The sequence below is a fragment of the Haemaphysalis longicornis genome, unplaced genomic scaffold, assembly GCF_048455015.1.
Source record: "Haemaphysalis longicornis isolate Haplotype H1 unplaced genomic scaffold, Haemaphysalis longicornis Haplotype H1 scaffold_13, whole genome shotgun sequence".
Taxonomy (NCBI): Eukaryota; Metazoa; Arthropoda; class Arachnida; order Ixodida; family Ixodidae; genus Haemaphysalis; species Haemaphysalis longicornis.
In genome coordinates, this window is record NW_027526233.1 from 5,376,645 (window position 1) to 5,516,432 (window position 139,788).

The window sequence follows — 139,788 nt, forward strand, 5'->3', positions numbered from 1 at the left end:
GATGCCACATTTGGGGCCTGACGTGACGATTGCGAGGGCTTTGGCGCAAGTGCTCCGCGCGTCCTGATAAACACTTGCGCGGAATGTTTTCTTTGTTTGCTTTGTGCTTTATCGTGTATAGACGATGAGACTAGCGGCTTGCGAACGGCGTCCCCGAATGAAGCGCGTACGAAGAGAATGAAGCGAGCTCGAGACAATGCATGACGCGGCGGGCACGTGCACTCATCCGCGAGAATAGATCAACAGGCAGTGGGGTATCTTCCAGCTCTTTAGTAACGTCACCAGCGTATTTATGCGCAGAAGTTTCATCTCGCAACTGACACGAAACACGGATACACTTGTTTTATTTCTGCAGTCGTGAAAAAGTCCGCAGTTATGGTTGTAATACGGTAGCCGTGGCGAGCTCAAATACTGACCGAGAGCCAGGTAACAGCCGCGCCGAGTTACACAATCTGGAGCATCACACGGTAACAATGCTTGAGAGTTTTGTTGCTTGGTACGGAATTACCCATAATAGTCATCCACGCTAGAGGCGATACGTAAATTCTAACTGTGAAGCAACATTTTAAAATTTTCGCGTTATGCGACACCCACTTAACAAAAATAGGCGCGTTTGCAGTTAGGGAATGGTAGCTAAATATTAAAAAATAACTAAATACTTAGAACACAAGCGTTTTCTGCTGATTTCAAATATGGAGATAGAAAACAGAAGCCGACATTCTGAAATTGAGCTAAGTTTTGAAAGACATTCCTACTTAGCATTACCAAACACGAAATTTTCACCTGACTGCCGGCCTGTCTGTCCGTCCGTCTGTCCGTCCGTCCGTCCGTCTGCCTGCCAGCCTACTCGTCTGTCTGTCTGTCTGTCTGTCTGCCTTCTTGTATCAATTCAGCTGACAAACCAAAGGTAAAGGAACGCTTGACCACGAAGTACATATTGAGACGCAATTCCAATCTGAACAAACAGCTGAAATGACTCATGCAAGTGAACATATGAACAAGTGAATATAGCTCAATAGAAAACTCACGCATATTTGAGGCCAAACGTGACTGAATAAGCTGGCGTACTCGCATTCTTTTACTGACACTAGATGTTGCATTGGCATGGAAATAAAAAATAACCGTTAAAAACAGTGTTCGAGAGATGCGAGATAGACGTACTAAAAAATTTTCACCTAGTGATGTTCCAAGCAGAACAAAAAACAAGAGGGAAACAGAAAGAACAGATCAATTCTAGCAGATCGGTCGAGAACAGTGCGAAACAGGGAAAATGGATGTGCATTGAACCAACCTCTACTGCGATTTTCATTGGTGGAGCAAAAAGAGGGGACAGCGTGAGGGGTACGTGGGGCATGGCGGTGCGGCAGAACACTGCCGCTTGCGGACGGAGTATATGCAGGAAAGGAAGCAGAGACGTAGTCGCGTTTTATTTGGGTTATTTTAACTACTGTGTTTCAGTAGGTGCGAGGGCGTTTGAAGTGTTTGCTACAGAGTGCAGTATTTATAACTTTATGCCTCAATTCCAGGTGTAAATCTTGGAACCTATGAGGGAACATATTTGGAGGTGGTAGGTCCCAAGCATCCTGAAGCTGCTCAAGCTAAAGAACTCAAGGAGTGGTACCAGCGTCGGGATGACGACAGCGCCCCTCCCATTGAAATATCGTTCAAGTTTGAAGAACGCACCCGAGAACCACTCTGGCCCTGAAGGACCCACATGTACGATGGTATGGCTGTTTTTGTCATTTATATTTCAATTCACGTGTAGCATGCAGAACACGTGTGACAGTAGTGTACCGGAAAAGTTTAAAATCTGGTACTATTTACTGCAAACATGAAATTAAATAGTTTTATTGGAAGCCCGAATATTGCATGAGCAACACCAGTTGTCCGTAAAATTTCCAATTAACAGTTCCCTAGCTTTTAAATATTTAAATAACTTGCAAGGATACTGTCCACTTGAGACAGATGATGAAATTATGATTAAGGTATGACCGAGAAGCAATGAAGTTATGAATACCCATAGCTTTCATTATATGAACGAGGAGCACCACTATTTCAGTCATTGTGACATACAGGCCACCAGTATACATTAAAGGTACAGTGAACACGTTGCTCCCATTTGTAATGATGACCAGTTTTGATGCAAGGCAGATGCTAACCTCGACGAATTTTCAGTCTTGCCAAACAAAAAATTAGTTTGCACGTGCACTCATTACTGGCTCTGGCGCGGTTGTTACACGTCGGTTCTTAAGGAAAGCACAAATAAACGGGGGGTGGGGACATTTATTGTGGAAAAAAATACGAGCGGCGTTGACGGAATGACTGGTTGTAAATATACGCAAGATGTAGTGTGCATGTAGACATACTGTGCAGATATAGTGTTCGGACGCACTGGCAAACTCAGCGTTTTCAATTACCAGGAAATTAACCTACAATTGCATCACAAGCATTGCTGTCAGGCTATGAAGATATTCCGCCTTAGTTTTGTTGAGCGTCAAAAAAAGATTCTAGGGGTGACGCTTGCCACTGTGCAACCAGGGCGATCGCGTACAGCGAACCCCGCAACAGACATCACCGAACGTTCATTCGCCATTGCATAAATGCACCGGTAACTCCTTTGTAGGGTTAATTTTTATTATTAAAAATGTTTTGAACCGTGTGGTCAAAATTAATCCGGAGCCCTCCACTACGGCGCGCCTCATCGCCTGCGTTGCGTCGGCGCGTTAAACCCTACAATCAATGAATTCGTCGGTTCTGCTTCTGTTATTCGTAGGTTTTTTCCCAATTCATAATGCGCTGTGCACTGAGGCTAGCATCATTCCAAGCAGGTTTGCCGTTGCTGACTACTTCGCGTAACTTTGGCTAATTAGGATCTGTCTGTCAATCAAAGGTTGGGTGCTCCAGTTTGTTCTGGATTTCAATACACAAGCTCTGCAAGAACTGTTGTCCATATTTTTGTGATTCGGAGACATGGCATACACGTAATAAAAATCGCTAGCACTTGGTAACCTTACTGGGTGTGAACTGCAGACAGGACAATACGCATCAAGGAGGCGTGTGCCCAATTCAAAGCTTTTTTAAAGCGGTGTGGCAGCTGCGCTCGAATGTCACCGTTTCTTTTTTCTTCATGCCAGACGCTTTGCGTTTTGGTCCTTGTTATTGGGAGCCACTCATTATTCAAAGTCGTGCTCTTATCGGACGGAATGCTTAAGCTTTCGGCGTGCAGCAACCGTCTAGCATGGCAGTACGGGGGCTTTCTGCTCATCTACGTGCGCAAGGAGCATCGAATATGTGATTCCATTTCTTTCACATATGTGGACATGCAGATATGGTCTCCTTGCGAATCCGTCACAATAAAGTACGTGCTATCGCAAATAAAAGCAGTCTTGCAAGGCGAAGCAGGCACGCTCAAATTTTTTCTCTGTACACCGGGAATACCACGAGTTTTAACCGCAATTATGAAGCTTGAGTTCTTTCGCAGCCCCGGAATGGGGATTGCAGTGTGTCTGAAACCTCTTTAAAACAGCTATTTTTCTACTTGCCGAGCCATTTGCAATGTGTGGAATTTTGTTGTTTCAATACGCATTGTAGCTTGCCAGCGTTCGCATGCGTAGATACCAAGTTTGGGGCCGAAATTTCGGTTTTTACACATGTAGCTGTTTGCTTCGCTGTGGTTCTCGCATAGCCCCGAATGACGCCAGAACAATATCAATTGAAGGAAGTACATCGAAAATATATCACTCAAAAGTTTCATAATTTCGAATAATACACCCCAAAAAAGGAACAGTAAATGGCACAGCAAAGCTTTCCAGAACCATTATTTTGCTAACAAGTATACGTGAATAGTTTTCTTCGAAGAATATCTTTTCTCTTAGATGAATTTCATGCCGATGCACAACATAAAGATATGGTACATATGTGACCTAAATCAACACAGTGTCCGGGTGTTCCGATAATTCCCATTTTAAATGCTTCAACATGATAAAGTGATTTTGTACAGGCACCGGAACTATTTCATAGAAGGGTTTAGTTCCTTATCAGAGATAAATTTAATATTAACACAACGCAAACTGATAATTGTGACTTACTGTCATTTTTGCAGGGATACAGCCACCGGAAAAACGAGTGTACTCAAATCAGTACCCGCACGTCAACGATGAATATCTACAGCCAGCGGAAATTGGTGTTGTTAAAGTTTATTGGGTGTTAGCGGCTTTTATTATCCGCCGTTACTAGATTTATCGGCTTTGGCTTTCTTCTTTTTGTACTTTGCTTGATTTAATTGCTTGATTTGCTTGTTTTGCTTGATTTTGAAGATTTACTTTCGGTTTATGCGTGGGTTTGGTAATATGAATAAATCTTGGCATTAGTATTTGTGCACTACGATTTCTATCTTCCTTACGCGACTCAACGCCGAACGACCGTCGTAGAAACTACAGTGTCCTACACCCGGGTAAGCAACGGGAATTTTCTGGCTCATTGTCTCACCCTGCTGCGTGTTAGCATAAAACTCATAGGCCGATGCCTGCCTCTGCCTGCGAGCGTGACATACTAGACGTCATGGCCGATGCGTTCTGTTTGCTTCTGTAGGCAGTTTCATTCGCCGTATTCTCCTTTGCAACATCCTACGAACGAATAAGAATACGTAACACATGTAGGCATGCGGCAGACATCGTGATTGGAGAATCGCTGATTTTTGTTTGTTTTATAGGCTAATAGGCGGCTCTGGCAGTAAGGTTTGCAGTCTGTTGAATGTACGGTAATGTACGGTAGCAAATGCTGAACATTGAGACAGATTCCCGCCAGAAATGCTACTGAAGCACACTTTTGGCACCAGAGTGTTCGGTGATCTCGGAGCTCACGACATTCGTGTTGTCAGAAGAGCACTTTGATGGATTTGGCGCCGCAACAGCTATTTTCCATTGGTCGTTTTATTCTGTATTAGGCCACAGTAATGGAAGGGGAAAAAATCTAAAACATTTTAGGGAGGAACATCTGCGCATTAAAGGGTCGGAGTTGAGGTGTGGCCCTACAGGAAGACGGTGGGAAATTTGTGCAGCGATGATGATGATGATGATGATGATGATATCAACAGTAGACGTGCTTCTGTTACCTTGGTATATACAGAATTATGGGTATACAAAAGTTTCACCTTTGTCGGAACAACTCTGGAGTATAAACAGGGATATGCGTCTGCAACACAGGCTAAGAAAATACGGTATTGCGTTAAATATTTATGGCACCGGGTTTATATGTGTACGCCCAGCAGAGATACCAAATAATGGTTCGCATGAACCTCGTATATACGGAGTGCTGATTCTCGATTGCCGGAGAGGGCGCGTGAGCGGTCATATTTATTATTTATTTATTTATTTATTTATTTATTTATTTATTTATTTATTTATACAGGTACCTACATCGTCCTCACGGGCATTATTGTAGGGTGGAGAACAAGCAAAGGAATACAGCACAGTTGATATAACAATAAAAATGGTTGCGGGAAAAGGTTGTATGGTTGAAACAACATAGTGTTGATTTACCCTGTCATAAATAAGGCATCACATTGTAAATACAAAGCAAAACGCAAAAAGACAAGAGTGCTATCGGTTACACAGGGCAATAAAAACGCATGAAAAATGTACAGTAATGGTTAGTTCAACAAAACATTGTGTGAATTTCAAACAAAAGATGAGAGAGGCGGAGAGACAATTTCCTCTGGCAATCCGTTCCACTCATGCGAGGTCCTCGGGAAAAAAGCGTATTTGAATGCGTTGATCCTGGACGCATATTAACGCAGTTTTAAAGAATGGTCAGTACGGGGTGACCCATAGGTAGGTTGTCTTATATACTGTATTTTATCGATGCCTGTTCTGTTCACGACTACTCTGTAAAATAGGGGCAGTCTTAGGAACTTTCGCCGGTCAGCTAGCAGAGGCCATTGTAATTTTTTTTTTGTGCGAAAGATTGCCCTACCGCATAAGAAGATATTCGAAAGAAAATATCCAGCACACTAAATTTTTACAACTTTTTTGGCCAAAATAGTGTAGCATAAGTGGAAAAAGGGTGATGGGAGCCCATTACACCCTTTTTCTTGAATCTCAACACCCTTTTCCTAGCTCTACGCCCTTTTTGTTTGAAAAAAAAGCTGTTGATCAACTTCACCACCCTTGGTTTTTCTTATGGTGCTGAAAGGGTGCGCAAAAGGTGTTCAGCTGTTCATTGAATAAGCCCATGGATACATGTATAATTGCACTGTAAATAACAAGACATCCCCTAATACCCTCCTCTACTCATAATAAAAATTTAAAAGCAAAAAAAAAAACTGTTCGCCTGCAATGATTGCTCGTTTCTATATACGGTGTGTCCTATGCCCAAGTTCACCTTTGGCACGCGAAATATCAATTTGAACATTTAAAATAAAGAAAAACTGTAGTTGCGCGGCAAAAAGGTGTTGAACGACGGCAACACGCTTGGCTTTCTATAGGGTGCTGAAACAATGTTCAGTTGCAAAAAAAGAACAGCGCAGCTGCGGGCCCACCTAGTTTCTTCCGGTGTCGCTGAGTTTTGCTACGTTTTCTAGGCTTTGCAATTTTCTTGCTAAGCTAGGATAGGCTCTCAGAGGTGAGGCCAAGTTTAACCGGATCTGGTTCGAGAACACCGAGAGCTCCCTAGAATGTTGGAACGAATTCAGAAGACAATTTTTAGCGACGTTCACCACGGTTGTCCGAAAAGAGCGGGCCGAAGTGTTGCTGCAGGCGCGGACATAACACCCTACCGAAGGCATTCTGGTGTTCGTGGAACATATGAAGAGAATGTTCAGGCGTGCTAACCCCTGCATGGTGGAAGAAAAGAAGGGACGCTTCTTAATGCGCGGTGTGAAGGAAGAACTGTTTGCTGGACTTGTCCGGAATCCGCCCAAAACCGTCGCCGAATTCGTTACCGAAGCCAGCACAATTGAAAAAGCCCTCGAAATCCGTGCTAAGCAGTAACACCACAACTTAATTTTGTCGGCACGGCCAATGCGAATTACGTCGACAGCATGCGGATTCCGGGAGATAGCCTACGGGAGACTATCCCCGCAATAGTGGGGGAGGAGCTGCGGAAACTTCTCCCGACGCCGCCGCAACCACAAGTCGCTTCTCTTACCGACGTCATTAGAGAAAAAGTGCAGCAAGCGCTGGGAACTCCAACTACCTCAGAAGCACCCCGCGAGCCGCAACCGATGGCCTACGCGGCTGCTCTTCGTCGCCCTCGCCCACCTGCGCCCTGTCGTCACGAGGCTCCATACCGTCGTCCCCTGTCGCCGGGCAGACCACCTGCGGTGCAACCCCCCGCCCCAAGGAATACCGAGCGAACGCCCGACAATCGTCCACTGTGCTACCACTGCGGAGAGGCTGACCACATCTACCGTCGCAGGCCCTACAAGAGGCTCGGTTTGCGAGGATTCTCCGTCGACGCACCCCACCCCCGACCCGGCCAGCGCCCTTCGTAGATAGAAGAATACCTGTCCAACACCAGCCGTGAACCAACCGATCGCCGTCGCCCTACCCATACCAGTCGCCCAACCGCCGTAGCAATACTGATTTCGCACTTGGAAGGTCCCCCAGTCCACGCGGGGAAAACTAAAAGCTGCAACTTCTGGAGGTCAAGTTTCACAACGGCGGAAAAATGAAAACCCTCCAACGACGCAACTACTCGCCGAAGACCATGATTAAAGACTTGCCCTAAGTCCTACGACCCGATATAACCCGGACGTGACTCCCGAACACGACGACAACGACACGGCGTGACGCGCATCCGACATGGCCAAGCGTGCCGTTGAGAAAACGACGATAACGACGACACATAGTGCCAAACAGTCAAGACGCACAAGCCGAGATACGACGCCACGACGCACCCAGAACTCGAGGAAGGCGGCGTCCGACGTCCAGTTGTCCATCGACGGCTTTGATGTAGTTGTCCTCATAGACACGGGACCCGACTACTCAGTCATGAGCGGATCATTCGCGTCTAAGCTGAAAAAAGTTACGACCAGATGGGACGGTCCCCACATACGCAGCACAAGAGGCCATCTTGTAACGCCCAGTGGAACGTGCACATCACGCGTTACCATATACGGCACCACGTACCCTGCTGCGTTCGTCATTTTGCCCAACTGCTCCTGCGACGTAATTCTTGGAATGGACTTTTTGATGGACAACGGTGCAATAATGGATCTGCAGACCAAATCAATATTTTCCCCCGACCACTCCATGACGCTGGAACCGAACCCCGAACATCGTGCCGCTGTAAGTATTGTCGATTATCATGTCACCCTGCCACCCCGTGCAAGCTTGATGATCGCGGTCTACTGTGAAGATGCTGCTCCTGACACCGACGCTATCGCAGAGAGTGATCAAAGGTTGCTTATCGACCGCGATGTCTCTGTCGCAAGAACCACTGCTCGCTTCAGTGAACACCAATCCCACGTTTTGGTCACTTATTTCACCGAAGACTCCCAGCATTTAAACAAGGGCGCGGCAATTGCGTTCCTCGAAGAAACGCAAGAAGCAAGTGACATGATCGTGGTCGCCGGCTTTGAACGCACACCCGAAGACACCTTCAAGCGTCCGCAGCCCTTCGATGTGAATCCGGCGCTACCGCAAGAACAACAGAACAAATTATTGACTTTGCTGTGTCGCTACAGCGAGTGCTTTTCGTCGAACTCAAAAGTACGTAAGACACGTCTAGCGAAGCACCGAATAATAACCGAAAATGGAGCCCCACCTACCCGACAGTCACTGTACCGCGTCTCCTCCCCCGAGCGGGAAGCCATCCGGACTCAAGTCGACGACATGCTCATCGACGACGTTATACAGCCATATGAAATCCCCTGGGCTGCGCCGGTCATACACGTGAAGAAAAAAGACGACATATTAAGATTTTGCGTTGTCTACCGGCGACTGAACAAAATCACCAGAAAGGACGTGTACCCCATGCCACGAATCGACGATGCCCTCGACAACCTCTGCCAGGCGAAGTACTTCTCATCGATGGATCTGAAGACCGGCTACCGGCAAATTGAAGTGGACGAGTGAAACCGAGAGAAGACCGCATTTATAACCCCGGACGGACTATACGACTTCAAGGTGATGCCGTTTGGGCTGTGCACGGCGCCAGCAACGTTTCAAAGAGACATGGACACTGTGCTAGCTGGCCTGAAGTGGCAAACCTGCCTTGTATACCTCAACGATGTTGTGGTATCCTCCCGGACTTTCGACTAACAGCTTGCAAGGTAAGGTTGGAGTCTGTACTCGAGGCCATTCGTACGTCGGGGTTAACGCTGAAGCCTGAAAAGTGCCGTTTCGCGTACGAGGAGCTGAAGTTTTTGGGCCACGTCGTCAATGCCGCGGGAGCCCTACCTGACACGGCAAAAACTTCAGCCATTGCGAACTTCCCAAGGCCAAAAGACAAGAAGGGCGTGCAAAGATTTATCGGACTGTGAGCATGCTACCGGCGCTCCGTCGCAAACTTCGCAAGCATTGCAGAGCCACTCACACGCTTGAGGAAAGATAGCACCACTTTTAGCTGGAAAAACGACCAAGAAGAAGCATTCGGCGAGCTGCAAAAACGCCTGCAAAGCCGGCCCGTGCTCGCTCATTTCGACGAAGACGCAGAAACGGAAATGCACACAGAGGCCAGTGATATAGGCTTGGGTGCTGTCCTCGTCCAAAACCAAAGCGGTTGGGGATCTTGAAAACATTGTTTAGCCTCTCCAGCAATTGTGCGAGCCTGAGGTAACCCTGCCTATAGGTGGTCCTCATGTTTGCTAGCTCCCACAGCAAGCACATGAATGCAGTGACTGAGAAAGATGGTGGCCAAAGGGAGAAGAGAGGGTGGTTCCTGAAAAACAGCCCTTGATCACCAAAACAGAAGAAAATAGTGCTTACGACTCTGAGTCCTCAGCTGGGGTGTCAAAATATCTTCTAGCCTACGTGTACAGTGCATTCACAAACTTTTCTCTAAAAAATCTTGCGATTACACACACTCCCTCCATGGAAGGGGTTTGTTTCCGGCACGGTGGTTGAGTTGAAATTTGTGATTAGTCAACATCAACTCGCCATTCGTCCCTTTCATTTAGCATGCTTCCGAGCTTCACTTTAAAAACCCTGCTTTTTCTAATTTACGTATAAATGAATTGGTTATGGAATATTCTCTTATTTACCTCTGCTCAAATAAAACTATGTTATACCTTAAATGCTGCTGTGTCCATGCAGGCATAATATTCTTCAATGGTATTGTGTGGGGTACATTAAGCTCAGTACTAATTAACTTAAAACCAGGGCAAGTGAAGTTTCCCCTATTGTTTCAGGGCATCCCAACTATTTATAAATTTTTGTAAGCATTCTAACTGTCTACCAATACTTTGGGGGTAACTCAACTAAGCTCACCCTTTTTTCCCATGCCTTTATTGTTGTTGTGCTCTACAAACACATTCCCAGCTGGAACATGCCTGCTGAATTTAGGGCCAAACCATTCTTTTGCTATTTCACACGATTGCAGCTGTATGAAAAATTTTTTGTTTAGTTTTTAGCCTATGATTTCCAACAGGCCACTTAACTACTGTCAAAACCATATTAAAACATTATTTTCTATTTATAAAAGTATTCTAACATTTTACATAAAACATTTGGTTGTTAACTCACTTGACATTTTTGTTACACAGCCAGCCTGGTTCATATTTATCTAGGTATGAAGGACATGTGCACAACAAATGCCTTACTGCAATACATTCGCATGCCCGTCTTACAGCAAATCAGCAGTGACAGAAGCCACACGTTTTGGCTTTCCAGCAGAGCTTTGGTGTCAACAAAAAAAAGAATCTTTCTTGGCTTCTCTGCAGAGCTTTGCACTCAAGCTAAAAGATCACTTGGTTGTTTGGCTTTCCTGCAGGACTGTAGTGTAGTGCTAGAAGGCATCACTTGCTTATTTGGCATTTTTTCTGTGTATTGTGCCAAGAAACCCTTGCGTTTTGTTTGGAAAAGGAACTTCACACCACAGACAGTGACTGTGCAGAGAAAGTAGAGCTACTCACTGACTTTTTTCACAGCCACGGAAGTTTGGTAGAATCACTTGTCATTGACAAACACCATGTTTGCTTTCTGTCTGAAGGTTTGAATCTGGGAGAGTTGTTTATATTTTGGGGAAAAATACAGCGACAGTATAAGGAAAGGTGGCGTGATGAACAGTGTCCATGTGTTCGCAGCTTTTCTTGTCCAGTTTCTTTCCCGTGTTTTTTCATGAAGACTTGCTACAGTGCCTGATCAAGCCTGTTTTTGTGTAGCAAAAATGTCAACAGCGAAGCACGGATCAATGCTCACATAAAGCAGACGTACGTTCATTGGAGTCATTTTATTGTTGAAGCCTTCCACGATACATACAGCTTTCAGCTGTACTGCAATATTCACAAACTAGGTGTCCTTGGTTCCATTCCTGCACAAGGTATTAAGTACTCTCAGGAGAGGGTAATGTCAAGCTGTACAAGAACCATTCCCTTGTAGATGTGCTTCATAAACCGGTTTTGAGGCTTGTTAGCTTAAAAAATTGTTTCAGAGCCCTTTTTTTTCAAGCTAATTACCACCACCAGAGAATGTGCTTTCTAGCAGTTGGGCTCTGCTGGGTATGCATCGTTGCAAATAAAATATGGGACACTGTATTATGGCCCTTACGACTAAGCATAGTCACTTAAGCAATTAGCCGCAACAGTTTTTTACACAGCACAGTTAAAAAGCAAAGGAACATAAAATATCTCCTTGCAATTAGAAACTTTTACTGTTCACCCCCCTCCCCCAAACACAGAGCAGACAATTACCAGCTGTGAACACAAGTATTAACTTCAAGTTGAATTCCACAGGGTGCTCCGGATGGGTACATTGATGTCACAGTCAATCAAAATTCGTGAATCCACTGTAAGCCTTCGAGAGAAGCTCTCACCATTACTGGCCATCCAACTGAGTGGGCATGAAAGTATTGTTGTTGGTTATGTTGACTTCCAAGCCAAACACGAGTAAACAAAAAACTAGCGTACCAACATACATAATTAGAACAGATGCAGGATGAAGTTTTGTTGACTAACCGGGTTGAAGAAGGCAGAAGGCACTGGGGCAAAGGTTAGGGAAATAAAATCCATGCTGTAATTGTGAACGAAGTTATGAGACGCTGCCAGACGATCAGCTGGTGAGGAGGGAGGGCTATCCTATCTATCCCTTGCTACCTCTTTACTATATTTGAGCAGGTAACAACCTTTCATTAAACTTGCTAGCTGGCAGTTACACGTAGAAAATTTCAGGGTAGACAAAGCGTTGTATCCTGTGCATTCAATAATGGCTGCCTACAGATTGCTTAGAATTCGCAGCTCATTTGAAACCTTGCCTATCATGAAAGCACAATAGTATTATTTGAAGCAACAAATTCGAAAAACATAGATGAACAACAAGAGTCACTTGTTTACCTTGAGAACACCAAACTTGAAAGCACTATTTAACACAAGTGTCAAGCTTGGCACAAACGGCGATCTTATCGGCTTGACTTCTCCCGAACTTGCACATTTGGAGCTTCAGCCTCCTTGCACAGGAAGCCAGCCAGTGAGCGGCTGGTTTCAACAATAGCTGAGTACCTATGCTGCCCATGGACGGGCGGCTGCTGGGCTCTCCCATTCACCAGGCCACCCACGAAAGTGGATCTGCGCTCCCTGCATGCAGCGTGCACGGATCGTTTCCGCGGGGTAGTAAAGTTTCTTGCAGTGCCCAGCGAGAAAAATTGCAGAACAGGCTGCATGCGAGGACGGATTGCGTTCGACGATGTCCTGCGCTACCTGACGATACTTGATTCGTGCACACTGACGCCGCTGACACTGCGTCGCTCGCGTTATCACGTCATCAGTCAGCTACCTCGTTACCCACGGCGCAAAGCGCTGGAAAACTGATCCACCAGAATCAAAATACAAGGCTTGGAATGCAAGTAGCGATCGGAACAAGTAGACAACAAATGCAGGAGCATAAAGCCGATGGCACGCGAACTGCAAGACAATATGAAGCTAGCAACATATTTAACGTCAACAAAAGGAGCACGGAAAAAAGCGGGGCGAAGCAGCTTGCCAAAATAGGATGCGTTAGGTTTACCAAGACTAGAAGCAGCAAGTTCACGAAAAATACTCAATAAATAATTGCAAACAATCCTCCCAACAATCCTGGTCGGGTGGGCCGGCGGCGGCGGCGGTCTCCGACTCCGGCGCTTCTCACGTGTTTGGTTGGCGGTAGCTTTTCCCCGTCCTTCCTACATTTGTCTGCTCGGTGATCTCATGCCCGCGTGCGGGAAGGAGTGCCGCGTATGTGTGAGAGACAAAAGCCGTGGGAAAAAAACCAACATATAGCAGGCTGCGCGACAACGGGCAGCAGAGTAGCTTCGAGCAGACGAAATTGAAGAGCTCGCGGCGGCGGCGCGATGGCGTCACGTGGTGCAGCGACGCCTGGGCCGACTTCGATTTTACTTTTTATGTATAGGCTTCACGTTTCTCCGGTAGCGCTGTCTCCTAACTTTTTCTTTCTCCATGATCGTGGGGGTTTATTCAAGGCGTCGTGTAAGGCAACGGGCCGAGCGCAGGTCCAGCCGGTATGAGCTCGTGAGCATGAACGTCCGAGTCGGGCCTTCGTCGTCTTCACGATAATCCTCAGGGGCATACCCGAATGGGCAAATGGCGCTTCGGTATCTAATATTGTTGTGCAGCGTTAACTCTTCTTGTTACAATATATATATATATATATATATATATATATATACATATATGTGTGTATAGATATGTATATATAGCAGTCTTGGGCAGTAACTAGTTACTAGTAACGCGTTACCGGTAAGCAGTTACTTTTTTGATTAACTTGTAACTGTAACACTGTTACTTTTTTGTGGAGTACCTGTATCTGAACTTCATTTCCATAAAAAAAATTAACCAACAGCAACACTCATTAACGACCGTTGTAAAGTTTGCGCGTTTCACTTTTTCGGCCTCTCCTCCGCAGAACCTTAGTCTACTTCATCTATGCCAGCTCACTCCCATGCGTGGGTGAAAAAGATCTGGACTAGAAATGTTTAGGCGTGCACGTGTGCGTGGTGTTCCACGCGGTCCACTAATGGCTCGAAGTTTTTAAGCTGCAGTGTTTTCCTCAGCAGCGCGACATCGCTCTCACCCATACGCTGCGACATGCGCCTAAGCGCACGTGGATGCATGTTGACGCGCCAGAACCTATAGTCCGATGCGCGGCTGCACCATTTTCGCCGCATCTGGAGTGCAGTGAACAGGAAAACAAAGGCGAACCGGAATACAAAGGCGAATAGGAAAACAAACACCCACAAACGCCGCACAACGCACTCAAACCTCTGTACTTTCGCGGACGCCTGGAAAACTCCGGTGAGGGCGTTTCTTTCTCATTAGCGACGTGCAGCCCCGTTTGCAGGGTCACAAAACGCCGCGGGGAGTCTCTCGGCGGTCTCGGGCTCGTCCAGCCCTAAGCGCACTCTAGAGTGTTCGATTCACAAGTCGCACTTGCTTGCGACCATTGTGCGAGACCCCTGGCCGTATTTGGGACCACGCGTTTGGGACCCCTGGTCTACAGGCTTCATAGAGCTGTCAACAGTGCTCGAACGAGGTCGAGGAAGTAATAAATTTCATGCCCCTCCACACATACCACGACCCCAACAATGGTGGCCCCCAGCTGCCCTCACACCAGCCAGCATCTTGGCCGGCAGACGTCTGACCACACTGCCGCTGCACGAAGAAATGTTCTTGGAAAGCCTCGTGACTTCGTTTAAAGGGCTGTGGCCGAAACGAAAATAGTAGCTACATCTGCTCCTGAATGTTGGGTGCAACTTGCAGGGTGTCGAACCGGTATTTTTTCGGGTTCGGTTCGGGTTCGGGTTCAAGCCTTTCGGGTTCGGTTCGGGTTCAGTTCCGGCGCACCATTCTGTTCCGGTTCGAACCGGTTCGAACCGGTTCAAACGGGTTCGAACGGGTTCGGAGAAAAAAAAAAGCAAGCGTGTTTTTTTCTGTTCATTTTTTGTGCTAGTGTTTTGTTTCCTTGTCAGGTTTCCTTGTCAAAAACGAAGCCATAATGTAGGTGTTTTTGTGCAAGTGTTTTGTTTTGACCAAAAATAAGTAACCCTACAACACTTTTTTCAACTTTGTTCGAAATCTTGAATGCTTGCAGAAAGTAGTCAACCAACACATCCAGTACTTAGATCAGGGAGTAGGAAAGTCCCTCAGACAAAAAGTACTGCTCTGTCCCCGTCAGAAAACTTACAAACTTGCTTGAAATACTTTTCTTTCTTCCCCAGTCTTGGCGTTCTTCTACCGCTGGAATGACGTCATTACAGCGATGTAGCGGCTATTTGCCGGCTTTCCTTAAGTTGCGACATTAAAATGAAACCACAACAGCGAAGCAGAAACGGAAGGTGTATCTGCTGGGACGAGCGAATCCCGCACTGCTCCTCTGTGCTGGCAATAGCTATAACTTTTGCAGTGTTTCCAGATGCGAAGATAAGAGTGAGAGCGTTGATCTAAACTATTGAAGAGTTCCTTTAACTGTGAAATGTACTGCAAAATGTTTTCTATAGTAGGTCTACGATTACAACATTAACTGAAGCGAAATGAAAAATTCGCTCGGACACATAAGACTGCGTATTTGTATGAATTTGAAAGCCCTGCTTTTTATGGCCGCAAGTTTATTTTTATTGATTTAGTTTATTTCATTTTTATAATTTAATTTAATTTATTCTTGGATCATAACGCTGCAGTTTTACACCCCGCAGTTGTTTTCTTGAGGAAGAAAATGACGGACGATTACGACACTCGCTAATGCGAAATTTGAGTGCAGCGCGAACTGTAGTCTTCTCGGCGACGGCGCATAGATGCTGTGCCTCAGGAAGTGGTCGCATCATCAGCTAATGCACGACGGCGCGCGGCATACTCTGTCGTTATCTCGTAAGGGGTCGCCACTGGGAAGCACGTCTCGCACGGTCACAGAATTACGCCCTCCCCCTTACACTTTCGTCATACTTGCAACCTCCGTTTTCCTGCCAGCTCTATCTTCGGTGGCGTCTTCTTTCTCTCTGTTACAACGAGTCCAACGCTGAGGGACTACGCGAAACCACAGGAGCGGGTGCTTAAGGGCTGCGCTCTAACGCATGGCTCTACGTAGGCGCTGTGCAGCCATGTGATCCACTCCCTTCGCCGACATGTGACGGGCCGCACATCGTCTCCAAATAATGCGTTCACGCCACAGTCTTCTGGAAGGCAAACAGGTAGCCTCCTGACCAGTGGGCAGCACACTGGTGCCTCCGACGCCTCCCCCTCAATGCATCTTCGCCAGAATCTTCTGGTAATGAGCAGCCTCCCTGCAGACTGCCTATTGCCCCGTCCTACTAAGCAGACGACCCGTCCGTCCACAATCGTTTTAACGCGTACCATTCTTTGCCCACAGCAAGGACTGTGTAACCCCCTTCATTTCCACAAAAATACCGATTTCAGCGGGAGTTCCACCTGTAATCGCTATAATAGCGTAAATGGAGATAACTGGTCGCACAAAATTTCTGAAAAACTAAAAAATAAAAAAAGTAATAACCGAAACTGGCAAACTGTGTGACACCCTGCATTTACACAATAATGACGATTATTGGAAATTTTCACCTGTAATCGTTATATAGGGTAAATGGAGATAATTAGTCGAACAAAATTTATAAATGTAAAAAATAAAAAAATGTAAAATAATTGCGGGAACTGGCGAACCGTGTAACACCCTGCATTTCCACAATAAGGCAGATTTCGCGAGTTACAAATGTAATCGTTATAATGGCGCAAATAGAAATAATTGGTCGAACAAAATTTTGAAAAACTATAAAATAAGAAAAATATTAAGCAATTAAGGAAAATGGGAAGCCGTATTTCCACAATAATGGAAATGCATTTCCACAATAATGGATATTTCGCGAATATTATATTTGTAATTATAGCAGCGTCAATTCAGATAATTGGCCGGACAGGATTTATAAAAACCAAAAAATTGGCTGTAGAAACTCACACTGAGGACAAGCGGCGTAGGAATGCTACGCATTAGTAGATAATTGTTTGAATTTCTGCAGAAATTTTTTAGTACCCTGGAGTGTCGCCATGGTCAGGGACGTACCCAGAGGGGGGGGCCGGGGGGCCCGGGCCCCCCCCGAAATTTTTTGGGCCATACACCCCTTCCCCGCGCCACCTCTCCTCTTCCCTCGCACACATTCTAAAGCGGCGCCATACAAATCCTGTTCTTGATAGCTATTTGAGGCGTTTTTTTTTTCGAAATGAGCCAAATCCACCTAAGGGGAATTTGAGGAGGGAAAAACGAAAAGTTTGGAACCGTACCTAAATGCAGTGCTGTCAAAACTATTAAATTACATGTTTCACATGTCAGCTAGGGGAAGTCTATAGTGACAAGTAATTGAGAATTATGCGGAGAATTTGAGCAATATTAGGATAAGTTCAGATTTGGCTCGTACTCAGTTGATACAGACAAATTGGTTCGGTATTCTTATTAAAACTTTATTGGAATCGAATTTCAAGAACGGTACGATAGAGTTTTAAGCAAAAAAGGCAATAAACACGCAACAGAGCTCAAAAAACAGTAACACTATACATCAAGAGCCGGTGAGTCCTCTTGGCAGCATTAGCAGCTCTTTATGAATGGCTCCGAAGGGTGCTTTCTTGGACACGCCTGAAAACATTCATGAAGCTCTTAATTGCCTTGCCATAAATTTCCAAAATGCTTTACAAGAAGCCTGCTCATATCATCTTCCATGGCTTGCCATGGCTTGTAAGAGGCAGCTAATTTGTTAGGTACGTAAATGGGAAATATGGGAGTAATAACAATAATAATAACCAGATTTACTCCGTAAGGACGAGGGAGATGAGATAAAATGATGGTATCACACCTCTCAGTTTCATTTCGTTCACTTCCGCTTCCGCTCACGTTATTGTAGACGTGTGGCATCAGATCATTTGCCAATCTCCTCATTGCTCTCTGAACTCATGATGCGCCAGCTCTCAAAAGAAAAAAAAATTGATGCAAAAACGCACAAAACAGCCCGAAACGTCACACCAAACGCGAAATCCCATTGGGCAAATGAATTTGGCTCATTTTGATCCATGCCACAGCAGGGTCTGCCTCATTTTCCACACGAAGTAAGATCTGCGTACACGTTTGCAGGGAATTGTCTCAACTATTTATTTGCCACATTTTTTTAGAGGAAAGTTGCCGGGATTTTCTTGGCAGTGCAGTTTTATCTGACTTAGTTTTCGTTTGTGGATTAGGTTCATTTAGAAAAAAAAAGATGTCTCATTTGGTGGTCAACGTGGGATTAAAAAAAAACGGGCTAAGTATGTTTGCTCCGTTTACGCGGAAGCCAGCACCGCTGTACACTGGCTTCGTGCTCCGCTGCCGGCCGGCCACTTGCAATTCGCTGCACCCCCTTTACCCTGTTCGTCTGCAATCGGTGCTTCCGTTCTCTCGACAACAGTACTTATCGCCTGTTTCGCCAGGGTGGCGGTTTCAGCGGCTCGGGTCGCATATGTTTTGGTGGGGAAGAAAATGTTTGTCTTTGAACATTCAACAAATTCCTCCATCCTAGCGCGCCGTGCTGTCGGCCGATACTATCGCCCATGCCTGGTGTTTGTGGCTCAACGAATTCCTTCCCTGAGCCGAACTCACAGCGCGTTTTTCACTAGTTTTCGTGGAAATGCTGCTTTTGCTTTTGTCGGTAAGAAGGGTAAGAAGTCTTCTTGCCGCAGAAAAACCCTCTGTAGCGTTTCTCTACGGAATGCCTTCCAACGTCCGGCTTGCGCACGTGTGCAGCGTCCGCGGCCGCCGAACAAGCCAAGGCGACAGAAGGGCTTGGAACCGGATAGCGACGAGCGGAGTGGCGCGAGGGGATGCTTGACCCCACCGTCCGGCGCCTCTAACATTACGCCCGCTTAGGGAAAGCTACCGTGGGAGTACAAAAGCCTTGTGCCACAGTCGGCGCGCCCGTCTGGACAAGAAGGATCGCTCAAAAAGGAAGCGCAACAACGTTACCAAGCCGGACGACGGCAGGGTGACAAAGTGAAGGCGCGCATCGCAGTTGTACGGCGGCAAGAGACACCACACCGGCGGCTTTGCTTTGGACAACTAAAGGCAGTGACAGCGGCACTGTTGATTGACAGCCATTGTAGTTAATGGCTGCTATGCACAACGGCGGTGTAGTGATGCCAGCGCCGGTGGACACCGTCGGGGCGATGACCCTCCTCCCTTCTCGTCGCTTTGCCGTGTCCCCCAAGCCGTCGGTGGAGTGGCAGCCCTTTGAAACGGCCTTGCCTACGACCTTCTACGCGGCTTTTGGGAAGGCTCGTTTCCTCCCGACTTTCTGGGGCGGCGGACAGGGGGGAGCGGGGGTCAAAATCCTAATTGGTACGTGTGTTGCTGTGTGGAGGCTGCTTCGCTTGCGACTGCATGCGCAATTTTGCTTAGTTTGTCCGGAGCTGCGGCCAAGAGCGGTCGCATCAAGACTTGCTCTCGTGGCAGTTTTTGGGCGCCAGAGCCCCGCGAATTTCTCGCCAACCGCGCGGCGGTTCGGAACCCGTTTTGGCCCCCGGGCCCCATCAGGGATCATGCCGCGATACCCTTTTTGTGCGCTGCGGCACCTTTTATTGTAATGCAGTTTTCATTGTCTTGTGTTAGCTTATGTTCATGCTTCGTCGTCTCCTGTAAATAAGTGTAAACAGACTTTTTCTTCATCATCTACTTGCCTCGTCTCATCATCGGGTTCTTCACCATCCTCCACGACGACACTACCCACCTCAATGACGAACGAAACTTTACTGGTGGGTTTACGGACCCCGATCTGCATTCCTATGAACAGACCTCGAGAACACCGGGCTTCAGCGGGGAAGGGCACGGAGTCATGGTGGCCAATGGTCAACATGAGAGAGACGGGTGTGCAGCGGGCGATCGGTGAAAATGAACCCGGGCCGGACATCTCGACGGACACCAACCAGACTTTTGGCCGAGAGCAATTTCGGCTTCAAAATTGGACTGCGAACTGTGTCTTTGTATTAGAGAGGTTATAAAACCCCGGGTACATATGATAGCTTAGTCTCGCGATGTCGGAGTATCGTCAAGGTGTCGGCAGAGGGCAACGAGTTTACTTCACCAACGGGCCGAACGAGAGGACAGATGAGAAGCTCATTCCCGCCTTGCAGGACAAGCCACGCTGCGAAGCCGAGGAAGCGACAAGGCGCATCCCTGGATATATCAAGGTTCTTTACAAAACAGCCAGAGGTAAGCGCTGACGCGCTGGCGCTTGCCACCGTTTTTTTATCTACATTTACTGCAGTCCAGTGCGTCTCGATACTGCAATTTCCCAAGCCTAAATCATTGGTGCTTTGAATGGCAGACGGTTAAACGTCGAACTCGGAGGCTGTTTAGGGTAATCACACACGGAATTGGGCGTATGACATCTCAGATTTACCTAGCATTTTGTTTCCTTCCTTCATAACTAGTAGCCACAGATTTTGTTTGGAGAAAAATATGGAAGCGCAAGAGGTTTGCTACGGAGATCTGAACTCTCGAGTGCCTAATGCACTTTCGTTTCTGCCGACTTCGATTGCGTACAACGTGTGGGATGCTCCAGAAATGTATAGTTACTGTGCAGTACGCGTATTTATTCCCGTAAATATTTTAATTACTGCCGTTCTTTTTTTAATCTTGCAAACTTCGCGTTTGCAAATCTCGAACATACGAGTGTTTTCGCTTTTCGCCTGCATCACAAGGGCGGATACACTTAATTTAATTTCTGTATGCAGGTTTAGGCGCATTTATGGTAAACGCTTGGCGTTCAACGTGTTTAACTAGTAACGGCGGGTACCCTTGCCCTATCCCCTAATTTGCATAGAAAAGTTACCTTGGGTTGGGCCCCCCCCCCCCCCCCCGAAAAAAAATCCTGGGTACGTGCCTGGCCATGGTACAGTATTTTGCGTCTCCGCCGCCTCCCCCCTCCGCCCGGGCGTCTCGTGGCGCGCCGCCCCTCGTCCCGAAATCACGCATCCTCGCAGAAATCGCCTGCCTGGCAGGCAGCCAGGCAGGCAGGTAGTTTACCGGCGAGCGGGAAATCTTTTTGGCGCGCAGGAGAGCCTGAGCGCCCAACATCTTTTTTGGTTCTACCAAATGTCTAGGAACGCACGCGCGCATGCACCCCTGTTTCCACACAATGAGGCAAATAATTTTGCCTTTAAATAAATTGATTGGTCTGCTACGCTTTTCATGTACCCCTTGTTTCAACGGCGCTTTAGCTTTAACACGAAATCATTAGCACTGCTAGAAGTCGAAAACAGTCCCGCGTCGGCGTCAACCTCCGACTGTCAAGCGTGGCTGGTGGCGTTTAAAGCGATTTCCTTCTGCTCATCTTTCGTATGCTAACGTACCAGTTAGAAAGAAAGAACGGCTTTAATGACTCATTGGACGCCGTGTACAGGATGGCATTAGATAGGGAACCACCGGAGATAGGAACTTACTACATGGCACTTCAGCGACAGGTGAGAGCGGTTGGGCTCTACGAAAGATAATAGCTGAGTGAAGTCACAAGAAGCAGTAAATATCCCTCGCAGAGAGAGGGAAAATGAACTTTAAATAAATCGAGGAAAAGTTTCACAGAGGCGTCCTCATTCGAGAGGTAGAGTCGACAGTCGTTTTCATCAAGAGAAACTGATCTTCAAGGCCGGAGCTGGCCAAGGCTTTCTCCCAAATCTTTATGGAAACGTGTAGGTTGGATGGATCTAGGGTGGACTTGTCGCAGCCGCCTACTGTGTGTGTGAGGTTCCCAGGCTCCCCACGGAAGTGACGAAATGGAGAGAATTGTGTCCCGTCAAAGAGGTGAAAACTGGTGATGTGTGGGAAGGTGTTAATCCGCAGTGCACGAAATAATCTTTCCTGGTTATTCGCTAGCGATTTGTGCGGGAAGGAATACGTTCTACGGGAGAGCCTATAGTGCTAATTAATTTCCTGGTAGATGCATGCGCTCGGGCTCGGCTACATCAGCGCTGGCTAAGCGGGTCAAATGTCCAGCCACGAGGTTGGTGATCTTGTCTGCCGGCGATGCCAGTATGAGCTGGTGCCCATACAATCCTGGCTGGTCTCGTTGGTGGTCTCTGCTTGTTCATTCGAAGTGTTGTAACATGCAATAGACTGTTGGCAAAGTTGCGCCACGCCTGATAAGAGTCTGTTATTAGACTTCTTGCGGCCCTTTGGCTAAGCGCACGTGCTATCGCCTCTTCCTCAGCTTGGAAGGGGCTGTGTTCGGGGGTTGAGATGCTACACCTGCGGAAGGCTGCAGAACGGTAGCACGAAGAAAAAGAAGGTATCGGAGCCTGCTATCGGGCGTCTTTCGCATCAAACCAGTTGATCGTTCCATTTTTTTTTCTTTCAGTTTAGTTGCTTCTTAGTCTTACCTCCTATATATACACATTTTGAGAACATTTTGGTGAATATAAGACATGCATTAGGCAATTAGTTTTTAACTTCATTGCGAGATGTAAATCTTACGCGAGAAATAACATAAGAGCGTAATACGTGCATAAAAAAGGCCTTTTATAGCATTCAGGTGGTCGACACATAACTTTCCGGCTATTTTGTGCGTAACTAAATTTCCTGATTGGGCGAGAAAGAGAACGCTGCAAAATTTGCAAATGCCAAGGACCCCAAATCTATCATGTTAGGTCCAACCCTCTAATCCGCCTAACTGACCCGCTAATTCCTCTAATCCATATTAATCAACACCGCAGTCCCACTAATTCACATTAGTTCATTCACTCATCTCACTAAACCACCCTAGTCTACCCGCTAATCCGCGTTAATCGACTTAAATCCATGCATCGAAATGCTATCGCATTTACATTGAAAGTGAAAATGAGAAGGCCCCAATTTTTTTTTCAATTCTCATGTTCTCCTAGGGCAGTAACCAAAGGACACAACGGCACTGTACAAGAAAAAAAATTCCCCGCATTTACCCGAGGGGAAGAATGTGAAAGTGCGAATGCAGGAGTTGAATTTGCGCGGTTCGGTAATGTTCGCGAAAGAGAGATCACACACACACACACAACTACAAAGAAAGAAAGATGCATTTATTCACAGACACCTATTTGTGTTGCCGTTGTACTTGATTGCTAGAGCGTATCTCAGCTTTGAAATTGCGTGTCAGTACTGCTTTAAGCGGGTGCATTAGCCCTTCTCACGCCCGATTCCTGGCCAATCCCCCACGTGGGTATGTGCCATGCACAGACACCTATTTGTGTTGTCGTTGTACTTGATTGCTAGAGCGGATCTCAGCTTTGAAATTTCGTGTCAGTACTCTTTTAAGCGGGTGCATTAGCCCTTCTCACGCCCGATTCCTGGCCAATCCCCCACGTGGGTATGTGCCATGTCAGCGGCCAGGCAGCGCGCGCCCATCTCCCCCCGTTGCCAAGGAAGACTAGGAGATTCCTGGCCAATCCCCCACGTGGGTATGTGCCATGTCAGCGGCCAGGCAGCGCGCGCCCATCTCCCCCCGTTGCCAAGGAAGACGAGGAGCGCGCGCACCCGCAGCTGTTGCTATGCGGACGGCGGCGGAATGCGGACGGCGGCGGACGCTTCAGGATCGCTTAAGAAGTGCATTCGCACTTAAAAGTGATGGTGACGTAGAGAACTGTGAGTGCTTGTGTCTCAGTGCTGTTTTTATATAAGTGCCCACTCAAACTAAAATAAGTGGAAGATACGGATTTATTGTTGATGGTGTCCCTGAAGGCCTTCACAAGCGGACACGGATGCATTCGAATTAACAACATGAAAACTTCACACGATTTTAAACACACTGCACATAGAAACCATAAAGAATACCCCATGATATGTTGCCACGGAATATGCGTCCTAACTTAAGTTATTGTAAATGCAAAAAGATAATTTGGGGAGATGGGCAATACCTAAAGCAAACTAATAGTGTATACGGACTTGCAGACGTAACTGCAGACTATGCAAAATATTGCGTGGTGCCGTCTGGCGAATGGTAAAAGTATCTTCGGATGCAAGGTAGGGTACCGGGATGGAAAACTAGAAATCACAGTTTTGAGGCCCCGGAACCGGTTCGGAACGGTTCCTTCAATTCGTTCCGGTTCGGGTTCAGTTCCAAAATGGCGGAAAAAATACGGTTCCGGTTCAGTTCCGGTTCCGGGCAAAAATTCGGGTTCGGTTCCGGTTCGACACCCTGGGTGCAAGGAATACTTGGGCGAGCTTCGTTCGGCCTACGCCTCAAAGCAAACGAAGGGTGGGGTACCTGGGATCGGCGACGTGATTGCTGTTGAATGCATGGATTGTGAGAGCAGTTTTTTTCCGGTCGATACGGGAAAATCCGCCTTTCTGAGGACGGGGGGGGGGGGGGGGGCAGGAAACGGAGGGGGGAAAACAGTAGAGCGTGCATTTCAGTTTCTATTTCCTTTTGAAATATCTTGTCTCATTCCGGGGATGGAAGTGGCTGGGGGTTGGGGCGGGAGACCGACTCCGAGGGCCCACGGACAAACGTCGCTTCGGCAGTGGCTTTAAAGGGACACTGAAGTGATATGTAAACATTGCGGGATTACTAGCGCAAATTGTAGTCCGGAGTCCCCAGGCCATGTTTCGACCACTCTAGGCGCGTTTACGCGATTTTATTTAGTAGAAAAACTAATTCGAAAACGCTGTCCTCCTCTCTTTACGCTCGCCCATTTTCTGTGGCGTTTTCGTGTGACGTCAGGAGGGGATGAGCTGGCAATTGGCTGCGCCACGGCTGCGCTACTGCACGGCTCCCCGGCCGACAGAGTCAGTCGGCCCAGCGTTTCGTCCGCCGGCCGCCGGCGGGTCGTCGCAATCAAGGAGGTTAAAAAAAAATTGCTTGGTCGCAATTCGTTCGCTTAGTTGAAACGAAGCCAGGACACGTTTGTGAATGGAAGAATGTGCCTTTCTTTACTTGGTTTGTTTGTACACTGTATCTAGCTCCAAGTCAAGGTCGCTTCACACAAGCGCTGCACATGCGACGCTTCGCTGACTGGTACGCCAGTAGGAAAATATAAGGCCTCTTGAAGGCGGGAGAAGAGTCAGCGAAGTCAATATAGGTACTAAGCAAATAAAATCAACTGATATTTTTACCGTACAGCGTAAAACTAGGGCGCGGGAAGCACTTTTTTGCGCTGGGCGAACAAGCACAGCGGTCAGCAGCACGACTACGCATCTGCGAACGCTTTTCCGTCTACGAAATGCAATTGCTAGACGTGAGCTACTGTGGAAACTCGGGCGACGCTTACTGCACGATCGCAGTACAACAAATAGTCACCTAAGCGGCTTGAAATGCCAAAACTAAATAAAAGTGTAAACCGGTTGTACAATATATACCCTATATTAGTAAGGCTGTCGCGTCCCGCTTCGTAGCAGGTCGGTCCGCCAGGGATGTCCAATGTCTCCTGTCTTGTTCGCGCTCTATCTGGAACCGCTCTGTCGAATGATCGCTACTTCCAATTCGATCAGGGGACTGGTCCTCGGGAATGAAGAACTCCGCGTGCTAGCGTACGCGGACGACATCGCCGTCGTCTGTACATCACGAACCCAGGTGAGCGAGGTCGCGGAGCTCGCACGTCGCTTCTGCCGCTTCTCTGGAGCGGAGCTAAACCTCTCCAAATCGGAGGGGTATTGGCTGGGTGAATGGGAACTCAAGCCCCCCAGCTTCTGCGGCGCTCGCTGGAAGGATTCATTACACCGCTATCTGGGCGTGAACATGGCCCTATGGGAAGCCAACGCAGCCAGATGGCGACCGAGGCTAACGGCAGCGGAGGCCAAGTTGCAACCATGGAGAACACGCCACATCGCCTTGGTCTCCAGAGCACACATCTGCAACGTCGTAGTGTACCCGGCTACCCTATACTCGGCGCGAGTCACCTCCATCGACAAGAAATCGGTGAACAAGTTACACCGACAGTGGGCGGTCTTCGTCTGGCGCTCTTCGTACGAGCCTATGAGACGCACAAATCTCTTTTGGGGACTAGATGCCGGAGGCCTAGGTCTGGTCCACGTGGAGATTAAGCTGACAGTCCAACGTTTTATATATTTCCGAGACCAGTCCGACCCTTTTCTCCGTGGAGCCCTCCAGTCAATCGGCTCTGCCCACATATCAAAGTGGCAGGTCACAACTGTCCAACTGCACCATGGCGCCCGAGCCGCCCCTTTCTATAGAGAAATCGCTGGCGCCATCACCCTACTGGAACAGCACTTTTCATGGGACTACCTCCTAGCAGTTAAAGGAGCCATGAAGAGAAAATACAAGTTGGGTTTATTAGAAAGACTGCTTAGTCCCGATAACAATGATACCAATATCATCGCAATCTTCGAAAAAATAACGGAGATATTAACGAAAACGTGTGAAGCCGTGGCGACCCCCTAGCCAATTTCCCGCAACTTTTCTGTGACGTCACGGAACCTTGTTTGTGCAATTGGCGCCCCCCTAACTGACCTGTCGCGACGACACATGACTGGACGTCTGTAATGGGGTCTCTAGTTCCATTTTACCGCATCACTTGAATGCTAACGTGCAGTTAACGGACTGAAAATTATGTTTTATTTTTGGCCCGTATGACGTCAATCTCGCTCATAACACGTCACTGTGGCGCAAAATTTGAAAGTTAATAAATACTTCTTGCTTTTTTTTCGTTAAAAAAACATCTTTTGGGGCTGCAATGCAGCTGAGTGAGATACTGTATCCTAGTTCTTTCAAATTAAACCAAGTTGTATTTTCTCTTCATGGCTCCTTTAAGCCCCGCCGGCTATACCGCGACCTTCTCGCAAAGCTCCTTCCCCCACCCCTGTACCGACAGCCACCAGTCGAGGCGGCTAAGCGGGGCGTACTAAAGCGAATCATGTGCCTGCCGATTCCGACTGGGACGAAAAACTTTTTCTGCCGTTTCCACTTCGGGGTGCTACCGGTGGGATCACGACAGGAAGAACGTGGCTTCTTTCTGCCGCGCGGTGCGGGCTGCTTCCTGTGCGGGAGGTTGGAGACGGCGGAGCACGTGTTCCTAGAATGCAACACTGCACGTTATTTCTGGGACGAGGTGCAGTGTTTTCTGGGCGTCCACTGGGACATTGACTGGGCAGGTCTCCGTTACCTGGACGTACCGATAGAACACTCGGAGCTGTGCGAATGCGTCATTACACTTGGCCTACACTCACTGTGGCGTGCGCGAGTGGATGCGGTGGAGTGTACCCCCACCCCGAAGCCAGCGTGGAGGCATTTCGTCCACAAGATGGAGTGGACCGTCAGTGCTCTCGGGACACCCGACTCAGACTCAGAACTAGGACAAGCCCTTGCGAGCTGCTGCCGTGCGACGGTAGCTTTTAAAACAAAGGAGCTGGAACGCTTAAAGTGGATAAGCCAGCAACAGGCTAGGCTGCAACGAAACACAACTCCCCCTTTTTCCTTTTTTTACCCGTAAATGCGCTCTCTTTAGTGTATGAGTGTGATTTCTATTGAACGGCGTAACACGCCAGTCAGGAACGTAGCATCAACAATGTAACAAAGGCAGCAGCATGTATAGTAGTGTGTCTTGCCCAGTACATATTTGCCCTGTGTCTTGCCCTGTACATATTGATGATGTAAATAAACCTGGTTTTGTTTAAAAAAAAAAAAAAAACCGCTTCGTAGCCTAGCAGTGTGGGGCGCTAGGAATTCACCCCAAATGTTTTGCGAGTCACGAGTTCGAATCCCCGCGGGTACGTGCTTTTTTTTTTTTTTTTGTAAGTTAACTTTTTTGTTTTCCGCCGATGTTTTCTATATTGAGTTCACCTTTTTTGGGGCCGCAACGTTCATGGCTACACGAACTAGTTCACAAAACGCGCGCACGCTGGCACTGGCGCGCTAGCGAGTTCTCGTTGGCGTGCTGTTGCCATAAGCACCGACTGCTTGCAGGCAGTGGGCACAGGCCAGAATGAACAGACCCTTGGCCTGGTGCGAACACGCTTTTTACGATACAGGCATGAGGGAGGCAAGCTCCAAATATGGGGGAAAAGCGCATGACATTTGGGCGTCTGCGGGTACGCGGAGGGCGTTCATGCACTGCGTAGGTCTCGGCTAGTGAATGCTACGACTACAAGCCGTCCTGGGAGGCTTATCTTGTGCATTTTACAGCCGACAACATGGCAGAAGCGCGGTACGATGATTACTGAGATATTGAGAATGCCCATCCAACAAAGCCATTGGTTATGTTTTACAGAACCAAAACCGAAACCGAAACTTGTGTGATTGCTAACCTTGGGCATTGTCCAATCACGGCGCCCCTCCTCTCAACGTCACAGCCTTAGTTGGTGCTGCCGCCGCAAACCGCGCATGGTAGTTTTTCTTCTTTCGCGCTTTGTAAAATAATTACCGATTTGTAACGATGAAAAGTGTGCTAATTTGAGCCAGTCTACGCAGTGCAAGCAAAAACGGGAGCTTGACAAATTCACTTCAGTGTCCCTTTAAAGGAGCCATGAAGAGAAAATGCAAGTTGGTTTTATTCGAAAGATTTCGTGTTTTATAGTGCCCCCAGCGCTTGTCCGGATACAAACGGTGCTTTATTCACTGAGAAATTAAACAATTCAGGTTAAAATTTTGATTTTCGCGCTCAATCGCGCGTTTTCGTGGTCCCAAATGACATCACAGGAACCGACCGCTCTGCAGCCTAGAGTACCTTCATTCACGCATCCGCCGTACAGGGTAGAGACACGTATACGCTGGCACCGCCATTTTCGGTTGCTCGCTCGCCGCCGAAGCAAGTCATTGTGTCAAAACCGCGCTAAAATTATCGCCGCAACGCGGTTTACTGAAGAAGTTTGAATTATATTGTCTGTTTCGCGTTGCTAGGTCTCGTGGGAAACGAAAAGAATAACGCGTTGAGCCCGTTGGCCCAATAGCGGCGGCACGGGACCGTTCAAAGGTTGTCTCCACCCTGTACAGCGGTGTTGGTTTGTTCCCGCGTTTCTTTACGTTCGGTAACCTAGATGGCGCCACCATACCGTGGCAAGCGTTTGGTTTGTTTTTGCCCGCATTTAAACCTGGCTTGTTTTTGTTCTGGGAGAAAATATTCGTTCCCTGAAACAGTGCTCGCTCGACAAATGGGGTCACGTAAGACACCGTTGCTTGCGTCAATCGGCCAGTGTCGTCTGAGACAACCCCAAGCCCCGTAGTGCTGTGCAGCTAAACCAAGCATGCTGTGCGCAGTACGAACAGCAGAACGCATCAGTACTTCTATGTTTGCATGCGCTTTCGTAACTTCCACTGTTTGTCCCATCATTCTTATTACTTTGTAAAGAATGTGCCCTAAATTTAAGCGCAAATCGCTCGTTCGTTTAGTTTGTAAGCTCTACCTAATTTGCGTCTGCTTCTGCCAGCCTCCGCCAATCGCAGAGCTTAGCTCAAATCGCAGAGCTTAGCTCATGTGACATCGTAGGTTCTGTTGCGGGAAATGAGCTGGTGGGTCGCATGATCATTCCCGTTTTTCCTAATTACGTAGCTTATTTGAGCGAAGTTTACGTTAAAAGTGGTGTCAGCATGATTCTAACGAGACAATCTTTTGAATGAACCAAACTTGTGTTTTCTCTTCATGGCTCCTTTAATTAGGCCCCGTCTCCGACCACAAGTATGAAATAAAAAGTTAACGAAGCGCTTTTTTTTAGTATCTTTCAAAAACACGTGGACAACCGAAGTACTCCCACGTCCGTTTCCCCTTTCTTCCAAGGACCTTCCGCCACCTCCGCCCCCTTTTTCCCATTCTCTGTCACTACGCGGGGCGGTCAAGCGACGGCATTGTAGGCGAAAATACATTAAGTTGACATTGAAAGATTGTTTCGGCTGTGTCGTCTTCCAGTTCGGCCTCTCTGATTCCAACTTTGAAAAACAACTAATTTGCAAACAACAATGATGTTTGCAAATCAATTTCTTGCAGCCAGAGTGTAGCAACAAAACAATAAAGTTCCTTATGATGGATAGCAAAACTTCAGTAATAAAAAAAATGAGGCGTACACAACGATTCTTGGTTTGGGCATGAGAGTGCATCACTTTAGGTTCCCCTCGTGTAAGCTTTACTAGGTGTAATTTTTTACTACCTGCATGCCTTCGTACGTTTTTATTAAATAAGCCAAATCTTTTTAGCTATTACTTAGTGTTATACAGTAACGGAAAAGTAACGACGTTACTTTTTTGCAGTAACTGTAACTGTAACTAGTTACTGTTGGAAAATCGTAACTGTAACTGTAACAGAGTTACTTTTTTGGGTTAGGTAACTGTAACTGTAACAGTGTTACATTTTTTCGGCAACGTGCCCATGACTGATATATAGTAGGGGTGTGCGAATAATCGAAATGGTTCGAATAATCAGCTGTTATCGATTAGTTTAAGCGGGGACGCGGCTTTCAGCTTCGGAAAAATGACCAAAACATCGTTTTTTTTTAAAGCCACATATTCGGTTTCTATGTATTCTATCCTGAGCATTTGCAAAGTTTTCCACCTAAAACCGTCGCAAAGTGGCATAAAAATACTTTTGGCAGCCGCGGTGAGAAAATGTCAGCGCAAAAGAGCGAAAAAACTGCAATTTTCGGAGCGCTCTATCTCCGCAACGGTGCCACCGAGCGCGGCCATTTGGTACCATTGGAACGGCCGAGCGATCCTCTTTGCGGTCGTGGAGGTCTCTTTTATCTTCGTTCATTAACAAACGCACGAACGAAGCCAGAAATAGATGCTGAAGCGCGGTTGGCCTTCCGGTCGGCGCGCGTTGAAACGGCCCTCCTGATTGGGCGTCGCTGCGGCAATGCAAGATGGCGGCCGGCTCGTCAGGTCGCTCTTAGGCTTAAATCTAACGTCACATGCATTAATTCCAACTACTGGCGTTCAATGGTAACCGTTTGCGCAGTCAGGCGATGTTTGACGCGCAGCAGCTATACCGTGCGCTCGGTAGCTTTTGACGCCTCGGTCATTTCTTTCTCAAGACTAGCGAGCCTACTGTCAAACATAGCAATAACTAAGCGTGTAAAGATCGCAAATTAGACTAAAAGTTCACTTTGCGAACCGCTATCACAAGCGCGCACACCGTGTTTCACCCTCCAGGGTAAAGTCATGCTCACCTCGAAGCGTTCGATGACATCCACCTTTCGAGCCACGCAACTCCCCGTAATCATGTTCGTGATTTCAGGCATTTCCATCGCGATAACGTCCGTGTTGAATACCACTGAACATAAACTTGACCGAGCGAAGCAACGAAAATTTAATGAACTCCGAAACACGCACGATGCAGTTCAGGCGGCCTTCATCTTGCGTTGCCGCACCGACACCCCATCAAAAGGGCCGGTTCAGCGCGCGCAGATCGGAGAGCTGGTGACACGGTCCATGCACCCAGCGTTGCAGGTCAGGAGGGCGGCCAGGGTGGACAACTCCTGAACTTTATACACGAAACTAACTTGTTCGTGTTTTTGTAAGCGCCTACATCTATTATGCCGCAGGGCAAACTTTCGAATTAAAAAAAAAAAAGTTCGCAAATTTTCGTTACATCCAGGTTTTCGTTACATGCAGTTTTCAAGTAAACACCAGGGAAATCATCACGAACACCAAAAAAAACATGCGGCAGATGCCGATTTAGCGCAACTTACCTCAAATGTTTATTTAACACAAAAAAACTGCGTTATTTTCGCCTGTGTCTTTCGCGTCAAAGACGACGCAACGCGGCGGTCCAGAGAAACGAACTCCTCCAATGCTTCCTCATCATCCTGCGAGCCGACGTGACAAAACCTTGCGCTTCCTCGGCACGGAGCTCATTTTCACAGCGAGCGCTCACAACGATACCCACGACGTCGCCGCGCTGAGAATGCGCTACGCCTAACAACAGAACACCTACCGGACCAGCCTAACCAGAGTGCGCTCGCCCGTTCGGCACGGCAGCGCCACCAGACGTCACAAAACATCGATGCTCGCATGGATGGCACGCACTTGCTTGCTGCAATCGTATGCGTTCTACCCGCCATCTTGCCCCATATTTTTTCCCCTATTATATAGAACTTGCGCGTTGTATTTACAAATTTTTAGTAGTGTTACGGCTCAAAATCATAAATGATCAGTGCCGCGAATTCGTTACATTCAGGTCGATTACCGCAACACCTTCGTTACGTGGAGGTCACAAATACATGGACTTCTATGGAGATGGAGTTGGGGATTGGAAAAAATTTGTTAAATCCAGGAATTCGTTACATGGAGGTTCGTTACATCCAGGTTTAACTGTACTCACAACCAAATAAATTACACCATCTTTCCACTTGGGAACCCTGCGGGGATGCAAAGCATCTGCTTGCACGGCTTTGCATACCCTCAGGGTTCCCACGTGGGAAGATGGTGTAATTTTTTTTCTTCTGTTCGTCGGTGTGTGAATGAACTAAGATAAAAGAGACGCCTTGAGCAGGAAAGAGGATCGCTGGGCCGATCTAATGGTTCCAAAATGGCCGCACCCAGGGGCACCGTTGTGGAGATACAGCGCTCCGAAAATTGCCGTTTTTTTTCGCTCTTTCGCGCTGATATTAGATGCGAAGCATCTCATGCTCGGGGCTGTGTCCCTCCCTCCCTTGTTGTTGTCCACCGTCCGCACTCTACTGCGCATGCGCGTCTCTTCAGCCCCGTCAGCGTTTGGCCTGACGTCAGCGCAGTACAATAAAAAGAAATAGTTAGGCGGCGCCCGGTTTCGATCCAACGACTCTCTGGCCGCAACGGGAGATACGTGGCGCTCTTCCCACTGCGCTACAAACCGAGACGGGAGCATGTGCTACGAACGCGCCTTATCTCCTTCACTCATTCAAACTACGTCAAGAAGCTACTGATACAACGAAGGCACGCGAAGCTGAACGTCAACAGAAACGACGAACTGAAAACTTTAGAGGAGGATGTTGAATTTCCCGTGGGAAAGCTGTGGCGGGAAGCGCCACGCGCCTTGCAGTTCAACCAGAGAAGAGAACGAAGAGGGCGGGCAGCGGGGTAGGAGCGTAAGCACGAATAAAGACGAGAACCAGGAGGTGTTCGATCAGGTAACGCGGGTGTCGGTCTATTCGCTGTCTCTAAGTTTCTGTCTCTACATAGGGGTTCACACTACGTTCCCATTCGCACTGCGATAAATGAAACAACATAATGGCAACACAATGGAACCTACACGGAACCCCCATGATGCTTCGCATCCTCCTCATGGTTCCCCACGGGAAGATGGTGGAATTTTTGGCACCGCGGATAGCAAAAATATTTTTATGCCATTTTGCAACGGTTTTCTGTGAAAAAACATTGCAAACTCATTAAAACATTGAAGCCGAATATGTGGCTCTCGAAAAAACGAGTTTTTGGTCATTTTTTCGAAACTGAAAGCCCCTTAATTATTCCATATTCGAAGCTGGATATTCGTATTCGAAAAAAATTGATATACGCACACCCCTAATATATATGCATGTAAAGTATGTGTAGAAAGTACTAGGACACGTTTCAGGACCGCTGTTGTACTTTTTGGTTTTCCTTTGTATAGTTTTTTTTGCTACGCCAGTTTGTTATATCTGCTATCCTTCGTTGGTTTTTATGTGTAGGAGGTATTTGTTTGTAGAAGGCTAGGACAGTTTATTACGTCCGCCCATTTCAAAGGGAAAAGCCCCATCATCATCATCAGCTTTCGGCGTGCATCCCAAGGCGCTACGCGCGGAGTGCGCCGCGTACGTGTAACTAAAAGGGTTTCAAATTACATGCGCGTGGGCTACATATACTTTTCACGGTTGCGTACGCACGAACTCTGTACGCACGTAAAAATAAAACTGCCTTCTGTCTCCCCGTGTAAGCGTAGCCAGAGTCCTTCAATGCTGCCGTACCTTAGTCGCTAAAGGCCGATTCACATGGCGGGCGAATGACTCGGATCGCGGAATGCATACGATGTGATACGACGTCAGCGATACTCGACTCTCGCAAAAGGACCGCGGACAATGTGGGGTGGCAATTCGAAGGTTCATTTCCGTTAGTGAGCGATTTTAACGGGAGAATAGAGCAAAATACTGCGCTTTGGCGCGCAAAAGGCTGCAGAGTCTAGCAGCCATGCCTCTTCTGGTCAGGGCAGCAGGCGTATCAAGATCGCCACTACGGGTCTTCGTTTGTAGACATTTTTATCATCTTGAGCAGTTTTCCCTCGGTACCGAGCTTGTTTCAGTACGGTAGCACGGCGGTACAGGGTTTTCGTGTCGGCGGCATTTGACTTGTCAGACGCAAACATGAGTGCGGGCGAAACACTTATCGCAGAGCCTGCCTGCCCAGTGGCGATACCGAAGTGAGAAGTGACGCAAGCCCACAACAATGTCGAGAGCTACGCCAGAAAGCCGATAAAGGTAGAACGCGTGAAGTGACGGCAAAGAAAGCAGTTCAAGGAACGTAGAAGCATAAAACTTGGGCGCTACATCTTTCCTGCATCTATACGTTCTCACCAGAGTCCTTAAAAGCATTGAAAGACTCTGGTTCTCACCCAGCACGTCGCAGCTCATTCTTGTGGCCAACGCTACTGCCATCGCAGCGCTACGACGCTTTCTGTTGGCGTCCATCTTTGCCACTACTTCCAACCACTCGAACCTCTTGCCCTTTTCGCCGCACACGCGTCGAGCGTATGCTCTGCCTGTCCGCGCTGTCGTCTGCTCGCTTCATCCTTCATGTGCATGGAGGAAAGAATTCCTCCAAGTTCGTGTGAATGCTTCCTTGCACCAGATCGTCTGCTGACGTCACATGACGTCACCAGTCCGGCTGCGGATATGTCCATCGTGACGGCTCTCGCTACACTTCTCTTCAGGCCTAGGTGCGCATAGTTTCTCACAGAAACTCTATGTAGGTGCGATCCCTGGTGGTGCCATTAGGTTTATGTAGCCTGGTTGGGAGTTTCTTGTGGTGCACGCCACGACGAAACCGTTTATTGCTCGTAGAGGAAGAAAGCTTTGCTATAAAAAAGAAAGAAACACCTCCTGCAAAAGTACTGGCAGGTATACCCACCCCACTCAGCACCATTTACCCGATGTGGATCACGCAACTTCGAGGCTTTTCATTTTTACAGTTGTGGTGACAAAAATTGGAGGATGTATGCAGTTTTTCATTTTGATTGTAGACATAAAATTTGTTTTTGCGTAAAATAACTGCATTCAAATTTATTCCGATTCTTATATTCGATATTTTGACAGCTTTTGTGAAAAAACTGCAGGAGAGATGCAGGTGAACATGGTGCCAGTGAACTGTGCGCAAATCAAGGAGTGCAATACGACTAACAGTATCTTCTGTCTGGTCTGTAGCAGAAGTTACGACCATTTCAAGTTTGGGCTTGGAAGGTGGGAACCAGAAAAGGTGTGAACCGGAATTTCTGTCACCATAACTGAAAGTGGACATTTTTTGTTTTAAAACCAGTGTGCCCCCTTAAAGGAGCCATGAAGAGAAAACACAAGTTTGGTTCATTCAAAAGATTGCCTCGTTAGAATCCTACTGGCCCCATTTTTAACGTAAACTTCGCTAAATAAGCTGCATAATTAGGAAAAAAGGGAATGGCCATGCGACCCACTAGCTCATTTCCCGCAACAGAACCTATGATGTCATACCAGAAATCTCTGCGACTGGCGGAGGGCGGCAAAAGCAAACGCAAATTAGGCAGAGCTTATAAGCCTGCGAACGAACTATGCGCGCTTAAATTTAGGGCACATTCTTTTTAAAGCCCTCAGAATGGTGGGACAAACTGTGGAAGTTACGAAAGCACACGTAAACATAGAAGTACCGATGCGTATACTGCTGTTGGTACTGCGTGCACTATGCTTGGTTTAGCTGCACAGGACTGCGGGGCTTTGGAGCTGTCTCAGACGACACTGGCCGACTGACACAAGCGACGATGTCTTGCGTGACCGTATTTGTCGAGTGAGCACCATGTTTCACGTAACGATTGTCTCCATGAACAAAACAAGCCAGGTACAAATACGTTCACAAACAAACCAAAGGCAGAAAATGGCTTGCCGTGGTGTGGTGGCGCCATCTATGTTCACGAACAGTAAACAAGGCCCTGTGATGTCATTGCTGACCATGAAAACGCACGATTTAGTGGGAAAATCAAAATTTTAACATACATTCATTAGTTTCTTAGTGAATAAAGCATCGTTTGCATTCGGAAAAGCGCTGGGGGCGCTATAAAACACGAAATCTTTCGAATAACACAAACTTGCGTTTTGTCTTCATGGCTCCTGTGAGATCCTTTTACATGGCCCAAAGCAATCACTTTCTCACCGTGTGCTATATTACCAAGGGGAGCATACAATGTGCCAGTATGAAACTTCGCTGAGACCGTACGCTGCAGAGCAAATGCCCAAGCCGCCAGCAAATTGGCCCGCCGACAACCTTGCCAGAGAGTGGCTGCAGCCGAATCCAGTTGGCTTTACGGAGTGTCGACTGAATGAACGGTGAAGACGAGCTCGTTAGAGTGACAAAGGGTGACGACGAACAAAACTCTTGAGGCTAGGACGCCCGGGTGATTGTATGCACCCAGGAGAGGCAGCCGCCAAGCCATCGTCATCATCATCATCATCATGGCTGGGAAATTTGAAGCGTGCGATGAAATGGGTGCCCCTGTTACCGGGACAGAGTCTTTTCAGGGGCGAACCCATCTCCTCATTCCCTCTTTATTATTAGAGACCGTGAGGGGAGGAAGCGGAAGCAGAGCGGTCGTCAGACGGCCAGGGCGGCCAGCAGGTGCTCCATCTTGGCGAGGAAGGAGCGGCCCTGCATGCGCGGCAGGCAGACCGGCCGGAAGGCCCCCTGCAGGTTGTGCCACTTGCGGTCGCGCACCAGCGTCGACGGGTAGAAGTCCTGCTGCTGCGGGGAGCTCGACACGCACACCTCGGGGCCCGTCTGGGGGCCACACCGCACCGACACCATCCTGAAGGGGAAGGAAGGGGGGGGGGGCGACACCATAAAGGGCAGCCCTGGCTACACGCGCTCTTCGCTTGGGACACTCCTTCTAAAGATACCTCTGTACCAGGGCGAGAACATTGCGGGGTGACAATAAGGAGCGACACTGGGGCAACACTGGTGGGGCAACCGTCTATGCTGCACGGGCTCTTCGCTTGAGACACTCCTTCTAAAGATACCTCTTTATCACGTCAATTTTAAAATTCCACGAGATTATCTGCGCCGACATCATCCTGTGGGGAAGGGGGCGACACTGGGGCAACACTGGAGCGGCTACAACCTTTCACTTTCACCACGTGCTAGTTCAGCATACTCCTTTGTTTACCTTGTTTATCGTGGCCATCTCAAAATTCCGCGAGAAAATTAACTCCACCGGCACCATCCCGGGGCAATAACTGCATGTGACACTGGGGCGACACTGGAGCAGTGATCTTCACACTCTGCATGCACTATTCGTGAGCCACCGTTTTCCTGTGGGTACAAGCCCACCACTTCCTGTGCATACCCAGTGCCACCTAGTGGTGCACTTCGAACGTTCCTGTTGCTTTGCAAAACTGCTGCGAGCACCCTGCAGTTGACTAATGGGTGGAAGAACCACAGGTTTTAGTGTGAGCAGCCTTGGTTCAAGCCCCAGCAGTGCAGAATTTTCCGTAAAAACCCTCTTTTCTTTTTCCACTGTGACGTGCTCCCGTGATTCAGTTCTATGCATTCCGTTGCATACAAGGGTGGTTTGGTATCTTTTGTGGCGGCATATGAACATGCCCTGGAAGAAGGAGAAGAGCGTTCGAGAGGGATCACCTGTCTCCCGTTGGAGAGGCCATGAGGATGGAGGCGGCATTCCCCAGGGGCTCGGGGGCCCCCACACCCACGGCGGCGCACGTCGAGAGCACCTTCCAGCCCACGTACTTGGCCAGGGTCTGCACTGCGCTCACCTGGTGCTGTGCCACCTGAACAGAGGCGCACGGGGCTCTCCCTCTCTCCCCCCTCTCAACTCCTCCCCGTCCACCCTCCTCACCTGTGCCATGAGCAGGCACCGCAGTTCTTGGGGTTCGTACGACAGCTGGATGACCCGGCCGTCTCGGCACACTGCCCGCACTCGCTGCTCCTCCACGTGTACCACCAGGGGCGTCCTGGGGCAGGGCAGGGGCAGGAAAGTGAACAATGCCTTCCGGCCACCGTAAGGGTCTCCATTTAGCCTATACTTGGAGGTGAATGTCTCTCTCGGAAAGATCCAACGTTCACTAGCAAGCGATGCTGCATTTGGAGGCCTCCTCAGTCCAGGGGTCCTCTGCTGCTGCCTCGAACAAAGAGGCCAGGCAGAGATCACTCACAACAGCCTCATGGGACAGCGGTTCTACTTTTTTCTAGACTGACTGCCAGCACTAATCAGTAATCCATTCACTGTGATATTGTCCTCATCAACAGCCGTTCCTGTGTTAGAGTGCACGCAACGTTTAATTTCTACCAGTGTTCAAGGGAGCCCCTCATACTGTTGTAAACTCACTGTTGTAAACTCTGCTTCAAATACTGGCGTGCAAGGGCTAATGATTTCTCTTTTTGATCAGGAGGGTGGAAATTTCTGCCTCTGATTTCTTGCTCGCAATGAGATGATTTCAAAAAATACGTATTTCCGGTCTGTAAGTCACACCCCCCCTCAAAACGGCAGTGTTCTGGAAAAAAAAAAAAAAAAGGTTTGTATAAGTCGCACTGGTGTATAAGGTGCACCAGTGTACAAAATGCACTTGTTAATCAGGTAAACTCACAGAGGATCACTTCGTTAAAAGGTGTGGCGAAAGCACACGGTTGCGGCGGCCGCCGCCTCTGAACGAATCTCCCGGTAAACAGCGCTAGACATGTGCACCTACCGTCCAAATTCTAGACAGAACGAACCTTTTAAAAATGGTTAATTGACACACACAGATGGCATGTACTCACAGACGGCGTTCAGGCAAAACCATTGAAGCCTTCTTCCTCCGACTCGCTAACAAATAACTCATTCATTTAGACCACAGAGCTGTTTCTTAACGCGTGTGACATCACACAGCACACAAGCACCTTTTCGAGTGCGGACCATGCGTGGCCACAACGTACCAAATTTATTCATACATAAGTCGCACCAGTGGATAAGACACGCCAACGAAAATTTCAGGAAAAAAAAAAGCGACTTATACAGTGCAAAATAACGCACTTGAATTTAGGCCAGACCCAGTTCCAGCAAACCACTAAAATAGAAAAGTCTAGGAAAAGAAAAGAACTCGAATGTAGGCTGGCCAAAATAGGCAGGGACAAGAAAAGCCACGAAACTCAATTGGCGCTTGTTAGCCCCGAACCTGCTTGAGTTCCCTCAGCTACGCTGTTGTCGCTGACCTCGTTGTACCTGTCACCTCTGTAGAAAGTTCTGGGATGCCATGCTAAGGTTTGTCGCGAGACCACCCCTCATTGATGTGGACGCTTCTTTCATCAACGCCACTTCGCTGCCTCACCTGGAAGATTGACGGGCTCTTGGGTGCCAGCGCAGCTTTCCACTTAACTCTTTCGTTAAGGTCCCATAGGCCATCGGACGTAGAATTCCGACGATCCTAGATTCCCCGCAAAAACTCAAAACAGTGCCTTGCAGACAACTATTGCCATCTGGTGTATTTATTGGCAACTCCTTCCTCAGTTTCAGTTTCGTTTGTTTACATTTTGAGAGTGGAAACCACGTCGCAAGCGAAATTCGGACGCAAGGTTAGGTGCAAGTGGTGTCCACTTCACAGCGCGATCCGCAAAGGCTCTTTACCGTCGCTGGGATTACGGCAGCTGCTGCTGCTGACTTTTCTGACCCCAGCAGCAGTGATGACTCCTGACTGACGACGTGGGATCGTCAGATTTTTAGTTCCGATAACGCAGATATTTGAGTACGACTAAGTGTCACAAGGACATGATGCCCCCTTTTTGCCTTTGGATCCTGTACAACACCAGTCAAAAAGGATGGAGAAGATTACAAGATCTGCTGCGAAAAACAAAGCACAAAGCAGAAGCAACGTCTTCCGCTCCAATTGCAATGTTCACCTTTGCTTTCTGCTGGCGCGCGACTGCTTTGCTGCGTGGCACAGCCGTCAGGGCAGCTAGATTGACGGGCCTTCAAACATCCAGAACATGGCGTACAGCATGGTTTCTCAAAGTGGGTTCCGCGGAACCTAGGGGTTCCGCAGGCCCTTCCTCAGGGTTCCGCGAGCCACTGATAAATTTTCCCTGGTTCCGCAGTCGCATTGTCTTATATGGTAAACTTTTGAGGTGCGATCGATCTAAGGAACCTCCATTACTCACGCCCGAGTGTCAGTAAGCACATCTCGGCGCATAACAGAAACGCGCGAGCTGCGCAATAAATCTCACCAGCAGCTTGTAGCCAGCCAGACTTTGAAAACGGGCCACGTGGTTAAACTATTGCACTTGAATCTCGGCCTTATATTACCCCCATGCGCATTTCTGCTGTTTGGAGATAGGTGCCGCTAGCGTACGCATTCGCGTAAAGTCGACAGGAAAAAAAACGATACCCTTGCTTGCTTTTGAATTTATTGCACGTTAATGTAGCATGAACGGAATGAAAACTGGCGGGAGGGGGGGTTCCTTGGCACTTAACGAAACTTAGCAGGGTTCCCCGGGACCAACATGCTTGAGAACCCCCTGGCGTACAGGATTGATGTGTATATTGAATAATAGTTAAAACCTTCCTGCCTAAGCCTATTCCAATCGATAATATACTACCGATAGGTTTAAGTTCGAATTTTGACATTTTTCCATTTAAATTTGGTGCTTTCCGAATGCGCTAGGAGAGCTGGCGCCATCTACTGAGTAGTGAGGACACTTACATACTCTTTGATTTGTTTCTTTTGCCCTCCACGATTCTTTAAAGCCCCCCCGGTGTCATGTGACAGCCGCACAGATGATAGGGAGATGATGCCAACATCGCGTGCTACGGCGCTGAGGAAACGTGGCATTTTTAATGATTTGGGCGATTGTACATGCGACTTTTTGAGTGACATTAGCAGAACTGACTCTGAGGGAAACTTTTTGTCATCAGATTTCAGCACCAAAAGCAACAGTGTGCCAAACTGGCCCAGAACCTGAAACCCCTGTTCAACACAAGCCCCAGAAAACGAAAAAGTATCGAAACTGTGAAGTGTGCGTCGAACAAAAAAGAGCGAAGCAGAAAACCAATGTTTTCTGCGACGCATGTGGGGCCAACGTATGCTTTGAGGAATTGTTTTGCACAGTGGCACGAAACCCACTAGCGCTGGCATTTTGTTTGTAAATCAAGAAATTTTACAGTTAGGAGTTTGATGTTTGCAGGCGTTTTGCACTGATAGTACAGTCTAATCCCGCTACAACGAAGTCCGCTTCAACGAAATTTCCGCTTCAACGAAATATTTCCAATTCCCCGTCAGCTAGCCATAGAAGTCAATGTAACAAAGTCCTCGCCACAACGAACCATTTTTCTGGTTTGCTTTCGCTTCAACGAAATTTTCAGTGAATTGGGCTGGGTTTGAACAATTATTTTACAATAAAATAAGCATATCGCCAGCTATCTGCAACTTTTAAAACATTCAGGACGCTTAGTTCCACCGAAACCATGCGCGGTGTGCCCACACCGCCACGAAAAAAAAAAAAAAAAAAAAACTCATAGGCGGACGCCATTGTTTGATGGTGATAACGGTGTGGCTGGCCGTCTTTACATGAGGCACAGGCCCGGTTCGCCAAGCCGGAGCCGGAGCTACAGCCAATCTGTATCCAATTGCACGAATGTGCTCCGCTGCTGGCGCGGCGCCGTCATGTGTGCGTTGTGGCTCGTGAGCAGCTGTCCTTGCCGTTTTCCTTCTACCATTCTTCATAGCAAAGAGCAAAAATCATGCTTGCGTGTTTGGTCTTGAAGCCAAGTCATCCTATCTTAGTCGCGAGCGCGCGGTCATGTTTAATGCAAGCGCGCGCGTCTTGCCTGCCAAGGTCAGTAGCTGCCGTACCCTGTCAGAGATAAGATAACGGCACTGCTCCTGCCACAAGCGAGAGCGGGGCTTCCGACGGCCTAGCAGCTATCTGCAAGTAATCAGCTCGGTGGGCGCGCCTTGTTGTGCAGCAATACGTTTTGAGCCTGCATTTATTCACCCCCCCTCCGTAACGCGTTCTTTGCTTGCAATGAACACAGATAACCATTGGTATGTTTGTTAATAAACATGACGTTATTGCACGTCACTCATTTTTCTAAACATTTTTTTTGCTGCCGATGCGGAAGCATACGGGGCTATTTTTCGGGCCTTTCCGTGGTGTGTTGGGGCGGATTTCGCCTCAACGAATTTTCGCTTCAACGAAATTTTTCGCGCGTCCCGTCAATTTCGTTGTAGCGGGATTCGACTGTATATGCACAAAATGTATATCTTAAATTTTGTGTGCGTATTTTCCATGTGGAGCAATACCAACGTTGTTGCTTATTTTTTTGTGTTTGTTCGAAAACTTTTCTGCGCAGCTTCTTTTTCTATTCTTTTTCTTTCTTTTTCAAATAAAAATTCCTCTTTGAAACAATTACCAGTGCAAAAGGTACAATTGCACATTCTTTTTGACCGGGAAAAAATTCTTTGCTAGACTACCCAAAATTATTGCTTTTCCCGTGGGCAGGAAAGTGTTGAGGAACATAGGCACAACTTGTACATTCCAGAATTCCTAAATTAATTTTCCCGCTTAGTGCCATCGCCTATTTCTATTGTGTTTATACTTATTTGTGCATTTTTTCTGTTCATTTGACAACTGAACTCTGAATAATTGTACCTCTCACAAAACCGCTGCTATGCGTTTGAAAAGGCAAACTATAAAGCTACAATTCAATTTCATGTATAACAATGCGAAATGTGTCCAGTTGCTCAAGAGAAAAAAATTTTTTTTTAACGCACCCAAAATCGACCATTTCTGCTGCGTTATGAGAGTTATGGCCACAGAGGCCATTACTCTGACACAATGGCAGCAAGAAGGCAAACTGGTACTTTTAAGTCGATACTGCCATAAAGCTGCCTTGCTCTATTTTTGGTGTGCCACTCAGGGCAATCCTGCTTGATAACGACAGTGTTTCGCCCTGTCGCCACTAGACCCCACTGTTCTTTGATCAGCAGTGCTCTCAATGTAATTCAATGGTTCCGGAAAGAGTAATGCCAGAATATAAATGCTTGCAGGGCAAACGCCGTGGTAGTTCATTCATCAATGCTGATGGTGTGTCTTTCGTCGTTGGTCACTTCTTTGCCACTTGCGTCTGCTTCCTGTTTGCCGTAGAGCATAAGTTCGCAGCTCAAACAAACTTCGCTTACTGAAGGAACCTTGCATCATTCTTCAAATGTTGTCCCTCAAATAAACAGATTGATTGATTCAAATCAGTCAATGTCTGATCTGAATCAATCAACCTTGCTGCATTGTCACTGACAGGTACTCAACCCTGCATCGTCATTAAAATAAACAGATTCATTGATTGATTCTTGGCTGCATGACAATACGGAATGCTTAGCAAGCATTATCAAAATAGCCTGTTGCTGGCATGGACGGTACTGGCTACAATACTCTCTTTAGCGAAGCCTTTGGGCAGCACTAACAACGCGCGACTTTCCAGTCACACTGCCTCGTCGAATCTAGGCTGACTCCCGAATTCGGATCCTGCTTTTTGGAAAACGTATCTGCTTAGGATCGAGCAAACATGGACGTATAATAAAAAATATATCACATAGTGTTTCTCCCACTTGTAATGTTTAACTTCAATTGATGGGTGCTGGTTATTCACATCTTAGAAGGTGGCAATTGGCTTTCCCTCCTAAGCACCTACGCTGTCATCTTACCTTGCTAAGTAGCAGCTTCTGCAAGCTTCTGGGCCTACACTTCATAACAGCGCTTGCGGATGCGAGGTTCAGCTTTCGTTCGCGTGACCTTGATATGCGATCACAGCAAAGCGGGTACAAAGAATGACACACAAAGGTAGAGCAAGCAGTGTCCGAGCAAAGCGCAAACAGCAACAGCAATCAAGGCATGCATTTGTGAAGCAACGGTCCCCATTTCAGGGTGTACAGTGCAGACCACTTGTAACGTACATTGCGGGCGCCACGAAAATCCGCACTACAAACAAACCCTGCGTGTGTCCAATCACATACCAACCTACCTTTCAATCATGCTTTGTTTAACCTTCGCTCCGAAAAAAACGCCACTTAAAAACAGAGGCACGGACTTCTTCATATCGCCTTTTTTCCCTACAGCAGATGCTGCTGCACTGTCAAACAACTTACCGCCCATGTGCGAGCCCGCTGTCGTCACAGGTGCGCCAAAGAGTTGCGGTCATCACGCGAGTGCCAGCAGGGCACGCAGACTCGACTCACCGGCAGATGGTCTCGTATCCCTGGGAGAGGATGTTGATCTTGACCGAGTTGTGGACGGGGCTGCTCAGACACGCCCAGTGGGCAACCACCAAGGGGTCCTTGATCTCGCACGCGTACTGGTCGATCACGTACATCGTCCTGCCAGTTCAGTTGGGTTGCTCAGACCTGGACCTTTCGAGGGCCCCTTACACTTCTGTCATACGGCAAATCCTATGCCATTCAAAGTGGATGACATTGGCTGTTAAGGACATGGCTCTTAAAACAACTTCTTTTATACACTAGGCATACTCTGCAAAACTTATCCTTTCCCACTGATTTCAAATATGCCATTATTTTGTTAGTAGCTCAATTGGTTCCCTAGATAATTAGAGATGACTAGCCATTTTTGGAGGAACAATAGACAAAACAGTGCTGGTCGTAAAACCGCAACCTTCATATTTTCCAATACTAGGAACCCTGCTCAATGCACAATAGGAAGCGGCTTTTTGATGCATTGCTTGGGGCTCATTTTACAGCTCATTAAACATTGCTGTTTGAAATGGGCATTCAAAATTGTTCCTTGCCACTGGTGCCACCAAAGTTTAATGAGCTGTAAAATTAGTTCCAAGCGGTGCACCCAAAAACCTCTTATTGCACTCACCAGGGTTCATAGTATTGGAAAACATATGGAGATTGCAGTTTTATGACCAACACTGTTTTGTCTACTGTTCTTCCAAAAATGGCTCATTATCTCTAGTTATCTTGGCAACTAATTGACTGACTAAAGAAATAATGGCATATTTGAAATCAGTGGGGGAAAAAGCAGCAAGTCTGGCAAGTTCTACAGAGTTTACCTAATATATGAAAGAAGTTGTTTTAAGACCCATGTCCCATGCAGATCTACACTGCAAAACAAACGTCATTTAATAGTGACAGCGGTGACGATTAACCAGCTTCCAAAATTGGAAAATTATAGTTGAAGTACGTCTCAAATGTTTTCGTACATAAAAGCTTTTTTAAGTACAGAACACATATTTTTTAAGTCATAAAGAACAAAATCACCGGTTTAGGTGGCATGGACACATAAGCCAACAGAAAAAAATCCGTATTAGGGTTGGGGACCAGATTTTTTTTGTCAGTACTTGTTTGTTTTTATTTGAAAAACAATATGAAGGGGGAAAATATAGGTTCACTGACAGTTTTTACAAACAGTGTTCCTTGGTTTATAACTAAAATTTCTTCTCTAGTGACGCGCCACCGCTGTCGAGGCTACTCATTCGGCTGCTGAATGAGCTCCTCAAAGTCATTCAGCTCAAATGTCATTTGGTATTGTCATGTAGTGCCAAACTAATGACATTGACATTTGCTCTAAATGTCATTAGTTCAGTGTCTATACGAATACTACTTAGCAGCTAAGTGAGGGTCAGGAGCTCATTAACTCTTTCGGGACCGCGCCATAGGCCATCGATCACATATGATCGATGGTTTCGCGAGCCTGCAGAATACAAATTTTTGCTCGATGGAACACCTAGCGACATCTAGGAGATAGTTTGAAAACTGGAGTTTTCTGCTCTGTGAAGTTTCTTTTTTTATCGCCAGGCGGCAACGCATCAGATGTTTTATTCTGAAGGGCAGTGGTTTCGAATGTAAACAAACTTGGCGTCATACTCGCGCGAGCGCGATAAGAAATCCGCCTCGTCTCGTCTCGCATATCTTCGCCTTCTACTGTGGATTTTAACGATGAGAGTGGCAGTGAAGAGTCGGAATGCGGCTTTAGAGATCGGATTTCAGCTCGAGTGAGGTTTCGGGTGTCGATCAGCCTGGAACATCAAATCGCGCTCAAAGGTGGGTGTTGGTTTCAGTTTCAATTGGCTCTGGAGTAGCTTTGTGCGCTCGAAATATGTTCTGGCTGGTTTATATTTGTTCGCTAGGGTGTTAACCACCTATGGTGGTGATCTCCTGCCACCAGCGCAGAAACAGATCAAGTTTTCGCCAAGACGAAAGCCAGGCGTGTACCTGGGCGATGACGTAGCCAAGGCCTTAGTGCCAAAGAGATCACACACAAAACAAAAAACCAGTTACACCTAGCTGCATCAAACTTTCGCGATAAAGAAACAAAGCATTGTGTTAGAATTCGTATATACTGAAATAATTTTATTCTTTTTTAATGTTTTTATATTTGCGCTTTTTTCTATCTTTTTCTTTAGTTTCTTTACGAAGTTCTTACTTTCAGATTTTTTCATGGTTCTGTCGTCAGTGTTGAAGGAAAACTTGGTATTCTTTGTCAAAGAACATATAATTAGCTGCATTTTGGTATATGCTAAGGCAGGATGGTGCCTTTGCTTTATGTAAGCACTACAGCCACCAAGTTGCACTAACCCTTTGTGGAAAAGTGTTATTTCCCTTCCTATCCCGCCGCTGCCACATACGACCAGCCCAGCCCCGAGCAGTGGTGGTGACAGTGATGGTGACGAACCAGTTAATAATCAGGGCATAAGCAGTGTGTGTGTGTATGTGTGTTTTGCATACGTGGCCGTAAATCTGAACTGGAAATGGGCAGTTGATGCCAGACCTCATGGCAGATACACAGTCAGCGTCGATCTACCGTAGCAGTGCATTGCAAGCAACTCATGGTTACATACAGAGACTGCTGTTACCAGTTTCAAGTGCGCCTTGCAAGTATAGCAACGCGTCCTTCCCTCCCTCAGTAGCAGAGAAAAAACCCACTGCGCATATATGACACGATGCCTTTTCCTTCCCCTGAAACCCCCACATGCACAAACAGCCAGCATTCCCTGCAAAACTTTTTTTCTACTACTCCACGAGCCCACCCTTGCCTCCACTTGGACAGCCTTTGCCACTCGAGCTATAGTTGGGAGCGCCCCTCACCTTATCCTGAGTGCCACGTGCTGCGTCTGCGCGATGATCTTCTCCAGGATGGTCTCCCTGCGCAAAGAGCACGCAGTAGCTTCAAAGTCAGAGCGCATTCACTTCCAAGGAAATTAGTCCGCAGAAACAGAGGCAAACGCAACCAAGGAAGACAAGCGCAGCATCGCACTCGTAGTTCTGCTCTGTGTTCACTAAAGGTACACAAGGATGGAAAAATGAACAGCAAGGGAGCTAGTGCCAGCCCCTGAAGGATGCCGCGAGAAGCCATGCACAGCTACACTCCAAGAAATCTGCCCTACGGCTGGGTGGTGCACGGTGAACATGGCAGCAATGGCGGCCACCACCTCAGGCCTTGCAGCTTGCACACTTTAGGTCTCCGAACAACTGTACGCGGTTGCTACGGCTCGGCAGTGATTGCTCTGGGGTTGTGACTGTCCAATCCGTCATGCTGGCCCATCATGCAGTTGTTCCACCAAGACCTTCTCAGGTGAGAAGGAGCATAGATTTTCACAGTAAGATACACTAGTAACATGCCAATATGTTTCTGCAGTCCAGTGCTGTCACACACCTGGCAACCAACAATGCTCCCCTCCTCTGCGGCTTGGCCAGCCACATGGCTTCTTTTTGCCCTTGAAGCCAAAATCAATAGACAAAGGGCAAAGTTTCTTTCCTTGCTCCTCTTGCACTTGGTTTCTAAAAATTCCCTCACAAATACATCTCCTGGAGGAGCACTTTTCTATTGATAGAACAATTTTTTTGCCATAGTGTTACAGTTAAACAGTGTTACGGTTAAACCTGGATGTAACGAACCTGCATGTAACGAATTCTTGGATGTAACGAAGTTTCTCAATTCCCCATTGAAACCCATGCTTTTGTGACCTTCATGCAACGAAAGCGTTGCAAATTAACCTTGATGTATTGAATTCGCTACGCTGATGAGCCTTGTTTTTTTTTTGCACTTTCTGTGAAAAATCGTCTGGAGAAATGCACTAATTTAGCGAATTAGGTGCTAGGCCTGCTTGTCGACGTGCAGTCACGCGTCTGCGCTGCAATCTGTAGTGTTGGCTTGTTGGTGGGGAGTTCTGCTGCCAGAAAACGAAAAGCTTTGCTTTTCCAAGGCAAGCTTGCAATTTTAAATGCCGTCTATGCCGGTGAGAAATAAGAATTTAGCCACCTGGTACAGTATACCAGCTAGCACCCTCACCAATTTTGAGTGCGGTAAAGAGCACCACGTTCACGAAAAGGCACTCTTCCAGCATAACTTTGGTCCTTGAACACGTTCACGAAAAGTGACAAAAGCAAGAATGAAGTTACATTTGTGAATACAGGAGTAAGTGGCATTGCTTCTTTGCAGTGCCGTGTATTAAGGTCGTGTATTTCCCAACTAGTGTATTTCCCAAGCGGCAGGCGGAAGTCACGTGGTTTTTCACTGTAAAATAAATCCTTGAAGAGTGAGTTCAGCATGACCGATACCCAGCAATTTTTTTTTCGTTTCTACTTCGACCACGCCAGCTTCAAGTTGAAACCTGCATGTAACAGAAAATTGCAAATTTTTGTCAACTTATTTCTTTTGCAGGCCTGTTCACGAGCCCTGCCAAGGACAACCGGAGCATTCCAACCCAGTACACAACTCTCCGAAGCACGGCTCGCCTAGACACTGATGCCACACTTCCCTCTGGATTATTCTTGAGCACTTCCTGGCCAATCCAAACCTGCTCTCGCAATACACATTCTGTGGGCTGATAAGAAACACGCAGCTGCCTTATTGCAGCAGTTCTGAGCTCTGTTACCAAACGACAAGGAAAGAGGCCTCTACGAGAAGAAGCCCTCATCATCTGGTCTTGTCACTGCCTGACCAGCGGGCAGCCAGAGTTGCTCTACATACACTAGTTGGGAAACTCCCCTTAGGCCTCATGTGCAGCTAAACCTCATTATAACGAAACTGAAGAAGCGCCGCGATTTTCTTATAATAACCAACATTTCATTACAGCAGTAGCGGGCACTTATGCAAATATGGGGCACTGTACTTGCCCGAAACAAATAGCGGGCGACATTGCATCACGCCGCACGGCGGTACACAACAACGTAACTGCGTTCTGGAGATAAAAAGGAACATTCGCGCACCTGCTTCATTGGAGTTCAAAATACGCAGCTTGTAAGTCAAACAGGCTTGGCTGCAAAGATGTTCGTGCCTCTTTCTGATGCGAACGACAACTCGCTCAGCTTTGTGTACGATGTGGCGGCTTTTATCGTAGCCGCCTTCGCGTCTAGCGTCTTTTGCTTCCCTCCTGGAGCTTTCATGCTGCTTGAATCACGCGCAGCACGGTAAAACATAAAACTAAAACAATAATTAAAGAAAGCTTTCTGCACGTTGCAAGAGGGAGCACGACGGGAGTTTCGAACTGCGAAAAATACAGTTGCTGCCTTGCGCTCCGTACCAAATCTGCGCACTGCCGTGAAATTGGCTCAAAATTTCATTTCGTAGCGAAATTTGCTCGTTATATTCTGCAATGGGCAAATTTTACCTTTTAAAAACGGGGTTTTAAATACACTGAATTCTATGAGGGCTCTCAAGGGGAATTACGATCTGTTCGTTGTAGTCATTCATTATGCAGTTGAATCTCGATGATACGATTCTGGGTGATACGAATTTCGGGATGATACGAATTTCTGAAAAGTCCCGGCAAAATTGCATTGTTTGCAATGGGAAAAATTTCGGCTGTTACGAACGGACCTGCGCGGCCCGGCGGATGATACGAACGAGCCGGCGAGGCGCCCGACTGCCGAACAAGCAAGTGACGGCTCTCTCTCCCCATTTGTCACTCTTTTTTCACCAGAAACGGCCGGGCTGTTGTTTTCTGCTCGCGAAAACGCGCCCCGCAGGCCCCATGCGCGCCGCGAAACCTCTCGCACGCTGCGCGCGCCGCGGCCGGCGGCGGCAACATGGCGGCGGCTTCGGCCGCGAAGTGGCACGGCCGCTTGAGCGACTGCTTCTAGCCGCTCTTTAAAATGCCGCTCAAGGCAGACACGAAGTTTTTTGTGCAGTAAAGGAGCTGATAACGTTGGTGAAAACGGTACTATAAAACACCATCCGCGCCGCTAGTGAAAGCGCCCATAAAATATCTGCCGGAGTGCTAAGCCTAAACATCTCGGGCGGAGCCAGCGGGCTGTCTCGAGCGTTTCGCAAGTCGTCAGCGTCTTTTTCTGACCGAGGTAGGAGATGCCGCGCGCGCGAAATCGTCAATGTGGCCGTGAAAATACAGCGCGCGCAAAGCCGAGGCGTGCGAATCGCGTGCAAAAACGCACCATGCGGTTCACGCTTGACTGTTGTGGCGTGTAGCGAGCTTGGACACCGGGAGTGAGGAGACAAGCGCGAAGCTAAGCGAAGCGTTACGCGCGCCAGAAAGGACTGCTTTGTGACGTGGGGGTTTAAAAAATAAACAGAAAAAATTACGGATTTGTTCACGCGAAAGTAAGAAAAGAAATAAACGAAAACTTTTTTCAGCGCTCAATTTTTTGGTCTGTGTTGGTTCATACGAATTTCGGATGATACGAATATTTTTCGCGGTCCCGCGAGATTCGTATCATCGAGATTCTACTGTAGTTCGTTATATAGTTCGTGATAGCCCATCTCGTTATAATGAGGTTTAGCTGTATCAAAAGCCAGTCCGCAATTGTCCCCCTGTGCTGGAGCGAACGGGCGAGCATGGGGCAAGTTGGTGAGACTGTCGTCTGCCTGCAGAAAGTTCAAGTAGTACTCGCGTGCTTGTTGCTGCTGCCCCAAGTCATACAAGAAAAAACTCTGGAAACGCAAGTTGCAAGTGAACAGTACCTAATTTAGCCTTTCCTCACTCAGAAAGCAAACCTTATTTAATGAAGTTGCGTAATTAGAAGTACGCGTTTTGCAAAGTCATGTCTTTCATTGTCCCCGCAGTGCCTAGGTGCCCCTCAGCGACCACAAAGCAGGGGTGCTCGCGCCGCTCCGACAGCGAAACGGAGCTTTGCAACAGGTGTTTTACACTGAAGAACTCTGCTCGTCAACCAGTCTCTTGGACTTGGTCACTTGAGCTGTCCCCCTGCGACAGCTACCGCCGCGCAGCGAGTCCCCTCACCCGTGCAGAGTCTGCCGCAGCCGGTGGCGGTCGTGTGCGTGGGGCCCCGCGAGGAGGCGCTTGCGGGGCACCCCGAGCGGCCCCGAGGCGGGCCTGGGGGCGCCCTGGTGCAGGAACAGGTAGTGGTACTCGCGCAGCAGCTGGTGCAGCGAGTGCTCCAGCACGTGCTTGTGGTCCAGCCGGGACGGGGGCAGCGCGGGCTGGCGGTCCTGTATTTCGGGGATCTTTGAGGACGACGACACTGCACTCGGCTGACACAAGTCATCTCAACCCTTTCGGCGCCCTGGTGGTGTCAAATGACGCCATCACCTAAAAGTTCCTGCAGAAAACTTTTAGAGAGAGAGAGAACTGGGGAATTGTTCTTCAATGATGCCTATTGCTATATATATCACTGTTCTTTCATACTGGACGCTACAAAACAGTAGCAGCTCCAGTCAAGACAAAATTACGACACTGAGGCTGGAAAAAACAAAATGGCGGTCTGAGTTTTATCAGGCAGATTGTTCCACAACCGTATAGCACGTGGGAGAGCAGATGAATTGAAAGAGTTTGTGGTGCCGTAGATTCTGGTGAAGCTTTACTTTTACTCCGAAGCTTTGTAAATCTGTAAATACGTTAACTACGAAGCTCATTTTTTGTTTGCAGTTTCATGTAGTCATAAGGCTTAGGGAAATATGCATAAGTGATGTCTCTGCTCAACATAAAATTGTTAATTGCCAGGTGTCCCAATTAATCGCCTCATTAATAAATATGTTAATACTTGCACTTTCAGCGCTATTTTTTGTTTGTGGGCTTAATTTAGGAAAACACACAGAAAACATTGTTTTGTATGAAACAAAAAAAATCAGAGCTAAAAGGGGGGCCATCACCAGGACCACTTTAAAAATACTGCAGGGTCCCAGCAACGACACCAATTTTATCACAGACTTGAAGCTAAACAGAATACCATCTGGTCAGGTAAACGCATCTGTATAAAAAGGCAGGTCACTGACCAATGAAAAACAAAATTGATGTTTCTCAACCCATATGGATCCCCTCTTCACAAATACAAACGATTTCAAATAGATAACCTGGATGCATGCATATAATATGAACAGTGCAGGCCTGTCAGACCTTTGGAGACCAAACGCTGACCTTTCTTGAAGCAGATTGAAACTCTCAGCAAGAGCGATAACACAGGGGCCAGGGAGCCTGTAGAAGCTTCTTACATTTAAGAAAAAAAGAGGGACCGATGGGTCAGCAACACATCTGTGCTTCTGACTGCCAGTGAGTTGAGTTCAATTTTTCGGAAGCTCTACTTGACTGCAGCTACCTTTCGTTCTTTTCTCTATTTCTTTTCCTCTTTGTGCATACTTCCAGTGATTAGACATGCATTACGAGATGATGCTTCAAATAAAAACCAGTTGCGAGTGAGCACTCCTCTCTTGTTGCAGCCTCAGTCGAGCTCTAATTTCATCGCCAATCTGGACGCATTGAGGAGAACAGACAGGGCAGCAGAGGCCGGCCGGCCGCTTTCCGGCGGTGTCTCTAGGATAATCGTGGAAGCTGGTTTGTGTGAATGGCAACCACCAACCAAAGTCATCACCAAGAAACATGATGGGGGATCGTAGTGGAGCCTCCAGTCCTGTGTGACTGCACCACTTGCAACCTAACATGCAATTAACACCATGATAACAATGTTCGTAGTTACTTGGAAACTTTTGCAATATTGCTTGCTTTTTTTCCCTGGCTAAACAAGTGCCTTTCGTGGCTGCAATGGGCCCGAGCCAGTTACCAGAGGCTGGTTCTTTCAAACTGAAGACTGCTGCTGCGTTCTGTCTTCACAGAACCTTTTAAAGGGGCCGTGCAGACAAAACACAAGGTTGGTTCACTCGAAAGGTTGCCTCGCTGGACACCACTTTGAACGCACACTTCGCTCAAATGAGCTATATAATCAGGAAAAAAGGGAATCGCCATGCAACCCACTCGCTCATTTTCCGCAACAGAACCTGTGATGTCATGTGCCCATCTGTGTGACTGGCTCAGGCCAGCAAAAGCAAACACAAATTAGGCAGGGCTCATAAGCTTGCCGAACGGACTATTTGTGTTTAAATGTAGGGCACATTCTTTTTATAGCAGTCAGATTTGTGGTGTGAAGAATTCGAGTCATGAACGAACAAAGTGTAGCACTTTGCCGGCTGACGCTGGCTAACACAGCCGTTGGACGCGCTGGATTTGTCTGAAACAACACTGACCAACTGACACAAGTGGCACGGTCGCTTACACGACCATGTCTGTCGAGTCATAGCTTAAGTTTTAGAAAACAATTAGTATGAACCATAATAAAAATACGGCAGGTGTAGAAGTCCAGCCAGAAGCAAAATGCGAACACTGGCACTTCGGTAGTATTGCAGTGCCACTTATGAAAGTAGGCGATAAACAAAAACAAAGAGGCAGATGGTAGCAGCACTGGTCAACAGGCCATCTTTAGTTTTTAAGCCCTCCTCTTGATACGCCATTGTCGACATCAGGAAAACACACGATTTAGCCAGAAAATTGAAATTTTGGCTGGAAATTTCTAACTTTTCAGTGAGTAAAGCATCATTTGCTGCCGTGCAAGCGCTGGGGACACTATAAAACACGAAATCTTTTGAATAAATCAAACGTATTTTGTCTTCACGGCCCCACTAAGGACAGCAACAGAAGCTTGCAGTGCACTTTATCACTGCAACCAACTCTTCCTCTGCATGGCCCAAAAAATGCAACACACCGCAAGTATGTTGGGAAGCAAGCAAAAAATAAAAACAAAATAAAAGCGGTCACAGAAAGGAAAACCAGCGAACACAGCAATCGTGCAAGTGTAAGTATTAAAAATTCCAACTCGGCAAAACAAAAATGATCCCACACATTAAGCACAATGTACCCTGCTTTTGCAAATGCACGCAAGGCACAAGCAGCTTCACGCGTTTGCGACCCCCTTGTTGGCAACGTGGAGTGTCGTACTACGACACACCACGAACGAGTAACATCTGGCGACGCAAATGTCCGGGCACGCCACCGTACAAGCGAGTGTGGAAAGACAAGGTGCCCTCCCAATTGCGGGTCCCCCCACACTGCCTGTTTGTCTGCAAAGAACATCATTTGCAATTCTGCATCTCATGTCAACGAAGTCACAGCGAGGATGATGATGATGATGCTGAATCACAATGCAGGCATGTATGAGCAGGTTCTTCCTTTGAGACAGGCAATCACCATATTCTAGCCTTTAGCTTTAATGCTTAAAGGGGGACGTGCCAAGTGAAACGACCTTTTTTATTTATGGATCAAATCGAATCAAATTAGGGGCATTTATGTAACTAACCATTCTAACAACAGAACTGACACCGGTTTAAGGATGCCTTCTATAGTTTTTACGTTAGAAGAATTATGATGATACCCCCACACTATAAAGGCAGGCCGGCTGGGGGTCTAAAAGTTACGCTAATTTTTCACGCCTTGCGCTGCTCCGTATATGCTGGCTTTCCTTCTTAGAAAAGACATGGACAGTCAGGGAACTGACAGTTGTGGTTTTTTAGAGACAAACATGTTAAATTACAGTAATACAGTCGAACCCCGCTACAACGAAATTTCCGCTTCAACGAAATATTTCCAATTCCCCGTCAGCCAGCCATACAAGTCAATGTAACAAAGTCCTCGCCACAACGAACCATTTGTCAGGCTTGCTTTCGCTTCAACGAAATTTTCGATGATTTGGGCTGGGTTTGAACAATTATTTTACAATAAAATAAGCATAGCGCCAGCTATCTGTAACTTTTTATACATTCAGGACGCTTAGTTTCACCGAAAACATGCGCAATGCGGCCACACCGCCACAAAAAAAAAAAAAAAAAAAAAAAAAAAAACCCTCATAGGCGGACACCATTGTTTGATGGTGATAACGATGTGGCTGGCCGTCTTTACATGAGGCGCAGGCCCGGTTCGCCAAGCCGGAGCGACAGCCAATCCGTATCCAGTTGAAATCGCACAAATGTGCTCCGCTGCTGGCGCGGCGCCGTCATGTATGCGTTGTGAGCAGCTGTCCTTGCCGTTTTCCTTCTACCATTCTTAATAGCCAAGAGCAAAAATCATGTTTGCGTGTTTGGTCTTGAAGCCAAGTCATCCTATCTTAGTCATGAGCGCGCAGTTGTGTTAAATGCAAGCGCGCGCGTCTAACCTGCCAAGGTCAGTAGCTGCCGCGCCGTGTCAGATGATAAGATAACGGCACTGCTCCTGCTACAAGTGAGAGGGGGGCTTCCGACGGCCTAGCAGCTATCTGCAAGTAATCAGCTCGGTGGACACGCCTTGTTGTACAGCAATACGTTTTGCGCCTGCATTTCTTCACCCCACTCCGCAACGCGTTCTTCGCGTGCAGTGAAAGAACAGATAACAATTGGTCCGTTTGTTATCTGAATAAACATGACGTTATTGCGCGTCACTCCTTTATCTAAACATTGTATTATGCTGCCAATGATGCGGAAGCATACAGGGCTATTTTTCTGGCCTTTCCGTGGTGTGTTGCGGCAGATTTCGCCTCAACGAATTTTCGCTTCAACGAAATTTTTCGCACGTCCCGTCAATTTCGTTGTAGCGGGATTCGACTGTACTGAAACTCTCGTGGTTGAGGTCACACCACAAGGGATGAAAGTTGCCCCATGTAAAATTTAACAGCACCAACACAGCTGAAAGCAGCACGATGGTTTCTGAAAGCTTGAAGTACACTTGAGAAATCTTGTTTCAGTTTTTACGCTGGAAATCACCGGGCATTTGCTTTGATTCGAGAACAAACACTTTGGATTCACAAGAGTTCAAACAAAAGCATTATTCACCTCATACTCGCGTTGAAACCAAAAGCCACTATTATAATGCACACTCATACGACTTGGCGTTGTCAGATATACATCTACGTTCAATGGCTGCTCCCTGAAATGATCCCACTGCCGTTCTTCCCGGCCTCAGTAGGTGCCTCTAACGCGTCTCTTCAAAGTTGGAGGCCCCAACAAAGTCCGCCAGAGGCATGAATCTGCCGTAGTGTTGGAGAAGTGTCTTCGCCTCAGAGGTCGCAGGTTTGACACCAACAGCGACCCAAACGTCTGCCTGATGCCCTATCAAACTTTAATTCTTTGCTCTGCTAACAGGGTTTTCCCACAGAAATTTGGTCTCAACCTGAGCATTTTTACACAAGAAGGCCACGACAGGGCTGAAGACAATAGGGCCACTTGACAAATATGCAATAATTTTGGTCTGTCTGTCCGTCATGTGATTCAGCCACCAAGCAAAAGTGATGAAATGCTTCAGCGATCTAAACTACCGAAACTGCTTGCCCAAGCCATGTTGCCCCGAGCCATTCGGGGCAACATGGAAGTAATTACCTGGTAATTCTCTTAGTTAGGGATGCGAGTTTGCTTGGTTTTTACAAAAGCAAGTGAGAAAAAAATGATAAAAATTATGCAAACAGACGAGACAAAAGCAAGCACAAAAAGAACAGAGCTTTCACCGGCACTGTTTTCAGGTGAAGCAAGTTGCTGATTCTTCCACTTGTCGGCCATTTTCCGTGGCATCTCTCTAGGCCTACCGAGATAGATAACTTCATTTATATACGCAAATACTACAGCGCCAGCCCTTGAACATTACCACAGGTTGGGGGGTTTCAAAAATCATAAAGCACGGTACGGGTGATGAAAGCCTTCGTGACAGAAAACAAGCAAGTGAAACGCTTACTACTCAAGGCGTACAAATCCTGGCAAATACGACCAAAACAAGGCGTATTGAGCAAAAAACAAACAGAAACAGGAATTGAATTGAATTTGAATTGAATTGACACTTGTCAAGTTCTTTATGACACGAATTGCCCCTCTGCTCTCCACGATTACATCTGTACGAGAGAATGCACGCCTCGCTCAAGCACTTCCACTGCTGTTTGGGTTCAGCAGTTCCACTTGGCATGACGTATTACTGACCTCGTACTATGCCCTGTGCTGCACAAACTGTGTTCTGTGCACTAACCTAATTTGGGGCAAACACTCTTGTACCATAGCACTGTGGTCTCAGGCTGAAGTGTGTGGCTATGTAAAAGTGCGTTTTTAAGTGTGGGCAAACGTGTCTGCAATGTCGATTATCCGCACCCACCGTGGTGCCCCGGCAGGTGCGCTGCTGAGCTCAAGGACATTGCGGGTTCCATCTTAGCCCCGGTGGCCGCTTTTGAGACGGACGTGGAAAGTGACACCGATGTCCAAGCGTCAAGATTAAGGGGGAACATGGGTCTTTACAGCTAGAAAATTGCCACCAAAAAACATTTTTTAGGTACCACTTTTTTCTTGATTTGCACAGTTCTTCCTCCAAAGATTCCATACTTGGAACAGCAGTACCGGGTACTCATAAAAGCCACAAAGGCCCAATTAAAAAAAAAAAAAAACCATAATTCCCCACTTCTTTGCCAGGAGCGGTATTGCAGTGATAGGAAATCCTTGAGCGGTACATCCCAGCTTGTAGTGCAGCTACAAAGATAATTTATTTTCAACTGTCAAGCTGAATGTTTAACTCTTTCGCTACCGCGCCTATCAAAATCGATCAATTTGATCGATACTTTTGGGAGCGCCTTTTCATAGCGTTCCAGGCGTTTCTCGAACAAGTAAAGCTGTTCGGAGTTAGATCAGAAAATGGCCTTTCAAAATCAGTTTTGTTTTCATTTTTGCAACGGAAACGTGATTTTTGACACGCTTTTGAATCACCTGGTTGTGGAAAAGGGGCGTGGTCATCGCGCCTCAAGGCTACCAACGAAGAATGCGTGCAACTCGTAATTACTCTGCACCAGCGCTTGTTTTTTGCTATCAGGGCATGAATGGGGAACTAGCAAACGATTTTCAATCGTCAGGTTCACGCTCTGACAGCAATAATCCCAGAAATCGGCTGAAAATGTCAAGCAGTGCCTGGTTGCAAAGCTACTTTATGATTTTAGGCAGTTTTATTGCCTTTGCGCAAGTTGTCCTAAGTACTCTGGTAGTTATACTTACCCCAGGACCATTCCCAAACAGTTTACAACAGTTTCGGTTTCGTTTCTGCATCGCGAAATTCATATTTAGCGCAACTACGCAGTTACCCAACTTCAAGGCTAACTGCCATGGCGCCTGAAGCGTCCGCGACTGATCCTCGAACAAAGCACGCCGCTCCTCATTTCCCCCCACCCTAACCCGATTTCTGCGATAAGAACTTCAGATGCAAGTCAAAAGGTCACACCCAGTCGCCAGATATCTGTTCCGCCGAGGACAGCGCTTCAAACCGGCCTTACACTGCCAGCTGTTCGCCTTCCAGTTTCGTTTTCATGCGAGGGTATATCCGGGTGTCTAATGTTGCTGCTTAGTTGAACTGTCTATTCGGACGGAGTCTCTGATAAGTTTTTGTACTGTTTCATTTGAAAAATGTTAGGTGGCGCTGCAATAGAGGAGGCTCGTTGTGCTGATCTTTTTTAGCGCGCGACTGCTACTCGGCCAAAGATCGCAGGGGACGATTCTAGCTCATCGTACCTCATTTTTGCGAGCAAGGCTACAATTGCGAGTAAGAAGATGATAATAAAGCTCAGCTTTATGTTTTGAGAGATAACTGACCGTGAACGACAACAAACATCAGCCACGGCGTTCGGTTTTCAACTTCATGCATGTTTTTTTCTGCATCGCGTGCTTGTCCCAAATATTGTGCTCGCTGTAAATGCAAAGTCAGCCATTGACAAGATGTTTTTACGTTATGTGGGGGCAAATTGGTGCCTCTGATAACGTCAAACCGCCAGATTTATTCCAAGGAACCACCCAAAATTGCACAGTTTGAATTAGAGGTTGGGCTTCACCGCATGACACGAGCACCGTGGGTGCTAACATTTTTTTTTTTATATCTGAAAAACTGTTCCGCGCAAGTCGACATTTTTTTTTAGGGTGTGTTTTTGAAATGTTTCCCTGCAAAATGTATATTCTAATTTTTTTCTACTACCGGTGGTTTGATATACACAACTCCTTTTTTATCATTTTTTTCGACAACTTGACAAAACTTTTGATTTTGATATTTTTTTCACAACTATGATATATGAAAACCTTTAAAAAACTGGTGTTATTGGAAAGGCCGTTAAATAATCTGCATTTTGTGCTCCTGCAATTAGTGCCTAAATAATTTTTTAGCAGAAAAAAAAATGTTTTCTTGGACCCCCCAAAATTGGTCAATTTTCTGCGGTAGCGAAAGAGTTAAACATTCCTATAAGGGAAGCCCATCTTACATTTTGTGTCTTAGCAGTTGTTCAATCAGCATTATTTTTATTTGGTTAGCACAGGTACTTCGAACGTAGATGTCCGAATTGATGTAAACTTGTATGTGATTGCTAAACAAAAAAACACCTGCTTCCCACATTTCATTCCCCACAGCTTCTCGTATCTATTCAGGACTTGCAGGTAGCTTTTTGCTGAATAGTTTTTTCCCTATTGCTTTCAAGAACAATCAAGGAAGGTTTTTACCTAATTCTGAAACCCATTACCTCATTACATCAAAACTAACTGGATACTTGGAATCAGCCGAAAAAACAGAACATGGCCATGAAGTGCCATCAAAATTGGTACGACCAGTGTGCCTGCACCCTCAATCTGGAGCCCTCGGTTGTGGTGCTCAAATCAACTGACCAGTGCAATGCCCCATGGGCAATGTAGGCATGCGTATATATAATGAGTATAATTTCCCCAAAAGCGGTGGCAGACAGCGCCCATCTCGGAGAGAGAGAGAGAGAGCGAGAGAGAAGGCCGGGGAGTCACCTGCAGGGTCCGGTGGCACAGTCCAATGCAGAGCTGGACACCCGGGAAGAGGGCCGTGGTGATCTGGTTGCCCACGACCAGGTTGGGGATGGAGGGCTGAAGCTGGACCGCTTCGCGTGCCAGCTGAAAGGGCCCACAGGGACCGTCTCTTTCCCTCCCTTAGACATTTCTAGACATTTCACTTTTACGCCTTGCTCCAGTGATCGCTGCTTACAAGACTCCCCATCGAGGAAATCATCCAGGAAACATAATAGGAGCCCAAGTGGACACAACCCAACTTAGTAGTGCATACTAATTTGGAAAGCAAGCTTTTGTCTCATTCGGTTGCGTTATCAAGGGTTTGGCAAAGCTCACTTTTTCTCCCCTGGGTGCCTCAGCTTCAACCAATTCCGAAGCAGATTTTCACGTCTGGTGTCTACCGAACAACTCTGGTGACAATTTGCTGGCGCTCATTTCCCCCCCCCCCCCCCCCACTGAGTCTCATGCTAAAAGTACATACTCGAGAGAAATCTGTCCATTGTCGCAGCTGGCCACGTTCTCCTCCTACTTGGCCTGGCTCGCTATACGGCTTCTTTTCCCTCTCGAAGCCCACATCAACAAGAAAGGGTAGCGTTTCCCTTCTTCTTGCTCGTCTTGCACGAAGCTTCTAAGTAATCCCAGAGCTTGAATTTTTTAAACAATTACCAAGAGCCTCTTTCACACGCCCTCCCTGTTTGTTAGTTAGCTGTGAGCTTTGTCTAGAAAATCGTATCACAAAGAGGAGCTCTTCCGTCAACTACCAACTTCCGTCAACATATGGCGGCTCTTCATTAATTAGTTGCAAGCGGTGCATAAAAACACCGATTTTCTTACTCCACCCACCAGAGTTCATAGTATTGGAAAACTGAGATTGCAGGTTTATGACCAACACTATTTTGTCTACTGTTCCTCCAGAAATGGCTAATTGTCTCTACTTATCTTGGGAACTAATTGAACACAGCTGAAGAAACAACGGCCCATTTGAAATGAGCAGCAAGACTGACGAGTCCCCCAAAGTTTACTTGAAAATCAAAAGAACCAGTGTCCCCCCCAGGTCCTCCCTGTTCCCCTGGGAGCGCACCTGTGCGAAGAGCTCCCTGCAGAAGAGCACATTCTGTGCGGCCTCCAGGCGCTGCTGCCAGTGGGTCTCGGGGCTCGAGAAGGCGTTCTGCGGCAGGTTGATGCTCAGCTGGCCACTCGCTATCGTCTCCGTGTCTGCACAATGGCAATGGGGGGAAGAAGGGCCGTAAAATTTTGATGCTCCCGCCAAATCGTGTGTTTTCGCAACGTCTGCAATGACATCACAAGAGCAGGTCTTCAAGCTAAACTTAGAGTGCTGCGGAGCCTTGTTTACCGTTAGCCAACCTAGATGGCGCCACCATACCGCGAAGGACCATTTTCCGCCTTTGCTTTGTTTTTGACTGTATTTGCTCCTTCCTTGTTTTTGTTCAGGAAGAAAATAATCGCTTCATGAAACACGGTGTTCGCTCGACAAATATGATCATGTACGCCAATCGGCCAGTTTCGTGTGAGAAAATTCCAAAGCGGCGAGCTGCTGTGCAGTTAAAACAAGCATAGTGCGCCCAGTACCAACAGCAGTGCGCATCAACACTTCAATGTTTACGTGCACTTTCATAACTACCACTGTTCACCCCACCATTCTTACTGCTATAAAAAGAATGTGCACTAAGTTTAAGTGCAAATAGCTCATTCGGCAAACTTACAAGCCCTGCCTAATGTGCATTTGCTTTTGCAGGCTAGAGCCAATTGCAGAGCTCGCACATATGAAATCATAGGTTCTGTTGCAGTACTGTGGGGTACTGGGTCACATGGCCATTCCCTTTTTTACTAATTATGAAGCTTATTTGAATGAAGTTTTCACTAAAACTGAGGTCAGTATGATTCTAACGAGGCAATCTTTCGAATAAACCAAACTTGTGCTTTGTCTGCATGGCCCGTTTTCATAGCCACCTGTGTCTACAGCAACATCGACTGTACCTATTTTATTATAAAAAGTAGATGGACTCAAGAACATGCCCACTAAAGTAAGGCAACAGAACGAGCTCGAAAATGCATTTCAACTCCCCCTTGAACAAAGCGCAGAAGCCAACTGTACAAGTGCACATCGGTACCTCTACCACAATCACTAGCTACCATCTCATCTCCCAACTCATTGGTGCTGTTGCGCTCCACAAGTTCACCATCCTCTGTATAATCGCATTTTGATGCAAAACGATAGCGGGCCTTTCCCTCTGCCTTCTCCTGCACCAAAGCGAGCATCGAAGCTGCTACCTCGAACATAAGCTGGGGAGGGTAAACTCTGAGGTCACAGGTTTTGGAGACAAAAAAGAAAAAAACCTCTCTTTATATTCGAATGAATACGGTACACTGATGCATTGATTGAGATAAAACAATAGAGAGTTTTAGCTGACCGTTTTCGATGTTCCGCTCTGGTATCGCCTGCTGGCTCTGCGCAACCAGAGCCAATGCCATTCGCGGCCAAGCGCGCCATGCATGCGCAATGCCCCTCCCGCTTGCTATCGGAGCCAACGTTCATAGATACTTTTTCAGTTCCGTACCTCCCCGCCGCGGCCATGGAGAGAAGGCGGCCGGCCGCGACTCTCGCCACCGCGGCGCTGCGGTTGCGAGTTGCGCTACGAAAGCGAGCGTCGTCTGCTCGCGGGGAGCGTTCCGCTCGGCATCACCGGTCCTCACTTGTGGCTGCGTACTGCAACAGAAATAACTGTTCGCAGATGTTTCATCATTCTGTTGCGGCCGTTGCAGTTCGAGATCAATTTGAAACGGGCGGTATTATGCAAGGAGTCTTGTACGTACGCCCGGGGATTTGAAGCGCTGGCTTAAATATCAAGAACGACAGTGTTTTAAATGAACGTTCGCGTAGCAGTGGCTGTCAAGCATGCACACAAATTATCTTGCCATGCCAATTACGCAAATTTATTGGATCATGAATGATATTTCCTCACACGACTGTTGGAGCAGCTTTCCGTTTTGTGGACAACATATATGTGGTATCGTGCCTCGCAACAACGCCACGGCTTTCATTCCGCGGCCGCGTAAAAAACAACTTGCCGACGCTGGCTCGGTTCTTTTTCGAGTGCGGCCGTTATAAAGTTGGCTGGGAGCCGTATTATCGCACTATTCTCGACTATCTCAGCAAAATCGGTGCACTGCAGGGGAACAGGCGCCTTATAGTTGGACAACTCCTCTTGTCGCTCCATGGGCAAGTGCTCTCCTGTTGTAATCACCTAGCTTGTGCGCACACGTTGCCTTTGTCTTTTTCGGAGATCGCCGCCGAATCTGCTTCCGCAACTAATTAAGTTTCTGGGAAAGTTGGGAAAGTTAACGGAGACTGCACCTTCCTTCAGTGTAAGCCCGGTCGATCTCGGCGACTTTACGTTAATGATACCTATACTTCTTCGCAACGTCCTTTTCGAGAAAATGAAGTCCATATGCCTTGCGCGTTTTCCTTAGCTCTTTGACCCGCGCGGGGAAATATGGATCTGATGGCGGCGCTAAAAAGTGACGCTTCTGAGTGTTGCTTCTGTATCTGCTCGTACAGCCAGGTGCGGAGCACGTTGGCATTGCGGTAAGCCAGGCTTATAAAAAACACACAATGTATTGACGGAGCCAACGAAATCCTGGATGAAATCGGCACTGTTCAATGGCGTCGCAAACTGAACGCACTGAAAGGGCAGGGTTCGCGCACAGGGGTAAAAAACAAACGCAAACGAAAGGAAGAAACTTGTAGAGACGCGCAACTACGCCGAAACTTTTTAGCTCAGCCGACTGGAGCACGCGTACATGCTCTTATGGAGGAGTGGACTCGGAAGGAACCAGTACAAGGAGCAAAAAGAAAAAAAAAATTGCCTTCTGTTTATTATAGCAGTTGGCTTCCAAGAATGTACACAATTTACAGATGTGTGCGCCCACCCACGCACGCACAGCAAACATGCGGAGCGCTTAACTAGGAAAAGTGGTTTTCGCCGTCTTGCTCCGCTCGGAAGGAAAACATAACTGAAGGGATGTCAGCGCGCAAGAAAAGCTCGGTGCGCGTGAACCTAGAACAGGCACGGAGAAGAACAATCAGCACCATATGAGAACATCGACTTGCCGGAGCGCGCGTGAACGCTGTGCAAACGCAGCGCGCGCGCGAGAGAGAGAAAAGAATGGCAGTGAAATACACGAACCCCCAGGAAAAAAGCAAAAAAAAAAAAAAAAAGAAAAATCTACGTGGCGTAACACGTTACGAAGGGTTGGTGGTCAGGTGACTTTTTTCGCTGTTGGACTCCTTCGCCCTGATGCAAAAACCGGCCCTCCCGTAACGCACGTTCCGCGCCGGCATCTCGGGTTGTGACCAGCTAGCTCTGGCTGGGTACTCGAAAAGAAATAACTGTTCTCGGAAGTTGCTCAACGTTGTTGCCGCGCTGTTCCAGTTCGTGATTTATTTGAAACGGGCCTATTATGCAAGGAGGTGTACGTACGCCCAATGATTTTTAGAGGGGGATAAAATACCAATAAGAACGACAGCATTTTAAATGAATTTTCACGTAGCAGTATACAGCTGTCAAGCGGGCACACGATTTCGCTTGCCATGCCAAGAGCGCAAATTCGTTGCAGCACGAATGATATTTCCTGATAGCCATGCGCAGCAACTGCATGCTTTCATTATGAAAGACATCCGTGTATCCTTTGTTGTTCCGAAGAAATCAAATTGTTTCGCCGGTTAAAGCTAACCCAGAATCCTGGATAAATTAGGAAGTTTTATATTGATATTTGAATTGCATGTTTTCCGGCTATATTGTTAGCGTTAAGAATTTTTGTTTTTGTTCACTAGTCTGTTTTGTTTTAATAATAGTTCTTTAGCATGCGGATCTATATACATTCCGTCCTCCTCCTCACAGTTGTACATTTTCTAAAGGGCACGTGCCCCATGCACGAGACATGTGCCCAGCCTCCTCACAAGCATCACTTCTGAAGTGGGCTGTAAAATCTCGTACATGAAAGGCCAGCACATGTCAAGGCCAAAGCCAAGCCCAGCACATGTCTTCACCCGCAAGGGCGAAGACAAACGCAAGCGAAAAGAAGAAACTCGTAGAGCAGACGCGCAACTACACCGCGACCGCAACTTTGAGCCCAGCGGACCGGCCGCGCACGCCGTCAACGCTGCCGCCGCCGCAGCCGCCGGCACAGCGCAACTCGCGACCGGAGCGCCCTCTCAGCGCCTAGGGTAAACTCGCGCCCGCTTTGGGAGGCGCAGTTCCGAAACTGAAAAAGTATCTATAAACGTTGATCGGAGCGGAGCGGACCGTGAAAAACGGTCAGCTAAAACTCGCTATTGTCCTGCTCCACAAAGTAATGAACTTTCCAAGCATGAACACCACTGTAAAGCAACAACAACCCGAAGCAGCCATAGTTTCACACTGACATATGCTAGAGGAAAATCTGTTGCTCTCGCCATGGCAGCGAGCACAGTTCCAAGTCTGCTATCTTGGCTTGGCTTGACTCGCGGCTTTCTTTTCGCTACTCATGCCAAAATCAACAAAACAAGAGAAACGTTTTATTTGCCTTGCACTCCCGAAGTTTCTACAAAACCCCTCACAAACCAGAGCTCTTGGGGCTAAATTTTTACAGGTTATGGGTGATGATGATGATCGATAGTCATCACCCCTTTGTAGAGGGGTGATGACCTGTCACCTACCCCCCCCCCCTCAAAAAAAAAAAAAAAAAAAAAAAAAAAAAACCTAGTACACCTATGTTTTACACCCCTCATTTAATACTAGTGCTGCTTTAGGGCAGGCACAAAAAGCTTATTCTGCCCAAAATACTTACTTTTTTCTGTTACAGGTGGTAGCTGTCCTAGGCAATATTCCCCCCTCTGCTTTTCATCTACCAGCATTCTCACCTTCTTTCTGTCAACTCGACAGCCTTGAAGTTAAAACTCCCTTTATGCTACCTTTAAAGGGACCCTGCAACACTTGCCATCGACTACAAGTAATGTACTTTGGGATAAAGTCTATTGTCCCAGAAATCTCCCGCAAGAATTATGAAAATCCCTTCACAATTAACGAAACTACGCGCGATGAGAAATCGCGCATAATCGTTCCCTCTCAACTCGACCGCGGGCAACGCGACGAAAGCTGCGCGCTCTCTCCCGGAGAGGGGGGCGGCTCGCGGCGTTCTCTTCGGCGGCCTTCGACATATCACATGCCAGGTAGTTTTCTCCTTTTCTCCGCAACGCGGAGGGGCCTATTTCCGGTCTGGTGCCACAAAAAAGCAGGCATTGGTGCCTGCTCGCAAGTGCGCGCTCGGGCTGGTAGGGCGTTTTTGAAGCAATAAACGTTTGTATTCGAGTGGTCCCGTTGAAAGGGAAGTATTGAGCTCATCACTCAAACTCCGCGCGCACTGAAAACATAAAATAAACGGCAAAACTGTGCCTACAGGTTCAGGCATAGAAGAGGTTCGTACACAGCGATGACGACGACGGAAATGGGAGAATCTACCCGCGAAGTTGACCAGTGACAGCCGATTGGGCAGCCGTGGCCTATGTGACGTCCCTCGGGCCATGCATAATGAGGACAACTGAAGAGAGAGCGGTTTGTTTTTCCGCGTCTTTCACATCGATTTGCGCGCTCACCGCTTCACGTGCACGTGTAATATTTGGCTCAGGTATTCCTGGCAGTGTAATCTTAACGTTGCGCAGGTTTACTTGCACTGTTCACAGAGTGTTGCAGGGTCCCTTTAAAGGAGCCATGAAGAGAAAATGCAAGTTGGTTTTATTCGAAAGATTTCGTGTTTTATAGTGCCCCCAGCGCTTGTCCGGATACAAAAGGTGCTTTATTCACTGAGAAATTAAACAATTTAGGTTAAAATTTTGATTTTCCCGCTCAATCGTGCGTTTTCGTGGTCCCAAGTGACATCACGGGAACCGACCGCTCTGCAGCCTAGAGTACCTTTATTCACGCATCCGCAATACAGGGTAGAGACACGTATACGCTGGCGCCGCCATTTTCGGTTCCTCGCTCGCCGCGAAGCAAGTCATTGTGTCAAAACCGCACTAAAATTATCGCCGCAACGCGGTTTACTGAAGAAGTTTGAATCATATTGTCTGTTTCGCGTTGCTAGGTCTCGTGGGAAACGAAAAAAATAACGCGTTGAGCCCGTTGGCCCTATTGCGGCGGCACGGGACCATTCAAAGGTTGTCTCCACCCTGTTCAGCGGTGTTGGTTTGTTCCCGCGTTTCTTTACGTTCCGTAACCTAGATGGCGCCACCATACCGTGGCAAGCGTTTGGTTTGTTTTTGCCCGCATTTAAACCTGGCTTGTTTTTGTTCTGCGAGAAAATATTCGTTCCCTGAAACAGTGCTCGCTCGACAAATGGGGTCACGTAAGACACCGTTGCTTGCGTCAATCGGCCAGTGTCGTCTGAGAAAACCCCAAGCCCCGTAGTGCTGTGCAGCTAAACCACGCATGCTGTGCGCAGTACGAACAGCAGAACGCATCAGTACTTCTATGTTTACATGTGCTTTCGTAACTTCCACTGTTTGTCCCATCATTCTTATTGCTTTGTAAAGAATGTGCCCTAAATTTAAGCGCAACTCGCTCGTTCGTCTAGTTTGTAAGCTCTACCTAATTTGCGTCTGCTTCTGCCAGCCTCCGCCAATCGCAGAGCTTAGCTCATGTGACATCATAGGTTCTGTTGCGGGAAATGAGCTGGTGGGTCGCATGACCATTCCCGTTTTTCCTAATTATGTAGCTTATTTGAGCGAAGTTTACGTTAAAAGTGGTGTCAGTATGATTCTAACGAGACAATCTTTTGAATTAACCAAACTTGTGTTTTCTCTTCATGGCTCCTTTAAGGGGGGAGGTGGGTCTTTAGACAAATTTTTTTATTATTAGTGCCAGCTAGATGAAAATTGGCAGTCTTAAGCAGTTTTTTACACTGATTTCAAATATGTAATTAGTTTTAACATAGCTTCATTTGTTCAAGAAATACAACACTTTGAAATTTATTTATTGAGACATTTCTTACGGGGGTTTAGAGCAATTTCGCTTTAGCAAACTCAATGATGATTTATACGGACCTAATGCCAAAGGTCTACTCTGGGGGGCTATGCTATTTTTATTCATTTCGAAGACTTTTGCAAAGCATGAAAGAGGTGAACATTTGATAGCAACAATTCGTATAAAATTGCCTCATTTTTATTAATTTTTGCAAATAGGTAAACAATGACAGAGCAATAAAAATAGCATCACCCCTTAGATCAATTCAATACGAATAAAATGGTACCAGTCTTGTCATCCTAGCCTAAGTGCAACATTACAAAAACCCCCGTAAGGCAGAGCTTGGTCTTGCAAAAAAAGAAACTGAGAAAAATGCATTTGAAGTTTTAGATCACGGTGACTTTTGCTACAGCATAGCTACAACAATATAAATAGCATCATTTTGCAGCTCTATTCTTCACGAAGAAAAGCGTACCAACTATGTGACTGTAACACAAAAATACGTCTGGAAAGATTGACATAAATTCGCACGAATACCGTACAAATTGCGAAGGAAAATTAAATTTTCTACTGTTACACTTCAGAAACTGTATATCCTCATTCACCTTTTCTTTCAGTGTCTTTACAGAATACAGAAAGGCACAAATACCATGTGCTGCTGTTATTTTTGTGCTACCGATGAGACTAAAGCACAGCAGCCACCCAGAACTAGAGATTGCCCTGCTATGCATCTCAAACCTACAGCAAGGCTGTAGGTGAAATGCACTTTGGTGATCAATGCTTCAGTGATACAAATAGCATCAGCTGCTAGACCAATTCAATACAAATGAAATTATACCAGTCTTGTTATCCTGGCTAAAGAGTAAGATAAGGAAACACCCCGCAAGGAAGAGCGTGACCTCACAAAATAAACTGTAGAGCTGCAGGTGGACTTCGATCTGGCGATGGATACCAGAGTGATACAAACAGCATCATACAAACCGCCTCACCTGCTAGATCTATTTATTGAAAATTAAATGATACCAGTCTTATTATCCTAGGTCAAAAGCCTGATAGTGAAACACTCAGTAAGGCAGAGCATGACGTTGCAAACTAAGAAAGGAAAATCTAGTTTCTAACTCTTGCTACAGCATGGCCCAATATAAAAAGCGCCATGTCACTCTGTTCCTAAAGAAAAAAAAACAAAGTATGCGACCGTACCCCAAAAATAACCAGGAAGGCTCTATGCAAGTAATGAAAAACTTTTGTAAACAGCGCTGGAAAACTGCACTTTTTGCTGAACCTTCACGTACGGTAGTTCCTTCTTTGCACTTCCTTCAACGTCGATGCAAACTAAAGAAAAGCACAAACATATTGTGCTGCAGAGTTTTTTTTCCCACAAATATAACCAAAGCACAACAGCTAACTAAATCTGGACGTTTCCACGCGGCGCTGCTCGGACCAGGTTCGTACGTGACAGGCGATCTCGGCACCGCCGTCTACGGCGTCTTCCATCGTGTTTTCGTACGCTTGCAGCGCGTAGTTCCTTGAGGTAAAGGTCTCCAGGCATTGCGGCACGAGACATAAGGACGTTGCGACAGAATCGCAGTCACTAACGGCAGAGAAAACGGACCCAAATTGAAAATACTGCGGAAGCGAACGCGCGCCTGCAAAAACAAAACGAAAAAAAAAATGGCGGCTCAACGGCGCCGGCCAATCAGAGACGCGGAACGGGGGGCTCGACTCGAGCGCGCGTGCTCCTGCCAATCAGCGGCTCCGAAACGACCTTCAGTAAATCGGCGGTAACGCTCGTTCTCCTCATGCGACGCCATTTTGAGATGACGCAAAATACGCACAAAGAAATCAGCTACAAAGCGAACCCAAGATGGCCGCCGCCGGCAGTCTGCTTCGAGTGTGGCGCGCGCGCGAAGTTCAAGCTTTTTTAGCTCGGTTTTCGGCGTTTTGCGGCTCCCGCTGCGTTTTCAAAGTCGTTTTTGATATTATTCCCGATCAAATTCAGCGGTGAAACTTTTAGAGCAGGTGCTTCAGGGTATAAAGACTTCAAAAATGTGTTTTTCCCAAAATGCGTATTTTTGCGATTTTGGACCATTCTAAGACCCGCGTCCCCCCTTAAGTCCTAGGGCTTCTGGAAGCCGAATATTTCCCTCATGCACATTTGGATGGATACCCTCACATTCTAACACTATGTGCCGCATGGTTTCTGTTTCTTTTCTGCATACCCCATCATTTTGTGTGCACTCCCCACAAAGCTCTTAGTTCACAAGCAACCGCTCTAGTCTCAAAAAGCAAAGCACTGCCTTTGGAATTATCGTAGAAATTTCCCTTTCTGATGTGCATTTTCTGAACCCTGCACATCTCTAACAACGTTTTAGCTTCCACGTTTTTGTCTCCATTTATTACAGGCAATCCTTTACAATAACACTCTTTTTTTTTTCCCTTCTTCAGCCAGAGGCAACTAGTTACTAGCCCGTCCATGAGCCATAGCCAGGAAGACAGGAGGAAGGTTCTTCCTACCCGGCCAGCAGACACTGGCCGCGGACTTGCCGTACGGGCAGCACCCCTCCTCACCCTTCTGGATGGTGACCTGGATGTAGGAGATGCCCTCGAGCTCCGAAGGCAGGGTCACCTGCAGGGAGCTTCCCCCGCGCGCATCGTTGCTTTTGGACACCTCGAAGGTGCCGCTCTGCCAGAAACGGGAGCCCGCTGGGAGGGACAGAGGGCAGAGGTCAGGGGTCAGGGGTCAGTGCAGTGGGCCTTCTTCACCTCTGCATTTGTGCCACTGGATAGACCCGGGGCTCTTTTTTTTGAGGCCACTGGGAAGAGGAACGCTGAATACGACACTGCGACAGGGACACTGCTCTCTCAAACAGCCATGGACATCATTAAAAACATCATCATCATCATCATCATCATCACCACCACCACCATGCCCTAATCATCATAAAATCACAAAAACAGCCACGGACATCATTAAAAAACAGCCATCATTAAAACCACATCATCATTAACCATCATCATCATCAAAACAACAATTAAAACATTGAAGCAGCCATGGACATCATACAAAACAACCATCATTAAAACAACATCATTATTAATAACCATAATCATCATAATTAAAAACAACACAATTAAAACATTGAAACAGCCATGGACATCATTAAAACACCATCATCATCATACAAATGAAAACAGCCATGGACATCATACAAAAGCAGCCATCACTAAAAATCATCATTATTAATAACCATAATCATCATAATCAAAAACAAGACAATTAAAAACATTGAAACGGCCAAGGGCACGATTAAAAAAGACCGCTTTGTTGTTCCCCCCAAAAATGACGCCAACTTCATCGCAAACAAGTCATCGAGACGTAATAAGGGAAGAAGCCAAACTTATTGTTGCCCTTAGTCCTAAAGCTGACAAGGAGTACCGTATTTCCAAGTGTATAATGTGCACTGCTGTACAGCTCACTCAGCCACATAACTGGCACTCTGTTAGAAGATGTCCCACACTCGTACGAGTTGCCCCCTCCCGTACAAAACAGCCCTTTCACACACACACAAAAAAAAAACCTGCACAAATAGGTTGCGCTGCTTGTAACTTCGGGGAAAAAAAAAAAAGCAGGAACTCTTACGTGGGAATGGTTGGACAAATGAGCAAGCAACTCTGCTATACACTGAGCCAGTCAATTTTGATGAAACCTCATGGACTTGTTCAGCTCTTCTAGCTGACTTCAAATATCCAATTAGTTTTGATGCAAGGCACTTAGTTTCTGGGATAATCAAAAATCTTTGTTCAGTGAGCATTGTTCAATGCTTTTCTGGTCAACGAAACTTCCGCATAGCGCTATGGGGGGAGAGCTTCACATGTGGACCAAAGCTGGCGTTGTGTCGGCTTCCCGAATCTTGCTGTGGTGTTTCTTGCGCGATATACCTTGGTTCACCCATCACGAAGCCACGTAAACTACGATGTCTCAGATCTGCTGCATGCCTGGTATCCACCCTGGCTATCCATGTACGTGGAAAAAAGCTTCACCCTTCTGCTTCCCTCACGACGTTACGGATCTTATTCGATTCAATCAGGGGTGGAACAGAGTACATGGGTTTGGGAGCAGTCCTGGGAGCAGGCAAAATTGCCTTTTGTAGCAGGCTTGGAGCAGCCAGTAAGGCCTTTTGGAGCAGGTTAGGAGCAGCCAGAAAGGCTGTTTGGAGCAATTACCCACCATCTTAAGATCATTTGTGGTACAGCAATTATATAATACTGCATTTAGCAAACACTAAGCTAAATTGTACAAAAGCATTGTTTATGTATACAAGTTTGGAGCTACCTTCTAAGTATTAGTTCCTCCCTAAGCTTTGAAAAAAAAAAGGACTACTCACGACATTTTCGTTCTTTAGCGCTGCTCAACTTCCAATGTCTGCACTACTGGTGGGTAGTACACTGGCTGGAAAAATATGCACTTGTCTAGGAAGTTTTCTTCCAGGTTAAACCTCTCCAAAACTACAAAATGATTTTGGATACAAAAATAATTATCACACAACGCAATATTGGAAACAAAAGAGTAGTCCTTTCAATAAAGTTTATTTGTTCATACAAAAAGCACTTGGGTTAATGAGCTTAAACACACAAAGAGAGTTTGGTCTCAACACTTGTGAAACATATACCTTTTTCTTGAGATGTCCTTTCTTACTTGTGCTTCAATAGAATTGCATCTATTTCCTCAATACGCTTCAGCACCTTTGGAAGGGTCGTGTTTGCTTCTTCAAGGAGCACATTACCACTTTCAACCTTCCCCATCTCCTTGTTTTTAAGTCCAACAGTAATCAATTCTTGAGCACTGCCTAGCAGAGACTTGAGTGAAGACACCCTGTTGAGGAGGTCTTGCTTTTCATCAATGAGCACCGTGCGCTCATCTTTTTCAGGTTTCTCACTTTCGCGTTTTCGTTTCACACTCGTCATGGTTTCTTGTTCGCTCTTCACACGTTCGAGGTTGCGCTGGCGAGATTCTCGGACGGACTTCAGGAGAGGCGCAGTTATTTCCACTTTGGTGGCATCACCGTCGTAACGCCTAAGGTATGCCTTTATTTGCCGCATAGCAGTAACACTGGTAATGCTCATGGAGCTCCGATGTTGCAAGGCAAACTTGTTCTCGCTGAAGCCTCGCTCGCAGTCCGCGTTTCCATGAGGAACACACAGCACGGCTTTTACCAACCTCACTAGGTTTTCGTACTTGTAGTCTCCGGAGTTGGCTTTCTTCAGAGAAAACACGCTCTTCCAGTAGGCAGTTAAGCTTCCTTCCCGGTCCCAATCACATGTTTCGCACACCAGTCCGTTCCATTCATCTATCAAGACAGACACTTCACTGGGAGAAATAACTTGTGGCAGTGCGCACGCAATGTGTCGAAGGGACACTGAAGATGATCCATGCCTCGGGTTTAAGAACTTCAAGTGCTGAAGAACTTTGTTGTCCAATGGCAGCCGAGAGAGCAAGTGTTCAGCACAAGCAATGTAAAATGCACGTGCACGGATGTACATGCTTTTTCTTTCGCAAGCAGGCCAAGAATGTAACGCCTGTTTGGTGTCTTGCCCTAGCTCTGGTTTCTGTAGCCACATTGCAGATCCATGGATGTCCAAAACCTTCAGCTGCGCTCCAGATAGCTTGCTAAACGATTCTTGCCGCATGAACCGCCCCAGAATTCGCTTAATCAGGAGCACCATTTCCTCATACAGTATGTGCAGCAGTGGTTCCTGACTTTGGAACGGTGTTTCAAAGTTCTGGAATAGTTTAGCAGCATTTTTTACGAACAGCAGCTTTACTTGAAGAGATTTGTCCGAAAATGCTGCTGCAAGGCGTTCATGCCTTGTGGCAGATACAGCTCTCACTGCGTGCTTGTTTGAGAAGAAGACTTTAAGTGCTTCGAACTGTTCGAGAATGCGCTCCACTCCAGGCAAAAGTGTCAGCCAGCGGCTGCTCACATGTCGAAGGAATTCGAGGGCAGGTAATCCCAAGTTCGTCTGCACTTCTTTGAAGTCTGCATTTCTTGCAGCTGACTTAAAGTAACTGTGAATGTCAGTTACAATGGACTCGAGATCATTCGAGAACGCCTGAAGACCAGACAAAAAGGCATTGTGAACCTTGTGCAGCGTGCACTCTCCTATGTCCAGCAGGTGAGGGCTTAGTTCTTTTACCCTTTTTTTTAAGCTCTTCATCACATTTGGTCCATCAGAGAAGAAACAGAGAAGATTCTGTTTTGGCACCTCAGCAAGTGCTTCTTGAACACAAGAAAACATGATTTCAGCTGTAGCATGGCCAAGGTTGAATGATTGCAGATGCTCAACTACAATACACCCGGCGCTATCTGAATAAAACCGCACTAGCACATCCAGCTGCTGGACCTTCTCTTCAGGTTTTGGCGTTTCATCGATCATGATTGCATAAAAAACGTTAGGTCGAACAAGCTCATCAACCACCTTCGACTTAAAGTACGGGCCAAGGCCATCAGAAATTAAGTACGACAACTTTTTACGTCCGCACTGGAAGTTTCTTGCAACCTCAGAGTCCGGGAACACGTGCGGGTACATGGACGTGGCGGCATCCCCCCAAGTATAGGGCATCGAGTTTGCCACAACGGACAAAGCAAAGACCGTTTCAGCTCTTGCAACGCTGTCTCGTAGGGAATTAGCTGTTTGGTATCGACTGAAATCAAGAGTTCCCTGAGTGAGCTCAGACTTGCGAAGTTCTCCGTTGGGGCCCCGAAGCTTCGCGGTATTTTCAACGTGCCTTCTGGAGCTTGCATGGCGCTTGATCGCTGTAGTGCCGTGCTGGGCGCAGTTGACAGGTACAGAACAAATGATGCAGAAACCAGCTGACTCTTTGCCTGTCTTCTTGCACCACTCCGAAATGAGGTCGCCATTCTCATCCTGTTCTTGCAAGATGGCGTCATTAAATTTGGTGCACCGCTCTGAAATTCAAGAAATTTCGCAATATTAGGCAGGAGATATAAAATAAGTAATTCACAGTATAACTGCAATATTATGGTTCCTCCACAGTTTATAAAACATAACGAACGTTATATCGTTGCCGCGCTCGGAGCCATTGCACAAGACATTAAAGAAAACATTTCAGAACCACAAAATGTACATCAACTAGAAGTATTGGATAACGCCGCGACCGCATACCACTGTCAACTGTATCCTGCATACCTTCTGGGATTTTGAACGCGAGGCCGACATCGTGAGACGGACATAATTTGACCCGTTCCTTTCCATCCCTAACCTCCCTATTCCCCTGCAAACGAAGTTTCATCTATGACTACATCAGGCGTCTTTCTACCGTGCACTCGAACCAAAACGCAGCTCTTGTACTATATAAGGGAGGTTTACAATATGCGGCATTATCTACCTTCGGCCCAGCGAGCGCGCAACGTTATCACCGTTCAAAGGTCAATCCTCAAACACAAAGTCGAATGGGGATCAGATAACAGGCCTGCTTCGTGCCCGGTAAACTACAGTGTTTAAGCGAACTAACGGCGGCATGATTCCGTAAACAAAAACAAAAAGGTGTTTGCTTGCATTTTTTCCCGTCGAACAGCGGTTTCAGTGCGTACGAAGCTGAACATAGCTTTGTCTTCGCACGCCACGGCCATGGTTGCGAGAGTCGACGAACGTATACGCCGTAGACTACAATCCTCCACATAAGCAAAGCTAACCCCAAAGTTCACTGGTGAAATCTCACAACAAAAGCGAACCCAATTAACAAGCGACAGCTACGGAAAGTCCCGGAACGGAAAATTAGGATCGTCACGTGGTAGTATTGAAGTTCACCTCCAATAAACTACAACATTTCAAGCGGAAATCATTCTACCTGTTGCGATTAGACACAAAGACATTTTACTTACTTTTGGTCATTTTCCATTGATGGTGGCGCAGCGGCCGGCACCGGCAAACGAAACCACGGCCACCACCGTGCAAATGCGACACAAAGAGACGGCGGGCAGAGAAGGCAACCGAAGTTGTCCCTGCGCCTCATCACCGCAGCCGGCTGTTACCTCGCGCGGCGCAAAGAAGTGACTCACTGCGAGTATTTCGAACGTGACTGACACGAGTCGTTTCAGTGATTTGTCGCCTTTAATCTGCTTATAAATTCCTGCAATTACTCAAAAAACTAAGTGTGAAAAAAGAACACGATGTTACGCATTAAGCGAAATCTCGTTTCAAAACGCGCGCGCGCGCGCGCGTTGACATCCGGGTTCGTCGCTTCAGCGGAGTGATACACTACAACACCCAAGTTTTCGCTCCCAGCCACCCAGGCGTCATGGCGGCCATATCTCGCGGCTCAATTCGGACACTGCGGCGCAGGACGGCGCTGATAAACGAGTTTGGCGCAACAGGGGCGGTTCGGCGCAGGATGGCGCAGAAAAACAAGTTTGGCGCTCAATGGCGCAAATGGCGCAGCTGTTCCACCCCTGTTCAATGGGCTCGTAAGAAATGGCCAATATGTGTTTCTCCACTGTGAGAAGCCAAACCTCTGCGTCGGCGCCGTCCCCCGAATATTTGGAAACCTGCCAGCACGTGTGACAAAGCCGAAGCTGCGGTGGTGGTCAAGAGAGTACGAAAGAGTAAGCCCACCTGCACGATGACGTTGGCTGTCGTCGCCTAACAACGAAGAAATGGACACACAACACGACAAAACTGGTTTTTTTGGCTTCCACCTTTCAAGCCCAAACTTCGAACAGTCGTAACTTCTGCTACAGACCAGACAGAATACTGTTAGTCACATTGCACTCCTTGATTTGTGCACAGTTCACTGGTACCTTGTTCAGCTGCATCCCTCCAGCAATGTTTTTACAAAAGGCCGTCAAAACACCAAATAAAAAAAATGCAAATAAATTTGCTTGAAGTTGTTTTAAACAAACAAAAAAAGTAATCTACAATCACAATAAAAAACTACATATGCCCACCAATTTTCATCATCATAACTATAAAAATAAACTTTTTCTTTGTTTTTTTAAAGGAGCCATGAAGAGAAAACAAAAGTTTGTTTTATTCGAAAGATTAGGTGTTTCATAGTACCCTAAGCACTTTCCCGGAAGCAAATGATGCTTTATTCACTGAGAAATAAGGCAATTTAAGTCAAAATTTTAAATCTCCCGCTAAATTGCACATTTCGTAACGTGAACACTGGCGTCATACAAGCCGGTCCATGAAACAAATACTTAGTATGTCGACTCCATATAGCACCCACACGCGGGAATCAAACAGGAACCGGAACTCGTGAGGAAACAGAGACGGCGGCCATTTTAAAAATACTAGTAAAACCTAGTGCACCCGCAGCCCTAGTCATCGAATCGCCTGATCCGGAGAACAAAACTCTCGCCGAGAAGCTCGGGCTTGCATTTAACACCCTCACACCACTTCAACGCTCAATGCTTCTAAGTGCACGAGCGGCAGGAGTTGTGGGATACGCGGATGCACCGGAAAGCGACCATTCCGCGATAGTAGGGATGGGCGAATATAGATTTTGAGGTTCGAAGCGAATTCGAAGTGAATAGTGATTTGGTCGAATAATTTCGAATCGAATAGTTCGAATAGTGCACATTGCAAATCACAAAGACAAATGAGCAACTTGTGACCTGACTAATGTACACATTTTTTTCTAATAATTAGAACTCACGTAGGCACAGCATTATGTAAAACTATTACCAGTTGAACATTTATTGCGAAATCTTACACACAGCTTTCCTTTGCTGTATTCACAAGTTTTCATGAAGAAATGCCTGTGCGCCACATGCTCTAGGTGCAGCAGTTTCCGCCGGCTGCTCATTCACAAGTTTAAGCGCCGCCTAGAAACTCGCAGAGTTAAGCGCCGCCTAGAAGTAAGGGGGCACAAGGGTCTTTGATCAAAAACTTTATTTTTGCAGTTATGATGATGAAAATTGGGGGGGGGGGGGGGGCACATGTAGTTGCTCATTCTAATTGTAGATATCAAATTTGTTTTTGAGTAAAATGATTATGTTCAAATTTATTTGGATTTTTATATTCAATTTTTTGACAGCCTTTGTATAGGCTCGCTTAGTGCGGCGTACTGCCGCGCTGTGCGAGCCTATTCAAAATGGCGGCATGCCTATTCAAAATGGCGGCCTGTACAAGTCTGCTGGCTTGGTGCCGCGATGTTCGGAGCGGTGTCGTTTCAGTGCCGCCTTTTTTTTTTTTTAACCTAAAGTGTGCTGGCGGCCGAGAGCTTCGTCGAACCTCTAGGCAAGGCAGCAACTCAGCAGTGCCGGCACTGATAATAGAAATGTCCGCGTCGGTGGGTCTTGAGCCAAGCCTGGGGTAACTCTCGGAAAGCTTGACCGAAAAGCTTGGCTTTCAGCTGCCTATTCGGGAGCATCGAATAATTCGAAAATATCGAATACCTGCATTCGGATCGAAGCGAATAACGAACAGAGAGCTATTCGATCGAATATTCGACAATACCGAATATTCGCCCATCCCTACGCGATAGCCACAACAGACGAACGCCCAGCCGTCGGCACCGCTGCCTCGTCAGCCCCGTCGCGACGGACGAATACAGACTGGTACGTATGTGCCGTATTTTTATTACGGTTAATAATAGTTCAATTTCAGTAGCAGTATCGCTTATGCCAGTTGGCCGGTGTCGTGTATGGAAAGCTGTTCGCGCGAGCTCGACCAGAAAGATACGAGCATCAATGTGCGGTGTGTATGGCATTTTTCCCCCCCAAGGTCAGAGCGCTTTGACGGCGATTTGATGAAGTCGGCGATGAGCACCAGCATGTCCCAGGAGTGAGCTAACGTAAGGGTCCCTGCCGTAATTACTTCCTCGGAAATGAAGCGAGCACACTCGTACTTCCTTTAGCTCTCTTTCTCCTCCGTTTGCAAAGTTCACAAAACGTAGCCACTTGCTTCGCCGAGGTTCGTCGTTGGGCAGCACATGAAAGGAGATCTCCTCACCGGCGGGGATGTCACACTCCCTCGACGATTTGCCCGTACTACATGGGCATTTCAAAACGCAGCAACGAAATTTCATTGTAAAGTACTCGAACAAACTGAAGTTTTCAGTGGTTGTAAACTGGAAACGAGCTCGTAATGACAGCACCAAGCCAACACCTTTCCGAACTTCTGCGACGACTGACTGTCACTATCTCGTCGCTGCTTGCTGTTCCTTACTCCCCTCGTTTCTATTTTTACCTTTGCTGGTTGGCGATATGACAGCCAACCTCCTGTGAAGGGATTACGATACCAAGCAAGGTCGCGGCTGTACGTGCTGGGACGGTTCGTTGGCCCCAAAGAGCCTCGAACCCGAAAATTCGTCTGCGCGACGGTGGCGACGGAGATGTCGAGTTCGGCTGGCAGTAGTTTCGTACGCATTGGCATACACGTTTGCGTGTTTATTCGGAACTTTCACCGTTTACTCCACCGTTCTTAGTGTCATAAAAGGAATGTGCAGTATGTTTAACGGGCATATAGCTCACTATGCAAACTGGTAAGCCCTGCCTAACTTGCGTTTGCTTTTGCCGGCCTCCGCCAATCGCAGAGCATTCTCGTGTGACATCATAGGTTCTGTTGCGGGAAATGAGCTGGTGAGTAGCATGGTCATTCCCTTTTTTTCCTAATCATGTAGGTTATTTGAGCGAAGTTTGTGTTAAAAGTGGTGTCAGTATGGTTCTAACGAGGCAATCTTTCGAATGAACCAAACTTGTGTTTTCTCTTCATGGCTCCTTTAAGACCAGTGAGCTCTCTTAACTCTTTCCCTACCGCAGAAAATTGACCAATTTTGGGGGGTCCAAGAAAACATTTTTTTTCTGCTAAAAAATTATTTAGGCACTAATTGCAGGAGCACAAAATGCAGATTATTTAACGGCCTTTCCAATAACACCAGTTTTTTAAAGGTTTTCATATATCATAGTTGTGAAAAAAAATATCAAAATCAAAAGTTTTGTCAAGTTGTCGAAAAAAATGATAAAAAAGGAGTTGTGTATATCAAACCACCGGTAGTAGAAAAAAATTAGAATATACATTTTGCAGGGAAACATTTCAAAAACACACCCTAAAAAAATGTCGACTTCCGCGGAACAGTTTTTCAGATATAAAAAAAAAATGTTAGCACGCACGGTGCTCGTGTCATGCGGTGAAGCCCAACCTCTAATTCAAACTGTGCAATTTTGGGTGGTTCCTTGGAATAAATCTGGCGGTTTGACGTTATCAGAGGCACCAATTTGCCCCCACATAACGTAAAAACATCTTGTCAATGGCTGACTTTGCATTTACAGCGAGCACAATATTTGGGACAAGCACGCGATGCGGAAAAAAACATGCATGAAGTTGAAAACGGAACGCTGTGGCTGATGTTTGTTGTCGTTCACGGTCAGTTATCTCTCAAAACATAAAGCTGAGCTTTATTATCATCTTCTTACTCGCAATTGTAGCCTTGCTCGCAAAAATGAGGTACGATGAGCTAGAATCGTCCCCTGCGATCTTTGGCCGAGTAGCAGTCGCGCGCTAAAAAAGATCAGCACAACGAGCCTCCTCTATTGCAGCGCCACCTAACATTTTTCAAATGAAACAGTACAAAAACTTATCAGAGACTCCGTCCGAATAGACAGTTCAACTAAGCAGCAACATTAGACACCCGGATATACCCTCGCATGAAAACGAAACTGGAAGGCGAACAGCTGGCAGTGTAAGGCCGGTTTGAAGCGCTGTCCTCGGCGGAACAGATATCTGGCGACTGGGTGTGACCTTTTGACTTGCATCTGAAGTTCTTATCGCAGAAATCGGGTTAGGGTGGGGGGAAATGAGGAGCGGCGTGCTTTGTTCGAGGATCAGTCGCGGACGCTTCAGGCGCCATGGCAGTTAGCCTTGAAGTTGGGTAACTGCGTAGTTGCGCTAAATATGAATTTCGCGATGCAGAAACGAAACCGAAACTGTTGTAAACTGTTTGGGAATGGTCCTGGGGTAAGTATAACTACCAGAGTACTTAGGACAACTTGCGCAAAGGCAATAAAACTGCCTAAAATCATAAAGTAGCTTTGCAACCAGGCACTGCTTGACATTTTCAGCCGATTTCTGGGATTATTGCTGTCAGAGCGTGAACCTGACGATTGAAAATCGTTTGCTAGTTCCCCATTCATGCCCTGATAGCAAAAAACAAGCGCTGGTGCAGAGTAATTACGAGTTGCACGCATTCTTCGTTGGTAGCCTTGAGGCGCGATGACCACGCCCCTTTTCCACAACCAGGTGATTCAAAAGCGTGTCAAAAATCACGTTTCCGTTGCAAAAATGAAAACAAAACTGATTTTGAAAGGCCATTTTCTGATCTAACTCCGAACAGCTTTACTTGTTCGAGAAACGCCTGGAACGCTATGAAAAGGCGCTCCCAAAAGTATCGATCAAATTGATCGATTTTGATAGGCGCGGTAGCGAAAGAGTTAATTAAGTTGGCTTCACTACTTTAATGACTTGTGTGGGGGCCAAGCCCCTCACATGGGGGCGAGGAGGCGCTAGCGACGTCCTCCTCCTTGGTGGGGCGAGGGCGATCCTCGCGCGCCTCCCTCCTCTCCCTACGAGGCGACGGGGGATGCGCGCAGGAGACTCCCCGGGAGAGACCGCCCTTCGGACGCACAGCGATCGCACGGTACGTAAATGCCTTTCGGCCACTTTTGGCCGTCTCTTGCATTGACCGTTGTTTCAGTGGGTCACGGAACCCACCGTGTCGATTAGCGCATGCCTCGATTTGCGTCAGTGCGTTTATCTAGGATGCCCGGCGAGTCTCCGCGGGCATATTCCACTTCTTGGTGGGTTGCCCCCGCGTCCACGATGTGACGGCTTGCGCCGTCTGAGGTCACCGGACGAGCGCCGATGCCGCCCGATCGAGTCCAGCGGCTTGAAATGTGTAGCGGCCACAGAGAGTCCCCTTCCCCTATGTCAGCGAGCGTTGCGGCCGGCCAATGCCGGCGGGCGCTAACTGCTGCCCGACTACGGGCTGGGCACACGCTGACGGCTGTATACCCCAGGGGCTAGGTGCGTATTACAGTGTAGTGTTTGTATCGTGGTTGTCCGCTGGGCACACGCTGACGGCTGTATGCCCCAGGGGCTAGGTGCGTAGTACAGTGTAGTGTTTGTATCGTGGTTGTCCGCGTAATAAACCCCTGTACTATGAAATATCTCGCTTCCATGTTAAGTGATTGACAACGTACACTCGCGGCGAGAGTCGTGGCTCGCTCTCGAACCCGTTGTGGGCAGAGTCTCTCGGCAGGGCAGTTCGGTGCTGCGCGAGAGCAGTGAGAATGACGACGGCGCGTTATTCTATTACTCTATTATGTTTCTTAATGCCAATGACAAGGATTAAGGATAGGGATAAGATGGTGCCCACACTTGCTAGCGAGCCATTTTTTCTGAGGCAATATGAGAGGTCTGCGTGGCACTTTTGCACGCAGCAAAAGTGCAACACAACAACAGTTGCAGATGGGTTTCACCATTGAGAAAGACCACCAGTTGGGCACGTTGGTACTGGTTTATACCAGTACGGTGCAAAGACTCAGAAGGGGGGAGGGGGCGAGGTAGGTCGTGCACCAACTAACTGAGACCTTAATCCACAGGAAAGACATGTACAGTCCAACCCACACATAACAACATCGATGTGCCACAAAAAAGCGATTGTTATAACCAGCAATTGTTATAAACAGGGTTGGGCAGAAAGAGCTACTTTTGTAAGCGTTTAGAGGTTTCACCCAGTGTTTACAAAACAGAAATGTAATTGCACGGCCGACCACCCAGGCTTTTTGTCGTGCGTGTGCCAACCAACGTTTTTAGATTAACTCAGTTGGAAAAGAGCGCGCACTCGCCACGGCGGCGGAGCGGCCCCATCCTGTCGCCCGCGCAGCGGCGGCGCTGCGGTCGCGTTGAGATCGCTCCTCCTGAAGTCGTCTGCTACTGCTACGTGTTGAACGGCGCAAGCGAGTTAGCTTTGCTACAGTGTAAAGCCCTTGAAGTAGATTGAAAAGAGGTAGTTGGATAATACCCAGTGCAGTAAAACAAAAGCCATCATAGTACTCCCGAAAAATTGGGAGTTATTGTTTTCACGTAGCAGGGCTCGTCAGTACTCGGTTAATCGAACAGATTTCGAGACGAGGTGCTTGCTCAGCGTAAACCTCTGTTTAAGCCAGGTCACAAATTAAATCCTGGAATGTATTTACAAAACGCCTCACTAGTACATAAAAAATGCTACGTCTATTATGGAGGAATGCCCTTGGGCTTTTGGATTTGTGGCCGCCCCTCTTAATGCGATCCTGCGCCTAAACGGTGCACTGTTTTCAGGTGAGTAACACTACTGCTTGAGTAATTTTACCAGCGCATTTACTCGAAGAATGGCTCACGTACGCAGTTTGCTTGGCTATGAAATAAAAATGTTCTGATATTAGCTGCCGAAGAGGCTCGTAATGGTAGATGAGGAATAAACAAGCGTCCAACTTAACAAGTCATTTGGCGCTGTTTTCTGTGGATTGCGAAAACAAATTAGCCGACTTTGTAGAAGAATAATTGTAATTAGGTTCGCCTCAAACCAATAGGCTACACTTCTACCACCATCCTGAAGAGCTAGTGAATAATCCGAGCTTTCCGGCACCAGCGTGGTGTCACCAGCGTATTGATACATTATCGTAGTTTTAGCAACAATAGCAAGATCCTTAACAAACAAATTAAAAAGAAGAGATGAAAAAATATATCCTTGCGGGGCACCACTCTTAAGACTGGTACAACTACTCAGCACTGATCCAAGTGATACTACTTGAGAATGATACCGAAAGTAATTTTGAAAAAGAGACAAATATGGTACGCGCGCGCGGATGCCTTAACGGTATAATTTTTCGCAGACCACATCTTGGTCCACTGCACTGCTGACGGCAGTCCCCCAGGAAAGACACATACCGTTAGAGCTAGCCGCTTTCTGCTGATCATCAATGAGATTGCCATTCCCGCAAGGCATTTTTTGCGCACGCAAAATAAAAATACATGGTACTCTAGCCTTTGTTCGTCCCAAACCCGAAGTCCTTTACGTTTAAATTGAGTAACATCAGTGAAAGAAATGGTTTCTTGATGGGTACGTGGAGTATGCTGCCCTAGAGACCACGTCCAGAGCTCATTTCGCGAGTATCCGTGTGTATTCCATATTTGCGAGGTCAACATCGAAATAATACGCCGTTTGAAACGTGAAAAAACGCGCGTACGCACCCCGACGTTCGGTTTTCAGCGCCTCGCGCTTCAAACGTGTAAGCAAACTCGGCAGTTTTTCTTCGCAGACATGAAAAATATAACTTGTAAAATTCACACACCATCCTTGCGCAAACTGAATACAGTGGGACTTATAGCCAACGAAATACGAACTTTGGTTGGTTGCGCTTAATTTTTTTATTGCGGAAGTTTGCTATGCATCATAAGCATCGTAAGGAAAAACTAAATGTGCAGATACACTCCTGAGTGGCATTTATTCTATAAACTGCAGAGCTTTTTAAGCTCATAGTTCCGCTGTCCAGCGTAATAAGAAAAAAATCTGGGGAAGCTTGCAACAAGTTGCGCAAAGCTTGAAACGTAGTGAAGCTGCGGGATTTCTTTCTACGTGAACACTAAGGACACATCACCACGCAATTGTAGAAGTTTGAAATTGTTTATTGTCATGCTACGTCGCCGCTTTGCACTGTGCTAGTTTATAGTCATCGACATATGCATCGAGCGACGCGCTCACGAGCGTTCTGCATTTTCTCGCTCCTCGGGGATTTGGTTCGCGCAAGACTCAAAACTCGACAGCTAGAATGAAAAAAAAAATCAAAACGAAAATACGAAAGTAACACAGCCATTTTTCTTCTTCAAATAAATAATTCTTCATTCTTCAAATAAATAACAACGCATGCCTGTTTTGTCAAAAGAAGTTTGTTAATGCCACGTTCTAATGTGTCTGTCCATTTCGTTTGAAATGCCACACGGAGGCAGGTAAGGATTACATCGTATGTCGTGGGTTCGAATCCTGGAATAATGCTTTGTATCTCGAGTTTTCGCGCGAGCAAGACTGACGATTTGCTTTAACCGAGTTTTACCCCTACTGTTAAATCGAATATAGGATACAACGAACAAATTTACTGCCCCGATACTACTTTTAAAACGAGGTTCGACTGCACTGCTGCCGTTAGCACGTTCTCGTACCAAGTGATGAGGTGCTACGATACAAAAAAGTTCTCAAAACCCATCGACGCGTAATCATGTGTAACAGTTCTACAAATTAATTTATAGCAAGGCACGCGCCGACGATCAACAACGAAGAAACGCACAGCGAGCAAAGGACCGTCTGTGGTTCTCGCCAAAGTCGAATCACTGAGGGGAGAAGATTTTGCCGGCCGGCAACAGCCGGCGGCGGCGGCGGCTGCTCGCTCCGCCGATCTCAACGCGACACCAGCGCCGCTGTGGCAGGGAGACGAGTTGGGGCCGCTCCGCCGGCGGAGTTTGCAAACTGACCTAATCTAAAAACGTTGGTGCCAACCGACTCAATAGGGCCCCTAGGAAAGACCACCGCCTTTCACATGGGAGGAGGTTCCACATCAAATCCTTGACTGTTTCGTTATTCTTTAACGATTAGCAGATTGCATGCAAGTAAAATGGTGTTGTTTTCTGCCTTTTTTAACATCGGTAATCAACAGTGGCCCAGAGGATCCCCTTTACCCCGCTGTAGCTTTCTTATTTCAATGGGGACAGTGTTGGAAGGGGTGCCCCCTGCCGCTCTTATTTCCTGGGCCAGCTGAGGGCAGGAGATAAGAGGGCAGTCGTCCTTCAGGGATAGCACGGCTACATAGAAAGCACCAACTTTTTCTGAGTGTTAGAAAGATACAAAATTCTGCAACTTTTGCTTAAAAAGTTACGCCTAGTAACACACAATGCGCCCAAGGTCTCTCCGGACACAGATCTCCGAACACTATACCTTACGTGGGCTCAGTCTGTCAGGCTCAATTGTTATAACCAATAATGAGGAAAATGAACCTGGCTATAAGCGGTTCATTTCACCACATAACATGTAGCAAAGTTGAAGGTGCCGCAACTATTGATTGTACGCATAGAGATCCCAATTCCTACACAGTGCATTCCTCTGCCCATACAGCCAAGCAAACACACAAGCCTGTCATCTTTGCACGCTGGTTCCGATGCATGTCCCTCACAGAGAAGTGGCAGAGAAGCGCCACTCGTTTGGACGTTGCGAAGTGGCAAGCAATTCAAAAGAGTTAAGCACACGCTTTTTCAGTCTACAGGGTATGTGATGTGCTGCTTGAGCGGAATGCATGCAAGTAAAACGGTGTTGTTTTCTGCCTTTTTTAACATCGGTAATCAACAGTGGCCCAGAGGATCCCCTTTACCCCGAAGTCCTTTCCCTGCAACCCTTTCCCGTATCAAATGTGCAGCCAATATGCGAGGATTTTTTTTTTCTTTTCTTTTCTGGCGGGCTGAAAGTGGGTGTGCGGATTGTATGCAGGTGCGGGTTCTACGCGCAAAAATACGGTACACGACCAAAGTCGGCTTTTTAACTCTTTCGTTACCACGGGAAATTGACCAATTTTGAGAGGTCTAACAAAATATTTTTTTGTGCTATACATATTGGTTAGGCATACATTGCAGTGACATAAAATGCAGATTATTCCACGCGCTTTTCAACGACACCAGTTTTAATAGTGTTTTCCTAAATAATGATTGCGAAAAAAACTATCGAATTCGAAATTTGTGTCCTTGCGTGGAAGAAAATAAGAAAAAAGTAAGTTGTGTACAGTCTAATCCCGCTACAACGAAGTCCGCTTCAACGAAATTTCCGCTTCAACGAAATATTTCCAATTCCCCGTCAGCTAGCCATAGAAGTCAATGCAACAAAGTCCTCGCCACAACGAACCGTTTGTCTGGCTTGCTTTCGCTTCAACGAAATTTTCGTTGAATTGGGCTGGGTTTGAACAATTATTTTACAATAAAATAAGCTTAGCGCCAGCTATCTGTAACTTTTTAAACATTCAGGACGCTTAGTTTCACCGAAAACATGCGCGGTGCACCCAGACGGCCACACAAAACAAAAACAAACTCATAGGTGGACGCCATTGGTTGATTGTGATAACGATGTGGCTGGCCGTCTTTATATGAGGCACAGGCCCGGTTCGCCAAGCCGGAGCTACAGCCAATCTGTATCCAATATTATCTCTATGGCTCCGCTGCTGGCGCGGCGCCGTCATGTATGCGTTGCGACTCGTGAGCAGCTGTCCTTGCCGTTTTCCTTCTACCATTCTTCATTGCCAAGAGCAAAAATCATGTTTGCGTGTTTGGTCTTGAAGTCAAGTCATCCTATCTTAGTCGCGAGCGCGCGGTCATGTTTAATGCAAGCGCGCGCGTCTTGCCTGCCAAGGTCAGAAGCTGCCGTGCCCTGTCAGAGGATAAGATAACGGCACTGCTCCTGCCACAAGCGAGAGGGGGGCTTCCGACGGCCTAGCAGCTATCTGCAAGTAATCAGCTCGGTGGGCACGCCTTGTTGTGCAGCAATACGATTTGCGCCTGCATTTCTTCACCCCCCTCCGTAACGCGTTCTTTTTTTCTAAACATTGTTGCGTCACTCCTTTTTCTAAACATTGTTTTTTTTTGCTGCCAATGATGCGGAAACATACGGGGCTATTTTTCGGGCCTTTCCGTGATGTGTTGGGGCGGATTTCGCCTCAACGAATTTTCGCTTCAACGAAATTTTTCGCGCGTCCCGTCAATTTCGTTGTAGCGGGATTCGACTATAATAAACGACCAGGAGTAGAAAAAATTTAGAATATACATTTTGTAGGTAGACATTTCGAAAACCCGTCCTAGAAAAAAAATTGAGTTGCGCCATACAATTTGTCAGATATAAAAGAAAATGTTAGCCCGCGTGGTGCCCGTGCCATGTGGTGAAGCCCAACCACTATTTCAAATTTTGCTATTTTGGATGGTTCTCTAGAAGAAATCTGGTGGTTTCACATTATTAAAGGCCCAAATTAGCCTCCACGTGATGTAAAAACACCTTGTCAATGATTATGACCGGCACAATATTGAAGGCAAGCAAGCGATGTGAAAAAATCCGCTTGGAGTTGAGAACCAAACTCTTTGGTGGATGCTTGTTGACGTTCTGATGATCACTTATCAGTCACAACTTTCATTTGCGGTTTATTATCATGTTCTGACTCACTATGGTAGCCCTGCTTGCAGGAATAAGGTACGATGCGCTAGAATCATGCCCAGCAAGCTTTCACCAAGCCGCCGTCGGGCTGTGAAGCAAGTTGAGCCCTACGAGCCTACTACATGGCAGTGCCACCTAACAATTTTGGAAAGAAACAAATACAAGGCTATTGGGACTTTGTCAGAATAGGCAGTACTACTAAGAAGCGACACTAGACCTCCGGAAATACCTCGTATGAAACCGAAACTGGCCGGTGAACAGCTGGCGGTGTTCAAGGCCAATTGGAAGCGTTCTCCTCGTATGAACTAATACCCGACGACTTGGTGTTATCGTTTGACTTTCAGCGGAAGCTCTTATCGCAGAAGCAAGGTGTAGATAAAGTGGAAGCGCGAGCGGCATGCTTGTTTTGAGGAGCAGAAGCGGGCAACGGAGGGGCCATGGCAAATGAGCTTGTAGTTGGGTAACTGCGTAGTAGCGCCAAACATGAATTTCGCAATGCAAAAACGAAACCGAAACTGCTGGAAACTGGTTGAAAATGGCAGGCACACTTGCTGGACATGCGGGGGACCATCACAAATAAGCTTTGGGAGAATAAAGCTGCCCTTTGCCCGAACCAAAGATCATTAGTAAATAGCTGGGGCCATTTTCAAGTAATTATCACCTCTCAATGCTGTCGGATTACAAAGCTGACCGCATTATTTGGTTTTTGACTTGCCAGGAGCCTTTTGACAAAAACAATATTATGGTAATGCAGCCTAACCATGATCTGCATCCTTTTTTCTCAAGTTCAGCAGCCACGCCCCCTTCCTCAAAAACACACGCACCTCAGCTAGCAAAAAACGCCGTCAAAAATCTCAATGTTGCCGGAGCGGGAAAATTTCAACTGATTATAAAAGGGCAGTGCCTAGACTAACCACTGGCCGCATGAGGCGTACGAGAAACGACTACAACATGTTGAAATAGGCAATATAAATCATCGATCACCAGTGATCGATTTGAATAGGCGTGGTAACGAAAGAGTTAAACGAGCCCCGCTGGGGACGAGGCCCACTCACCGCTGCGGTAGGAGAGGTCCCCGAGGATGGTGGCGCCGACCTTGCGCAGCCGCCAGTTCTGCCGCATGTGCAGCAGCTCCGCGTGGAAGTCGGGGCCCCTGCTGCTGACGGGGGCAGGGGGGGCCGCTCGGGGGGAGGAGCAGGCAGCGGCGCCCACCGAGGGGTCCGCCGCCCCCCGCAGGCACTCGGCGCCTGTCAGCAGCACCCCGGCCGCCGCCGCCAGGCCCTGGGGGGCAACAATCGATCACGAAACGTCACGCTTCTGCCGCCCTCTCCTGTCCCCCAAGCCGTGACCAGGTTGCGCGACGAGGTACTTTTACTTTTGAATCATGGAACCTACGAATGTTAGGCGTGCGTCAAATCTCGCACTGGCATTAAAGAAATACCTTCTCCCTTTTCGAGTATAACACTTCTCCTAACCTAGAAAATGTTATCGCTTGCTATCTACGCTATCCTGAAGGGGTTGCTTCGAGAGCCCTTTTGCAATGGGTCCATACTACTGTATTTATTCGATTATAAGGCGGTAACGGTTATAACGTGAGGGTTCAGTTTGGAGACGCAGAAAAATCACCATTTATATACGCTGAGCTTCGAATATAAGGCGGGGTATGACTTTGAGGCTACGGATTTTGGGAAAAAACCTCGCCTTATGTTCGAATAAATGCGGTACTCTTGTCACCTAAGGACCCAGATGCGTGATTCGCATTGTCATGCATCTTTGGCAATCAAGTACATTCTTCTTCTTCTTCTTTTTCTCAGCCAGCCCTGACGCATTCAAAGTAATAAGTGTGTTTATGTCTGGAAAGGGTTGCAGGAGACAAACTTTTGTACAACTTGAGAACAACAACGGACGCTGCCTCCGTGTGGCGCGATGAGTCCGCTAATACTGGGAGCATGTTCAATGTGGCAGCAACGCTTGCCGTGATTTATTACACTTAATCGTGCCGATTACTGCAACGATGACAAACAAACCAGGTGAGGAGAAGAAGTCATGCATTAAGCGCACTCTGCTTTCAAAATGTGCGAGCTTATTGACATCCAGGTCCGTCACACAGGTCCGTACACTACAACCTGCAGCCAAGTACACGATGACTCTGCCAAAAATAAAGGGCTAGGGCTGAGGAAGAACTGAGGATGGGATAGCTCGCATACACGCCTACTACCTCAGTTTACCTAAAAGCCTTGCCTCCATTGTTTTTTTTTCCTCTCTCTACTGCCACACAATGTCATCAGACAACACTTGCAAGTAACGTACGAAACTTCAAATACCCAAGCCTAATTCAAAGAGTATTTACAGTCACTCCGTTAACCAAAAAACTGAATAAACCTGACATTCATGCTCCCCGGCTTTTTGCCCTGTTGCTTGAACACACCTGGAAAAAAAAATTCCCACCCCCTTCAAAAGGAGAGCAACTGCTTGGAAAATTGGTGGATGAAAGCGAACCCCTTCCTCGCTAATGAACTTAGTCGGGGAAGGCGACACACGAAGGAAGCAAGGAAACCAAGATGAGGTTTGGGACGGCAGAACCTTGCATCTTCCACGGCCGCTGTGTCGTTCCCGGCTTCTCCTTTGTGTGGAGACCCCGCCATTTTACGTGCCACGGACAGTGTGTGTGCGTACATGTTGGAGCCATGGTGACCCTCTGTTTGTGCTTTTCCACTGCCTGTACACGTGTGTGTGTAAGTATTGCGGGCTAGCTCACTGCAACACCAGCGCGATCCCAATTTTTCACCCTTTGTGGTCTGCCATCGCGGTTTGCCCAATTTGGGTGTTTGAGGTCAAGTTTCGCAGTTTTTCTCAAAAGTGGGTAACAGGTTCGGACCAGAAAGTCCCTATATCAAGTGCATGTGTTCTCTCTAGTCCGTTTTGTGCTATACCCAGTGCAGTCCAACAAACAGCATGCAAACAGAGCACTCTTCGAGTGAACCCTGCTCTGCTCACATCGTTCCTTGGGAGCCAACTGCACGCTCGACTTTGGCACCCTTTAACGGGGCCAGGCAGACAAAATTAGTTTCACTTCATTCATTTCCTTTTTAATTTCCTTAGGGGCCCCACTGGGGGCTGCTAAATAGGGAATGGATATACCAAAAAAAAAAAAAAACACTTGAGCACATTAGTTTTAAGAACAAAGGTCACTACTGACATTTCCTACGAAGTTTCATGGGCAGGTGGTTGAAACAGTAAGAGCAGGGAAGGTTGTTTTTTTGTTTTATTCGAAAGACCTGGTGTTTTATAGTGCCCCCAGTGCTTGTCCAGACGCAAACAATGCTTTATTCACTGAGAAATTAGTCACTTTAGGCCATAATTTTGATTCTCCCGCTGAATCGCGCGTTTCGTTGACGCCTGCGAAGACACAACAAGGACAAGTCTTCAAGCAAACATTACTACTGCGCTGTTTAGTCTGTAATGGACTGCGGAGCATTGATTGCAGTCAGCCCTCCCAGATGGCGCCACAATACTGGTCCGCACCGCTGGCCTGCGTGGCTGCTGCTTTGTTTTTGACCATATTTGCACCTGGCACGTTTTTGTTCCGGTAGGTAGTGGTTCTGTAAACCATGGATTATGCTCAACAAACCGGGTCACGTAAGACACCATCACTTGCACCCATCGACCACTGTCGTGTGAGACAATGCCAAAGTGGCGGACTGCTGTGCAGCTATAACAAGCATAGTGTGCGCAGTACCAACTCCTATGTTTACGTGTATTGTCATAACTTCCACTGTTTACCCCACCATTGTCACTGCTGTAAAATGAAAACACGTTATATTTGATCGAAAGCAGCTCGTTCTGCAAGCTTGCCTAACTTGCGCTCAGTTTTGCTGGCCGCACCAGAGCTGGCACATACAACATCATAGGTTCTGTTGCAGGAAGTGAGCTAGTGGGTTGCATGGCCGCTCCCTTTTTTCCCTAATTATGTAGCTTATTTTAGCAAAGCTTGCGTTAAAAGTGGTGTCAGTGTTATTCTAACGACGCAATCTTTCAAATGAAACAAACTTGTGTTTTGTTTGCATGGCCCCATTGCAGTTACTTGCTGTCAAGCTAGGATTAGTCAGCATTTAATGGCAAGTTTGCGCCTGCAGTTCTTTAGGATTGTGTTCTAGGAAGAAAACACTGCAGCCGTAGGTGGGAGGCGGGTGGTACCTTCTTCTTGGCGACCAGCACGGCGACCGGCCGGTACTCGGCTGGTTCCTGGGACACCGGGTCCAGTACCAGGTAGTGCTTCTGGCGCGCTATGCTCAGCACGTCACACAGCACGCTCACTTCCGTCAGGGCCTGCCTGCGAGAGGACGGGGGAACGGTGAGCGTCCACTGCCCGCAGTACAGCGCATTCTGCAGACTGAACTGCAGGGTAAGAGGCACGAGTACCGTATTGATTCGAATATAAGGCGAGGTTTTTTTCCAAAATCCATAGTCTCAAAAGTCATACCTCGCCTTACATTTGAAGCTCAGAAACATACTTCTTTTCTTTTCTTGCTCTCAAAACTGCACCCTCGTCTTATAATCGTGACCACCTTATAATCGAATAAATACGTTGTTATTCTGAGGACTGGGCGAGAGGATGATTATTCTGAGGACAGCACCACAAAGTAACGCCTGCCTTCACTGCGTGGGCGGTGCAGTTGAGCCTTATTCATCTACACCAATTTGATTGATTCGTTGCAGGGTCCCTTTAATGAGTCAAAGCTGCATCCGCCCTAAGAGGTGCACCAGTGAAGAGGGCTCCGTGCTTCGAAATCTCGAACCCACCGGGCATTTTTCACTTTTCGTCTCCGTATCCAAAAAGCAGCCACTATGGCCGGGATCAAAAACCCGCGTGTCCTTGGGCTCAGCAGTGGGCTATTCATCCAAACTGACCTCAAACGTACCAAACCTTCCTTATTTACAAATATAATGCCCGGAATTTATTCAGGAGAACATTCTACGGTAAAAAATCCACTTTGGGGAACAGAAACTCGACAGCTGCTGGGGCTGGAACATAGATTGTTAGCGGAACTGACATCACCCTGCGGTCTGGCACACAGAAGAGGCACAAGGCGTAAGGAAACACAAACAGCACGAGATACAGCAACATCATTGTAGAAGATATTGCGAGTGAACCAACCGCCCTGCTTACACTGCAATTTCGCACAAAGGCCCAATTCAGGGAAGAGATTTTGGCATTCGACGATACGAGGCCACGCAGGGCCAAATGAAAGCCACACAGCTTCCTACATGTACGCTGCTGCCCTCAACCTTGTTGTCACTGCACTTTTACTTTTGAAATTGTGGAAAAATGCTTCGCACTAACGCTTGGATGCTCGATAGCTTTTTTTGCATCAACGCACGGGCAAGAAAGAACAAGCAGGCTCCTCCGCAAAGAATACGCCATAAAAACCAAGCAACCTCGGAGCTAGAATTCACACCGTCAATAATATGCCAACTTGCCCTTACCCAGAAGGAGCCAAGCTCGCTAGTGTCTCCGTTACATGCGGAGCACTTTTTCCTCAAACAGCCTGCACCCCACTAGCCCGTGCTACATCTGCGAATAATCGAGTCTATTACCATATTTATTCGAATATAAGGTGAGGTTTTTTCCAAAATCCCTAGTCTCAAAGTCATACCCCGCGTTATATTCGAATCTCAGTATGTGTGTGCATGTGTGTATCATCATCATCCTCACCATCCTATCTACGCCCACTGCAGGGCAAAGACCTCTCCTATTGATCTCCAATTATCCTGGTCCTGTGCTAACTGCGACCAATTTATCCCCACAAACTTCTTGACTTCATCTGCCCATCTAACTTTCCGCTACCCCCTGCTACGCCTGCCTTCTCTAGGGATCCACTCTGTTACCCTTAATACCCACGGTTATCTTGCCTTCCCATTACATGCCCTGCCCATGCCCCTTTCTTGTCCTTAATTTCTACTAATATGTCCACACGCGTTTGTTCCCTGACCCACTCGGCTCTCTTCTTGTCCCTTAATCTTACACCTATCATCTTCCATTCCATTGCTTGCTGAGTCGTCCTCAATTTAAGTCTAGCCACCGTGCCACCTTATAATCAAATCAGCCCAAACTCGTTGCAAAAGCTCTGCAAGCAGACTCTGCACTTGTTTGGGTGGTACCATCGTAGTCAAAGTGGTTGATATACTGCGTTTATTCGATTATAAGACGGTGAGGGTTTGATTATATGGCGGTTCTGCACCCTCGCCGCTTTATAATCTAATAAATGCAGTATATCAACCACTTCGACTAAGATGGCACCCAAACAAGTGACGAGTCTGGTTGCAGAGCTTTTGCAACGAGTTTGGGATCCGAACTGGACTGGAATATTCGAAAGTTTTTTCCCCCAAATTTTCTGGCAAATTTTGGCACAGAGCATGTTCCACCTGACCAGCAATGTGCAAAAGAAACTGCACTGTTATAACTGTTTCTTTCTCGTTGTTTCTATGGGAAAACTGGCCGTCTTGGAAAAAGAAAAAACAATGTAAGCGATTCATCGTTATACGCAAGACCGTTATAAGTGGACTGCACTTACTAGTACACACCATACTAAAACACTGCGGCCACTCTTAACGTCAAAAGCATGCTGATATCATCCTTCCCACCTTTCTGAACCTTGAGCACGTTTTTTTGGATTACTGCACAGCTGAAAAAGCCCAGGAAAGCTTTCTGTTGCAACTGAGAGTCACCTGGGCTGACCCCCTATTATCAGCATGTGCCACATATGCAGGGACACAGATGCCAGATGTCCACAGAGCTAGTCACTGTACTACACCAACTGCCCATAGGCCAAATACCGGTCCGCAGTTGGCCACCCTGCTGCCATCTGTGGACAGAAAGGGAAAACTGTGGGAACACAATCAACTTGAAAACGACCAAGCGCTCTTTGCGTAGGTTGTGTTAACGAATAAATGTTTTGGGCACTGTCCCGTCCTTGGTCCCCTAGCTGCCGTGCCCACGTTTTAGCGATGAAGCAGGGGTTCTGGAAGAGCAGAGTTTTGCAGCTGGTGCATGCCACGAGGAATACCTGAGCTTGGAGCGGACGGAGTCCCAGGGCCAGAGGGAGGGCTGGAAGGCGGCCTTCTCGGCCGCTTTCTCGGCTGCCGCCTGCTCCTCGGCGGCCTGGCCAAAGTCGATCTTCTGCGCAAGCTTGGTCAGGTTCTCCGACATGGAGCACGGCCTGGGCAATCACCGCCAAGCGTCACGCTCGCCTCAACATGGGGCTCCCACTCGGCACAACAGGGAAAGCTCCACGCTAGGGGGAAATGCGGCTGGCCAAGTGGCTTCCTTGTGTGCCCTCAAGCCAAAATTACAACAACAGGCAGCCTTGTTCACCTCGCGTGAAGCATCCCAATAATCATCGACAAGTAAATCTTTCGGAACTATTCTGTTGATAAAACAACCTTAAACAACAACAACAACACTGTTGTTTTCATAGCCAAAGACAACTTTCAAGAGCGCTGGAAAATTTCTGCTCAGCACATGACAGCATGCTCGCTCAAGCCTACACACTAGAGCCAGATTTCCCCCTAGTATACAATGGCACGAAACTCTATGGTACAAACAGGCCTTTCTCCTTGTATTGAAAGTGGAATTGCACCGTATCTGAACACGCCGCAGTAACAAACAGGCAGACAGTAGAACTGAGAGTAGCTCCTGAAAAGACTAAGCAATCAACACAGTTCCACATGCACCACACACGCAGTTAAGTACACACGAACGACGCATACAAATTGCAAAGCACACCTGAAACCTTCAAAAGACTGGAATCAGACAAACTGAAATGACTTCTACTCCACCACTAGAAATGCTAGAAAAAAAATCTTGCTCTGCATTACCAACACCATCACGTGAGACAGCAACAGCAGTGATTGGATCGCTGCTAAAACAAATAGCTGAGAACGTAGTTCGCTCGCCCAGTCAAAGCTAACTAGAGTACAGCACACACAAAGAACACTGCATGAGGTTTCGTTTTTCAGCTAAAAAAGAAAAAAAAAACCTTAACGGCACGCTGACACAAATTTTCTTGACCAGCTGGCAGTTTTCCCATAATTCCTGTTTTTTGTTTTATTAAGAAATCATTTTTCGGGTTTGAAATGGAGTGCAGCTAGTTACAAAAGGCTAGTTCACTCAAACTGAACAAAGCGTGTTTTGGTTTCAGGGCCCCTTTACTCTCGGCTTTGCTCTCTTGTTGTGTGCCATTGTTTAGGCTCGCTACCGAACCAGAAACGACGCTGCTCTGACATCCCGACAAGCCCACAAAGGATGTCCGCACTTCCACAAATGCGGGAGAACAAGAAAAATCTTCCAAGTTATCCGACTTAGAGCAATGCTGGGCCCACATCTTCCATGCTCGACTGACCCAAGGACTGGTCGCGTTCACTCGCCTTGTTTGAACAGTGTTTCATGCATTCAAACCGTGTTTTTCGCAGGGCCCTTTCAGAACTCACCTTAGAGCCTACATTCATGCAGTAAAGTTAGAAGGCCCATATGAAACAAAAGCCTGATGGCGGCCTGTAGTTTGAATTGGCCAACAAGTACACATTAACCGTAGCCGATACTGTATTTTTCAAAGCCTTCAGGCACAACGGAAGTGCACCTGCGAGAACTCTACCGTAATAAAGAATATGTATCTAGCGGCTTGGTTGATTGTAAGCAAATGAAAGCAGCACGAAAGAATGTGACAAAGAAAAAAAAAAAGACTGCATGGCTTCGCCACCTCGAACGAATGCAAGACCCAAAAATAAATTTCCCCGCTATCAAAACCACAACGACGAAGAAATGTGAAGCATTCCAGAATCAAGTCCTACACCAGAAGTGAGCAGACGCACATCACACCCCCTTACCATGCTCACAACGGTACGATGCACGAAACATATTGCTTATTGGTACAGTTTACTGCACTGCGACTGTGCTCTCTAGTGCTTTACTGACACGGGCATTCCGTGGCTTTCCATAGCATTCAACCACCATCGTCATTCGACGGAGGGGTGCATTTTCTGCCTAATCTTGCACGTCTATGTACCCCAAATCCACATCCAGACTGCTTAGACGGTGCTGGAATGACGCAATCAGATAGACATCAGCTTCATAACGTGAGGAACCCGGGTTGAATTCCAACCACGGAACCGTTCTAATTTTTCACCAACGAAGAAAGCTGGCTTTCCTGCAGTGCATTTAGGGTGGAACTACAGACACCAACGAGAGGCTGCTTCTCAAAGCCAGAAAACTTTTCCCAGCTTTCGTCTGCTGCTCATCTTGTGGAAAGTGCGCTGTAGGCCATGCCATGTGAAACATCTGTGGGAAGTGTCTTGCTTTTCTGCAGCGCAGACATTTTCACCAAGTTAAGGGGGGCCAGAAAGAAGAGAAAACATAACTTTGTTCCATTCAAGAGGACTAGCCTCTGGTAACGCGCTCAGTACCGTTCCAGCCACGAAAGATGCTTTTGCTAAACCGGAAAAAAAACACAACTATTAAAAGACGTGCACATTTCGTGCTACAGTGACTAAATGCAGACAGGAGTGATGTGAGATGGGCTAGCACTAAGCATGTTAACTGCGTGTTCGCATTCAAGTGATATGATCGAATGACAGAAGAGGCCCCACTACAAGCACCCACTGATGTTCACAAACTGCACAGACAAGATGCCATGACGTCATGGAGCAAAATAAGGAAAACAGATGCTGGTGCACCTGTTTTCCTTATTATCTCGATCTTCTGTTAAAATCTTGCTAGAAAGTCGACCCCATTGTTATCGGCACAAAGCAGTTTTGAATGAAACAAACTAAAAAGGACGATTGGGCAAGTTGGTACGTTACTCCTGGTAGCAGTGCAAACAACACGAGATGAAAAGAGGAAGAGGGCACAAACACGGCACTGACTAACAGCTGATGTTTATCGCTTGTGCCAGTGGTTTGTACGCTCACATGGGCAAGGAACAAGTGACGGGGAAAATAAGGAAACACTAATTTAGCACATCAACACTTGCGTGACAATGACTCGGCATTTTCTTTGTGCTTACGGGGCAACCAGTGCAATCAATACAACACACAATCTCTCTTAAAATGTGTAAGAGCAGAGTGGAAATCAAACATTGGGGTTTGGTTTCTGCGCCAAGAATCGACACTAAATTGTCTCGGAGGGCAATAAAAGGGGTGCTTCCGCATTGGTCGCCCAACCCTTTGTTTGTTTTTTGTGGCCCCCAAGATTTCTCGCCCGATTTGGTTGTCGTGCTTCTCTATCACAACACTCTCGGCCAGGAGTGGCTGGCATTTGCTATCGCAATGCTGGGAAAGGAGACCACTGAACACTTTTGAAACGTTGTAGTGGTCGGCCAAACTGGCCAGTGTTTGAATGGGACAGTGAGGGAGCGCAAAGAAAACACCCAGTCATTATCACGCGGCGTTCACGCCCTCTCAAGTGCTCACGTGTTAAATTTGCGTTTCCTTGTTTTTTGCACATGTGTGCATACAAGCCACTGGCCTCAGCAATAAACATCAGTCGTTAGTCATCACTGTGTTAATGCCCTCTTCTTCTTTTCGTCTTGTGTTGTTTGCGTTGCTACTAGAAGCCAAACTAATATTTTTTTGCCTTCACAGCCCCTCCAACCTGGTGCCCACTCGCCTTCTCGAGTCCAGTAATGTGTGAATGTGTACCATGCCCTATTCTTAGAAAGCACTAGGCACATTTCACTGCCATGACCGGGGTAGACAAGCCAACGAGTTGCCAGGACTCACTGGACGTAGACCTCCTGGCCATCGTAGGTGATCTCCTGCACCTGGTACTCCTGGCAGGCCTCCACGCACACGCTCACCGCCATGCCCCCTCCTCCTCCCCCGCTGCTGTTCGACATGGCACTAGGTCACCACCAGGGCTGCACCAGGGTCTGCACAAGCGGCGGCAATGGGACACTCATTTGGTGAGCGCACACTTCGAATTGATAGCTTGTTTCGGTAAATGTTGGTCGAAAATGGATTTACCGTATTTTTACCCACTTCCAGCCCGCCGGGAAAGAGAAAAAAAAAATCCTCGCGTATTGCCCGGACATTTGATACAGGAGAGGTTGCACCAACGCTACTGCTCAGGCATCACATCACATACTATGTAGACAGAAAAAAAAGCGTATATTTGGCAAGTAGAATATGCTGACTGCAACACAAAAGTGACAATTCACTCTTAAAATTCAGTTGTTACAGTACATTTCTTCCTTATCCCTGCATGTTCTGCACAATCCCTGCCATGGAAGGCTTAGTCAGTGTAGCTGCATAGGACCTTCACGGCACAACACGCATTGCAGTGAAGCTGCCCTAAAAGAAGAACCCTGCGTATTATCCGCACCTTACTTTGCCACTGAAATTTTCACATTTTTCTTGAGGGTTATGTGTGTAAAAATACGGTATAGACTGGGCTCCCCAAAAAAAATTTAGAGACACTACACTACCGTGAAGGTGGAAGACCAGCAACACTGTATTCGCCCACAACTGCGTTGAGTTATGCGCAGAGACTTACTGAAATAAAGAACGCAGAACACACACACGCACAACTTCCTTGCAAATGATTCAAAACCACTTCTCCCAGGATTCGTTGCAGAATAGTTTCGATAAAGCATGTGTTTTCCGACAGCAGACGAGAATTCTGTAACTTTTACAACTTTACTGTGAAATAAATTACGACATGTAAATGAAATTCTGTGTAACAATAGAGCTGTCCTAGCAGCCAATTTCGGTATCATATTTTCTGAGATACTACATTCGATTGAAAGCTTCACAGCATTTTACATTAGAGAAGGATGGAACTTGATAGACACATACAATTTCGGTGAGAACTTTCCGCAAAGCAGCTTTGCTGTAAAAAAAAAATGGCTTAAAGATGATTTAAGGGCTCCGAGGGGTTGACATAGACCACCTGGAGATAATTAACCCGTGCCCAAATCTCGTACACACGAGCTTTTCTGTTTTGCCACCTTCACAAGATAAAACAACCAGCTCAAAATTGCAACATCGTGCTCAGCGGCGGAAAGCCTTGGGCCAACAAAGCAGGCATGCCTCTCAAATAACATTTCTTGGGCGATGCACCAAACACACACAGCCATATCGACATCCGATGCAACAGAGGAATTGGCTGGCCTCTGCATCCTTGTCACCAACGCGGCTATTAGCTGGAGGCTACATTGGGGAGGAAGCAATAACGTCATTCAGCGCCGAGTCAGAACAAACAGCCCCTTTAAATAAGCAGCCCTGTGAGCCTACCGGCACTACACGTACCACACCTCTTGGCACACAAACCATCCCTAGCCTATGCCCACAGAAACACATGCACAGTGCCAGGTGGCTGACTCCAGAGCAAACTCAAGCCGACTTGCGTATGGCTTACGGAAGTGCAGGTGACAAATCCCTAACAGAGAGCCCTTCTTTACATGGCAGCTTACAGGTAGTGTATTCCACCAGCACATGTTTTAACCTTTTCTCAGCCAGGTTGGCAAAACCACAGTGTGCCGTCATTTTGTCTCACTCAAGGCTTGGGCACGATAGCAGAAACAGTGAAGTGCACCTACAAGGCTCACTAAAAGGTTCTGCAGTGCAGCTGTGCATTCGAGTTGCATTCACTTGGGCTGATCTGTCCTCCCAAGCCAAGACACTTTGGTTTTGAATAATCACTGCTCGCATACATGACCCAGCATTGGCCAGCAGTAGTACCACATTTAATATGAAACAGGAGAAGACGTGGTCCAAGTAGGGGGAGCTTAAAAATGCCGACAGAACAATATAAGCTGCTGCCAAGAGAGTTCTCCATTGCGCTGCAAATTGGGCTAGTTGAAAGTACTGGTGATGGTCAGCACAGACCGTCTACACTGACCATCAAGAACTCCATGGGCATGATGAATTTGTCATTTTCTCACTGACGGTCAGAAAGGCAGTTATGGCAGCAGAAGCAGCAGTGCTACTAAGAGAGCTGCTAAATAGGCCTTTACTGGATCCTTGGATCCAGTAAAGGATCCTTGCTTGCAGTAATGGATCCTTGCTGGCTAAAGTTTTTGAAGCGACATGCTTTCCATTTGAGAGATGACTCTCTCTAAATGTTTTAGAAAGAACAAAATCGCTATTTTCTCTTTATCGCTACAACCACGACGGCACATTGAGGGCGAATGGAGAATATTGCTGTGTTAGGCAGCGCCGACACTAAAGAAAACGAGGAGCTGGGCCTCGATTCCTGCACATCACTGCCTGATTTTTTGGCCAATCCCCTGAACAAGCACGGGCCATTCTCAATCGTAGCAACACTAGTACTAGTGCACAGCGTTAGTTCTTGCTATGGAAACAGTGCACAAAACGGGAAAAGGCACAACAGGTGCGCTGATTTATTGAGAGGGTACTTCATACAGTGAATAGGACATTTTAAGTGCAATGCACTTCTTAAGCGACCCTGAACCTGCGTCCACCGGCGATGTCCGCGCACGTGGAGATGGGCGCGCGCAGCCTGGCCGCTGACATGGCACATACCCACGTGGGGGGATTGGCCAGGAATCTCCTCGTCTTCCTTGGCAACGGGGGGAGATGGGCGCGCGCTGCCTGGCCGCTGACATGGCACATACCCACGTGGGGGATTGGCCAAGAATCGGGCGTGAGAAGGGCTAATGCACCTGCTTAAAGAAGTACTGACACGAAATTTCAAAGCTGAGATACGCTCTAGCAATCAAGTACAACGACAACACAAATAGGTGTCTGTGAATAAATGCATCTTTCTTTCTTTGTAGTTGTGTGTGTGTGTGTGATCTCTCTTTCGCGAACATTACCGAACCGCGCAAATTCAACTCGTGCATTCGCACTTTCACATTCTTCCCCTCGGGGAAATGCGGGGAATTTTTTTTATCGCACACACGTTTTTTTGTGTTCCGTCCGGTATACTATGTGCCGTCGCCTTTCCTTTCAGTGCGTTCCCTTGCGTTGTTTCCGCTTTTCTGCGGTTCAAAATGACCGCTGACAAGATCACAGCAATCAGCCTACGCTGTAAACGCACGAGAAATCGAACGACGCCAGTCAAACGTCATACTTGCCAGATGCGTCCGCACAGCTATTACCTCCAGAATTTGCCTGAAGGCGGCACGACAAATTTTGCCGATATTCGTCTTCGTTCAGTTAACATGCCTTCATTGTATTTACGAGCGCCGCGCAGCAAGAGACCGGTGCGCGCTACAGCGCAACAGTTGGCGCTACCGCCGGACTCTCGTTTTCCCAAGCCACGAAGCGGATGAAAACCTCGAGCTTACCCGAAACAGAAATGCGGCCAGGGATTTACGGCGCCGTCAAGTTAACTTAGCGTCATCCTGTCGAACTTTGCACGACGGCAGAGCCGCCATCGCAACGTTTCTGGATATGGATGTGGATGCAGCCACTAAACTAAACCACTAAACGAAGCAGCTAACTCTACAGCAAGAAATAAAACAACGTTTACTCATTTCAACTTTCATCATTTTTATTTAATTCCTTACAATGTGTCTTAATGAAACTTAATACACAACAAAACTCAATGTACAAAAGTGTAAAACTGTATGCGTGATAGATCCGATTTTCATTCAGCAGCTTTCTCCATGTTCAGCAGCACACTTTCCGCTTCCGGGCCTTTTTAAAACGAAGATGGCCGCGTCCACGCCGGTTTCGATCGCTCCTCGGGGAGAATTTCCTTCGGAGTTAAAAGATCAGGCGCAAGCTTTCCACAAAGCTCTAAAAGACGTCAAGGATGCCCTCAGTCCACTGCTCAAAAAAAGCCAGGCAGAAGTCACAGAACAGGTGCGTCTAATCGTGTTCCTAGTTACGTGAAAGTATCAACTTACATAACGAGACACAACGCGAATAAGCGCAGACTGTCATTCTCTGTGGTTTAATTTGGCAATATTCATGGATTTGTTCAGTCTAAAAACAGGCCATATCACAGCAGCCATGTGGAGAAAAGGCGTTCGTTGTGCGCCCGCTACGCGGAGCGGGCCAAAAGCCTAGAAACGCTCATGTTGCGCCAAAAGCTCGATACGCGGTCGGATTGGCACAACATACGCAGAGAATGGCATGGTTGGTACAAGTAGAGTGCGAAGTGAGTTCATTTTTACTGGAAAAAGTGTGCAGCTCAACACACCCCTCTGTGGCACACGTATTTTTTGTGTAAAAGCCTTAACACGAAGTGCCCGATCGGATGGGTAGGTTTACATTGCTTTTAGCGTATTTCCTCGACTTCTGAGGGAAAACTGAGAACAGCTTTGATAGGCCAGTGTTGGGTTAGGTTCAGCTGACCTTTTTTGCTCAAACGCCGGCAGCCTGCATTTCAGTTGATTTATTTAAAAAATTCTAGCCACGCCACTGAAAGAAATGAGTGCCTGATTAGTGTCGCAGGTGCTCGAAGGCTTTTGAAAATGCATTCATGCTTTCTTGATGCAATTAGATTCATGAATACACTTGAAGATGTATTCCTTGCTCAAAGTGCGAGTGACCCTAAAAAAAAAAAAAAAACCACCTTGCCATTTGCATTACATGTTGCTGGTTTACAATTCCATTGCAATCCACATGATGTATACCAATAGTTAAACCCTGAATTTCCACGATTAAATGTGCGTAACGGAGACCAAACTTGCTATTGTTGAGAGGGCTGTAAGAATAACACGCAGTCGATTCGTGGTAAGACAAGCTCAGTCATGATTAATTTGATGGTTAATTTATCTTATTTATTACGAATGCCAACAGCGGCAGCATGCCAGTATTTTGGGCATGTTGGAAACTTTAAAAGTGTCGAGTAATCAGTTCAGCAGCCTCCCTAGGCTATTCAGCACTTGCTTTAACAGTGTTCTCTGCCAACTGTTTTCCCTGTGCAGCTCAGCCCTTTGGACAAGGCCCGGCTGGACCTGTCCTTGCTGTACACGCTCAACTCCCTCTACTGGAGTGAGTAGCCACACTGCCGACGTGACACTTGCCGCGGTTAGGGAAAAACTCTTGCGGAGTAATCTGTCGGAAAACTGTTAAGGGGGACATGGCTCTTAAAACAATTTTTAAGTAACCTCTGAAACTTGCGAGTCTTGCTGCTTTTTTTCCACTGATTTCAAATGTGCCATTATTTTTTGAGTCCCTCAATTAGTTTTCAAGATAGTTATAGTTAATTAGCATTTTTGAAGGAACAATACACAAAACGATGTTAGTCATAAAACTTGTAATCTTTATATTTACCGATGCTACGGACCCTGGTGAATGCAATAAAGAGTCAGTTTTTTTTTATGCACTGCGTGGAAGTAATTTTACAGCTCATTAAACTTTGGTGGCACCAGTGGCAAGGAGCCATTTTGAATGCCCATTTCAAGCACCAAAGTTTAATGAGCTGTAAAATTAGAAGCGGTGCATCAGAAAACTCATTCTCTATTGCATTCACCAGGGTTCATAATATTGGTAAATATATATAAAGATTACAAGTTTTATGACTAACATCGTTTTGTGTATTGTTCCTTCAAAATGGCTAATTAACTATAACTATCTTGAAAACTGATTGAGGGACTCAAAAAATAATGGCACGTTTGAAATCAGTGGAAAAAAAGCAGCAAGACTGGAAATTTTCAAAGCCTACTTAAAAATCGTTTTAAGAGCTATGTCTCCCCTTAAAGGGACCCAGAAAAGCCTTCTGTAAAAGTTACGAAAGGCCTTTATTGTCGCGTAGTACCAATATAGCAATGCAGTGCCGTTGGAATTATTGATCTACATTCAGTATTAGCTGCGCCAGAAGGAATTAAATGCACCTCTCCCCCCTTGCCCACCAATTCCTCCTCCCTCTCTGCTTCTTTCAAAGCAGCTAGAAACACTGGGAATAACCATTTGACTTCGCGACGCTCGACTTCCGTTCTCCGCTAGCTACATTCCTGCGCCTAGGCACATGTCAATTGCTGCAGACCCGCCTTTGCCTCGGGATCGTGCAGGAAGGAGGAAAAGCAACCGGAAGCCAATGGCAGTGACGTTGCCGGCGAGCGGCCGAATCAGGGGGGCGCCTCGCCGTTGCGTCAGCCGCAGTCGGCTCGCTGCGGCGGCACGCTCATCGGCTGAGAAAGGCGATCGTCAAAAATTGTTTACAAATTATCCGTACAACGTATGGGGCTCACACTTGGCTCAAAAATCCCCCGTTATGTGTTCTACCACCTGAATGCATGTGATTGCCACCTTCACAAAGCTTATCTGGGTCCCTTTAAAAAAACCCTCCTCATATGGCTTTGCTTACACCTGTAGCAACTGTGCCAACATGATGGGCATCACAGCTGGGGCCTACTTCAAACCGGCTCTTTTCCAGGGTGAAGCATGCATCTCATTCTGTGGCAAAACTGCTCCCGTTTTTGAAAAAAAAAAAAAAAATGCTAATAAGAATTCAGGCGAGATTCTTGTAAGAGTGTCTTAAGGACTTCTTCAAGGGCCAACGTAAAATTCGAAATATGGGTTCAATAGGAATAAATGCGGTAACATTTATAGTACCATCTAGTCTTTGTTTCTTGCATTATCATTTATATATGCACTCCACTGACGTGTGCATTACAAGGCACTGCGGAGGTATTCCTTTTGCTTGGGTGGTAAGGGTAGGCAATGAAATGCTGACACATGTCTTGCCAAATGAGGTCTTCAAAATTTTTGATGTAAGTTCACATGTGGGCTTTTCTTTTCTTTTGCATTTTATCCCCTTCCTTCATCTTTCTTTGTGTACCTGTAGCTTTAGGAAGAGGTTGGAGAAGCCGTGGAAGAAGTTGAAATGCACCAACTGGCTGAAATTCTTTTCATGTTTCTTCAGGAGGCCGTAAAGACAACTTACAACTTTGCTCGTACACATTACTACAATTCCTGTTCGTTGAGAAACATTACCGCCATTAGGGGAAATTTTGTGTTTGAAAGATTTTAAGCTGCCTACTTTCTCCATTGCAGTATGATGTGCGAAGGCCTTAACTGTCGTGGAAAAAAAAGGACCGTGAATACACGACTCTGTGAAGACAAACGAGTCAAGCGAGGCTGAAATATTGCTAATCAGACCCAGCAAAACCTTCTAAAGGGTTTTACCGCGTCATAACGCTGTTCCATGAAACGCCATGCCATTCTTGCCTTGGACTGGCTGCAGTTGGGAAACTTGACCCGATTGGAACCCTCGGGGCTCCTCTCAGAAAATTGCACAGTACTACTGCTGGAAGTCCTTCTAATATTGACAACACGGTTGCAAATCCTTTTTGCTAACTGCCAAGGCCTGCGAGTAGAGCTCCAAACTAAATGTGAAGAGAATTCATTTCGTCAACGCAGATGTGTTCACACGGCTTAGAGTTCCTGCGGAAATGCTTCTACCACGGATTCTGCTCTTGTGTGCCACTGTGATCAAATCGGAGATACCGTATTTTCGCGCGCATAACCAGCCCCTGCATATAACCGTTACCCGCACCCCCACTTTGTGTCGACGAATACAAAAACTATACCCCCGTATATTGCCCGTATATTTTATATATAAGAGGATGGACCAAAGCTACTACTCAAGCAGCATTACACATTTTTCTATGCAAAAGAAGTTACGTAGCTGACTACATAACTAGATGACTTGCCGGCTACATTTCTTCGGGTTGGTATATTTTTGAGCTGTGAGTGCAGAATGAGCACCATCAATGGGATAACAGTGGCTTAGTCGCTGTCACTGCTGTAGGGGCATTACGGCCCAATGCGCATTGCGGTGAAGCATACCTCGCATACAATCCACACCTCTACTTCACCCCTGAAATTTTCGCATTTTTGGTGTGGGCTATATGCGTGAAAATATGGTACTTGATTGGCTCTTGTTTGTCGCTGTCCTCCCGTTGTTTGCTATTTCATTGGGTGCTATGAGGCATCCAAGCAGCTCTTCATAAGCGGCCATCTTGGATAGTTCTTCTTGGCCCCACTGGCACTGTCCAGTGTTTGTGCTACGATCAAGAGCTGTGCTAAGCCGACACGTATTCAGGCATGCGTGCAGGCTCGCTTTGCGCAGTGTGGCTGCATTTTGTCACTTGCTTTCATGAAAATAAGGGTGGGCCAGGTCCTAGAAGAGCGGTTGGAAGGTGTGTGTTAGTTAGTAGCAAGGCTCTGGCCAGGCATTTATGAATGATTGTAGCTGCTTGGATGTGGAGGGTGGCAACGACGTGGAGACGTTCCCAACTGACAGCCGTCGTCGTTTCTCCCTCGCAGTCTACCTGTGCACGGCGGGAGAGGACCCCAAGCAACACACAGTCCGGAGAGAACTGGTGAGGGGGGCTGCTGCTGTCAGGGCAGGGGCCGGCAGTTATACCCTGCCACATGGCAAATTTAATGCCATTCACATCAAACGTCAGTCGTTTGACTTAATGCCGTTTTCTTGACGTGCTGCTACGTTGCCGGAACTAATGTCATTTGCAATGATGGCAGTTTTGATGGGTGAAAACTTGCGTAGAGAAAATATTTTAGTAAGCGCTTCAATATTTGCGGAAACTGAGGGAGAAGAGCTTAAACACCTTTACTGCACTTTTTAATGCTCTTTAATGGGGCCATGAAGACAAAATACAAGTTTGTTTTATATTCGAAAGATTTCGTGTTCCATAGTGCCCCCAGCACTTGTCCAAAAGCAAATGATGCTTTAGTCATTGCGGGATTAATCAATTTTATCTTAAATTTTGATTCTCTAACCAAAATGTGTGTTTGAACGACATTTGCAATGACATCATAAGAACAGGTCTTTCACCTAAACTTGGTGTGGAGCGACATGGCCTCTGCGATCGGCTGCCAGCGGCACGCCGTTGCTCCGGCCGTCCCATTCGGCACATCCCCCAGCAAAAACATGTAATTTGGCTAACTCCACAACGTGCCGCGAGGTGGCGGTGCTAGCCGATGGTTCGGGGGCTTTACTGACTCCCCTGGATGGCTTCACAGGGCCTGAGTTGCTGCGCGTCTTCGCTGTCGGAAATCACATAACTGTGCTGCAGCTTCATTTTTGTTCAGCTGACCAACCGAACGACCGGGTCATAAAATCCGCTTGTCTCAGAAGCTTCGAGGAACGGCACTGAAACCAAGGGGCGGCGAATAGTTAATCGCGCTGTGATTGATAACAGTACTGGACATTTCGGTGCGGGCATTGACGTGTGCGGACATTTGGGTGTGAAAACTTTTCCGCGACAGAATTATCAGGTGCTTCCTTGTTGGAACAGCCGTTATATTTTCATTTCGCATAGGGTGGGTTATGGACTACAATCAAGCACAGTGATTGCATCTTTATATTGGCGCCGTGCTCATGATTTCTGCCAGTTATTTTTAGAAATTGAACATTTGTATATTTTTGTTTGTTACCTTGTTCAGGGAACACCTGTTATGCATCATCTTCCATACATGATTTTTTTTAATTTACGACAAGATTTTAATTTATATTAGTTTTTTGCGGCATGCAACTCAATTAGCTGCCGCTTACGATGGTATAATTCATTCTTCGTGCAGTTTTCTCTAAATAAAAGGCGCACTGTCACAATCCAAAGAAAGCAGCTTTGCAAGCATTCGGTGCCCCCCAAAGCGCAGAAAATCTTATGAGGAGTTTAAGGTAGGTTGTGCTGTCACAGTTAAAATAATTTTGTAAACACTGTTGCCGACAGCTTTTTTTTTTTTTTTTTTTTCACACGGACAAGTCTAGGACATTGTCGTGAAGGAAGAACGGGCCTCTTTGAAAATAGCTGTAGCTTCTATATATCCTCAATGCTGATAAAGCGCGTACTGCTTGGGCGTACAAAGCACTGATTTTGCCTCATCTAGAACGTTGTCCTCTGTTCACGTGCCCAACAATTAAGGGCACGTGAACATGCTGCAACCACTCTGTCCATTGTGATGGCCAAGTTAGTGAGGCCACTGCTTGCCAGTGTTGGTGCAGCTGTCACAGACAAGGCTGTATACCGCAAAAAACTGGTGTCCAAGCCCCTGCATCGCAAAGTGCTTTGTGTGCGAACTGTTCTGTTTGTCAAGACATGCAGAGGCCTTTCAAGCCATACATTTGTGAATATAAGGGCAGTGTAGTTTATAAACAAATGTTCAATAAACCGTGCAGCTCTTGGACGAGTGTTCAGTACACATTTGGTTTCCAACTTTTAGTGTGTACTTGTAAATGTCCAAAGCAAACATGAAAGCTGCCATCATTGCTTAACACATGAATGTACTTTGAAATCAGTCATTGAATATTTAAATCTCTTATGTATTAATATACAAAATTGGGCTTGCCTGTGGCCACCTAAATACGTTTAAGAATTAAAGGAGTGCTTACACCAATTTTCGGCGTTAATATTATTGCACAGTTTGCTTCCTTCACTCAACAGAATAACCTGGCTGAAATATGAGCAGTGTGCGACACAAGAACATACCTTAATCGGATCTCATTTATCATGCTGACAGAACAGCACGCGGAGTGGCACTCAGCAAATGGACATCAACGTGACATCATCCCGTGCTAGACAAAGGAAGGGACGCGGACAGCGCTCGTCAGAAACTCGTGACGTCACTGCATGTGCATGGCCCCGCGACCAGCGACATTCACAAACGGGTGCACGTAGCCAGAGCTACAGGCATAACCGTTGCCCAGAAAGGCACTGTTGGCAAAAATAAAGTTCCACACACGGGAAAGGAAGTGATAATATAGGCGAGAATCGCAGTAGAAGTCGCCATCAGGACTTTTATTGAGAGCGGTCATCGAATTTCCGCCGCAATGCTAAGCCTAGCACTTTCAGGCAGCTCAGCTGTTCAGCTCCGGTGGCGGTGCGGTCGAAACAGCGCCCCCACTGGCCTCCGCAGTGTTTTGACGTCCGCAGAAAGCGGTGAGGTCATGCCGGGATTCTGTCATTTGCGCCTTTCGGGCTGAAAGCGTGGGAAATTGAAACAAACGATTTGCAGGCCGTTCAATGTAATTACCGTGCACTGAAGTATTTTAAAGTGCTGTGTCGTGTTCCCCAGACCATTTGGCATTGATAAAAGCAATAAAAATGGAACGTAAAATTTTCGTTTCAGTACTCCTTTAAGCTTCTGGAAATGTTCCCACCTCTCGTCATTATACACACCTACAAATGCTCCAGTCCTGTAAGCTGAAAACAAAATGACTTGTCATGCAAACAAGCAACAGCCATGCGAGTTTACAATCGCTAAGGCAGTGTCGAATTGAGCAAGACACCCTAGATGAAATCGGGGTGCATCTGACTTCAACTTTTTTTTATTTGTTTCGACTGAAATTGAAAGTGTAACTTGCTCAACAGATTGCTTAATGTAGAACAGATTGCCGCATCCTTGAGGCTTCAGCAACACGTAATACTGTTAATCCTAACAATAGTCCCTGTGCTTTCACCCAACAGGCATTAATTTGAAGGCTAGGTAAGAGCACAGCCGTCTGTCGCAGGTATGACGCGATCGCGCCCCGCGCTCTACTCAACTGCATTGATCATGCAGATTGTATAAAGTACGTATGCCGGATAAGAAATCCCTGAAAAATAATGACCTTTTAGTGAACTGAACGTTATTTGAGCGCCAGAAATTTTCCATTGGTGGTAGCGAATAATTGTCTGTGTATCGAGGGCGTCATGCGGCACATGTTAAAGAAGTCGCATAGCTGCAATCGTGGCCAAAATAAATGCATTATCAGGTTCTTTAAATTGCTTTGCATCCATAACATCAGCTATGCTTTCTTTTTATTGCGAGACGAAGCACAAAAGTTGATGAAGCGCCATTTTGAGGAGTGTTGCAGCGTACACGGCTTTCGTTTCAACCATCGGCTCCGCGTGCCGCGGTGCGGCAGAAAACGGCGAAACGGCCTCTTCGGATTTACGCTCTCTTCGGGCGATCGGGAGGGCTGGAGCAACGGTGTGCTGCCAGCAGCCGAACGCGGAGGCCGTGGGAGCGAAGACTTGCTTACTGTTAGTTAACCTAGATGGCGCCGCCACACCGTGGCAAGCCTTCGCTTTGTTTGTGACCATATTTAAACCTGGCTTGTTTTTGTTCATGGAGAAAATAACTGTTTCGTGAAACATGGTGCTCGCTCGTCAATTATGGTCCCGTAAGACTCCGTCGCTTGCGTCAGTCGGCCAGTGTTGTCCGAGACAACTCCAAAGCCCCTCAGTGCTGTGCATCTAAACGAAGCATGGTGCGTGCAGCAGTGCGCATCGGTACTTCTATGTTTACCAGTACTTTCGTAAATTCCACTGTTAGTCCCACCATTCTCAGTGATATAAAAAGAATGTGCCCTAAATTTAATCAAAATTGCTCGTTTGGCAAGCTTATCAGTTCTGCCTAATTTTTGTTTGCTTTTTCCGGCCTCCATGAATCGCAGGGCTGGCTGGTATGACACCATAGGTTCTGTTGTGGGAAATGAGCTAGTGGGTCGCATGGCCATTCCCTTTTTTTCGTAATTTTACAGCTCATTTAGGCGAAGTGTGCATTGAAAGTGGGGCCAGTATGATTCTAACGAGGCAATCTTTCGAATGAACCAAACTTGTGTTTTGTCTGCATGGCCCCTTGGAGCACGAAAGAACGCACTTTTTGAATTCCCCTTAATATGGTGCCCACCACACTGGCTGAGGCTGGCTTGGTAGCGAGGCCAACAGTTTACTTTTTTACAACTCTATTCGGCTTGTTCCATACGAATAAATAAATGACTAAGAAATTATACACACACAATACACATATAAAACATTATAATGCTGCTGACGCTATAGTCATCTGTTTTAGGTAGACATCCCCACTGAGTCTCTGGTGTCAAGATACTAGGTACATTTGCTGGCAGATTGCAGTCTAATGGGTTCCGCAATCTCATCCGGTCCCTAAGGTAATTTTCATCAAAAGTCATCACATTTTCTCGTGTGGCAGACAACAAATGTCATTTTGAACGAATGACGTTCCATGGGAATGACATTAAATTTGCCGTGTGGCGGGGGTATTACTCTCTGCTTGTGGTTTTTGGCATTACACTGGGTCGACAGGCCGTCCAGCAAGCTTCCTCCATAACTGTGCAGTAGGAAGTGACAAATGCAAGCTTTTTCGGAGGCCAACGCGAAGTAGGGCTGAGTAAAAAAACGCGCCTCTCGGTACCGTCTCCAAGTGTAGTCCGGGACCGATGAATAAGTCTTGCGGGGGATTTAGGGGGGACATGGCTCTTATAACAGCTCCCTTTAATTTTTAAGCAAACTTTGTGAACTTGCCAGTCTTGCTGCTTTTTCCCCTGTGATATCAAATATGCCACTATTTTTTTATTTAGTCAGTTAGTTACCAAGATAATTAGAGGTAACTAGCCATTTTTAATCAAACAATAGACAAAACAGTGCTGGTCATGAAACTGTACGTAGAAAGGTTGGTATCATCATCGCTGCTGCACCGATGACATCATCATCATCGGTGCCGATTGTCATGCAAGCAGCTCGCTCGATCTGCTTGCATGACGGTTGAAAAAGTCGCCATTAAAATCGTTGCAATCCGCAAAGCCGCTCTTTGCACGGATGTCTTTGTTTCTTGGGCTTAGATTCCCACACTGTAATCTCTCTGTTTTCCAATACTATGAACCCGGGTAATGCAGTGAGAGAATCGGTTTCTTGATGCACCGCCTGGAACTAATTTCGCAGCTCATTAAACTTTGGTCTTACCATTCGCATGGAACCATTTCGAATGCCCATTTCAAGCACTGAGGTTTACGGAGCTGTAAAATTAGTCCCAAGCAGTGCATCAAAAAACCGCTTGTCTTATTGCACCCTGCAGGGTTCACAGTATTTGAAAATATAAAGATTACACTTCTGTGAATAGCACTGTTTTGTCTATTGTTCCTCCAGAAATGGCTGCTTACCTCTTGTTATCTTAGAAACCAATTGACTGGCTAAAAAAATAATGGCATATTTGAAATAAGGGAGGGGAAAAGCAGCACGGCTGGCAAGTTTCGCTGAGTTTACCTGAAAATTAGAGGAAGTTTGTTTAAGAGCCATGTCCCCCCTTAAAACTGCCATCTTTGAGGTGGCTGAAGTGTCGCGGAGGGAGCTACGTTCAACCCCTTCAGCTATTACCTCATGCCCATACCGATGGTTAACCAGTGAAGCTGTGATGTGGGTTCTATCTATGACACATGGCCTGGCGACGTCAGTGGCAGGTGTTAGCCATTGCCACATTGATGCTGCTATGAACCCAGCCACGCTGCCTTTCACAAAGCATGCGGGTGGCTTTATGCCGGAGGAGCTTTGTGCGTACACAGGACCGCTGGATTGTTGTTTCGCCTAGCCATAAATATCTCGAGCAGTTTCGTTTAGCAGTGTTCCGAGACGAGCAAGTTTGGGGGGTCTGCGTTGCAGTGGAAGGGGAAGCAACTTTAAGCAACCCTTTTCCGTGAACGTACTGTGTGGCGTTTGGGTGTTCCTGTGGGTTGTCTGTTGCCTCAGAGAGGCTCCATGCGCCCCCCGTGTGTGGCTGCTGCTTTGCAGGAGCGGGTGAAGGAGTACATGAACAGGGCCAAGCAGATTGCCGACAAGGCCAAGGCCCCCAAGGTGGACGCGGAGGCCGCCCAGCGCTTTGTGCGCAGCTCCCTCTGGATGCCCGCCCCCCGAGCGGGTGAGTGTCTTGGGGGAGGGGAGGTGGACGGCTGAAGGAAAAGAACAGGGTGCTAGCTGCCGAAGACGAAGGTACACACAGACAGCATACACTGTCGCTCGTGCCTGCCTCCTTCTTCATCTGCTTAGCGCCCTACTCTTTTTTTTACCGCAGAAATGAACCAACTAGCTCAACGAGTTCTGTTGACGCGGTAAGGTCATGTCGGTTTTTTTTGGAAAACAGTGCCGACACTATCCGAACAAAAGAAGAGGCAAAGGACGGACAAAGAAGGGGTGTAAGAGTTTCGAGGAGGATGTAAATAAGCGATGAGAAATACATGTGAGTGCGAGGGGGTGAAAATAGCCGAGAAGGGACAAAGAGGTGTTTAGCGTGCCGAAGCAACACCAAGGCTGTGAGGTGCACCATAGCGGAGGGCTCTGGATTAATCTCGACCGTCGGTGGATCTTTAACATGCACCGAAGTCTCAAAAGGCGGGCATCTTCCCTTCCTTCTGAATAGAAGTCACTCCAGCCAAGATTGATCCCGCGTTTTCAGGCACGGCAGCACAAGGGGCGAAGAGGGCTTACATGGGTGCCAACAGCTAAGGAGGGTGTCGAGGCTACTGTGGAAGCGTTTTTAAACGCAATTTCCTGTTAAAAACGTGAGTTGGCCATCGGCAGCACTTTTGCCGTTGCAAATGGCGTATCTAGTGAGTTAAAAAATGCCTCTTTAATAGCCCTGAACCTCTCCTCTAGTTTTGTCACCAATGTCAGCCCTCTTCACCCCTTCTGCGTGGTTTTCACCTTCTCGCACCAAGCTGACACCCCAAGTTTTTCATCTATTTACTGATGTCCTTCTAAAAAATTCCTACACCGGTTGTTCGTCATCACTTGTGTTTGCCTCTTTTTTGGCCCCACCCTTGCGTTGTTGTTAAGGGAATCACATGCACCCCAGTCCACAATCTCATAGGGGACATCAGGTATGTGCGATAGCTTTTTACGAGTTAAATAAGGAAGCTCGGGCTACATTGCTTGTAGTATTGGCATGATGTGGCTGCAAGATCGTTGCATGGCAAACAAGCATTATCAGTGCCAGAATTCAAGTGGCCCATTGCATTCCATATTTGGCTGTCGTGGCTTGCGTAGAGTAGATCGGCAATCTGCGATAGCTTTTCTAAAGTGAAACAGGTGCATCACTCGTAGTACCAGCATAACTGGCCTCGTCTGCAAGAGTGGTGCGTGAGAAACAAATTTTATCAGAGCCAGAATTTCTTATATACAGTTGAACCCCACTACAACAGCCTCCGCTGTAACGAAATACTTCCAATTCCCCGTCAGCTACCCAGAGAAGTCAGTGCAACAAAGTACTCGCCACAGTGAATCATTAGTGTGGCTTGTTTTCGTTTCCGCGAAATTCTTGCTCAGCGGGGCTAGGCTCGAACATTTATTTTGTGATAAAACAAGCATACTGCCAGCCATCCATAGCTTTTTAGACATTCAAGGTGCTTGGTTTCACCAAAAACATGCGCTGTGAGCCCACACCACCACCTGTAAACAGAAACAAACTCATAGATAGATGCCATTGTTTGCGGGTAATAGGGAGGTGGCTGACCGTTTTTACACACAATGCGGGCCCGGTTCGCCAAGCCGGAGCCGCAGCAAATCCGTATTCAGTTGAAATTGCATGATTGTACCCTGCTGGCGTGCCGTCATGTATGCATTGTGAGCAACTGTCCTCGCAACTTTCATTCTACCGTTATTCAACTTCAAAAGCAAAAATAATGTTTTCGTGTAGCCGCGTCAGCTTATCTTAATCGCGAGCGTGTGCTTGTGATAAATGTAAGCGTGCATGTGCAGTTTACCTGCCAAGTTCAGATCAGAGGATAAGATAACGGGTGTCCTCCTGCCTCAAGCGAGAGGGGGGCTTCCGACCGCCTGGCAGCTAACGAGTAATTCGCTTGGTATATATGCCTTGTTGTACAGCAATGTGTTTTCTGAGTGCATTTCTTCCCCTCCTCGGGGTAGAAAAAAAAAACAGATAAACATTGGTACCTTTGTTACCTGAACAAGCACGATGTAATTGCGTGTCCCTTCTTTTTCTGAACATTGCACTGTGGGGTCGGTGATGTGGATAATACACGCAGCTTTTTTTCCTGCCCTTCCGTGGTGTGTTGGAGCAGATTTCACCTCAACGAATTTCTGCTTCAGCAAAATTTTTCATACGTTCAGTCAATTTCGTCGTCGCAGGATTCGACTGTATGCCCAAAACTAGACTCGCTCACCAGTATTCATTGACGGCCTGGGTTAGTGCACCGAATTCTGGCCATTCATGCATACTTTGCAGAAGTGGCCAAGGGGTTGGGTGTTCGGCTTCTGTTTTGAAGGCCCGTGGTTCGAATCTTGGCAAACCTCCCTTCGTCCTTTTTTTATTATTATTTTTCACCAGGGTATGCGCCTGTTCCTTGCATTTCAATGTGTGAGTGGCTTTCGACTGTAACCTCATTAGCTAGGCGGCTGTGAACTGCAGTTCATGTTTTCAATTCATTAGTACATAACTTCAAGGTGTACAAAATCATGTATTATTTATCTATTTATTTTTTTTAAATACTGCAGGCCAAAAATTTGGCCCGAGCAGGAGTGGGTACAACATAGAATGTGTGACACTATTGACAGAAAAAAGATTACACATTGACAAGAATGAGTAAATGTTTGCCCCAGAATTTAATAAGAGAAATGTTTTTCTAACTCAGTGAAGAAATCGGAGCAAAGAAATAATTGTGCACGAAGTAAATTTCAATCTTCAATTGTTTGAGGGAAGAAACTGTACTTGTGGCTATTTGTTTTTGCGAAGATTGGAGCCAATGAATGTTGGTGATTGTGACGAGTCTTCCTCGTTGCGAGAGGTTTTACATAATCGGGTAGCTTTAATTTAATTTTTCCTGACAGACAGTTGTGTAAGAATGCAATACGACTAATCTTTCGATGAGTTTCCAAGGTCGGAATGGGATTATCATGCATTAACTGAGTAGGAAGGTCCTCCCTTTTGTACTTCCCAAATATAAATCGCACGGCTTTTCGGCTGACTCGTCTAGTACTTGAATTTTATCTTTTTTCGTGGGTGGGTCCCATATTACCACTGCATATTCTAATTTACTCCTTACAAAAGTATTAGAAGTTAAAATCTTTGTACTGGCTTCTGAGTTTTCTTCTGAGAAAATATAGCTTACGCATTGCGGGCGCACAGGTTTTCGAGATATCGGCTGGCCATTTTAAAGCTCTTGTGAATGTGATGCCAAGGCATTTGTAATCTGCGACCTCAGAAATAATACAATCTTGAATTTTATAAAAATATGTACTCGCTGCCTTTTTTTTCTGGTTATGCACATCAGCACAGTCTTTCCCCTGTTCAATTCCGTGCCCCATTTTTCACACCACCTGTCAATAGCAGAAAGAGCACCTTGTAGTGAACTATGATCATCTGGTGATAAAACCTGTTTAAAAACAACACAATCATCCGCGAACAACCGCAATGAAATCATTGACGTAAATTAAAAATAACAGTCCGTCCAAGTACGCTTCCTTGCGGAACTCCAGAAGAAACAGCACATACATTTGAAAAACAATTACTAACATCAATGTACTGTTTTCTATTCAGAAGAACTGCGAGTTGGGCTTGTTGGTATAGGTTCATACTGGGAAACAGCGCAAAAACAAAACTTGGACAAGAAAGACTACGGGACGAAGCGCTACTAGCAACTGAAACGTTTAATCGTCAAAACACACAAATATATATACACAATCTAAGCCGCCGCCAACACAAAAGTACAATACAATCTACAATCTTGTACAGTCGCGGGGAACAACCACCAAAAACACTGCATACAACCAAACCGTCACATGTTCAGACTCCGAAAGATGCACGGTACACCTAATCAGCCTTTATCCAAGAAAGCAAACTCAGCATTTGATAACAAAACAGAAGGTTTTCTATTCATAAGATAAACTTGTACTCATCGTAAAACAGAGAAAGGAAGTCCAATAGATTCAAGTTTGCGAAGCAGTTTTTCATGAGATGCCTTGTCAAAAGCCTTGCTGAAATCCATAAAAACAATGTCAGGCTGACCAGATGCATCAAGAATACGCATTAAATCATTTACGGTCGACAGTAATTGTGTATTTGTAGACATGCCTTGCCTAAAACCGTGCTGGGTATCGGACAAGATATTTTTTGCTCAGAAACTTGTGTATGTATGAAGCAAGAATATGTTCCAACAGCTTACAGCAGCCACTTGTAATGGATGCAGGACGGTAATTTTCTACTAACAATCGATCACCTTTTTTGTACACGGGCATAACACGTGCGATTTTCCAACTAGAGAGTATTTGACGTGAAGATAACGAGATCTTAAATATATCTGTTAGAAAACCAAATAGCTGTTCTGCAATGCGCCATAAAAAGGCATTTGGGATGCCATCGGGCCCAGGTGACTTTTCAGGACCCAAGTTCAATAACATTGTAAGAACTCCCTCGCGAGTTATTTAAATTTGCTCATCCGAGACATGACAAGAGGGACACTACGTCATATTCGTTTACTTCCGCAAAGACACTTTGAAAATAGGAGTTGAAATGTTCCGCAATTTTACCTGAATCAGCTATTATGCCATTCTTATATATCGTTCTGTCTATTTCTTCGTTTCGTTTTCTTAGGTGTCGTGAGAATTTTTCACGACTAGATTTGAGAAAATCGGCTAAAATGTGCAAAAAATATGTCTCTCGGGCAGTGTTAATTTTAGTTGACAATTCCCTTTGAAGGTTGGTAATCATTGCGTTAGACACACTGCTTTTTTCTAAGTCGTTTTAACGTGCATTTTGCATGAACAATATCACGGTTAATCCAGGGGTTTTAACACCGTTTGTAAATTTTTCTGTTCGGCCTAATTTTCCATGCAATACAGCACTGCCTTGGAAAACTTTTTCCAGGCACCTTCAACAGTTTCGTCAATATTAACCAGATGCGCATCAAGGTAGTCAATAATAGCAAAGTCATCTGCACATTTCTAATCTCTATTAACCGAGTTTTTTAGGGACCTATTATTCTTGATTGCGGGTTTTTTTTCCATGAAACGAAGATTAGCTTATGGTCCGATATACGTGGCTCTATTGCAAAAGTCCCCTGTAAATGATTCCCTGATGAAGAGAAGGCCTAAGCACTTTCGCGTGCGTTTTCACGCACCAAATGTTCAAGATTAAGAGCAAACATGATATCAAGCAGTATGTCACCGGAGGATGACTTTTTTCCACTCAAGTCATTTCAACTTCTTGATGACAGATTAAAATCACCCGTTAGGATGATATTTTTGTTTTTAAACTCTAAGGGGTGGTCATGCCACGTGTTCATAAAACTGACCTCAGCATCTGGTGCACGGTAAACGGCACATAGAAAGAATGTAGCCTGCATAAAAGTAACCTTTAAAAACAAACTTTCATGATCAAGTGTGACGATATTTACTCCACGTTTAACTATTACTGCTACACCCCCGCCTCGTGATCCTCTATCCCGCCGATGCAAATGATAGCCCAAGGGAACTATTTCTTCGTCCAGGATCATGTCATGTAGCCATGTTTCTGTCACCACACAGATATGAGGGTCTACGACAGCCTAAGGTTTTCTAGTTCTATTTGCTATACTTCTGGCATTAAGACAGATAAACAGAAGTTCTGAAGACGTTAATTGCTATATATCGGTTACGGGTTGGCCTCCCGAGGGTACCCAGCTTCCAGTCCTGTTCACACTAGCTTGCGCAGAAGATAAGCTGGAATCGCTGTCTTTATCTAGAATGTCTTTGGAGTGAGAGAAGAAAGCTCTTCCAAGAACATTCTTGTTTATAGCGCTGTCTTTTTTGTTCAGGCTTGATGGTTGTGGATTGAAATGCATTTTACAGTATTTCGAAATTGACCCACAAACATTCTTGGCAATGAATAAACACGGCCAAGTGTTTCTTTTTATGGTAAAACTAGGGTTGTGATTACTGCATGCAAACAGTCGGAAATAACTGCTCATAAATGATCAAAATAAACTGGAAAGGGAGGGCAGGGTTCACGCAAACGTGTCCAGCACGGGCGCGTGATTTCGCGTCCATGTGGTTGCGCATTAATGGTTGCGTGTAGACATTGGAATTGATGGCATAGGGCACCAATAAATTAAGTGGGTCTTCTTGAGTGTATTTATAGCTGTTAAGGGGGAAGGAGGTTTCTAAACTTCAGAATTTCATCCAAAATTTTAATATTAAGTCATGATGGTGAAAGTTGGGGGCGTGTGCAGATTGATGGTTAGGCTTGGTAGAGAAAACTGCTTTTTCTGGTTCCCGCTTTTTAAGCCTCAGTCATAGCTTCTGCTACAGTGGAGATCGTGTGAGTCTTATTGCGCTCCTTGGCCTGGGCCATTTTCATCTGCATCTCTCCAGCAGCCCTTTTGCAAAAGGTGTCAGGAAATTAAATCTGGAAATTTGAATAACTTTGAAATAGGCATTTTACGCAAAACTAAAATTTATATTTACAATCAAAAATAGAAAATGCGCTTTTTTTATCTGTGTGACTGGAATAAGGACGTTCAAGACTAGCTGCCGCACCCCCCTCAAGAGGAAAATGTTACCATTCCTGCAGAACTGTGCCTGAAAGAGGTAATGCGGAAGCACTTACCCAAACAAAGGGTGTCGTATCCAGGATAACAAGGACGGCCAGGATGGCTGCTGGCATCGGTGCATCCCCTGGGATCTGTGCAGTGCATCTCCTTTGCATCCACAGCATTGTTCTGTTTCACCCTTGCAAGGTGTGACAAATTTCGCGGAGGGGGACAACATCGGATTCGTTACCATTGTGAGGTATCGTCTTCCCCTCCTCGGAGATATGCGCAAAGATAAAAAAAATATTTCTCTACGAACATTTTGGAGAGGCTTTCGTCCTGCAGTGGACACAACCAGGCTGACGATGAGGATGATTGTATCATTCACACCACGGTCCTCTCCCTCAATAATTTTAGCAGTAGGGTTAATGATTTCGTGCCTTACAAAAGTTGGAGCGGAAAGCGGAATCGTGATCTGCTATTTGTACACAGACGTCAATGTATACATGTCATTGTGCCCATAACTTCTCATCATATTCTGACCTGAGGAATTGACCCTGAATTCTCTCCACCCATTCTGGCATGTGCAGAGGACGCCAAAAGGGGCTCAGCAGCAGAGCCACCCCGCAAGCGGCGCCGATGATATTCAGCAAGTCCTGTACCACCATTGCATCGCTGTCATCAATACACGACCCTCACTTCTTCATTTTCCCAGCTCCAACTTATGTTTCCTGCCGACTTGACCGCTCTTGTAAAATCAAACCAGCTTTTGCAAGGACAAAAAAAAAACATGCCAGCATTCACATCTAGTCCTTGGCGTTACAGAGTGGAACACATTGGCTAAACACATCACGTCTGCAACTAACTTACCATGTTTTCGAACAGTGTTATTTAGTATCATATCTTCAAAATGATTCATCAAAGCATTCTGACGGGCTAGTTGGTCTGACATGATGGAAATAAAATTGCGCTAAAAGGACGGCACGACAGAAGAGGGACAGAAAAGGATGCGACGACTGCGCTGTGTCATGTGTCTTCTTCTGTCGTCCTGCCCTTTTAGCGCAATTTTAATTCCTTCAAAATGTGCCTTAGATGTGTATAGATGGAACTTCACTTCATCAAATTTGAAACCAAGTGGTAATATTTTGTTATTGCCTGTTCTACGTTATAAGACACTTTGTCTCCTTTGTTATTGCCGATGGCGACTTCCAAGTGTACAAATTGTATTATTGCCTGAGGTGTTGTTTATATTCTAACCATGGTTTTCTTCATACATTAAAACTTCGTTACAAGAGACACTTGGTTATAAGAGACCTTTGAATGGAGACGGTTCGGTTGGTTTTCCTATGTTTGGCATGTTAGCAACATTGCATACAAGAGGCCCTGGTTACAAGAGACATGTTTCTTGGGTCCCTCGAGTGTCTCTTGTAGCGAGGTTTTACAATCCTGTGTTTGTCAACTTTTTTTTCTTTTCTGACCCCTTTCGGGGCTCTTAGGGTGCTTAAATAAATAAAACAATGCTATGTGATTTGTGCCATCAAATAAACGTTGTCTACAGTTCCTTCTCCGATTGCTTGAGTGTCTTGGTGCTGGTTAGCACACGAGTGAGAGGCAAAACATAGCAGATGGATGCGCAAACTAACAACCACTTATGACTTGCTTATTTGTGTTGCCATAAAACCATCATACATATAGGTACGAGGTGGTGCATGAGATCTCGAATTCGGCAGGCTTCTGGGGAGTGGGGCTAAGACTCCAGACAGTGTCGGTCACATCACCGGCAGCGTTGCATCAGATGTTCCCGGACGAATACCCTGAGGCCCTGTGCAGTGTGTGCAAGAAGAGACCGGCCAACTGGTGGCACGTTATGTGGGACTGTGCCACCGAACCGGACAGTGCCAGTTTCGAGAAGTATCCAGCGAAACTTCAAGGAGCCATGGAGTCAGCCAGCAAGATAGATAAAAAATGGGCCATCCAGCAGATCTTCACCGCGCTTGAAAGGCATGGGCTCCGGAAAGGAGCTAGTGCTCAGTAGAGCTGCGAAAGGGGATGCAACGTTAGACCGCATTGAGGCGGAGCCGTAAGTCGGCCCCCGCCTACTGCAGGATCTTTGTCAATAAAGTCTTTTCCAATCCAATCCAATTCACATTGCAACAGTTGTACACGGGGCCAGTGAGCTGAGTCATTGGCTTGTAAGGCAGTACTTGTTACAGTGCTAGTGTGTGTGGAAGACTGTCTGTGCAGGAAAAGTGTTTATCAAGGCGGAGATCTTGCCTTCAGCTGTGGCTTTTGTGCAAGCACAGATGTGTATTTCGGCTGGCTGGGTCATCGATTCTCATCCGAGACTGCTGGAGCTCTAAGCACATACAATTTCAGGAGCACATTCCTGTCCTGGTGCAGGGGGCTGAGTTCCACTACCCTAAGGGAGCAAAACAGGGACATTGTGTTTTCACAAATTCCTGATCATCTCGGTTGTGAACATCAGAAACTTCAACGTTAAATAATGTGACTAGCTTGACATTTGATTGGGCTTCCAATAGAAATTTCCGAGTATATTCCGAAGCTCAAAACAGCAAACTTTCATTTTTGAGATACGGAATCAAATTTCTCTGATGAATGCGGATATGTGAAATTGCGCTTGTTAAAAACTAGCGGTGCCCTGACGAAAACTAACATGCCAAATGTTTTCTTGCTACGAGTAAGAACTGGTTTGTCACCGGATGTATTGCACATTGAGGGCAAAATACGTACCAGCTTTCTTCGCTACTTTCCACACAACTTGTTTTACTGCAATGCGGTCATGAGGTGAAGCTACACGGCTAGGGTAGGGGGAGGTGCCCACGGTGAATCTCTGTGATCTTGGGGTTGTCAGCATTCCCCCTTCTTCTGCGTCACGCAAGATGCTCTGGTCAACACTCCGTAGACAAGAAAGCCCAGTTGCGTATTGACATAGTCTCTGAGGCTTCCATCTTGCTATCAAATGATGTGCAGAGTTGATCATTCTTGGACAATCTTGTCTATCTTTGTACTAGAAACCGTGATCAAGCTTTCTTAGTGAAAACGTGTTCACACTGCGCATTAGTGAGGCTAGCTATCTGCCCTACTCCAGTAGCAGATTATTTGCCACGCACCTGCGTCAATTTTCTTCTCGGATTCTGTGAAGTGTTTATAGTAAACACTTGGCAGAAAAGATTCTTGCGTGTTAAGAGCAGGTGTACAGTTGTCCACAGTCGCCTGAAGCATATACCATATTTGCTCCTGTAATGGATGCACTTTTTTTCGCGTAACACCGAAGCAAATTTGGCGGTGTGTTTATTATGCGGGGGAATTTTCCATAAACTTTTTCGGAGTGACGAAAGAAGGCCGCAAAAAAAATACATTAGATAGCATACCTTTTGCAGTAAATATACGCAGGCACGATTGGTCAACAAACAGCATTTTTATTGAACTCCACTCGTCTTCATTTGTCAAGGCTTCACTTCGCCAATAGGCTCCGTGCACTAGTGTTTCGAGCGCGACCGCAGCACCGCCGAACAGCGGCGGCGTCGAAAATCGAATGTTGGTCACCCCGAAAGAGCGGCTTACTGGGCGGAGATTCCGCAGTCGTCGGGAAAAAGTCGAGCTAGTAGTGTGCATTTCTGTAGGTATTGCTGGGTCTACGGCTCCGCAAAATTTTAAAAATGTCGCAAGGAGGCTGACGAAAAATCTCGGTTCCCTTGAAATGAAGCGGAAAGGCGACAGCGATGAACCTGCGCAGTGCGACGAGCAATGTAAACAACGCCGATCGACTTCTGGCCATAAGCGTTAGTTTTGCTGTTTTGTGTGAATGTGGTTCCTGTGCACACCCGCCATCTTTGCGGGTGGACAGCCGGCGAAACTTGCATGTGCAACGCGGGAACAAAAACAGTGCGCTAGCATCTTACCTGAGTGCTACGCAATATGACGCACAGCAACGGTTGACACGAAACTGCAGTGATCCCACAGGCAACCACCGCAGCTAAACGAATGGGCCATTAGTATGCGCGTCAGTCATCTTGAAGCAGTGACGGTGTCGGTCGTTTTCTTTTTGTCGATGAGCTTATGCTTCCCCGGCATTTTAGCATTACGTTTTGGTTATGCTTTACCAATCTGTATCGGTTATTCCTCTTTTGTACTATGGTGCTCGTCGCTGCTTACCCCTTCCTAGGTGTACGTGCGGAGGTTCTGCACGTGCGGCCTCGGCGGCTGCTTTGACGCAGATATCGCGGCCGACTAAATGACTAACATTTCGTTGATTTGGACAGAGTTGAAACACCGGCGCTGATAGCGGCGCTAAAATTTGGCAATAGCTGCCCGGTGCTCACAGTTATGAGTTGACGAACATAGCAACTGCATCGGCATCTTTTCGCGAGCCGTGGCACCCGGCCTTGCACGTGCAGCTTCCCCCGCCTACCTCGCTTAGACTCACTGAATTCATAATAAAGTGCAGAGATGCGTGAGCCGCGTGTTTACAACAGAACTCGCAACCATTCACCGCACCCGCCTCTAACTAGAAGTCCCAGCCCAGGGTTGATTGATTGATTGTAGGGTTTAACGCGCCGACGCAACGCAGGCGATGAGGCGCGCCGTAGTGGAGGGCTCCGGGTTAATTTTGACCACCTGGGGATCTTTAACGTGCGCCGAAATCTCGTACACACGGGTGTTTTTGCTTTTCGCCTCCATCAGAAAAGCGGCCGGGAATCGAACCCGCGACCTCGGGCTCAGCAGCGCAACGCCTTAGCCACTGAGCCACCGCGGTGGGTCGCAGCCCAGGGTCACGTCTTTCATGTGCCCAACGCCATTGCTGGAAACGTAGGACGGCTCCGTTGCGTTCGCTAGCTCTTCCCGGATGCCGTAAACATCGTTTGTGGCGTGTAGCTGGCGACGGCGTTTTGAGGTTTTCTTGTATGGAAAAGAAAACGAGCCATCTCTCTAAAACCGTTAAAACGAGCGCGCTGGTTTGAGCAGTTATCGCAGCGTAGCACGGGCGGTACGGGGAAGGGCGCAAGCGATGACAACAACATCCGATAAATGCCTCCAGTGGCCGTAGATGGCGCTAGTTGTTCAGGCGCTGGTGTCGCCACCATACCAGCGCAAGGAGCCTAATGTCTACCGTAATGTCTACCGGTAGCACGGTTCCCATACTCAACTACGTATTCCAGAGCCTTTAACTTAAAACTGGCCGTGTAACTGACATTTCGGCCCATCGCCGACTGAAAGGTTCAGGAGGAGCAGAAAAGCAAGTAACAAAATACTGTCACGAAAAAAAGCAGGGCTAGACGCTGAGCGTCTTTGTGATTGGCATGGCCTCCGCAATCACCCCGCACGCTCGCGGAGTGATCGCGGAGGCCCTGGATCGGAGTGTTTGTTCGTTTTTTCTCCGTGAGATGGCTCCAGGTTGCATGCGCGATCATCATCAGCGGGAGCGAGTGAAGTGGACTGCAGGGTTAGAGTGAACTAGAAGTTTTAGAGTGGCCCGACCGGCCGCCCGGAGAGGTGCTCGTTTCGCGCAGAAAATAGCGGCGGCGCTGTAGTCAACGACCATTGAAAGCGAAAGCGGCGGCTGGCCGCGCGCACGGCCGCGCGCACAGCCGGGCCAGGAAACGCTTTACGCGTGGAGCGCTGGAAATTTTTTTCTGCGGGTCGTCCAATTGCTGAAATGTAGTGTAGGTACACTGGACTGTGGGTAACGAAATGAAAAATAAACGCTGCAGCTCATTTTGCGTTAGTTTTGCCTTTCCCGCTCGACAACAAGGAAAATTACGGATTTTCATTCAGTGCAGCATTCGTAACTGATTCTAAATAAAGTAATGGCAGCGACATTTTCGCTATTCCAATGTCCCATAAAAAAAGTATTTTGCGTTGAATTGACTAATATGAACTAGTTCATGATTGCTTTATGATTGTGTCCTTATTGGGCTGCTTGATGGACATGACACGAAAAAATATGAGGACTGGGATGATAGCTTATCAGAAAATTTTCTTAGTTATTGTCTTGCAATTTGCGGTCGGACTGCAGTTATGTGGGTTACTATCATAAGTTGTTGCGTTTGTTTTTTATTGCGTGAGTTGTTATTATAGCAGTAACCCGCTTGGGATAATTACGGGTCACCGTGGTGGCCGAACAGAAAATGACACGCGCAAGCGAGAGATCTTTTTAGAGTGGTTAGCTCAGTTAGCTCAGTTGTCCCAATGACCGTCTTTCATAGAACTATTCCCGCAACGTTCTATTAATGGCACCACCTTTCACCTGATTCGATCAAGAAAGGAGTTGAATCAGATTAACACAAATTTAATTCGCAAGTATGCTGAGAGTACAATTACACGCACATAAAACAAATGCAAAACATAGATCAGAAGATATATTGACCGCGACAAAAATGAAATATAGCACGTCTACTATAGAGGTAAAGGTTCAAGAAGGCTAACATGCATGGAGGTTCAAATAAACGGAACTGGAACAAATACACATTTTGTTTTCATTTTCAATAGCCCAGCAAATGAAATGTAACGCGGGAAATCATGCACAAAGTCTACACATGTAAAGGTTTAGGAATAACGGTAACATGGAGATTTAAATTGACATTTTTGGTCAACGCATTTTCATAACTCGCCCTCGATCATTAGCGACGTCTAAGTTTAAAGGTGTTGTGCCACCAAATTTTAAGTCTGTAAAAAGCCTGCTGTAGGCTTCCTCTGCATGCAACGACCCTCAACACGAAGTGCTGGGTACAGCAAGCGCTTAATATATATTTTAATTCGCTTCTAAAAATTACCTAAATGCTCTTCTGGAAATCGGGACCCATCGCTAGCGCCACTAACCATGACGTCAGTGTATTGCCAGCGCAGCAAAGTTTGTGACGTCATACAACGCTAGCGACTCGAGCGACGTGAACGTGAACTCCAGTTACCACAGTTTGTTTGGTCGCTTGGTCGTATCGACACACTATACCGATACGACGGCGACGCCGACGAGTCGTTAAAACATCGGCCAACTGACCGCGTTGTCACACCACGCCGACGGCGACACAAACACGTCGGCCGATGGAAAGTCGCCGTAGTGTGACTGACTCGCCGACCGAAGACGCCAACAAAACCGGTCGCCTGACTGGTCGCACGACGCGTCGTCAATCGACCGAGAAGCGAAAACTGCGCCCCGACAACATTCGTGCCGCAATGAACGCGGCTCTATTTTGTTAGTTTCTGGAGGGTAATAAACTCAGTAAGTTCCATGAAGCCCATACAACTCAACACTAGCGCTAATGCGATCCGTATTTTGGCGTTCGACGCTTCGGCCGTGCTCTTCGGCGACGCCGCTACCCCGGAATGCGTGTGCGATCGGCTCGCCTGTAGAAAATATAAGGTCAGTTTCGTGCAGAAGAACAGTTACGTAGGGTAATTTGGGTAATAAGGGATCAGTATCGGCAAAGGTTTTTAACGTAAAACGTAAAACCAAAGTACGGCAAGCACTATCCCTTCAGTGCAAAATCGCAGTCGCAGCCGGGCACACTTATTTTTGCGAGCGCTTTCGCAGAAGAGCAGAGTTGATGGCGATAAGCTGTCGCGGGGGCTTCGCGGAACCTTGCTGCGCAAGCGCTATTTAAAAAATGTGAGTTTACAAGCCAGGAATTCTGTAAACTAGCTAGTAAACACCGACGTACGACTCCAAGGATGGGCCTCCATCTAGTACACCGGCTATATCGCGGAGCGGAATCGTTTGTTCGCTGGCTCAGTGGTCTCGCGCGTTCCGCCCATCCGGTCAACGTTGCCGGTTCGATTCGCGGCGAAGGCAGCTTTTTTTTTTTTTTTTTTTGAGCGTTTTTTTTAGCATTTTTATGGTTTGCAAATTCATGGTGTACATTTGTCTGCATCCGAGGATGCAGACAAAGAATCCGCGTCGGAGCTGTCGCGGCTTGACGTGACGAGTCGGCGTGTTTACTTCCGTGGTGAAGCACGTATGTGGGGGAGCAGACGCCGCAGTAAAGTCGCAACGTACCGCAGCGCCGCCGTGGCAGAACCTCCTCGCAACACTTTGACGTCACTGCTTGAATCGGCGCCCAGAAACCGAAACCGAATCCTGTTCACATGAATCGTGCGATAATAAACTTTTCACTCAGAATATGTGCGTGTGAGAGCATGTATCATGCTTTCTAACGAATTATAAAACGTTTGCAACAAAGAATGCACAAGCAACAAATTTGGTGGCACAACACCTTTAAGGTGTTGCTCCCACCTCCGCATGTAATCACGGAACTTGTTTAAACATTTTATGTAGAAATTAATCCGTGTCGCAATGTATACAGAACCAAACCAAATTTGCGGTCAAGGTCTCACGTGCTGGTCGCAACCAACGCCGTTAAGGTGTTTGTTGTGAATAAGGGCTGCAGCACATCCATAACGCTGTCATGGTGGAGCTCCTTGTCGCTGAAGCAACCGGTAAAAACGTCCTAGAGATCGCTAATAAACTTTAAAAAATGCGCGGAAGGATTCAGAAGTCCCCCCAAATCACAAGAGGTAGTAAACACAGCGGCATCGTCCCCTGGCATGCAGGAAGCAGTAGTTGGTCCCGCAGACTTGGCACTTCGTTTTCAGTACACACTTTCTTACCAAGTGCCTGCGACAGAGTAGGTTAATAAAATAAGCCCACTAACGACAGTACATGCATTAACGGTAGGGGTATCCCAGAAGAAGGCTTTTGGTATTTTCGTTCCAAATAGGAACGTAAAAAACAGTAAACGTTTTGCAGCATAGAATGTGCGCCCCGCCGCTTTTGCTTCATGCGCAGTCAAGAAGGGGAAGGGATAGAACATTCCTGGTGCCTGTCCGTCAAATTAATCCCTCGTTAACTCGAACTCTGCTATATCTCAAAATATCTTCTTCGAAACTTTTTCTCACCGTGTTTACCTCCCATAGGCGCTACGCATTTGCCCGTTATATCTCAAAACGTTTTTTCGGGGGACCACGGATGTCTCGAAATACTGGCAGAGAGGACACAAGGCAAAGTCCGCTGCAGGCAGCTGATAAGGTCCCCGTTCGAATGATTACTCCCACTACTCGCCGAACGCGGTGGTGAAGTGCAAGTTTACGCGGACTACGCGTCCCCGTTACCGGAATTAATGCTGTCTGGCGCATAAGATAGCTGTGGACGACGCAGCTGATCATGCGGTCGAGGAGGAGCCTCCAGAAGTGCCTACAACGGCAGAAACAACATACATGCTGCGTCCGCTTTGTAACAAGGTAGAATGTAGCGGTGGCGACCACCAATTCATGCGATGCGTTGAGAATTCTCGGGTACGCTTTTCTGGGATGCAGATGCGAACGCGAATCAGCCGAGCGCAACACAGCTGTTTCTTTCTTCTGCAATAATAAAAGTTTCTTTTTCCTGCGAATTATTTTGCCTTTATTACGAAATCTCCCCTGTGCAATAGTGCTTTTGTTAGCAGCACTATATATGTAGCTGTTATTTCAGGGACCTGGCTACAAATTTTCTGCATTTGATTTAACTCGAAACTCCGCGCTTATCTGAAAATTTTCAGCTAATTTTACGACTTTGAGTTAACGAGAGATTACTGTACGTCAACAATTAACGTTTTCAGAAAACGCATACAAAATGAGAAAGTATCGTTGGGGGGGGGGGGAGGGGAGGGAGGAGGGGAGGTCGATAATTTTATGGCGGGTCGTACTAGTTTAAAGTTTGCACAAGCGGAGTGATAACGTTTCTGGGTCTACTTTCTAAGCCAGCTGACCAAAGGCGCAGGTTCGATTCCCGGCCACGGCGGCTGCTTTTGTGATGGAGGATAAAAGCGAAAAACGCCCGTGTCTTCGAGATTTCGGCGCACGTTAAAGATCCCCAGGTAGTCAAAATTAATCCGGAGCCCTCCAGTAGCGCTTGCCTCATTGCCTGTGTAGCGCCGGCGCGTTTAACCTCATAATTCAAAATAAATCAGCTTCGCAAGCGCAAAACACCGCAGCGAGCAACGCAAATATTGCCGCGCGCAGGCTGAGAGCTGGTGCCGGGCAGCGCCGGCTGTTCAGTTGTTGACGACAGCAGCGCCGCCGCTATACCGGTTTTATTTTCTGCGCGAAAGTCGACCCGGCGGAGCAATGGGAGAGGCCGCCGCTCGGGCCACTCTAAAACTTCTAGTACACTCTAGCAGGGTTGAAATGTTAGGGGTGCGTTTATTACGCGGGGGAAAAAAAAAAAGAAACCCAATTTTGATGACTAAAGTTGGGGGTGCGTTCATTATGTGAGTGCAGGGGCGAGACAGCTGAATCAGATTTGGGAGCAGTTTTTTTGGAGCAGCGAAATCTCGATTTCGGAGCAAAAGAACCTTGATTTGGAGCAGAACAAGGACATTTATTATGTCGCTTTAAAAGCCTAAAAAGTCACGTTTTTGCAAACTCACGTGCACGTTTTAATCGGTTTTGAACGAACATAACACTGAAACAGCCTTTCAATAAAGTTTCTTTTATACCAGAGTATCCAAGGTACGAACTGTTTTTACAAAGCATTTTTAAATTCTCGGACTCTCTGCATAGATAGTACTACGTGAGCGCCGTTGAGAATATCGAATTGAAAAACTAAGCAATTGTACGGTCTTTTTATTATCATGTGAATGTTAAAATTGTTATTTTTTTTAAATCCCAGACTGGGCTTTATGGACAAGTGTAGAGCCACGGCAAAAGTTGTGCAAAGCGAGGTGGCAGTCGGCGCAACGTCGGTATGTTTAGCAACCTCCCTCTTGTCATTAAATTTAACATCAGATAGATGAACCATTATTACTAGCCTGCAATAATAGCACGTCCCGCTATCGGACACTGCTTGAACATTTTGCGGCAATGTAGCCTGCGCCGCCACTTCTACAGTGCCGATCGTTCTATTCCCACCGATCGCAAGCTCGCTGTCGAAGGCAGCAATAACTCAGCGTTTTATAACACCTCAATGAGTCCGAAATTTCACTTCAAGCACGCACCGTGCCTCACACTCAAGGCTGAAACCCGGCGAATTAGCGGGCACCACGTTGTTTTTGAACTCCCGTCTTTCGAGTCGCGCGACTTCCCGCAACAGATCAAACGACTAAAGTACCCAGCCACTCTTATCACCAAAACCACGGTAGAAATCGGCGAACAGCACAGCTGCCTGAACCCCGAGCAACTGCTTCACCCGCCGTCCATGTTTTCCAATCTTCAACGCATCGAGATGGCGGCGCCCAGTGATGTCGTTCCGGAGATATGGCGCTCCTAAAATTGCCGTTTTTTCATCAACTTGCACAAGTAGTTAGTCGCCTCAGTACACAGGTGTTTTTTTCTACAGCACTTTGCATTGGTTTTTGCTGGGAAAACTTTGAAAACTCACAGAATATAACATGTGCAACCCCACATTGTACCACATTGTGACTTTTTCATTGCATGATCAATCAATTAAACCTTTACAAACACATCACCTCGGGGGTGCCGGAAAATTTTGCCGTCAGTAAGCATTTTTTCCCACTGAAACTGACGGGAGCGTTAAAATCCCTGGCTGTCAGACTGTTTTGGAGCAGTTTGGCGTAATTTTTGCAATTTTCAAGCGGCCTGGCGGAGGAAAACAAATTTGTATCAAAACTGCGCAATATGCGCAGCTGTCTCACCCCTGTGAGCGCGTTCATTACGCGAGTAAATGCGGCTGGCGGAGCACGCACACAGAACGCACGCACGCGGAGCACGCACGAAGGTCAAAAACTTCCACTACGCCTGCATGTCAATGACCCGAAGCCTGCTCGCGGGAAACGCGAAACGCCTGACGTCACTCCTGCGGCGACCAATAAGAGCGGCATCTCTTTTTTTTTATACGCTCCTCGTATCAGTTCCCCTCTCCCGCAAAGTTGCACCGCGAACCGAGTCGAAAAAGGGTCACAAAAATCATTACTGTTCTGCGACTCTGTCTAGACTCACCAAGCGTAAAAGGTATATAGTCGTGGCGGCCGGGACTCTCTTTTGACCACCTCTTTTCTTAGAATGAATGAATGAAACAAATCTTTATTAAAACAACAGGTGCAGTTGTTAGGGCACCCGCCCGGTGGAGGGGATCCCTAGTCCGGGATCCCCTGGCTGCGGCTGGCTGCGCGGGCCCTTTGCACCAGGTCAAGCTGGAACGTAGGGTCCTTGCTGGTCAACCGCGCCGTCCACTGTTGTATAGAGGGGTTGGGGATTGGGTGCAGGTCCGGTGTCTTTTGGCACTCCCACACCTGATGGTATAGGGTACCGGGCGCTGGGCAGTAGTGGCAGGTGGCTGGATAATCTGTCGGATAAATGGCATGAAGAAGGGTACGGTGTGGATACGTGTTAGTTTGAAGTCGTCTGAACGTTGTTGCTTCATCCCTTGTGAGTTGGTGGTGTGGAATGGGGAAAATTTGCCGTTTGAGTCGGCAGTCCGCCAATATATCTGTGTAGCGCAAGAGAGGTTGCGGATTAGGTGGATGAGGTGGTGACTGCCCCGTGAGAGAAATGGCCCGGTGTATGTAATCGCGGGCAGCGGCGTGAGCCGCCTCATTCCCCTGAAGGGATTCGTGTCCTGGCACCCAAACTATATAAACTTCGGGAATGCTCTGTCTTGTTAAAAGAAGACGAAGTGCCGTTTTAGAAATTCGACCTTGTAAGTAATTTCTGCACGCTGCCTGAGAGTCGGTAAGTATGGTGATTGGGTATTGGGCAGTGATGATGGCTTGGGCTATCGCGGCTTCTTCGGCAGTATCAATCGCTGTGGTATTGACGGTACAGGATGTGATCTCTTGGCCCCGTCCATTCACTACACAAGTTACGTGGGCCGGATGGTGCGGATAAGGATATGCATCCACATAACAGGTATTTAGGTCGTTTGCATATCTGGCGGACATGGCTCGTGCTCTGGCAATTCTTCTGGACTTGTTGTACTGTGGATGCATATTTCTTGGTATTGGGGCCACTCGTATGTGCTGTCGAATCTTCAAAGGCATATTCCGATTAGGGTTGCGATGGCGGTTGTGGTGGTCGCCTCCTAGAAAACGTTACATTCACAACGAATAAAACCAGCGTGTTCATCCTATTCCGATCAATGAAGTGAGAGGAGAGAGAGAAAAAACTTTATTGAGGAAAAAAAATAAAATGGAGCCTTCGGGGTGGTTTTCTTAGTCCAGGACACCCTGAGCTCGGACCGCGCCCACAGCCCTCTCTCGACCAGCTGACGCTGATCCTCGAGGGTGGAGCTGGCCAAGGCTCCTAAAGCTCATGGGTGGGATAAGGATTGGGGCGGGGACGCGGGGCTTGGTCGCAGTTTCCTACAATGTTATAGAGTGGCCCGAGGGCCTCGCAGAAGCGGCACTGCGGGGGGAAACAGGTAAGAGCCAAAATGCGACTTCTGGTGGGGTGAGGGAGAGTTCGTTTGAAGGGCACGGAGGAGTCGCTCCAGCTCTCTCGGGAGGTGTTTGTGCGCTGGGGGATAATGCTGTCGCTCTAGTGACTAGTCGGTAGTGTTGTGTGATTTCTTGGTGCGTGACCATCGCGTGCATGCGCTCAGGCTCACCTCCGGAACAGCGACTCGGCGGGATAGCTCTCGAGCCAGGAGATGGGCGGTCTCGTTGCCCAGAACGTTGAGATGAGCGGGGGCCCAGATGGTCTGATAGAACGGTCTGGGGGGCGTTGTGCAAGAATTTTGAGGGTTGTGCGATTAATTCTTCCGTTGGGTAAATTTCGGCACGCCTGCTGCGAGTCGGTGATGATGACAGTAGCTGTGGTTTCACTCACGGCGAGGACGATGGCTGCTTCCTCCGCTTGCAGTGGGTTGTGGTGCGGTGGGATTGGTGTGGTGTTGTTTCTTCATGACTACAACAGCGGTCGTGGCCTGGGTCCCGGGGTGTGTGGCAGCATCCGTGTAGGCTGTGTCGGATTCGTTTTCGTATTGCCTCGAAATGGCTCTCGCTCTGGCCTCTCGTCTCGCCGCGTGGTACACAGGGGACATGTCGCTCTGTAGAGGGGGAACACTGAGGCATTGACGGATTGTGTGTGGGATGCTTCTTTTGGGTCCCAGGCGGGGGAGAATGGCTCTGCCCGCTTCTTCTGCGGTGTCTTGGATGCCAAGCTTGAGGAGTCGGTCTGTTGAAGTGCTTTCTTAAGGATGGCTTGACTGTTGGTGAGAAAGTCTCAGCTGTACTGGTAGGTTCTTGCGCCACATCCAAGGGTGTTGAGTTAAAGCAAGTTGGTGGTGTGCTTCACATGGTCAAATGCGTCTTTTAGGTCTAGTGCCAAAATGGCAGTAGGAGAATTTCGTGTGGCCGGTGCCATTACCTCCTCTTAGTAGGACGTCCTGCATTAAAAGATTTGGGTGGAAGCCTACCATGGTCCCGGGAAGCTTTCCTGTGTCTTCTAGGTACGTTTGGAGCCGGTTGAGGACGATATGTTCCAGAAGCTCCGCCACGCAGGACGTAAGGGAAATGGGGCGTAAATCTTCTACGCTTGGTGGTTTGCCCGGCTTCGGTATTAGGCGGACCTCCGCCATTTTCCATTCTGCTGGAAGAATACCAGCCCGCCATATCTGGTTGAGGTAGGAAGTGAGTTCTAATAGAGATTGATCGTCCAAATCGACCAGAACCTTGCTCGAGATTTGGTCCATGCCCGGTGCCGTGTGCCTTCGAAGTCCGCTAACGGCTGCCGCGACCTCATGTAAATAGATGTCCTCGTCGAGTAGGGCTACCAGTGTATGGGGGAGCGGCTCTGACGGGTGAGTGGGGAAGTACCGAGCCCGGAGGGCATTGAGGAGATCTGCCATAGTCCCGGGATGCTGTTGGATATGATTCGGGTCATGTGGTGTTAGTATTCCGTCGTGCTGGTGGTCGGATTAAGGAGGGAGTGAAGCGGTTTCCTGGTTTTGCGGGTGTTCAACGCACTCCTTAGCCCGCTGCCCGTCGCAGAGCGTGAGCCAATTCTCTCGGCAGATCATAGCTGCGCATTGCGCTGTGTCGACCGTGAGCTGTGCGATCCGCTTCTTAAGCTTGCGGTTATGCTTTTGTTTCTTCCACCGTTTAAGAGCTGCGGCGGGCCTCTTACATGTGCAGGAACCGAGCGTCGATGCACGGGGTGGTAGCTGTGGTCTGTAGTTGTTTAGGTGTGTTCCTGCACGTCTTGGCGGAGTTGTGTGTTCCAATCTCGTATGGACGGTGGAGTGCGGGAAACTTCGAACTGTTTTCCTTGTCCTCAAACCTCTCTCAGCCTGGCCCCAATCCGTGAGGCAGGCGGTTCCTATCCTAGGTTGATAGTCTGCTCCGTATATGGTGGTGGCCAGGATGGCATGGTCACTGCCCAGGTACTCACCTAGGTTGGACCAGCTGGCATATTGGCGATAAGTTTGGTCAAGGTAAGGTCATGGGTAGTGTCCCTGGTCACGCTGTTGCCTATTCTTTATTCTTGTGCTTTGTTGGGGTTCAGTTAGAAGGGTGACATCTGGATCCATGATAAACGCGGGCAGCGCACTGCCCCTAAACTTGTCATAGGTGCACTATTAGACCGGATGGGCTGCGTTGAAGGAGTGGATGGTTGGCCGCCGTGAGTGCATCTTGCTCTATGACTTGCTTCAGGGTGGGGGGAGAGCTCTTCGGTCTGCAGAAGATGTTGAGCAGGAAAAGGGTGCGTTTTCTCTTAACCGCTTTCGGGGTTAGCTCTGAGGGCTCTGACTGTTGTAGGGGGTGTTGAATGGTGACAAGTCGCTCGCTGACAAGGGTGTGGAGACTGTTTCCTTTTTCTGTGCTGTATGTGATGAAGCCGGGAAGGTGGACCCGGGTGTCAGTCTCTTGAAGCGCAATGCTTTCGGGTGGGGTAAATAGTGAACGGTAGGTATCTTAAATCCGCGACAGTTCCACTGCCACACAGTGAGTTTCTGTTGGGAAGTCGGTTGCCTACTGCATCGTTGTGCTGCCATCCTGGGGGAAATGAGGGGTGACTTGTTGGTGAGGGTCAACCGTTTGGGAGGTTTGGTTGCTGTGCCAGTGCTGGGGAGCCACGAGCGGAAGCATATGTCCCCCTAACCTGACTATGCGTGCAGTCACTTGTGCATCGAATTGTAGCATGCGGTCAATCAAGGATTTTTCGAGAGTAGCCCTGAATAGATTGGGTAGATCGTGTTGTGATTTGTTCTATCTGCTGGAGGGACGGTATGGGAAGGGTGGCTTGTGCGTTCTCGGGAAGTTTGGGATCCTGGTGTTTCGGCAGATTTGGGGATTTTTCAGCCCGCTCGCTTTTATCGGGTGAGGAAGACTAGGTGCTGGCTTTGATAATACTACGTGTGCTAACAAAATCTTCCCGCTTCGCAGATAATTATTCTCTGAGAGATGCAAGTTTAGCATTTATTTAGAAAAGTATTTTCCTCTACTAGGCCGGCATTCTGCGCCTGCAACTGTGTTATTTCAGGGTGGTAAAGGGGGGGTTGAGCTTTGATAGAGGCGACCTTTAGCAGCTCACCTGAGATGGTGACGTAGTCGTCTGCGGTGCTCCACTTCCCCTCGTGGTGCTTGGTGGCCTTGTTTTGGAGGCATGCTCGGATCGGGAGCGGCGTCTTGATTCCCTTCCGCTTTTGGTCAGTGTCTGCGAACTGCCTCGCCTGTTCCGGGATTGCGACCGGGAGTTTGGGTCGTTCTGCGAGCATCCACGGACGGTGAGCGGGATCTCCTGTCGATCGGGGGCGGGGCTCCTCCCTTTCTGCGGTTGATCGGCGGTAGGAACTCTTGGGGCATGGCTTACTCTCCGTTGGACGGGCGCCTCCGCAGAGAACACACAGGGGACGGCACTCGTGTCGTTTCGAAGTCAGTTGAACGCCGCAATCCTTGCATTTCGGCCTTGATGGGGGGTGCGGCACACGTCTGCCCTGTGGCCGGCTTTGGGGCAGCAAAAACGCCCGTGTGTACGAGATTTCGGCGCACGTTTAAGATCCCCAGGAGGTCAAAATTAATCCGGAGCCCTCCACTACGGCGCGCCTTATCGCCTGCATTGTGTCGGCGCGTTACACCCTACAATCAATCAATCAATCAATCAATCAATCAATCAATCAATCAATCAATCAATCAATCAATCAGTTTTGTGGCACACGTGACAGTGGGCGACCGTGCACTTGTAGAGATAGCGCCTCGTCTCCACTCCCATGTAGACCATGAAGGGCACTTTCTTGCTTAGAAATGTTATCACTATGGTTGTAGAATTTCCTAACCTACGGCACGTGAGCGGCTCGTATCCTGGAGCTGAGGTGACCTCCACTATTTCGTCGGGCGTTGTCTCGAGGTGGATGTTATGGATCACGCCTTTGCAGGAATTATCCGGGGGCACTCCGTATGATGAGACTTCAGAGGTGTCATTGCCAAATGCGAGTTTTTTCTACCTTGCTCAGTGCAGCCGCAGCGCAGCGTCCGGGGAAGGGGTGCCTACGATGAGGATGGTCTGCTCTTCCTCGATGCGGACTCTGTTGTGCCCTGGGGTCGGAGATTCGCCTCGCGCCAGATGCACACCGAGAGGGCCATAGGGCTCACCTTGCTTAGTGATCGTCGGCGGCGGGTAGCCGGCGGGCAGCGGTGCCAGTTTCGGCTTGCGCGATGGGGCGGCTGGGGCGAAGATTCGATTTCGGAGGCGCCCTTGAATTTTTCGTAATACACAATGAAGCCAAGAAACAACCACTTTCTGCGTTACTCCAAAAACGGCATTAATAGCTTTTGGAGAAGCATAAATACACCGAAAGTCGGACGGAGCGCACCATGATCGTGTACGCACCCTTCTGCGATTGCGCCGCCCAGACAGCGCGGCCCGCCAGTGCTGTACAACGAGTGCGGCGTGCCGATAAGTGGGTGCTTGCAACCCCGCTTAGAAGGCGCCGTCAGGCAGGGGACCGCGACTCGCAAACCAGAGCAAGACTTCAAAATGCACCCAACCTTTTGCGCACAACTTCTGGCTATGCGCACGTGCCGGATCGTTCATTAACTTCTTCGAGCTGCGCTTAGGTCTCGAACAATCCCAGATAACACTAAACAAACCTCGGTAAATCCTCAGGATGTCCGACTCTGGACATTTCAGCATCCTCAGGTTGTCCAGATCTTATCCTCAGCCAGTCCAATCGGGGTCTGTTTGTCCGTCCAGCGTACATACTCAGAACGTCGTCAAAATGATGCAGCTGGACAATTTTCGTACACGTCTAGGATACAAACTAATGTTCTTTTTTTCTTAGTCTGAAGTTACCTACAATCTAAGGCAACAGGCCTCACTACACACTAAACTTTCTTACACCCTTCTTGGCCGGAAAGGGTGTAAGAATCTTGTCCCATGGCGAACACCTTTAAAACGTGTTTTGGCGAAAAAAAGGAGTATGGACGAAAAAAGGGTGTTCGTTTGAATTCCTTAAAAAAGGGGAGTAAGGTTGCTTAACACCCTAAAATAAGGGTGTGGCCAGGGCAGCAGCTACGCGTGGCAATGTGAGTCGGTGGACCGTGCAGCAGTCAACACAAACAGTGAATACGCACAAGTTGCACTTGGAACACAAATGAATTTAGCAAGAAAACCAAGGGGATGCATGCAGAACAGGGAGTGCGTACTTACTTGGTAATATACATGTGTTCTTCTTGCTTTTATATCCAACAGAGGAAAGCCCCCCGATCGAGTCGGTGGGCTTGTCGCAAAAAACACATTTTAGTGCTAATTTTGGAACCATGAATTTTACCATGAGAATATACAAATTAACGCGCAGATTTGCGAAAAAATTCTGATCACGAGGTAGTCTTTGTGTTCCATAACTTCTAGAATTTTATTAAATTCAAACAAATCTTTCCGGCCACCTCAACACCCTTCAAAAAGGGTTTTCATTATTTCAACACCTTTTTTCCTAGAAGGGTGTAAAGCTACAAATTAGGGTGTTCGAAACTAAGGAAAAGGGCGTAAAGAAAAAGGGGGTAAGAAAAGACCGCCAACTTAGAAAAAAGGTGAAGAGACCTCCAACTTTGGAGACATTTTGTACCTGTTTA

General features: G+C 47.1%; 3 protein-coding genes across 3 annotated transcripts; 1 reads left to right on the forward strand and 2 right to left on the reverse strand.

Annotated features, from left to right (window-relative positions):
• Positions 1-36,705: 36,705 nt before the first annotated feature.
• Med17 (mediator complex subunit 17) lies at positions 36,706-102,951 on the reverse strand. The gene is made up of 14 exons (XM_077694733.1): positions 102,843-102,951; positions 99,313-99,461; positions 95,604-95,756; positions 92,734-92,869; positions 89,592-89,817; positions 70,869-71,003; positions 61,361-61,494; positions 60,262-60,384; positions 51,461-51,669; positions 47,349-47,405; positions 44,481-44,618; positions 38,117-38,231; positions 37,900-38,048; positions 36,706-37,069 (listed from the first exon to the last, which is right to left on the reverse strand). The coding sequence occupies exons 2-14, from the start codon at positions 99,426-99,428 to the stop codon at positions 36,859-36,861; spliced, it is 1,902 nt and encodes a 633-aa protein (XP_077550859.1). The 5' UTR covers positions 99,429-99,461; positions 102,843-102,951; the 3' UTR covers positions 36,706-36,858.
• Positions 72,761-76,280, reverse strand: LOC144164217 (uncharacterized). The gene is made up of 2 exons (XM_077694732.1): positions 76,205-76,280; positions 72,761-75,268 (listed from the first exon to the last, which is right to left on the reverse strand). The coding sequence occupies exons 1-2, from the start codon at positions 76,212-76,214 to the stop codon at positions 72,993-72,995; spliced, it is 2,286 nt and encodes a 761-aa protein (XP_077550858.1). The 5' UTR covers positions 76,215-76,280; the 3' UTR covers positions 72,761-72,992.
• Positions 102,952-103,162: 211 nt separating the features above from the next.
• Rrp47 (Ribosomal RNA processing 47) lies at positions 103,163-121,639 on the forward strand. Its single transcript, XM_077694734.1, has 5 exons — positions 103,163-103,362; positions 104,433-104,499; positions 107,779-107,834; positions 114,039-114,165; positions 121,357-121,639. Exons 1-5 carry the CDS (start codon positions 103,210-103,212, stop codon positions 121,407-121,409), a joined length of 456 nt encoding a protein of 151 aa, XP_077550860.1. The 5' UTR covers positions 103,163-103,209; the 3' UTR covers positions 121,410-121,639.
• Positions 121,640-139,788: the final 18,149 nt, after the last annotated feature.

What these genes read in the sequence shown, in the direction of transcription:
- Med17 (XM_077694733.1), bottom strand. Translation starts at nt 99,428, where the DNA reads ATGTCGAACAGCAGCGGGGGAGGAGGAGGGGGCATGGCGGTGAGCGTG. An exon ending in GGCCAGGAGGTCTACGTCCA is followed by an intron (nt 95,757 to 99,312) that starts GTGAGTCCTGGC and finishes GTGATTGCCCAG; the next exon opens with GCCGTGCTCCATGTCGGAGA. An exon ending in CCAGGTCACCATCCAGAAGG is followed by an intron (nt 61,495 to 70,868) that starts GTGAGGAGGGGT and finishes GCCATTGTGCAG; the next exon opens with ACACGGAGACGATAGCGAGT.
- Rrp47 (XM_077694734.1), top strand. Translation starts at nt 103,210, where the DNA reads ATGGCCGCGTCCACGCCGGTTTCGATCGCTCCTCGGGGAGAATTTCCT. An exon ending in ACACAGTCCGGAGAGAACTG is followed by an intron (nt 107,835 to 114,038) that starts GTGAGGGGGGCT and finishes GCTGCTTTGCAG; the next exon opens with GAGCGGGTGAAGGAGTACAT. An exon ending in GATGCCCGCCCCCCGAGCGG is followed by an intron (nt 114,166 to 121,356) that starts GTGAGTGTCTTG and finishes TGGCATGTGCAG; the next exon opens with AGGACGCCAAAAGGGGCTCA.